The 143,346-nt window shown below is 45.4% G+C and overlaps 1 protein-coding gene across 1 annotated transcript; it reads left to right on the top strand.

Annotated features, from left to right (window-relative positions):
• Positions 1–42,476: 42,476 nt before the first annotated feature.
• Positions 42,477–140,826, top strand: LOC311240669 (scavenger receptor cysteine-rich domain-containing protein DMBT1-like; the record flags this gene model as incomplete). Its single annotated transcript, XM_084329242.1, has 7 exons — positions 42,477–42,495; positions 69,744–70,052; positions 72,982–73,094; positions 74,314–74,500; positions 77,014–77,334; positions 78,779–79,066; positions 140,804–140,826. The coding sequence occupies 7 exons, from the start codon at positions 42,477–42,479 to the stop codon at positions 140,824–140,826; spliced, it is 1,260 nt and encodes a 419-aa protein (XP_084185368.1).
• Between the last annotated feature and the right edge of the window lie 2,520 nt (positions 140,827–143,346).

Genomic DNA, 143,346 nt, shown 5'->3' with positions numbered 1-143,346 from the left:
GAATTTGTATTTGATTGGCAACGCTTTTACAATACATTTGTATCAACCACGAAGATTTGACCACGCGCATAATCAACCTCTCCGGTTCCACCACACGCGCCTAGTAAGCATTTGGTTTCTTTCAACGAAGGACACACAATGGAGTGAGAGGAGAAAGACGATCTTTGCCCGCTGTAGTTCTCTAGTCTCCGGGTCTGTTCACGCCACTCAAGTTCAAACGGACAGCGTGGTCCACAGAGATGGACGTTGCATGCTTAGAAGTGTCCCGTTCCTCACAACGTGACGCCATTTAAACCAGATCTTCAGGAAACGTAATGTTCTCATGTTCATAATATAACACTCCCTGGAGGCTGTGATTTATTCTGTTATGAGGTTACTGAACCCCATCACTTTCCCCCACTAGGTGGCAGTGTTGGCAGCAAGCAGGCACTAGTGGCGTACAGTATCAGTGTTCCAACCACCACTGAATGAGGAGGAAGTAGTGTTGTGTTCTGTGTAGAAAGTGAGCTCTGGCTGTGCTGTGTAGATAGGAACTACGGCCTCTGGCTTTAATCTTGGCGTGGTATACCTAGAGACGACCGGGGAGACTGAAACGTGCACGATAGCTTTGATCCATGGTCTCAGTCGAAGCTCAGCGAGAGACTCAGCGTTTGCCAAAGTTGCAGAACGGGGTCTGTCATTTTCAAAGTGTCATATCTTGCCTCGGGTGCCCTCGGAGAGAGATGGATAATAATAACCCAATCTGCTGTTGTGGAAGGTATGTGGGAAAACACACAGAGTTTCCTCTTGGATGTTTTCTGTCACACCTCTCAAGTCTGTTCCCACATGGAAATGATTTATACCGATTGTTGAATGACCAAAATTTGTATATGGTCTAAATCCACTATATGATTCTTAGAGAGTACAAGGAACTTAGAAGATAATGCCTGGGCATTTAATATAATAGTATACAAAATACATAAGGTAAGTAAGTTAAGGTATCTGAAGGCAGAAACGGAATACAATTAATTAAATTATATTAATGAACATATAATAGTATAAAATACATAGATGAGTAAGGTAATGATATCTGAAGACAGAAATTATGTTTCTTATAAAAAACCTTCTGATACGGGTCTTACACAGTTTCCAAGTAGGTGTCGAGCAACTGTGGCTCCTAAATAATAAATGTCCCTGAACTGAGAGCAAAGCAGCTCAGTGGAATTCTAGCATGGTTTTACTGCACGACAGCTGTGTGCCAGTAGTATAACAAGGTTGCAACCATGTAGTCAAAGTGAAAGTGAAACACCCCTCCCCTGCTGCAAGGATCACAATGTGATGATGTACGTAAGACTGACTATTCTCCTCATTGGTTTTACTCTCTCCTCTGTTATTCCCCCACCTACAGTATAGGCAGTTATGGAACTAAACGTTCTAAATAGAATCTTCTCAGATTGGGGTCCCTGGAAGACAATCTCATCGAACGGAGGTCCGTGGAGAGTCTTCTACATGAAAAGGTTTAGGCAGCTCTAATAGTCTAGCAAGCTGTGCGCTTTCAGCACGAGGGCGACAGTACTTTGGTAGGTTTTTAAGGAGGAAATGACAAAACTAAGGTCTGAATTGGCTTCGGCCACTGGAGTGTCCACAAACTTGCTAGCTGAACCGCAATGTGCACAAACTTGCTTAGATGAAGTAGTCGTATTCCCCACACACCGGCTTCCAATGTGTGGTCATCTATGGTGTGAAGCCACACAGAGTATATATGCAGCAATGCATTCGACCGTGGTTTTATTTTGAGTCAGCCTTCTTTGTTTTTTCCGTATCCTCCTGCTTTTGCCCTTTCAGAAATCTCAGAAAGGTCCAGAATGGCAGTTGAAGCTGAAGGAGCCAGCATGGTGGGCAGAGACCAGACTCCACAGGGGTCGAGGGTTAAATGTCAGGTTTCACAGGTGTCGGAGGAGATCATCAGCCTGTGGGGAGAAAAAGAGAAAAAAATAAATGTCACATTAACAATAAGTTACACGTGTCATCAACCTTCAGCACCTGGGGAGGCATGTGTGTACTTCCCCTGTCATCCAGCCCTGGTCACAACCTTGCATGGCATCGCTCTCTGTCTCTCTCCCGAGAGAGACAGAGAGAGAGAGAGAGAGAGAGAGAGAGAGAGAGAGAGAGAGAGAGAGAGAGAGAGAGAGAGAGAGAGAGAGAGAGAGAGAGAGAGAGAGAGAGAAAAAAGGGGCAGAGAGAAGAGGGAAAAAGAGAGAGAGAGAGCGAGACGGGAGGGGCGTAGAGAAGAAGCAATTAGAGAGAGTGGAGGGAAAGAGACAGAGAGACTGACAGAGGGTGAGGGATTGAAAGACAGGAATCAGAGAAGGAAAGAAGGATGAGAGAGTAAAGACTAAAGATGGGTATCAAATAATGACTAAGGATGAAGCTGCGGGGGTCCTCCTTCAAGCGCACGCCTCCTGCTTTGCAACGAGAGGAGTGAAGCCCTAATGAAAACGATCATGTAACAAGCTAATCCTTCGACTGGCTGGATCTCCCTATAGGATACCATTCATCCATTTCATTTCAATTTAGCTTGGCATGAATGTTAAAATACAGCATTCGACAATAGAGCTTTTTCACAGCAGGCATTCCGACGAGTCATACGCTATATGGGTTAACACAGCTGTGCCTAATAACATTAATTAAGCTTTGTTTTCCGTCTAGGTGTGCCTCGCCCAACAAGGAAAAATGAAACCCGAACCATTTGGCCGTTCCACAGGCCAAGATACAAGGTTACAAAGTGTGCTCGATACCGCCGTCTAGCTGGATGCGGCCGGTATTGCACTTTGGCATTCTCAGGATGATTCCCCATGTTAACCCCGAATCCGTGTGCCTGTAATGAATAGAAATATTGAATAAAAGAAATAACGATCAAATAACGAGTATACTCGTTGTTGGCGTTCAACGATTGGCGGCCAATAACGAGTAAACTCGTCGTTGGCTGGGAATGAGTTAAAGTCATTGGTAAACAAACGTAGTGCTGAAAATATACACTTTGACTGCTGTTTTGACTGGGTTAGGGTCTGTACTCTTGGCTACATTTGAAAAAGAAACACAACATTAATGAATACGGTCTGTATTAATTGATTTATGACGAGGACAGCTGTTTTTATTTTTTTTGCTATGACAAGGCAGAATGTCTGCTGTAAAGAAGGTGTCTTGTCGAATGATGTGTTTTTACATTCATGCCAAGCTCAATTGAAATGAGAGACACAGAGACAGAGAAAGAGACAGAGAGAAAGAGAGAGACAGAAAGAGAGAGAGACAGAGAGAGAGAGAGAGAGAGAGAGAGAGAGAGAGAGAGAGAGATAAGGACAGAGTTGATACTTGACCTCAACTTGTTATCCCTTTCTGTTTGGTAGGCCAAATGTGTACGTAAGTAAGTATGTATATTGTTAGTTGTGGTTGTTAGTTACTATTTAATTAATATGTTTGTGTGTGGGTGTACAAGTGTATGTGTATTTACTTTTTCTACTTTTTGTATTTAATTTATTTCTCTCTTTATTGTATTTATTTATTTACTTATTTGCATATATATGTATTTATTTATTCATGAAAAACAAAAACACAATTCCCCTGCTATCAGTTGTCAGTTCCCTATATGCTTTGTGATCTATTCTTTCTTTTTTTTCTCTTCCATTATCTCAATCAATAATTCATCACAAAAATGAAAAGAATTCAGAAAATCAAGTGTCCTTGCTTTGATTTTAGACATGTTGCACGTGCCTCTCTTGGTGTTGGTGATTTTGGTAAAGGGGGAAGATTCTCCACTACCAAACGGCTGGGCGACAGCCGGGCATCGGCCCAATATCCAATATACGTGATTACTGACAGTTTGCTGTCGAAGGGCGGCCGGTAAATCCAGTTTGTCAGTTGTACGTAATGTTCTCCACAGCTAAATGCAGACGCAATGTTGCAAGCAAAGAGTTCTCATACATATTCCAACCTGTTCCCTTCCCCCTGCTGTCGCCAATGATGAGAACAAGGATCAGGCGGAATATAAATCCAGCCTCGTGTTTCTGCGAGTACACGTGTGGCCCTAGATCCATTTATCCACGTTTTCCATTATCCATGCATTTCTCTAATTCTCTCCTCTGTGTCTGAAGCCAGTGGTCAAGATCTATTTCTGACCGAAAAGCCGAGGCCTGGCCATCTGTTGGTCAAGTCACAGGCCAAGGACTGCTGAGACTGACTAGAGCATCTGCAATATATAATATCTGTGAATCAATCTATTTATCCATTTATCTATTGTAAGAGTGCATAGACAAATATCTACAAATGTGTGTACCATTACAAAGTGTGCTATTATACTGTATTAAAACAAGCAAATGCCTATGTGTAGGAATTTCACTTATGGCCCCAGTCTGTCCTTCAAAACTAAAGCCAGGAGGCAAACTGTAATTCTAGATCCTTGCTATTTTAACTGTTACGTTGTTTAGTCGTCTGTTAACCCTGAACCATGCTGCTAAATTGGAAGAGAGCCACCTCATTCGCTCAGAACACCAACCAGAAAAGTATAAATGTCAATGTGATGGAAGCAGCTGAACACACTTCCTGCTTGGGCCCCGGCTAAGTAGTAACTTGTGTCCACTACACAGCTGCGTGTGTAATGTATTCTCTGTAAAATTGACTATTCACTCTGTAATAAATCTTTGAAATTGCTGAACCCTCGTCCTTCAAGGTCAATCTAACGAACACGACACACGTTACTCACGGGCGGCTGGCTGTGCTCCATGTGTGTCCAGGTCGACTGCCATGGAGCTGCAATTTGAACCCTTTGGGACGTTTTCTCAGAATTGCATTTTAGAGTCGCACCACCACCACCACTGTAGCTTTCAACAAGGAGACTATAAGAGAAGGAAGGGTCATCACGTCAGAATGCCAGCGTTCTATGCTCTGCTTGGTGCCAGACTTTGGTGCCAGTTCTATTGAAGGTTGACAATGTTACTCAAATTAAGAGCTGCCGCACCACGGACTGCATGTCGCCACAGCATTTAATTAGCAACAACAGCCAAAGGGCCGGGAGATACGAGACGTCCAAGGTTCTTTTCGACTCCAGTTCTTGTGTGAGACACAACAAAGCGCCTATAGACCCATCTTTTGTTTTCATTTTCTCACTAGGGCATTTTTTGTTTACCTTTCTTGTCAGATCTGTTATTAATTTGTCATCTTAACTTTGTACTTAATGGTAAGTCTGACCAAAACACTTTCTGGTCAGACACTCGTGTGTCTCTTGATGATAAACTGATCATACTCTTTCTATGGCCATGGAAACAGATAATAAACTATGTAACTCATTCCCCCCCGACACTCAACTAACCGCCTCGGACAGTCCTTCATACCAGCGGCCATCAGGCTCCACAACAGTGGGCAGCGACTAGCAGCCTCCAGGCCCCACAACAGGGGGCAGCGACAGCGACTGCTACCAGACATTGACCTGGGACTTATAGGAACCCAAGGGGGACAAAGTAGACTACCCTGGTACTTTGATTAATCAATGTATACTCAGTAGATAGTAAATTATAACACTACCTCATGCATACTGCACCTTATGTGACACTGTGAATAATGTGAATATTCCTCAGCTAGTCAGATAGTAAATTATATTGACCATATTGATCAAATTGTTTACACTGCCTGTGTTGTCTTTTACTACCTGTATACGGTGTTGTTTTACTACCTGTACCCCCCCCCCTCCCCCCCATGCTGCTATGATGCCTGAATTTCCCCAAGGGGATCAATAAAGGAATATCTTATCTTATACAAATTGACTCATTCTGAATTTCTACAGCTTCACTGTTTGGCTGGTTAAAAAATTCCACAACACTAGTTAACAAGTGTTCTCCCTGGCCTTCAACTCCCCCACCCATAACCCCCCCCCCCCTCCAACCTGATTGATGTTTGTTACTGTCACTCTATGTTTCTGTGTTATCTCATGCTGCTTTCCCCTGTTTCCCCCGTGGTCTTATGTTCCTTTTTTGTTTCTTTGTTTTACTATGTTACTCTGCCTACTGTCAACGACTTCGGGTCCTTGAGAAGCGGTATATACTGTAGATAAAATGTATTATTATTATTATTATTATTATTATTATTATTATTATTATTATTATTATTATTATTATTATTATTATTATTATTATTATTATTATTATTATTATTATTATTATTATTATTATTATTATTATTATTATTATTATTATTATTATTATTATTATTATTATTATTATTATTATTATTATTATTATTATTATTATTATTATTAAATATTATTATTATTATTAACAAATTGCAGATGACACAGACATCCGAGTCACCTGTTTAAATGAACGAGGAGACGGCTGATCCCATTCAACTCAATGTCGGCCGAACTGAACGTTTCCACGCATTGGCACCGATGTGCGTTTACACGCGCTAAACCGCAACATCCTTCTTTTATAGTTCCCTTGGCTTTCAATCATGCCGGTAAGCATTGTGATGTCATTGCTACAATGTTCATCTCTCAAAAGTCCAATGTGTGAGATGGTTTAGCCGATGGGGGTTTATTAAGGACACTCGCAGCCAGGGACGTGCACAGGACTTTAGAGGGGCAGGTGCTCAAAGGCTGAAAAGGGCACTACACTTGTGTGTATATATTAACCGAGCGATTTTTAAGGGCCCTTTTCGGGCGGGGGGCCCCCTTTTTATGTTTTTTGGGGGTTTTGGTGATCAAATATTGAATATTGAACTATAATAATCAGTGCAGGAGCTCACTTATCCTTGAAAGACACTTTTATCACTGACTTAAAAGGCCCATATATCTCCATAAATGTTCAGGGGGGAGGGAATAAGTGCTTACCCTACAGACCCCAAGAAGTGCTGTATATTCTGTATTATTTAATATAAATGCATTTTTTATTCCAATCCCGATTTGTATTTGAGATTCCCAAATCCCATCGGACTTGACTTCTTCGTGTCCCTCAATGAGTGTAATACCAGCATTCAACAGTGGTTTCTATCATGATCATCATCACCACCCACGCTATGCATAAAATATATAGGTCCGCGGAGAGGCACGCTGAGGAGGCCGTGCAAACTGCAATGGAATATGGGGCATCTCTCTCTCTTTACCTAATATTTCAATTCTATCCTAACATTTTTCAGTTGGAAGGGCAGTCTATATGCGTAACGGTAAAAAAAAAATAAAAAAATTAAAAAAAAAGAATTTTTTCAAAAAGGGCACTTTTTTGATGAGGCTCAAAAAGGCAGGTGCTCAGGCACCCCTTGGCCTCTATGTGTGCACGTGCCTGCTCGCAGCACTTGCAGAGACCCCATGTGCACCTCTGAAGCCACACAGAGACCCCATCATGTGCACCTCTGAAGCCACACAGAGACCCCATCATGTGCACCTCTGAAGCCACACAGAGACCCCATCATGTGCACCTCTGAAGCCACACAGAGACCCCATCATGTGCACCTCTGAAGCCACACAGAGACCCCATCATGTGCACCTCTGAAGCCACACAGAGACCCCATCATGTGCACCTCTGAAGCCACACAGAGACCCCATGTGCACCTCTGAAGCCACACAGAGACCCCATCATGTGCACCTCTGAAGCCACACAGAGACCCCATCATGTGCACCTCTGAAGCCACACAGAGACCCCATCATGTGCACCTCTGAAGCCACACAGAGACCCCATGTGCACCTCTGAAGCCACACAGAGACCCCATGTGCACCTCTGAAGCCACGCAGAGACCCCATGTGCACCTCTGAAGCCACGCTTTCCACCGGAGCGAGAGTCGCGTTTCCGCATCAAAGCTACAGATGGAAATAAACAAGCAGGATATTTAATTTCATTTAGTTTTTTTGGTTCTTCGGAATCAGAATGAACCAGACACCAGGCTAACGGGGGAGAGGAAAGTGAAGTTATCCAGTAGAGAGAGAGAGAGACTACTCCATTCAGATCCGCCTGAGGGAGCAAGTTAATAAGGGAAGAAGTAAATCAGTGAAAGAAGGAACAAAATAATGAATGAATGAATTAATTAATCAAAGGAAGGAGAAAGGAAGGTATCTTTGGAGCAAGATGGGGAGTTGATAAACTGATAAGGTGATCTTATGTGTGTGTGTGTGTGTGTGCGTGCGTGCGTGCGTGCGTGCGTGCGTGCGTGCGTGCGTGCGTGCGTGTGTGTGTGTGTGTGTGTGTGTGTGTGTGTGTGTGTGTGTGTGTGTGTGTGTGTGTGTGTGTGTGTGTGTGTGTGTTAATGGAGACTCAGTGCTCACTGACCTGGTGTCTTCTTACTAAGCCGTCCTGCTAAAGACCATGGGAGGAGCAGAGACAGACTCAGGGAAAGTGTTCAGCAACACTTGGAATGGAATAATATACCTATATAAATGTATACAGTTAATCATATATAAGTTAAGCGGTTGGGCCATAGCAGCACAGGGGAGGGGAGGGGGGGGGGGGGGTACAGGCAGGGTAATATAAATAACAATACAAAGGATAATACAAAATATAAGAATAAAAGGTGAAGAACAAGATACAAATATGAATAAAAACTAAACATGGGGGTCTGATCAGATAATAATAACACAATGCACATACAGCCCCTCCTGGTATTAGGGATTAATAAATAAAGTAATATCTCGTATCATATACATAGTATATCCTAAGTCATAGATCCTATATCCTAACCCCATGTACAGATAGATATAGCTAACTCATTTATTTATTTTACATTTTATTTTTGGACTTCATGGTGTTTTTGTTTTGTTCTTGATTTATCGTGATGTTTCTTCTTGACTTGTTTAAAGAAGACGTGTCCGGCCCATGGGGACATTAACGTGTGTTGTCGGGCCTTACAAATACATTTGATTTGAACTAAGTCTACTCTGTACAATGTGCAATACTTCATATTGAGTCTTAGTCGACCCTGGTATAAGTAAACAGATTATGCGGATTATCAATAAATATAAAATATGCATATATACAAATAAGATCTGAGGTGCTAGTATATTAATGAGTGATGCCTGAGTCCTTGTGCAAGGTGTGCCAGAGTCTATGCTGGGTTCAGTAGTTAAGAGTCAAACAGTTCTCAAGTTCTCCAGCCGTTAGTACTCCAGCTGTTGGCCAAGTCAGTCCTTGCCACAGTTGTGGAGCCTGATGGCTACTGGCACAAAGGACTGACCAAGGCAATTTAGGGTGTGTCGGTGGCGCACCGACAAACAACCTACAACCTACTGTCCGCCAAGTACAGTGGCGGACAACGCAGGTCCAATATGAGAGATAAATATGGGTCCCAGATCACATAGAAAGTGTCCAACTTGGAGTGCAACATGCTGTGATGTATTCACAAGGAATACAGTCCATAATAATATTATGCCACGATCTCTTTCGATGGAATATCATCCTTGATCCAGAATAAAATAATGTTTTTCCTGGCAGCAAATGTTAGCAAATTGAACAACATTAGATTTTGTTAACTCATTGGACGCCACGGATTAGCCTCATCCTGTAGGGGAGAACGGGGGACGTTGTCACACTGGTAGGTTGTCACATTCATTATATTTCACCACCAGAGGGTCCTGTCTCCCATATTTTGGTATTTAAATGTCCAGAATTGGGGTCAGAGTTCACCTACATTGTCATCTTTGGAGTGAAACAGCTGAACTTGAGGTGAGAGGACTTTTTGTGCTTTTCATGTCCATTTGTAAATATTCCGCTCCTAGTATTTTTCTTCTAGGCTTTTACACAATTGGTTTATAATGAAACAATTACCCTTAAAAAGTGTGAAGGGATAGCTATAGTTTAGATTGTTGTTAGCTAGCTAACTAGTTGTTAGATGGCTGTTAGCCTTGATGCTATCAAGACATTCCAGTTGGGGTTGGTCGTCACATTTTATTTGGGGTTGGTTGTCACATGTTGTGTAGGCTATTATTGTTAGGCCGATTTATTGTGTTCTTATTTTGTTATATAGGATGGCCTAAAGATGTGTTTCCTGTTTATGTTCATTAAGATGCATTAAGTTATGTATTTGTCAACTTGTCAATGCAATTAAACTTTCAAATTTAGTTCTGCCTTCTTGTCTATTCTCAGTCCTTGCCCCACAATGGTGTAATGAACTACCCACCCCAGTTAGGACAGCCGAAACCCGTCCAATCTTTCGCCGTCGACTAAAGACGCACTTCTTCAATCATTATCTAAAATCTAAATCTTGTCTTCTTTTTAAGATTTTCCCATTAAAAGTTTTAAAACACATGGTGACAACCAACCCCATAGTGTGTGACAACCAACCCCATAGTGTGTGACAACCATCCCCATGATGGGGTTGGTTGTCACAATGTGTCAGTGTCTTTGATAGGTGATTAACTCTTTGTTACAATACATTGGAAAATGAGAGGGATACACATTTCAAGCCAACATCTTAAGCTTCAATTTAATGTAGGAATGACTATTGAAAGATGTTTTGATTATGAGCAATTTACACTAGAGTAAAAAGTGTGACAACGTCCCCTGTTCTCCCCTAGTCCTTTTTTGTTGACTGTTGCAGTTTTCAGCACAGTTTTCTCTGACAGAAAGCTTCCAAAGTTTCCAAGTGCCCCTGTAATTGACTTGTCGTGCTGGTGTTGCTACTAGATTCCGCCTTTCTTTTGCCAGCATTTGGAACACACGGCCAAATCCATTGCGAGTGTCCAGGTTACAATACCTGTCCTAAATTAATCAAATCAGTTTTATATGCTTGGCCTGGAAAGCCCCCCCCCCCTGGAAGTGCTTTAGTTAATATAATGTTCATTTGTTAATTTGATTACATCTGTTCCCATCTTGTACAATCATGGTTGCCAAAAAAAGAAGAACTTCCACTATAAACCACACCCACTTCCGCTCTTCTATCCGAATACATACAGATAATTTGGTTGGTTGAACAGATACAGAGATACAGATACAGATAATGGCGTTTATGCACACCCCGACTAGACACAATGTAAAATAATATCACACAAACAACAAATAGCATACCAGCACAACAATAAAACACAACCTGACACCACATATGGCGACACACTGTAGCACAACACAAACGGACACGACTCAACACACAATAACTCAATCTGAGCACAAATCAACACACTGTAGCACGCTACTCAACTTGACACAGCAACAACTCAACACAACAACTTAACTTGACACAAAGTGACAGGATGCAACACAGTGTGAGACTCAACACAACTCGACACACAAACCACTATGAATTGAAAATGGGGGACCCTGATGTAAACAAGACAAACGTCTTTCTCTGGTCTGCATCCCCTTAACAATTGTGTGTATTGAGCCGTACTGTATTGTACCCATTCTGCTATCTGTTAAATAAAGTTTTCATTCATTCATTCACGACAAATCAATATCTTCACCTTACCAGACATGGAACAAAACATAAAGACATCAAGAGAACAGGCACAGCACCTCTCTCTCTCTCTCATTATCTCACAGCATGCTCAAAGAAATCCTCATTCATATTTCAAACCAATCAATACCCCCCCCCCCCTCTCTCTGCTCTCTCTCTCTCTCTGTACTTGTGCTATCGATCTCCTCCGCACATGTAATGGAGCCTCTGTTCCATCCAGTCTGACAGTTTGACATTTGTCAATACACTGTTGCCTCAAGCCCATTAACCGCTGTTACACCCTATAGCCTACCACCGTTCTTTGACGGAGAAAGAAAGAAAGAAAGAAACAAAGAAACAAAGAAAGAAAGAAAGAAAGAAAGAAAGAAACAAAGAGTGTACAACTAGCATAACACAGACGTTGTTAGCATTATCATTCATGCAGCAAATTAGCATTTCAAAATCAAGCCATGTGGTTGATGGATGGATGGCAACTCTACTAACTAAATCAATTATTAACACTATGCTAACTCACTTAGCTTATCTCAGCCTACTGTAAGTTTTGTCTTTAGTGTCCTAATATGAGTAACTTTATTTAATTATAGCCTATACGTAACCTACTGGTGAATACATATTTTTTAAGTGCATTCAGTTGACTATAATGCTCTGCTTTTGTCCCTGGTGACAGGCACTGACAGCTATTCAGGACAAACGTGAATTATATGAAAGGAAAGCATGTCTATAAATAGACTGTACTCACCCATCCATCCTCCTGCTACAGAAGAGAAGAGGAGAGAAGAGAAGAGAGGAGCTGTTGTGAGCCACTGTAGCCGCGCGCAGCAGCAGCCGCCGCAGAGAGCCAATGGGGGAAGACGTCTTCAGTGCTGCCGAAAATCCACCCCAAAATAGATTTCATACACAGTGTGTTATTTCTATTAGTGAATACAAACAGTCTCTCCTTAAGCACAAGTCACCAGTGTTCACTTTGAACATTCACTTTAAACACTCACTTTAAACACGTAAACATTACACCATTTGCACTAAATCTTTTACCTAATTTTAGCATTTTGTACATTTTAGATGTGTATATAACCTTTTTACATGATAATAAAATCTTGAATCTTGATTACTATCTTGACTATTTTCCTTTATCCTCTAGTAGTCTAGTTGGTTATAAGATCTCACAATTTTCAAGTTTGCTTTTATTTGTCATGTATAAAATACATGTACATTACAGTGAAATGCTTCTGTATGAGCCCCTGAGAACGGGGGTTGGGTTAGTGTTGCCATTGTGTTGTCATTAGGTGTGTAAAGGTACACGTATCCGTACCAAACCGTTTCAGTACTGGACCTTAGGTTCAGTACGACTGTGTACTGAACGAATACAACGGTATGTTAACCACTAACGACCACCCACCGGGGGCAGTTTTTTTCACAATCTAATTATGATTATTATTATTTTAACAAGTCGATTATTAATTTCAATATAGAATATTCGTTGACAGCCCTACAAGTACAATTAGTTACTGCATACTACATCACCCCTGAGTGGAACATGGAAAGCCAAACTTTCCCCCACTGTACCGAAAACCCATACCGAACCGTGACTTCAAAACCGAGGTACGTACCGATTCACCGAACCGTGGTTTTTGTGGACCGTTACACCCCTGTTATATATCATCTGGCTTCGCGTCTCGCTCTGCCTTCTGAGATACAACACTATCTCCAGCACCTAGTGTGCTCTGGGAAACAAAACAAATGCACCCACTTGCACGTGACCATGCCACTCCCATGCGTCCCCTATATTACGCCGGAAGTGGTCACGCCTCACCCTTCCTCATTCGTTTCCAACGCGGAAGCAGCTCAGATGCACTTCCTGAAACTGGAGATTGTTATGAAGCGCAAGGAGAGATTACACAATGTTGGGAATTCGCCAGAAGTTCGCCAGCCCCCGGAACCTTCTCGGCACGTCCTAACAGCGCAGCGGTCCTGTCCTGTTTTTTCCTTGTCGCATGACAGTGGACCGAGGGACTGGGGCGCCGTTCCCATGTACCCCGCCGGGGCTGTCTTTACTCTTCCCTCCTCTTAACCATTCATGCTGACGGTCAATCTGTGTCTAATGTTGGGGGTTTAGCGGAAGCTTATTTACCCTTTACATGGGTGGATGGGCTGACGACAGGGCTCAGGGCAGGTGTACATTTTGTGAATCTATGAATTGAAAATGGGGGACCCTGATGTAGACAGGACTAACATTTTCTCTGGTCTGCATCCCCTTAACAATTGTGTGTATTGGGCTAGCCCATTCTGCAATATGTTAATAGAGTTTTCGTTCATTCATTCATTTATCCCATCACGGGTGCACACCGCAGGGGAGGTTGTTGCATGGCTACTAGTGGAGCAGTGCTTCACTAGTAATAGACATTGGTCAGCAGCCGCCACTGGTGTTCCGTGCTTAGTGGTGCAGGTGGCATCGGTCCTTTGCCCTGACATGGTGGAACGGTATCCCACCCGGCGGACGCCAAGAGCCGAGTCGGCCCAGCAGGTGGCTGGTGGGCTGTTGAAGCTTATAACTTGTGTTATAGTTAGTGTTATTATAAAGTGTTACCAAAGATACTTATAGTCATTTGTTATTTCATTGATTTGAAGTAGTGGAAATATTTTGGATAATATTTGGAACGGTGTAAAAGCATTGCGATTCAGTATCTCCGTTTACCAGTAACTGCATTTGAAATGCCAGGACAACCCATGACAACTCATGACAACTTTTTAACAGATAAATTATATGTATAAATCATATTCCTGGAATTGGTGTACGTAAAGGCTGCTCTTAGTGTAGTAACAGAGATGAGAAGCGAGGAGCACACTGTGTGTCTCTGGTTGGTTCTGAAATAGGTCTCCAAAGGAGCACACATGCACCCAATTATTATAATTAATTTCACATGCATAACTCATGACTACAATTTAAGAAAAGCTTAAGATGAGCTTTTTTTTTTTTATCCACTTTTTCTCCCATTTTTCAATTTTTCTCCCATCCCAATTTCGTATCATCCAATTCAACCCTCCCCTGTCTCGAACGCTGTTTCTTGCCTCCCACAAGCCGGCTGCAATGTGGACTAAGTCATACATAGCACGAGTCCCCTCCGATACTCGAGGTAACAGCAGTCGCATCTTTCCACCTGCGAGATCTTTCAGCGTCAGGGGTCTGGGCTTTGGAGGGGCCCCGCCCCCATCGCTTCCTGATTCTACTGCGCAGGCGCACCAACCGACCTGTAGGAGTCGCTGTCCACAATGCCCGATCCCCACCCATCAGTTCCCCCCCCCTAATACTGCCAATCTGTATTAGTACGGACAACCAGCTAAACTGAAAGCAATGTGGAGCGCTGGGCTCGAACAAGCGAACCCAGCGTCTCCAGCATTCGTGGTGAGCGCCTTGCCCACTGCACCACGTAGCCGCCCTAAGACGAGCTTTCTTTAGGCTTTTGAAAATGTAGGGGAGACCTTGCTCGACATGAAGCAGGCGAGATATGAGAGACAACTCAAGAAAACGCCTGCCTTTTTCTTTCTCTCAATTGACGCACAAATAAATTTAATAAATGGTTACTAATATTTCCGTAGGTCCAAATGAAGAGACAGGGCAGTCCTACAGGTAGTTTTGACAGCAGTCCTACGGGTCGTTTTGACAGCAGGCCTACACATAGTTTTGACAGCAGTCCTACAGGTAGTTTTAGCTTCAAGGTCCGTGCAGCCAAGGGAACAGCTCCCGCAGAGCTCCAGTGAATGGTCTCTAACTACACACCCTCAAGACCCCTCTGCTCTACATCTTTACCTCAGACCCACTCCTACAGTATCTGAGCTCCGGGAGGGTCATCAAATAGCCCTTTCACACCGGCAGGGCTCCGTGCCGGTGCCGGTTCCCGAACCTAATCTTGAACCGGCCGGCGCATTCACACCGGAAACCTGAAAGTCGGTGCTCAGCTGGAACCGTATTTTTTTTGTTTTGTTTTTGGGCGTGTCATATTCTAGGCTGTGAAGACAAGCGTAAATGGCAAACAGTAGAGGTAGGGCATTGCACTCAATCTATCCATTCAACAGGAAGCGATTTGCGACTGATCTCAAAATGAGATTAGATTAAAATGTATTGTTATTATACAGCACAAGTACAATACACCATCCAACGAGAATGGATAAATAAATGCTCCAGAAATAAATATGCATGGAGAAAGGCTTAGTGAGGCAGCCTTAGTGCGAGCATGCATGCATGCACGCACGCACGCACGCACGCACGCACGCACGCACGCACGCACGCACGCACGCACGCACGCACGCACGCACGCACGCACGCACGCACGCACGCACGCACGCACACACACACACACACACACACACACACACACACACACACACACACACACACACACACACACACACACAGTAGGCTTCTATTATTCTAATTACTTGTTTTATTGGGTATCATAGTAGTAAGTGCTACTGTAGAACATGCCATATTAGCATGACATCTCATTTATTAATGCCAATACTGAACGACTGCCCAATTGGCTCTTGACAAGTGTAAAGTAAGGATTAGTCAGTTGTAGTCAACATCAGACCCATTAGCTTGACTGGTTAGTGCGGCTGCCTGTGGATCCTACCTCCTAGGTTAAAGGTGAGATGAAGCATAGCGATAAACACATAGTCATAGCATCAAATTAGTATTTAGATAAACCACAGAAAAAAATCACGTTATAAAAATAAGGCGTTTCTAAGAAAAAACTATTTGTAATGTCCATTTATGTAGCATTTATGTGCGCCGCCATTTTGTTGCTGACGTCACGGTGTTGGTTTGGTGTATACACTGCTGGTTAGCTGCATAGTAAACATGGACTGTCGGGTCAGTCAAATGTTGCCTACCAAACAACGGGACAGCGGTGGTTCTTTTTGTATTGCTCCTGGCTGTTCAAACTAATTTTACCGTGTGAAAGAGAGAGGAAAGTTGGTTAATTTCCACAAACTACCAGTGAAAAAAACAGTGTTGTTGGCACGTTGGCTCAGGCTGGCTGCACTCAGGCGGCGCGATCAGCCTGTTGGACAGGGAATGAAGATCTGCAGCGAACACTTCATTGCCTCGGATTATGTTGTTGGGGGTGGGAGGTTTGTCCAGAAGACCACTAATCAGCTGAAGCCTGATGCGGTTCCCTCGGTCTTCGACAGACAGACCGGCGCAGGCAGTTCAGCGTCGCGGAGCATTTAGCCTGCTGGCTACCTAGCTCCACCAGCATCGGGAGCTCCAGCAGCTTGTCGATGTGCTAATAGCCACAGCAAGCTAACGGTAGCTGGCTCCAGCAGCTTGTCGATGTGCTGGAGCCTCGGCAAGCTAACGGTAGCTGGCTCCAGCAGCTTGTCGATGTGCTAATAGCCTCAGCCAGCTAACGCTGGTACCCGGCTGGTGCTAACTAACTAGCCATCACTCCGGGAGCTAACGCTGGTACTCGGCTGGTGCTAACTAACTAGCTATCGCTCCGGGAGCTAACGCTGGTACCCGGCTGGTGCTAACTAGCTAGCCATCGCTCCGGGAGCTAACGCTGGTACCCGGCTGGTGCTAACTAACTAGCCATCGCTCCGGGAGCTAACGCTGGTGCTAACTAGCTAGCCATCGCTCCGGGAGCTAACGCTGGTACCCGGCTGGTGCTAACTAACTAGCCATCGCTCCGGGAGCTAACGCTGGTACCTGGCTGGTGCTAACTAGCTAGCCATCGCTCCGGGAGCTAACGCTGGTACCCGGCTGGTGCTAACTAACTAGCCATCGCTCCGGGAGCTAACGCTGGTACCCGGCTGGTGCTAACTAGCTAGCCATCGCTCCGGGAGCTAACGCTGGTACCCGGCTGGTGCTAACTAACTAGCCATCGCTCCGGGAGCTAACGCTGGTACCTGGCTGGTGCTAACTAACTAGCCATCGCTCCGGGAGCTAACGCTGGTACCTGGCTGGTGCTAACTAGCTAGCCATCGCTCCGGGAGCTAACGCTGGTACCTGGCTGAGGCTACCAGCACATCGACAAGCTGCTGGAGCTCCCGACGCTGGTGAAGCTAGGTAGCCAGCAGGCTAAATGCTCAGCGACGCTGAACTGCCTGCGCCGGTCTGTCTGTCGAAAACCGAGGGAACCGCATCAGGCTTCAGCTGATTAGTGGTCTTCTGGACAAACCTCCCACCCCCAACAACATAATCCGAGGCAATGAAGTGTTCGCTGCAGATCTTCATTCCCTGTTCAACAGGCTGATCGCGCCGCCTGAGTGCAGCCAGCCTGAGCCAACGTGCCAACAACACTGTTTTCTTCACTGGTAGTTTGTGGAAATTAACCAACTTTCCTCTCTCTTTCACACGGTAAAATTAGTTTGAACAGCCAGGAGCAATACAAAAAGAACCACCGCGGTCCCGTTGTTTTGTAGGCAACATTTTATTTACTGAGTGACCCGACAATCCATGTTCACTATAGGCAGCTAACCAGCAGTGTATACACCAAACCAACACTGTGACGTCAGCAACAAAATGGCGCCGCCCATGGCGAAAACAGGGAAATTATATTTGATTTTTCAGACAAATAAGCAGGATTTCACATTTTATTATAGGACCCTGTCTTACACAAGGTACACAACAAACAAACTAGGATCACATTGTTCAATGCTTCATCTCCCCTTTAAAATCTCTTGTTTGCAAACGGAGCCGGAGCTTGAACCGGAGCCCTGCCGGTGTGAAAGTGCCCAAAGAGAAGCCGGCTATTCTCTGTCCTTGCTCCACAATGGTGGAACAAATTTCACACCACAGTTAGGACAGACCGACCAATTTTCCATTGTCGTTTAAAAACACCGTCCTTCAATCAATATAAGAATAATTATAAAAGCCTGGATTACAGACAACACCTAGGTGCTGCTACTGAACCACAGAGCCTGGAGCACAGACAACACCTAGCTGCTGCTACTGAACCACAGACAACAACTAGCTGCTGCTACTGAACCACAGACAACACCTAGCTGCTGCTACTGAACCACAGACAACACCTAGCTGCTGCTACTGAACCACAGAGCCTGGAGCACAGACAACACCTAGGTGCTGCTACTGAACCACAGAGCCTGGAGCACAGACAACACCTAGCTGCTGCTACTGAACCACAGAGCCTGGAGCACAGACAACACCTAGCTGCTGCTACTGAACCACAGACAACACCTAGCTGCTGCTACTGAACCACAGAGCCTGGAGCACAGACAACACCTAGGTGCTGCTACTGAACCACAGAGCCTGGAGCACAGACAACACCTAGCTGCTGCTACTGAACCACAGACAACAACTAGCTGCTGCTACTGAACCACAGACAACACCTAGCTGCTGCTACTGAACCACAGACAACACCTAGCTGCTGCTACTGAACCACAGACAACACCTAGCTGCTGCTACTGAACCACAGACAACACCTAGCTGCTGCTACTGAACCACAGACAACACCTAGCTGCTGCTACTGAACCACAGAGCCTGGAGCACAGACAACACCTAGCTGCTGCTACTGAACCACAGACAACACCTAGCTGCTGCTACTGAACCACAGAGCCTGGAGCACAGACAACACCTAGCTGCTGCTACTGAACCACAGACAACACCTAGCTGCTGCTACTGAACCACAGAGCCTGGAGCACATACTCAGAACATGCTGCCTTGATGAAAGGTGCAGAGGTGTCAGGGCGGCGTCTATATTAATCCCAGCCGAAGAGTGCAAGAGCGCTTCCGCATTCTTCCCCATTCGCCGGTAAGCAATGCGCATTTCCTTTTCCTTCGCCCAGGTGCTCGCGCGCGCGCGCATGAGGTCCTCGCTTGGTTCAGACCCCCATTCAACACGGTTAATCACAGTTGCCAGAACGCACCATATTAAAGCCTTTGGTTCATATTAGCAACGCTGGTCACAACGCTGGTCAATCACATTAACGCTGGTCAATCACATTAATCACAGAAGCCATATTAAAGCGCTAATACGGTATATATATATACGCGATGGACGCAGCAGGCGATCATAACGCCATAACGTTATTTCGCTGTACATTAACACAACGCAGCTGCCGCCTGTACTTTGTAACGTTATGTTATTTCGGGCATTCATAACGTTATTTCGCGCGACTGTACATTGTAGCCCAGCTGTCAACTGTACATTGTAACGTGCAACTGTACTTAGTTTATTAACAGATTGCAGAATGGGTACAGTACAGTACAGCTCAAAACATACAATTACCAAAGTAAACAAACCCTGGTAAGGAGACTGGTAAGTACAGTTGCATGTTACAATGTACAGTTGACAGCTGGGCTACAATGTACAGTCGCGCGAAATAACGTTATGAATGCCCGAAATAACATAACGTTACAAAGTACAGTTGACAGCTGCGTTGTGTTAATGTACAGCGAAATAACGTTATGGCGTTATGAAAGTACAGTTGACAGCTGCGTTGTGTTAATGTACAGCGAAATAACGTTATGGCGTTATGAAAGTACAGTTGACAGCTGCGTTGTGTTAATGTACAGCGCAATAAAGTTATGGCGTTATGAAAGTACAGTTGACAGCTGCGTTGTGTTAATGTACAGCGCAATAACGTTATGGCGTTATGAAAGTACAGTTAACAGCTGCGTTGTGTTAATGTACAACGCAATAACGTTATGGCGTTATGAAAGTACAGTTGACAGCTGCGTTGTGTTAATGTGGTCCTCGTTTGGATAATATGTAACGTTACAATGTACAGCGAAATAACGTTATGGCGTTATGTGGTCCTCGTTTGGATAATATGTAAAGTACAGTTGACAGCTGCGTTGTGTTAACGTTACAATGTACAGGGAAATAACGTTATGGCGTGTTATGGCGTTATGTGGTCCTCGTTTGGATAATATGTAAAGTACAGTTGACAGCTGCGTTGTGTTAACGTTGCAATGTACAGGGAAATAACGTTATGGCGTTGCGAGTGAATCTGGTCCGCGTCGCGATAATATACATGTATTCCATTTCGGCGTCTGAGCGGGGAAAAAGAAAATGCGCATTTGGAGGGCGTTACCGGGGCCAATCAGGGCAAAATGCGGAAGCGCTCTTGCACTCTTCGGCTGGGATTAATATAGACGTGTCAGGGCGGTCTATTTTGGGGTTTGTTTGGTTTCCTAGACCTTGGGAGAGGCTCTGCATTCTAATAGTGAGTTGATGTGGGAGCAATACATTGTTGACAGCTATTTGAATCTGCTACAGTAAACTGCAGATGCTATACAGTAAACTGCAGATGGTCCAAAACTCAGCCGCCCGCCTCCTCACTAACACCCGGTCCCGCGAACACATCACTCCTGTCCTCCACTCCCTCCACTGGCTCCCGATCAAGGAACGCATTAACTTCAAAACACTACTCCTCACGTTCAAAGCCCTCCATAGCCTGCCCCCCCCCTACTGCCCCACCCGTTCCCTCCGGTCCTCTTCCACTCTTTCCCTCACTGTCCCGTCAGAGACTCTCCCTCACTCTCCACCTTCAAATCCAGACTCAAAACCTACCTGTTCTCCCAAGCATTCAACTTTCATTACCCATAACCATCCTCCTCCAACTCGCCACCATTTCCCCCTGCCCCACGTTCTTTCCTCTCCTGCCCCCCCCCACCCCCCTTGGTTTCCCCTTACTCTCCTCCCGACTGTCTCCCCTACTCACTCCCGTATTTGTTATCCGTTACTCGTGGTTTTATGTTCCTGTGTATTTCTTATTGTCCTCCGTTTCCCTGTGGTTCTATGTTTCTTTGTTTTCTTTGTTTCTTTTTTGCCTATTGTCAGCGACTTTGGGTCTTTGAAAAGCTCTATACAAAATAAATGCATTATTATTATTATTATTATTATTATTATTATTATTATTATTATTATTATTATTATTATTATTATTATTATTATTATTATTATTATTATTATTATTATTATTATTATTATTATTATTATTATTATTATTATTATTATTATTATTATTATTATTATTATTATTATTATTATTATTATTATTATTATTATTATTATTATTATTATTATTATTATTATTATTATTATTATTATTATTATTATTGTTCTGAAGGATCAGATTAAACCGAATATATATATTTATTTATATATATATATTTAATTGTATTTGTATATCCCCTGATATCCCTTGTATATTCCTTGTACAATATGCATTGAATATCCCTTCTAGTCTACTGAACATCCCATAATAGTCTCCATTCTACCATTGGACGAGACCTTGGTGCCAGGTCGCCATACCCCTCAGACCAGGTTCAAACGTACCGCTCAACATGTATGGACAAGTCCTAGTTCCGCGTAGGAATATGTCTACCGCACCACTAATGGTACTATTTGTTCATAGTGCGTATATATACTGCGCTATTAAAGTAGAGCTTTCTTTTAGTCCAGTTCCTTACCCTCCAACAGAGTGACAGACGCAAAAGCCTCCCCGCGAACCACGTGTGGGCAGTAAGGCCAATTCGGCCCAGTATCGGCATTGAGACATCGTGTATATTAATATTTGAATAGTCATATTTGGCACTATATCGTCGAGTTGGACGTATTCTATTAAGCTAATAATAGTATATTCATATGTAGTGCCTCGTGCGGTAAGAGTTCTATAGTAATCAGCACCCCCATCGTTTCGGGCATCAGCTGGACGCTTATCCAGGGTGGTTGACCCCACGTGAAGCTGCACCCGAGGAGCTCCAGGCCAAAGAGCGAGTGGACCTGTATATTGGATTATTCTACCGACGACGGCTAGCCTTCCCCGGCTTGGATTATGCTTTGAGTACTTTGATTATTCTATGGATAAAGGCCAACACTGCGGTGTGTTGGAAATACCCCCCCGGAGAGGACGACAGGTGAGAAGACGCTCTACACGACGAGGTCGCCTCACGTCTCTCCATCGTGGACCGGAGGACGCCGGCCACAGAGAGTCCAACTGCTTTCATCTGTGGATCGAGGATCGCTGGGCACCGGGTCGCACGACTGTGGGCTCTCCCAGGATACCCTCGGCCAGACGGGATACAGCCAGACTCTACCCCCCCCCCCCTCCAGCTGTCCTACAAGCAGTCGGAACCTTCCCCTAGTGTATCCAGCTATATAATCATTCAAGTATCATTGCTATTGTTCCCTAAATATTCCAGGTTGTATATTTGCTTCCTGCGCAATCAGAGATTGGACATTCGATATTGATCTACCTACGAATACTCATTTGCCATAAAAGTGCATACTATTTCAAATCATAAATGTAATTAAGTGATCGTTGTACATACCTTTTGCTATGTATTATTATTAAACGCAGACTTTCGACTTGGTACATTTGTGTTGGATCCGTTTCATCAGGTGGGAGTGTTTATCATAATTATTTATACCTAGTACTGGGTGGCCAGAGTCTAAAGTACAAGAGGTAGTGGTAGTAAGTATCATATCTAACAATACAGTCAGGGAATTGTACCCCTCAGTTACAATTGGTCCTTCGAGCCGGATGGTAATCAGTGTAATATTAATATAGTGTTATTAATATTAAAATGGCCTATGATGAACACTCCACGAAACGATCCTCCTAACCAACAACGCCCGCGGCGCAAACGACAGCTCCCTCAGTACCTAGAGGCTTACGCTGTCAGTCAACAACCTAGTCTTCTACCAACAGTAAACGCGGTAAAACTAGAAAGTAAAATTATGTCTAACCCTAACGACCAGGCTACCCCGACCATAGAGGCCCCTATGGGTTCTAACGTAACTGACCCAGCTCACGGTGGGGACCAGGGGGAACCAGACATGACTTTACACCCCGCCAATACCGAAGAAGTAGTCCCCGACGAGTCCCGGGAGGAAGACAACACTACCGAGAGAGAACTCGGCACGGAAGAAGATGAGGAGAGCACCGTGGAGATAGAGCTCCAAAACTCCGCACGGAGTACCCCAAGGGACGGCTCCCCTATACAACCGTCTTCTCCCAGCGAGGCAGAGAGGACACTACAGCAGGCATTCCTCGTCAGCCTGAAAGCCTCTACTGAACGCGATAGACTCCAGGGTGAACGCGATCGATTGCAGATACAGCAACGGAGCGAAGAAGAGCACATACGCCTGGAAATAAGACGCATTCAGATGGAAGAGAATATGGCAAGAGACCGGGCCGACGCCCAGCGCGCCGCCACCGGTGCCCAGAGAGAATCGGATCTCACCAAGCGCGAAGCCGAGCGCGACAGAGCACAAGCGCAACTAATAGAACAGCTGATCAGAAGGACAACACCCCCTCCCTCCACCAGAGGCTCCAGGAACTCGTCTAGACATCACTCCAGGGCGGCATCCCCTAGCCGAGTAAGCGACCCTGAACTTGACCAACAGACGAGGTCTATACCCCCCGCAGACCCCCTTCCCCAACCGGTCCAAGCGAGACCCAGCCACCGGGAAGGAGCAGCATACACTGCGGAGAGGCTAAATCAGAGACTACAAGCCCTGGATGACCTAACGGAAGACGAAGAGGAAGAGGAGGAGAACCACGCCCGACGACAGCACAGTACTCTACCGGACCAGGAGGTCCAGTACAGCCCAGGCTATACCCCCGCGGAGCTGCGCTACAGACCCCCGACGCTATTCACGGGTGAGCACGACGCACGACCCGCACCGAGGAACAGCACCTGGACCAGCGGGCCATGGTACACAGCCGGTACCAGCCCACACCAAGGAGCAGGAGGAGACTCGCCTAGGAGGCCTCTCCCCCAACGCTCGCCGATGTATCAACAATCCGCGTCATACATTGGCACACCTATGGTACCAGACTTCACCCAGGAGAACCGGGCCCAGTATACGGAGCTCCGCATGTGTCTGGAGACAATGTTGGTGGATGTCATTGATGAACGCCATAAATACGCGATACTACTGAAGCATTTAAAGGTACCCCGCGCGCACAACATAGCGCTCGCCTACGCCACTTCCACGACCCCATACACCGCAGCGCTGGTAGCGTTGGACCAGAGATATGGACGTATATGGGATTACGTGATCCAGGAGATCAGGCACATCGACCGCCTACCCCCAGCAACAGACAATCGAGCACTGGACGACCTGTCCATCAGAGTGCAGTCCCTGGTAGGGATGCTGGGAGCGCAGAGGGAAAAGGGTAGGCATGAACTATACGCCAACTCAAATGTAGAGAGGATCTTGGAGAAGCTACCGCCCGCCCGACAGGAGCGATTTAGGCGGCAGAGAGACCACCGAGACCCTAATGGCCCCGAACCGAACCTCCTCGATCTAGCCGACTTCCTGGCGAGAGAAGTCAGCAGCTTACGGCTAGATACATTCGGACGGAGCACCCCTGGCTCCAGAGAAGGAACCAGGAGACTAAATGATGGAAGAAGATCGGTGACTGTCATGCACCAATCGGAGTCAGTGCCAAGCAGTAGGAGCCACAGTACCCCCTCAAGAAAGGAGAAGTGGAAGATAGTGTGCCCCTACTGTGAGAAAGAACACTGGCTGTCACAATGTGACTCATTCCCCAAGATGAATGCGGAGGAAGCGAGTCAATGGATAAAGTCCAACAGACGCTGTTTTCGCTGTGCGCGATCACACATGGCAGCCGAATGCCGCTTAAAGAAAAAGTGCAGTCGGTGCGATGGAGCCCATCTGGACATACTCCACGACAGTAACAGACGGCGGCCTCCACCCGCACCATCAAGCAGCAAAGCAAGCGTCATGTACATCGACCCCGCCAGCAGCAGCGGAGCCAGAGTGCTCTTAAAGGTAGTCCGTGTGACATTGAGCTACCAGAATAAAGTCATGGACACTTACGCCGTCCTTGATGACGGGTCAGAGAAGACCCTTCTGCTCGCGTCCGCTGCGGCCCAGCTAGGGCTGCGGGGGAGCGAAAACCAAATGACAATTCGGACAATAAGAAGAGATTTGAAAACGATAAAGGGCGAGAATGTCTCATTCTCTATCGCAGCAAGCGGCCAGCCCGAGCGACGGTACAGGATTACAGACGCTTTCACCAGCCAAGAAATAGGACTGTCGCGGTACACATACCCCGTAGCCAAGCTGATGGAGAAATATGTACATCTACGCAAGCTACCAATCCCACTCATAGACGGTGCTACCCCGACACTGTTGATAGGCTCCGACCATGCAGACCTCATTGTCCCGATAGACCGGGTTCATACCGGACCCAGAGGCTGTCCTGCAGCAGTCGAGACCCGCCTAGGATGGACTCTCCAAGGCCCACTCGCCAAATCTCTCAACCGAACCACAGCCACTAGCTGTCTCCACTCCCGAGTCACAGAGGGAGACACCGCACTCCTGCAGCATGTAGAGAGGCTATGGACCTTAGAACAAATGCCCTTTAAGAACGAAAAGAAAGACATTCGCTCTAAAGACGACATCTACGCCATTAACCTCCTCGAGAAGGGAACAAAGAGAGTCCCAGTCAGCGGCGTGTTGAGATACGCCACGCCACTCCTGCGGCGGGAAGGGATGCCTACCTTTCACGCAAAGAAAGACGCCACAGAGCGGTACCTACTAAACACAGAGCGGCGCTTAGCCAAGGACCCCGCCCAAGAAAGTGTATACCGCGCTGAGATTGAGAAGCTCATCACAGCGGGACACGTCACAAAGATTGACATTAAAGAGGCCGACCAGACGACTGAATCGTGGTACGTGCCCCACCACAAGGTTCATCACAACGGCAAAGACCGCATCGTGTTTAACTGCAGCTACCAGATCGGATCCCAAAATCTGAATAAAGAGCTATTGCCCGGTCCTACACTCGGCCCCTCCCTACTAGGCGTACTACTCCGCTTCCGCCAGGACAAGGTGGCTATCAGCGGGGATATCAAAGGGATGTTCCTGCAGGTGAGATTAGTAGAGGAGGACAAGCCCCTGTTGCGGTTCCTATGGAGAGAGAGGCCAGGAGATGAGCACCCAGCCATCTACCAATGGGAAGTCCTCCCTTTCGGAACTACATGCAGCCCATGCTGTGCTACATTTGCACTACAGAGACATGTCGCAGAGGACCCAGCAGCGGACGAAGAGGTCCGACACAGTGTGAAGAACAGCTTCTACGTAGATAACTGTCTACAAAGCGTTTCGACCCAGGAAGAAGCCGAGGCTCTCCTACTTAAACTCCGCGCCTCTCTGATCAAAGGCGGCTTTGATCTCAGGCAGTGGGCCAGCAGCGATCCGCACGTACTGCGCAGCCTCTCCTCCGCGGACAAGGCAGCGAGCAGCGAGACCTGGATGGCCACAATCCCAGGAGAAGCCCAAGAGATGACACTAGGACTAGTGTGGCGCTTCAAAACAGATTCGCTCCACTATAGACACAAACCCCTGACCACGGAGCAGGGAAGGTCGACGGCAATACCGACCACCAGACGGAGTGTGTACAGAACACTCGCCCGACAATATGACCCGTTAGGATGTATACTACCGTACACCACCAGGGCAAAGATGATTGTACGAGCATTGTGGGACAAGGACCAGGGCTGGGACGACCCCATTCCCGCACACCTTGCATCCACCTGGAGAGAGTGGGAGATGGAACTCCACTCACTCCCAGGCGTTAATATACGCCGAAGCTACTTCCCACCCACGGTGAGGCCAGAGACATGTAAAATGGATTTACACGTCTTCAGTGACGCCTCCGAGGTCGCCTACGGATCAGTAGCCTACTTGCGGGCCCAAGAAGAGGGGGGAGAGATCTACACAGCATTCATCCTCGCCCGCTCGAGAATAGCCCCACGCAAGCAACAGTCTATCCCACGTCTAGAGCTCTGCGCAGCCCTCGCAGGAGCGCATCTAGCCACGCTCATCCAACGTGAGCTCACCATTCCGGTGCATAGAACAATCCTGTGGTCAGATTCCACGACAGTACTCGCCTGGATCAAATCGGATTCATGCAAATGCAAAGTCTTCGTGGGAGTCAGAGTCACTGAGATTCAAGAGTTAACCGGAGAGTTAACCGGAGAAGCAAACTGGCGCTATGTTGATACAAAACACAACCCAGCTGACGTCATCACCCGGGGAATGTCCCTAGATGACTTAACCCGTCATAACATCTACAGTGACGGACCAGCATTCCTCAAGCTCCCGGAAGGAGATTGGCCCACGCCCACCCCGAGGGAAGCAAGTGACCAGGAGGCTGAGAATAAGAAACCCATGTTCTGTGGATTGAGCACTGTTGTCTCCGCAGACCCCAACATAGACGATTGCATTACCATAGAGAGTGCGCAGCAACGGACATTCCTGCGGCACCACCCAGAGATTAAGTCCCCCGCTGATATGTCAGCAGCTGACTACGAGGAAGCAGAACTGCTTCTACTGCAACGAGCCCAGAGAGACTCGTTCCCCGATGAACTAGACTGTCTACAGGGAGGAAAGCCCGTCCCATCAGACAGCAGATTGATTCATCTGGCCCCCGAGAGTGACACACATACCCTCATCAGAGTGGGTGGTTGCCTGCGGAGAGCCCCCAATTTACCGGACGACATTAAGTACCCGATCGTATTGAACAGCCGACACAAGGTCACAGAGCTGATTATAAAGAAATACGACGAGGATGTACACCACGCAGGAGCAGAGAGAGTCTTCGCGGAAATCAGACGTCGTTACTGGATACTTCAAGGAAGAGAGGCGGTGCGACGCTTCCAGCGAACCTGTCTAGACTGCCGAAAGTGGCGCGCGCAGCCCAGCATACCATGGATGGCTGACCTACCTCCATGTCGCCTCCGACTCGGCGACAAGCCATTCCACTCAACAGGCATGGACTGTTTTGGCCCGCTGCACATAAAGAAAGGAAGAGGCACCGAGAAGCGGTGGGGTATTGTATTCAAATGCATGACCACCAGAGCGATACATATCGAGCTCCTTCCGACCATGAGCGCAGACTCATTCCTTATGGCCTTCCGAAGATTCACATCACGGAAAGGAAAACCGTCTACATTATTGTCCGATCACGGGACAAACTTCAAAGGCGGAGAAAGAGAGCTGAGGGAGAGCTTCCAAGCTATGGGCCCAGAACTTAAGACCCACCTCGCTCCAGCCCAGATTGACTTCCAATTCAACCCCCCAAACGCACCCCACTTCGGTGGAACTTGGGAACGAGAAGTACGTTCTATAAAGACAGCCCTGTACGCAGTACTTGGGGCCCAGACTGTGGCGGAAGAAGTCCTAATGACAGTCCTCACGGAGATTGAGGGAGTATTGAACTCAAAGCCCCTCGGTTACGTCTCCAGTGATGTAGCAGATATCGACCCAGTCACCCCCAACACCCTCCTGATGGGGCGGCTAGATCCCGCGTTACCCCAGACAATGTACCGGCCTGAAGAAGCGAACGGCCGACGAATGTGGAGGTACAGCCAAGTATTAGCCGACAAGTTTTGGAGCAGTTTCCTACTGCACTACCTACCGTCTCTACAGACCCGCCAGAAGTGGGTAAAAGAGAGAGACAATTTGACGGAAGGAACAGTCGTCATGATTATTGACCAGTCACTACCCAGAGCTATGTGGCCGGCTGGCCGCGTAAGCAAAGTGATCACCGGTGCCGATGGCAAGGTCCGAGCAGCTGAAGTACTCGTCCAGGGGCGCATTTACACCCGTCCTGTGGCGAGGCTCATAGAACTGCCCCGACTCCCAGACACAATCGATGATGACCATGACCCTATGACTTTGTGAGTTGACTGACCCTTACAGCGAACCCTTGAGTGGTAGACAGTGCGGTTAATCTGTCTCTGCTTAACTAATTGGGTTGGGACCAATTAGGGGGCGGCTGTTCTGAAGGATCAGATTAAACCGAATATATATATTTATTTATATATATATATTTAATTGTATTTGTATATCCCCTGATATCCCTTGTATATTCCTTGTACAATATGCATTGAATATCCCTTCTAGTCTACTGAACATCCCATAATAGTCTCCATTCTACCATTGGACGAGACCTTGGTGCCAGGTCGCCATACCCCTCAGACCAGGTTCAATCGTACCGCTCAACATGTATGGACAAGTCCTAGTTCCGCGTAGGAATATGTCTACCGCACCACTAATGGTACTATTTGTTCATAGTGCGTATATATACTGCGCTATTAAAGTAGAGCTTTCTTTTAGTCCAGTTCCTTACCCTCCAACAGAGTGACAGACGCAAAAGCCTCCCCGCGAACCACGTGTGGGCAGTAAGGCCAATTCGGCCCAGTATCGGCATTGAGACATCGTGTATATTAATATTTGAATAGTCATATTTGGCACTATATCGTCGAGTTGGACGTATTCTATTAAGCTAATAATAGTCTATTCATATGTAGTGCCTCGTGCGGTAAGAGTTCTATAGTAATCAGCACCCCCATCGTTTCGGGCATCAGCTGGACGCTTATCCAGGGTGGTTGACCCCACGTGAAGCTGCACCCGAGGAGCTCCAGGCCAAAGAGCGAGTGGACCTGTATATTGGATTATTCTACCGACGACGGCTAGCCTTCCCCGGCTTGGATTATGCTTTGAGTACTTTGATTATTCTATGGATAAAGGCCAACACTGCGGTGTGTTGGAAATACCCCCCCGGAGAGGACGACAGGTGAGAAGACGCTCTACACGACGAGGTCGCCTCACGTCTCTCCATCGTGGACCGGAGGACGCCGGCCACAGAGAGTCCAACTGCTTTCATCTGTGGATCGAGGATCGCTGGGCACCGGGTCGCACGACTGTGGGCTCTCCCAGGATACCCTCGGCCAGACGGGATACAGCCAGACTCTACCCCCCCCCCTCCAGCTGTCCTACAAGCAGTCGGAACCTTCCCCTAGTGTATCCAGCTATATAATCATTCAAGTATCATTGCTATTGTTCCCTAAATATTCCAGGTTGTATATTTGCTTCCTGCGCAATCAGAGATTGGACATTCGATATTGATCTACCTACGAATACTCATTTGCCATAAAAGTGCATACTATTTCAAATCATAAATGTAATTAAGTGATCGTTGTACATACCTTTTGCTATGTATTATTATTAAACGCAGACTTTCGACTTGATACATTTGTGTTGGATCCGTTTCATCAGGTGGGAGTGTTTATCATAATTATTTATACCTAGTACTGGGTGGCCAGAGTCTAAAGTACAAGAGGTAGTGGTAGTAAGTATCATATCTAACAATACAGTCAGGGAATTGTACCCCTCAGTTACAATTATTATTATTATTATTATTATTATTATTACAGTAACCATAAAAGGAGACGCAATTTTCCATGAAGGATTACATAAATACCTTTTTTCAAAACATCTTGAAATCATCAGAATCACGTCATTCACCAGGTACAAAGACGTGTCCAGGAATGTGTCATGATCAGTGGCGGCCGGTGCATTCTTCTCCATGAGGGGCGCTATACCAAACATTTTGCAAACATGTACCACGCATTGGCGAATATTTAATTAGGTACAACTATCACCATTGCCATCAATCAATATATGATCACAGTCAGTCAAATGCAGCCACGCTTCCAATATGCCCTACACAATCAGAGAGAGAGTGAGAGAGAGAGAGAGAGAGAGAGAGAGAGAGAGAGAGAGAGAGAGAGAGAGAGAGAGAGAGAGAGAGAGAGAGAGAGAGAGAGAGAGAGAGAGAGAGAGAGAGAGAGAGAGAGAGAGAGAGATATCGCAACTCTCACTTGTTAAGTTGAAACGCACAGAGGTCCAGCCGGCAGAAGGGCTTGATAAAGTATATCCACTGTCCAGACTATGTTGATGTCCATCCATGTCCACTGCATCCATATATAGCTTCTTGTTAGCCTTTGTTGATGTCCATCCATGTCCACTGCATCCATATATAGCGTCTTGTTAGCCTTAGGCAACAAGTACTGTGTGAGTGACGAGCTGTGTCTTTGCCCATTTCCGCGTAGAACAGCCTGCGAACTACATTACATTTACATTTACATTTAGTCATTTAGCTGACGCTTTTATCCAAAGCGACTTACAAGTTCTGTACGACAAGCCATCAGGAAGGGCACAACTCTATCAGCTGAGCAACAATGTTCATCAAAGTGTTGAGTGCTACAGTGTAGGTTAGTTTATTAGGACAAGTGCATGACAGTACGGTTAGTTAGGGTTAGATTTTTTTATTTTTATTTTTATTTTTATTTTTATTCAGATAATGGTTGAAGAAGTGCGTCTTTAGTCGACGGCGAAAGATTGGACGTGATTCGGCTGTCCTAACTGGGGTGGGTAGTTCATTCCACCATTGTGGGGCAAGGACTGAGAATAGGCGACTTCTCTTTGATGACCCTCCCGGAGCTTGGATAGGAGTAGGTCTGAGGCGGCCAGAAGATGCAGAGCGTAGGGGTCTTGAGGGTGTGTAGTTAGAGACCATTGACCGGAGGTAGGCGGGAGCGGTTCCCTTTGCCGCACGGTATGCTAGGTCGAGGGCCTTGAAGCGGATTCGTGCAGCAATGGGGAGCCAGTGCAGGTCCCTAAGAAGTGGGGTGACATGGGCCGACTTCGGTAGGTTTGAGATCAGGCGGGCCGCTGCGTTCTGAATGAGTTGAAGAGGCTTAGTGGCAGTGGCCGGGAGGCCAGCGAGCAGTGCATTGCAGTAGTCGAGGCGGGAGATGACTGTTGATTGGACGAGGAGTTGGGTGGCTTCTTTTGTCAGGAAGGGGCGTATCCTTCTGACGTTGCTCAGGAGGAATCGGCAGGTTCTGGTCGTCGCTGCGATGTGAGCAGAGAAGTTCAACTGGTCGTCGAGGACAACACCAAGGTTCTTGGCGGTCGGGGACGCAGTCACAGCTGTATTCTCGACTGTGATTGAAAGGTCGGTTAGGGGGGAGGATTTGGCCGGCAGGTGGAGCAATTCTGTTTTGCTTAGGTTCAGTTTGAGGTGGTTGGACGTCATCCAGGCTGAGATGTCGGACAGACAGGCCGAGATCCGCTCAGAGACGTGGATATCTGAGGGAGGGAAGGAGAGGAAGAGTTGAGTATCATCGGCATAACAATGGTAGGAGAAGCCATGAGACGTGATAATGTTACCCAGTGATTTAGTGTAGAGGGAGAAGAGAAGGGGTCCTAAAACCGAGCCCTGGGGGACACCCGTCCGCAGGGGGCGGGTGGCCGACAGGGTCCCTCTCCATGACACTTGGTAGGAGCGGTCATTGAGGTATGATGACAGCCATGTCAGCGCAGAGCCAGCCACTCCCATTCCTGCGAGGGCCGCAAGGAGGATCTGGTGGTTGACTGTGTCGAAGGCTGCAGATAGATCTAGGAGAATCAGGACAGAGGAGAGGCCTTTCGCTTTTGCTAAGTGAAGTGCCTCTGTGACCGCAATGAGGGCTGTCTCTGTGGAGTGACCAGTCCTGAAGCCTGACTGATTAGGGTCTAGGAGGTCATTCTGTAAGAGATAAGCAGTAAGTTGGTTGGATACAGCACGTTCAAGTGTTTTAGAAAGGAAGGAGAGAAGAGAGACAGGACGGTAGTTGCCTATGACGGTAGGGTTCAGGGTTGGTTTTTTTATGAGCGGCGTGACTCTGGCTTGTTTTAGGGAGGTGGGGACCACCCCCGAGTTGAGTGAGGAGTTGATGGTTGCAGTTAGGAATGGGAGGATGTCTGGTGCTATGGTCTGGAGGAGTGGGGAGGGTAGCTGGTCCAGCTGGCAAGTAGTCGGACGGTTTGACGTTACCAGTGTCAGGGTCTCTGCTTCTGTAATGGGAGAGAAAGATGACAGAGTGAAGGATGAGGTTCTCGATTCAGCATTTGGAATGGGTGGGGGTTGGGAGAAGGAGCTGCGGATGTTCTCCACTTTTTCCTCAAAGAAGATCGCAAAGTCTTCGGCAGAGAAAGATGAGGGAGGGGGGGGTGGGGGGGGGGTGAGGAGGGAGGACATGGTAGCATGCAGTTTGCGAAGATTCTTGGCAGAGGCCTCGATCCTATGGTGGAAGAAAGAAGCTTTGGCATTAGTGATGGTTTTGGAGAATGTTAACAAGAGGTTGTGATATGTGTCGATGTCAGCAGTGAGGCGTGACTTTCTATACTTCCTTTCAGCTGCTCTCAGGACCTGTCTTTGTTCTCTCACTGGATCTGTCAGCCATGGACTGGGTGGGGAACGGCGGGCAGGTTTCTCAACGAGGGGACAGAGCTTGTCGAAGGAGGTTGCAAGGGCTGAAAGGAGGGTGGAGGTTGCCATCTCTGTGGAGAGAGCAGAGAAGGTGTCACTCAAAGGTAGAGCGGATAGTATGTCAGAGGAGAGGGTGGAGGGGGATAGGGAGGGCAGGTTGCGTCTGAGTGAGACTGTTTGAGTTGGGGTGAAGACCTTTCGGTTAAGCATGAGAGTTAGTGAGAAGGATATGAAGGAATGGTCAGATACATGTAGGGGAGTTACCGTGGTGTTAATGATGCTGGAGTTACGGGAAAATATGAGATCCAAGGAGTTGCCTGCTTTGTGGGTGGGAGGCATGGCAGTGGGAGTCAGGTCAAACGATTGTAGGAGGGAGACTACTATGACTGACTGAGATGAGTCAGGCAGGTTGAAGTCGCCCAGTAGAAGGAGAGGGGTACCATCTTCCGGTAAGGAGCTAAGAAGCATGTCCAGCTCATCTGTGAAGTGATCGAGTGTACCTGGAGGGCGGTAGAGTGTAACAATGGTGAGATTGAAAGGATTAGAGACAGATACTGCATGATATTCGAGAGAGGAGAGTGACAGTTCTGGGAGTGGTGTTACGTTTGTAGCCCATGAAGGAGATGTCATGAGGGCAGTGCCTCCACCCCGTCTGGAAGGTCGAGGTGTGTGAGTGAAGTTATAGTTTGTAGATAATGCTGCAGGTGTTGATGAGTTATTGGGGGTTATCCAGGTCTCAGTTAGAGCCAGGAGCTGCAGATTTAGACTATGGGCGTAGGCAGTAATGAAGTCAGCTTTCTTGACTGCTGATTGACAATTCCATAAGCCTCCCCGTACTGTGACAGGTGTATTAGTGGCTGTAGGAGGGTAGGAGAGATTAGCCGGGTTGCTAGCAAACTGGCGTGGATGGGTAGAGTCAGTTCTGGAGGAGCAGATTGTGGATATAGGTATGAGACACATTGTCTTGTCAAGGGTGGCAGGGAGGAAGTAGAGAGATAGCAGTGTGGGAGGGAAATATAGGATTATGGTGTACTTAGCACTGGGTGGATCGGTGGATCCCTCGGCGGAGAACTCCAGGAAAACTCCTCCTCTTTGTCCCTCTTCGTTTCTCGACGCTTCGCTGACGCTACACCAGCAAGCCTTTAAATCACTATCACTATCACTATCACTAATTAGTGCTGTCTTAACACCTGGCCCTTAATGGGGGCACTTAACAAAACAAAATGGCCGTTTTAAACACGGCCCTTTAATCAAGTCAGCTGGTTCCTCACTTTTAAGATTCACTAATAAACTTAAAATGGCTTACCCTAGTTTTCAGTATAAAGCAATGTTTCTCAGTGAGTGTGTCCTGTCCTTCCTTAACAGAGCCCAGTACAGAGTGATTTCAACACAGTGTGGACCTCTGCTTTTAAACAGGGCAGGCTCTTAATGGCTCACTCAGCAAATCAGATGGTACTAGTAAACAGGAAACAGTCCCTTAATGGGGGCACTTAACAAAACAAAATGGCCGTTTTAAACACGCCCCTTTAATCAAGTCAGCTGGTTCCTCACTTTTAAGATTCACTAATAAACTTAAAATGGCTTACCCTAGTTTTCAGTATAAAGCAATGTTTCTCAGTGAGTGTGTCCTGTCCTTCCTTAACAGAGCCCAGTACAGAGTGATTTCAACACAGTGTGGACCTCTGCTTTTAAACAGGGCAGGCTCTTAATGGCTCACTCAGCAAATCAGATGCTACTAGTAAACAGGAAACAGTCCCTTAATGGGGGCACTTAACTAAACAAAATGGCCGTTTTAAACACGCCCCTTTAATCAAGTCAGCTGGTTCCTCACTTTTAAGATTCACTAATAAACTTAAAATGGCTTACCCTAGTTTTCAGTATAAAGCAATGTTTCTCAGTGAGTGTGTCCTGTCCTTCCTTAACAGAGCCCAGTACAGAGTGATTTCAACACAGTGTGGACCTCTGCTTTTAAACAGGGCAGGCTCTTAATGGCTCACTCAGCAAATCAGATGCTACTAGTAAACAGGAAACAGTCCCTTAATGGGGGCACTTAACAAAACAAAATGGCCGTTTTAAACACGCCCCTTTAATCAAGTCAGCTGGTTCCTCACTTTTAAGATTCACTAATAAACTTAAAATGGCTTACCCTAGTTTTCAGTATAAAGCAATGTTTCTCAGTGAGTGTGTCTACCTGGCGTTCCTATCGCCCTGCTCTAAGACAAACTCTAACCTTAACCAACTTTGAAAGAGTGCCTAAGCTTAACCGTCGAAAGAACTTGCCGTCACGCTCTAAGACAAAGTGTGACTGCATCACAACAACACAACAGCTAGCATCGAGTAACTATCTACTAACCAGAAACTGACGTCGGCCAATCAGAGAGAGTGTCTCCGAGAAATGCGGCTACGGAAAAAACTGAGGTCGGCCAATCAGAGAGCGTCTCCGAGAAATGCGGCTACAGAAAGTCTTGACGCTGCTGCTTAGATGATAATAGATCGCTTGGAAAAGCGCCCGGCTTCCATCATAATCCATCATGTTTCAACGCACAGCGCGTTACGCACTGATTGGCTGCGATGGATACAGCGATGAAACCAGTGCACGGTGTGCACGCCCACTGTAAGCGCTATTGCGTCTAGCCCGAGAGAAATGCGGCTACGGGTTGCCAGAGAGAAATGCGGCTACGGAACGTATTCTCTATCAGACAGTCACTTCCTGTTCATGAAAACAATTATTTATATTTGATATATTAACGTTATATTGTGCATTGGAAACACAAACATACTTAAAATGAGTAAATATTATTCATTTTAAACATGTTTATATTATTTATAGGGCTATAAAACAAAATTAAAAAAAATCGTCTTCTTCTCTCTTTTAAGCAGGGAGGGCGGCGCTCTAGCGCCCCCATTGACCAGCCGCCACTGGTCATGATGGCAACATCAACAACAACAACAACAACATCAACATCATCAACAACATCATCATCATCAACAACAACAACAACACACAGTACTGCACACACACACTGATACACATGGTAGACACAATTTCAGCAGAATGTCCCGTGGTATCGGTCTGGTGCATTGAGCCCCGCGCCCCCAAGAGGTCACCCGGTGGCTGCAGGAGGCTGCTGTGACAGCAACTGTGGCCACTGTGGAGAGAATGTCCCTCCAATCACTTTGACACTGGATGACCTTTTCCAAGTGGAAGGGCTGTGACACAGGATATAGTGTTTGCGTGTCCAAAGAGCCCTCCGATGATGTACTGTATGTACGGAATGACCTTAATTGAAAGTAACAAAAGTGAAGGTGTTTACATAGTTCAATTTAACAGAGACGTCACAAATCAGAGTGATAAAGAAGATAATTTAATATGAAATAGAAATAGGGAATATATCATGAATGTGTCATAGCAGAATATAATCATGAATGTGTCATAATAGCAGAATATAATCATGAATGTGTCATAGCAGAATATATCATGAATGTATCATAGCTGAATATATCATGAATGTATCATAGCAGAATATATCATGGATGTATCAAAGCAGAATATATCATGGATGTATCAAAGCAGAATATATCATGAATGTATCAAAGCAGAATATATCATGAATGTATCAAAGCACAATATATCATGGATGTATCAAAGCAGAATATATCATGGATGTATCAAAGCACAATATATCATGGATGTATCAAAGCAGAATATATCATGAATGTATCAAAGCACAATATATCATGAATGTATCAAAGCACAATATATCATGGATGTATCAAAGCACAATATATCATGGATGTATCAAAGCAGAATATATCATGGATGTATCAAAGCAGAATATATCGTGAATGTGTCATGTGTTTGTGTTTGCTGGCACAGTCAACACAGTCGTTCCCTGGAAGCTGTTTGACAGATTACTCATGAAAGGGGTCAACCAAGGCCTATGTCACTGGATATTGGACTTTTTATGTAACTGAACAGAAAATCAAGAACATTATTCTCCAAACCCAGAACTCTGAACCCTTGCCCTGTAAATCTGTCTATCACAGAGTCTGTCAAAATCAGACGACACTACTGGCCTTCAGGGGGCGATAGCGGCTCGGGAAGTAGAGCAGTCGTCTGGGAATCCGGAGGTTCTCGGTTCGATTCCCGCTCTTCCCGGGCAGCATGTCGAAGTGTCCTTGAGCAAGACACTTAACCCCTAACTGCTCCAGATGAGAAGGTTGGCACCTTGCATGGACTCCATCATCGGTGTGTGAATGTGTGAGTGAATGGGTAAAATGTGAGGGGAGGTGGGGGCAGGGCCGGACTGGTGAAATCATTCAGGCCAGGAAATATAGTGTGAAATATAGCCCCAGTCAGGCCACTTTTTAAGCGGGGGTCTGGGGGTCCCCTACCAGGAAAACTTTAGTTAAAAAGATTTAGGCCATGTCCAGACGAAAACGATTTCTGATCTTTTTCATTTTCATTTTGTTTTCATTTAAAAAAAGGTTTCCGTAAAAACGAAATCGTCTCAAGAAATAAGTGCGTGCCAAAGATTTACAAAATAAATGTCTTTCCTGTTTTAGACGTCGCTCTTTTATTTTGAAAACCCCCGGCCGGAAGTGTTATCGTTGTTTAGCAAAGTAACTTGTGTCGTCCGGTTCTGTGATTTTGAGCTGACACTAGTTTCACTTCCAACGGATAGGAAAGACACACACACCGCGGCGCAAATGCAGCTTCACAGGCAGCCGGTGATGAGGAGGAGGAAGAGCTGCTGATTTTAATCGCCAGGAGAGAAAGAGAGCAAAGCCGTATAATTAATAGCCCCGTGGTGCGGTCGGAGGCAGCTAGAACTGTTGTATTAAATGTATTGATTGATGTTTAACTTGTCTCCGTGTCCAGTCCTTTCGACTAGCAAGCGTTGTCTGTATTTAACGTTACCTCAGGATACCACTGTCTATTCTATTTAGTTGGTTGGCTATTTAGTAGGGATGCTCGATATTGGCTTTTTTACCGATACCGATATTCCGATATTGTCCAACTCTTAATTTCCGATACCGATATCAACCGATATCAACCGATACCGATATATGCAGGGTTTCCCACCCCAAAAAACGGAATAATTTCAGGTAACTAATAATTTCACTGGATATATATATAACAAATATTGTTATTGTTTTTTTCTTTTTTTAAACCGATACCGATATTTTCCGATATCACATTTTACTGCCGATATCGGCCGATAATATCGGTCGGCCGATAATATCGGACATCCCTACTATTTAGCTAATGTTGATAGCATTTAATAGCATCAACGCTAGCTGGCTGGCTACAGCTCAACACCAGCCATGGGAATACTATTTACTAAATTATGGAGGCTTTTTAATCGTCAAGGTAAGAGAGGATTTGTCATGATCAACTGAAGGGGTATGCTATGGAACAGTATGTGCTTGGCTACTACTTGGGTTTTCAGAAAAAGGCCCGCTATGTGACGCTAATCTCTAGCTAGTATCGTGTATTTCATCACAGTAGCCTCCCGGTGTTTAATAAACACTTCTAGCCAGGACATATCTGGACATATAAGACATATATTATGTATCATGTTTATTTTTTGTTGGCTGGGTTTGCGCATGCAGATTAAGGGAGATGTCAATCTGTTGTAGACGGTGGTAGTACAGGCGCAGTACATTTAGCTGTAAAAGTCAGATCAAGCTCAATAGCTTCTGTAACACAAACGCAACTATTCTGTACGATGCCATTGTTGTTGTGATGTGGGAGTTTGCACATGCGGGTTAAGGGAGAGGTGGGCTATCGTGTCAACGGTTCAGGAAAAGACTTGTATCGCTTGTAATGACGGCGACACAAGGGGAGCGTCTTCAGAATTGCGCACTCTGGAAGCTGGTTTCAGAAAATAGCATCTTCAGGCTCCAAGAACGCGGTTCCGTGTGGATGAAAGGTGCATACGATCAAATACTTTGACTGATACGACCGAAATCGGTTTAGTCTGGACATGGCCTTAATTCCCTGCATTCTGGTGCAGGATTTTTTGAAATTTTACCCTTTAAATGCCAGTGTTTGTGATGGCATCACAAATTATTGTTAAAAAACACACAACATTTCTTATATTTTCAATATATCAAAATGCAAAGTGGATTTTTCTGGGGGGGATTATTACAGGCTAGCATGTGCCAATGATTAGCAACAACACTGATTTTGATGGATTTTTTGTTTTTTTGTAATGTCATATTTAACAACAACTCTTTTCAGAAAAGTGGGAGTTTTTCATTTTTTATCTGACATTACAAAAAAAATTCAATCTAAAAATAAAAATGAAGTTGAATAAAATATTTATGGGAAAAAAAGTGGAAAAGTATTTCAACATATAATATCTTTATGGCATTTTTGAAGGCCAATTTAGTCCCCTAATGGTAAGAATGTAACACTTTAGTTTTCAGACACAAGGGTTAAATGATTGATTGTCCAGTTTCTTATAATAATAATTCAACAGTCGGGAAGTGAGTAAGGGAAACTGAGGGGGGTGGGGGGGGGGGGGGGCAGGAGAGGAGAGAATGTAGGGCAGGGGAAAAGGGGGTGGTAGGTTGGAGGAGGGTGGTTATGGGTAGGGAAGGTTGAATGCTAGGGAGAACAGGTATGTTTTGAGTCTGGATTTGAAGGTGGAGAGTGAGGGAGAGTCTCTGATGGTCTGAGGGAGGGTGTTCCAGAGTCGGGGTGCAGCTCGTGAAAATGCCCGGTCACCAAAACGTTTAAGTTTGGATGACGGGACAGTGAGGGAAAGAATGGAAGAGGACCGGAGGGAATGGGTGGGGCGGTAGGGGAGAAGGAGGTCAGTCAGGTAGGGGGGGCCAGGCTATGGAGGGCTTTGAAGGTGAGGAGTAGTGTTTTGAAGTTGATGCGTTCCTTGATCGGGAGCCAGTGGAGGGAGTGTAGGACAGGAGTGATGTGTTCACGGGACCGGGTGTTAGTGAGGAGGCGGGCGGCTGAGTTCTGGACCATCTGCAGTTTATGGAGGGAGCGGGAGGTGATGCCAGTGAGGAGGGAGTTACAATAGTCCAGGCGGGAGGAGATGAAGGCGTGTATGAGGTATTCAGCAGCAGGGGGGGAGAAGCAGTGACGGATTTTGGCAATGTTGCGGAGGTGAAAATATGATGTTTTTACAATGGAGCGGACATGGGGGTCAAATGAGAGGGTGGGGTCGAGGATGACACCGAGGTTGCGGACTAGGGGGGAGGGGGTGATGGTGGAGTCATTGATGGTGAGTGTGATGGGTCCGGATCTGGTGAGGGTGGTGTTGGTGCCGATGATGAAAAGTTCTGTCTTGTCACTGTTTAATTTGAGGAGGTTATGGGTCATCCAGGTTTGAAGTTCAGTGATGCAGGATTCGATGTGACTGAGGGGAGGGCTTTGGGGGGATTGTGTGCTGATGTAAATGTAGGTGTCATCAGCATAGCAGTGGAAGTTGAGGTGGTATTTACGTATGATGTGACCGAGGGGGAGAATGTAGCAGATGAAGAGCAGGGGGCCTAGGACTGAGCCTTGGGGGACCTCCTGTGTGACTGGGGAGGGGGAAGAGGTGTGGCCGGAAAGGGAGATGAATTGATGTCTGTCAGTGAGATAGGAGGAAAACCAGTCAAGTGATGTGCCCTCAACATCCAGTTGGTGCAGCCTTTGGAGGAGGATGGAGTAACACACTGTGTGAAAGGCTGCACTAAGATCTAGTAGGATCAGGATGTTGAGGGTACCAGCATCAGAGGAGATGTGGAGGTCGTTGATGACTTTGACCAGTGCAGTTTCAGTGCTGTGAGCAGGACGGAAGCCAGACTGAAGGGGTTCGTAGAGGGTGTTGGACTGGAGATGGGAGTGGAGTTGGGAGGCAGCAATGCGTTCGAGTGTTTTGGAGAAGAAAGGGAGATTGGATATGGGGCGGTAGTTGGAGAGGTTGGATGGGTCGAGGGTGGGTTTTTTGAGGACAGGGGTGACAGCAGCGAGTTTATAGAGGGAGGGGACGTGGCCTAGGGATAGTGACTGGTTGAAGAGGGCAATGAGGTGGGGGATGAGAGCAGGGAGGCAGGCCTTGGTGAGAGTAGTGGGGAGGGGGTCAAGGGAGCAGGTAGTGGCCTTGGAGGTGGTCATGAGGTCCAAGGAGGAGTCGACTGGGGTGAAGGCAGTAAAAGGGGTGGAAGGGATGGAGTCAGGTGGGGGGAAAATGATAGTGGGGGGCGAGGGTGGGGGAGTTGGCGATGTGGGCGGTCAGTGAGCTGTTGATTTGATATATTTTGTTATTGAACGAGTTGCAGAGGTCAGGGGAGGAGAGTGAGTTATTGTCTGGGGGTTGTAGGAGTTTCTTGACAGTGGAGAAGAGGGTCCGGGGGTGCGGTTGCTGCTGTTGATGATGGTGGATTAGTGGGCAGATTTGGCAGCTTGAAGTGCATCACGGTAGGAGGAGACGTGCTGTTTGTGGAGGTCGGCGTGGATGGTGAGATGTTTTTTTTATAGAGGCGTTCAAGTTGACGGCCGGTCTGCTTCATAGAGCGGAGTTCCGGAGTGTACCAGGGGGAGGAGGTGGTGAATGAGACAGTGATAGTGCCAGTGAGTCAAGGGAGTCAGAGAGAGTGGAGTTGAGCAGGAGGGCATAGTCGTCGGGGTTAGAGGGGGCGGAGTCAGGGGGAAAGGCAGAGGATATGGACTGGGACAGGGTGAGAGGGTCAATGGATTTTATGTTACGGAAAGAGATGGTGCGTTTATTGGAGTGGTGGGGTGGGGGAAGGGGAGCAGAGAAAAGGATGCAGTAGTGGTCAGAGAGTGGGAATGGGATAGAGTGAGGATTGGATATGGGTAGGGAGGTGGAGCAGACATGGTCGAGTGTGTGGCCTTTGTTGTGGGTGGGAAAGTTGATGTGCTGGGTGAGGCTAAAACAGTCAAGGAGGGAGAGGAAGTCAGGTGTGAGGTTTGAGTTAGGTTTGTCAACATGGATGTTGAGGTCACCGGTGAGTAGGAGGCGGGTGGAGAGAGTGGAGGCTATAGTCAGGAGATCAGAAAGTTCAGTTAGGAAAGAGGGGTGAGGCTTTGGAGGGCGGTAAAGGAGTAGTGCAGTGATAGAGTTGGGGAGGGAGAAGGCAAGGTATTCAAAGGATAACATGGGAGGGAGGTTTAGGTGCAGTTCAGTGATGGATAGGGAGAGTTTGTGGAAAATGGCAAGACCCCCCCCTCAGCCAGAGAGGCGGGGCTTGGCGATGAAGCTGTAGTTTGGGGGGGTAGCTTGGTTGAGGGAGTAGAAGTCCAAGGGCTGTTGCCAGGTTTCAGTGAGGAGGAGTAGGTCGAGGTTGTTGTCCAGTAGTAAATCATAGATCAGAGGTGATTTGTTTGAGAGAGAGCGAGTGTTAAGGAGTGCAAGGGAGATGGATGGGGGAGCAGGGAGGAAGGAGCGGAGGTTATTGCAGTGGCAATGGCAGCAGGGAGACGGTAATTGTTATTGTACGAGTGAAGATCAGCAGGAGTATATGAGAGGGGGGTGGGGCAGTAAAAAATGGGGGGATGGGGGGGAGTGAGAATCCAAGGGAAAACGGTAGGAGGAGCAGGAGTCCAAGTTGGGTATAGGATAGGAGCAGGAATGGCTTAAAAATGTATAGTAGCTGGTGGGCGGAGAGTTGAGGAAAACTAGTGTTAGAGCAGGGGGGGAGTGTGTTGTTGTTGTGATGAAGCGTGTAGTAGCCGGCTCCAGACCAAGCCCGCGTAGCAGGCCAACCTGACCGCGTCATACCAACAGCCAAGTCCAGCAGGAGAGTGAGAGCAGTAGTGTAATATCGCCGACACTCACCCGTGGAGATGGTAACCCGCAGACCAGCGTGAGGGAGTGATGACACCCTCACGGGAAGGGGGTAGTAGCACAGCACGGCCAGGCAGGCAGTGCCAGCGGCAGGTAGCTGGTTAGCCGACGACAAACAGAGCCAGGAGCAGAGGGAGGAACACACAGGACCAGAGGAGAGGTAACGTTAAGTCGGGGGAAAAGGTGTAGATCCGGGGAGTTTATTATCCAGCAGCGGGGTTTGTAATCCAATTTGAGATCCAGTGATGAGAACGGTGGTAGTGTAGTCGGCAGGTCCACGGAGGGGGAAAAAAGTGAGGACGTTAAATGTTTGTACACAGCCAGGACGGGCGCAGGAGAGTAGACGGGAAAAACAAGCAACGTAGACAGTAAAAAAGACAAGAAATGGATGTGGGAAAACAGGTAACAGGGCTGGAATAAAGTTCACAGACACAGACGGCAGTCACAACGGAGACGCCAGCAATGCTCTGAATCCGAACAAAACAAGAAAACAGCTGGGTGACGCGGGACAAACAATTGCGACTGCTCTCTGGTCAGAGAGCAGAATGTTTTTCAATTTCCCTTGGCAGCTTTAACATTGGGCTTTTGACAGGGGACGATGATGATGCATAGTAACGTTAGCTATGTTAGCTAGCTAACATGTTTATTTGTATCACTGACTAACCTAGTGGTCCCGTGGTGCAAGAAAACATTTGGTAAATTTGGCCGCATTTAGCGCCATCTCCTGCATGGGCCTTTCTTTTTTTTGCTCTCTCCCTCTCTGGTCCACCCTTCCTCTTTTTTCCACTGTCCATCTTCAAGTGCAGGTTATGCTTGACATTTTTTGTCTTTCGCTCTATCTCTCCATGTCATTCTGCAGAAGTGCCATCTGCCATTCCATTCGCCGTCTCCGCTATCAATCACTTGTATGGCCTGGTCCCGCCTCCACCAATCACATGTGGCTCCCTTTGTGTGTGTGTGAGCGAGAGAGGGGCAGTGGGTGGCCTAATGGTTAGAGAAGCGGGTTTGTGACCGGAAGGTTGCTGGTTCGATCCCCCGGACCGTCAGGAAAAAATCTGGGCTGGAGAAGTGAATTAATAACTCTACTATCCCCTTAACACCAACCGCTGAAGTGTCCTTGAGCAAGGCACTTAACCCCCAACTGCTCCAGTGGAGTTGCTCAGTGGCCAACGGTGGCAGACTGTGGTTGTACTGGGCAACTCCCAGGTGTGAATGGAACTGTGTGAATGTGAAGCAGGGCGTTCCTGAAAAGCATCCATGCTCAGAGAACCTACCCTGGGTAAATAAAGGTTAATAAATAAATAAATAAGAGAGAGAGAGATAGATAGATCTCCAACTTGTGTGAGTTTAGACTGTGTTAGTGCGTTACCCTCTGTCGCAGTTATCTCCTAGGTTATCTAACTATCACACCGCCACAACTAGAAACACTGGCCTGGCCTGCTTCTAAGTTCAGTGGCCTGACTTCGGGCCAAAAAATGTAATAAAAATTGAAATAGTATAATTAACTTTTTTACTTATCATTATTGGGTATGGATGAAATCATTATATGTATTTCAAGCTACACTGCACCATATTCCAATCAGCTTGTTGAAATGCAACAATCAAAGTATTGAACTTGAAGTAGCACTGAAAACAAACACTAGCAGCAAACAATATACTGTAGTGGGGGGGGGGGGGGGGGGGTTATTGTTGTTTAAACAATATGGGGGGGGGGGGGGTGGCATGAAGAGGATCAGTCTAAAGTCCCTCAATGGAAGGAGGAAGCCTCCCTTCATTTCAGCAGAGACGATACGAATGAGCAGTGGATTTCAAACCTTTTGAACTAGTAACCTTTGAAGTGTGCGCTATGGGGACCACGTTACTGACACAACTTCTCTGCGTATCAGGTAGGCTCTCGTTTTCTACTTTGCAGTCGAGTGGATTTAAAAACCTTTTGGTGGAACTAGTAACCTTTGAAGTGTGCGTTTAGGGATAAAGTTACTTCCACATTTCCTCCCTTTTCAAAATAAAATTATATTGCGGTAGCATAACAGTAATGTCAGTTTCACCATGGTACAGATCATTGGTCATCAAGAAACTTATGTATCACTGTGGAACCACTTTTGTACACCACTTTATAATCCATTTTAAACCCTGATACCGATGGTAATATTATGGTAATATCATGGTATTAACATGGTATTTAATGATGTAAATACCATGTTACTCTTTTGGATATACCCTGATACCTTTTCATAAGGGCTACTTCTAGCAGGTAGGGTTTCCTGTGGTGGGGCACACAGGCTATAGAGTACCGTTTGGTAGTAGTATTAGTACTTCATCTATCACATTTTCGCAAACTAACCAAAAATAAAGCAAGACACGTAGGCCAACTGTACTGCTTCTCATTGTATTATAATAAACATATATCTGATTGTTCAGAAATATTTCCCCACTCGACATGTGAAATTCTGTGGGGTGTTTTTAAAGGGGCATTTCACCGATTTCTTTACCTGAATCCTATTGCACCCTGTTTCCTCAACTGTGTTCAGCTGCAGTCAGCTAAGCCTAACTTCAGTCAGCTAAGCCCAACTTCTGTCAGCTAGGACTTCAGTCAGCTAGGACAAACTTCAGTCAGCTAGGACTTCAGTCAGCTAGGACCAACTTCAGTCAGCTAGGCCCAACTTCAGTGAGCTAGGACCAACTTCAGTCAGCTAGGCCCAACTTCAGTCAGCTAGGCCCAACTTCAGTCAGCTAGGACCAACTTTAGTCATCTAGGACCAACTTCAGTCAGCTAGGACCAACTTCAGTCAGCTAGGACCAACTTCAGTCAGCTAGGACCAACTTCAGTCAGCTAGGACCAACTTCAGTCAGCTAGGACCAACTTCAGTCAGCTAGGACCAACTTCAGTGAGCTAGGACCAACTTCAGTCAGCTAGGCCCAACTTCAGCAGCTAGGCTCAACTTCAGTCAGCTAGGACCAACTTCAGTGAGCTAGGACCAACTTCAGCTAGGACCAACTTCAGTCAGCTAGGACCAACTTCAGTCAGCTAGGCCCAACTTCAGTCAGCTAGGACCAACTTCAGTCAGCTAGGCCCAACTTCAGTCATCTAGGACCAACTTCAGTCAGCTAGGACCAACTTCAGTCAGCTAGGACCAACTTCAGTCAGCTAGGACCAACTTCAGTCAGCTAGGACCAACTTCAGTCAGCTAGGCCCAACTTCAGTCAGCTAGGCTCAACTTCAGTCAGCTAGGACCAACTTCAGTGAGCTAGGACCAACTTCAGTCAGCTAGGACCAACTTCAGTCAGCTAGGACCAACTTCAGTCAGCTAGGACCAACTTCAGTCAGCTAGGACCAACTTCAGTCAGCTAGGACCAACTTCAGTCAGCTAGGCCCAACTTCAGCAGCTAGGCTCAACTTCAGTCAGCTAGGACCAACTTCAGTGAGCTAGGACCAACTTCAGCTAGGACCAACTTCAGTCAGCTAGGCCCAACTTCAGTGAGCTAGGACCAACTTCAGTCAGCTAGGACCAACTTCAGTCAGCTAGGCCCAACTTCAGCAGCTAGGACCAACTTCAGTCAGCTAGGACCAACTTCAGTCAGCTAGGACCAACTTCAGCCAGCTACTGTAGGTCCAATTTCAGTCAGCTAGGCTCAACTTCACTCAGCTAGGTCCAACTGCAGAAAATCGAAGAGATACTTGGTTGAAGCAACAGTGTCTCCTTGCAACAGAACCAACAGGATTAAGGTTGAAAATTGGTGAAGTGGACCTTTAAGGAGGAACATTTCAGCTGTTTGTAGCATCAATCTGCACTCTCCTCACTATCTCTAATGTATTTTTCTCTCATCTAGCACTGCTGCCTTTGACTTCGTCATTAGGTAAGAAAGCTCCACCAACCTCCATATTGAATCACAGCAATATATCAACTACTGTATACTGTATATTCTAGAAGAGGATGCCTTGAATCGGTATTCATTATTCATGCGTGTACTGCATTTTGATACCACAGTTCATCATGCGTGTACTGCAGCGGTTATCAAACTACGGGTCGCGACCCAAAGTGGGGTCATGGGTAGTTGACAGTCAGTGGGGTTGCGCAATGGCAAGTAAAAAAATATAAAATCTATATACAGTATAATTGTTACGAAGGATCAGATTAAACCGAATATATATATTTATTTATGGATATATATTGAATAGTATTTGTATGTCGTTTGATATTCCTTGTATATTCCTTGTACATATACACGGAATATCCCTTTAGCCTACTATAGCCCATAATAGTTCATTCTCTTATTGGACAAAGGACCAGGCGCCAGGGGACCAGCCCCTGGCGTCAAGTTCAAAGGTACCGACGAGACATGTCCGTACTAGCCCCGGCTCCGCTCAGGGATACGGCTACCGAAATGAGAGTGGCACTATTTGTTCACCGTGCATATAAATATGGCGCAAGTAAATGTAGAAGTCCCTTACCCTTCTTCCCAACTTAGTAACAGAACGTGAAGCCTCACCCACGATACGACGTGCGGTGAAGTATGGCCTGTTTGGCCTTAGAATAGCATTGAGACCTCGTGCGAATTAATAACTGAATTGTCAGAGTTTGGCACTGTACCGTCGAGTGCGACGTATTTCTATCAAGTAATAATAGTCTATCGTGTATGGTGCATCGTGCGGTTAGAGTTCTAAGGTGACCAGCATCTCCAACGCTTCCTCGTGTTATCTAGAGTCTTATCCAGGTTGGGCCGACCACATGGCGCTTTCATCCGAGGAGATCTAGGCGAGGACCGAGGGACGTGTACACTGGATTACCTACCCGACGACTGCTGAGCCCTATGCGGCTGGAATATATATTTGCTTTGGTACTGTGATTTGTGGAGCGGATAATCGCCGACGCCTGTGAGTGTTGGATTTACCCCCGAGAGGAGTCAAGTTGAGTCGGCGCTCAGAGAGACTGAGGTCGCCTAGCTTCTTCTTCATTGTGGAGCTACAGCCTACAAGAGAACCAAGGTGTATTCATCTGCGGATCAAGAGTCTATTGCACTGTCTTCTGTACTTGAAGTCTCCATAGATATCGTTGACCAGACGGTCTACTACCGACGGCTCTCCTACCCCCCCTACCGGCTTACAACCGGGAGGACCCCCTCCAGAATATCCCGCTATATCATTAGGTGTACCATAGATATAATTCCCTAAGAGCCAGGTTGTATACTTGCTTCCTGCGTAACCAGAGATTGGACATTCAGTGTTGATTTGCCTACGAGTACTCATTTGCCTTACAAGTGCATTCAAATGATAAATGTAAGATAAATATTCTATGTACCTTTTGCTCCATTAAATATTTGATTATTACCTTTGACTGGAACCGATTTCATTGTGGAAAGTGTTCATCATATTTAGATATCGTGTACTGTATGGCCAGTAGTTAAAGTACATAAAGCGGTAGTGGTTTAATGATACCATACTTATCAATACAGTCAGGGAATTGTACCCCTCAGTTACAATTGGTCCTTTGAGCCGGAGGGTAATTAGTGTAATATTAATATAGTGGTATTAATATTGAAATGGCCTATGATGAACACTCCACGAAACGGTCCTCCTAAAGTAGAACGCCCGCAGCGCAGACGGCAGCCACCTCAGTACTTAGAGGATTACGCTGCCAGTATACTACCTAGCCTTCTAAAAACGGTAAACGCGGTAAAAGTAGAAAGTAAAATTATGTCCGACCCTATCAACCAGGATACCCCGACCACAGAGGCCCTAGTGGGTTCTAATGTAACTGACCAAGCTCACGGTGGGGACCAGGAGGGAACTGACACGACTTTACCCCCCGCCAAGACCGAAGAAGTAGTCTCCGGAGAGCTCCGGGAGGAAGACAACCCTCCAGAGATGGAACTCTGCACGGAACAAGATGAGGAGAGCGCCGAGGAGATAGAGCTCCAGGACTCCCCGCAGGAGAACGCATCCCCAACGAGTACTGCCAGGAGCGGATCACCTCAACCAGCGTCTTCCCCCAGCGAGGCGGACAAGATGCTGGCACAGGCGTTCCTCGCCAGCCTAGCAGCCTCCACAGAGCGCGATCGGCTCCAAGCACAGACGCTTAGTGAGCGCGAACATTCTACCATGGAAAGAGAACGCATTCAAGCGCAGAAACGGAGCGACGAAGAGCGTATACGTCTGGAGATGAGACGCCTTCAGACGGAAGAGAATATGGCAAGAGACCGGGCCGACACCCAGCGTGCCGCTGCCGGTGCCCAAAGAGAAGCAGAGCGCGACATCGCTCTCACCAAGCGCGAAGCCGAGCGCGACCGATTACAAGCGCAGCTAATGGAGCAGCTGATCGCCAGGGCAACACCCCCTCCCTCCACAAGGGGTTCCAGGGCCTCGTCAAGACACGGGTCAAGGGCACCCTCCCCTAACCGATTAAGCGACCCTGAGCCCGACCACCAGAGAGAGCCTATACCCCCCTCCGAACTCCTTCCCCGACTGGTCCCAGTGAGACCCAGCTACAAGGAAGGAACGGCGTATACCGCGGAGAGGCTAAATAGACGACTACAGGATCTAGATGACCTGACAGAGGAAGAAGAGGGAGAGGAGGAGAGTCAAGCCCGACAGCAGCACATTACTCCACAGGACCAGGAGGTCCAGTACAGCCCAGGCTATACCCCCGCGGCTCTGCGCTACAGACCCCCGACTCTATTCACGGGTGAGCATGACGCACGACCAGTCCCGAGGAATAGCACCTGGACCAGCGGGCCATGGTACCCTGCCGGTACCAGCCCACCGAGAGGCGTAAGAGGAGACTCGCCTAGGAGGCCTCTCTTCCAACGCTCACCGATGTGCCAGCCATCCACGGCATCCTACATTGGCACACCGACGTTTCCAGACTTCACCCATGAGAACCGAGCACAGTACACGGAGCTACGGATGTGCTTAGAGACAATGATGGTGGATGTAGCTGATGAACGCCACAAGTATGCTATCCTATTGAAGCACCTGAAAGTGCCCAGAGCGCACAACATAGCGCTAGCTTATGCCACCTCTACGACCCCATACACCGCGGCTCTAGCAGCACTAGACCAAAGATATGGACGTATATGGGATTACGTAATACAAGAGATAAGGCATATTGACCGCCTACCCCCAGCAACAGACAATCGCTCACTAGACGACCTGTCTATCAAAGTACAATCCCTGGTAGGGATGCTGGGGGCGCAACGAGAAAAGGGTATGCACGAACTATACGCAAACTCGAATGTCGAGAGGATTTTAGAGAAGCTGCCGCCCGCCCGACAGGAGCGCTTCAGGCGGCAAAGAGACCACCGTGATCCTAACGGTCCCGAGCCATCCCTCCTAGACCTAGCCGACTTCCTGGCGAGAGAAGTCAGCAGCCTACGGTTGGATACGTTCGTGCGGAGCACACCAAGCTCCAGAGAGGGACCTAGGAGAGCAAACGATGGCCGAAGATTGGTGACTGTCATGCACCAATCAGAATCAGTACCGAGCAGCAAGAACCACAGTACCCCCTCGATGAAAGAGAAGTGGAAGATGGTGTGCCCGTACTGCGAAAAGGAACACTGGTTGTCACAATGTGACCTGTTCAAGAAGATGACCGCTGAAGAAGTGAGTCACTGGATAAAGTCCAACAGGCGCTGTTACCGATGTGCACGCAGTCACATGGCAGCCGAGTGCCGCCTAAAGAAGAGGTGTAGTCGGTGTGACGGAGCCCACCTAGATGTCCTACACGACAGTAACAGAAGAAAGCCTGCACCATCCAGCAGCACAAAGGCAAGTGTTATGTACATTGACCCCGCTAGCAGCGGGGGCGCCCAGGTGCTCTTAAAGGTGGTCCGCGTAACACTGAGTTACCAAGATAAGGTCATGGACACTTACGCCGTCCTTGATGACGGGTCAGAGAAGACCCTTCTCCTCGCGTCCGCTGCGGCCCAGCTGGGGCTGCGGGGGAGCGAAAACCAGATGACGATTCGGACAATAAGATGAGATCTAAAGACGATAAAGGGCGAGAATGTCTCCTTCACTATCGCAGCAAGCGGGCAGTCAGAGAGACGGTATAGGATTACTAATGCTTTCACCAGCCAAGAAATAGGACTATCGCAGTACACCTACCCATCGCCAAGCTGATGGATAAATATGTGCACCTGCGTCAACTACCTATCCCGCTCATAGACGGTGCCACCCCGACCCTGCTGATAGGCTCCGACCATGCAGACCTCATAGTCCCGATAGACCGGGTCCATACAGGACCCAGAGGTTGTCCTGCAGCAGTCGAGACCCGCCTAGGATGGACATTACAAGGCCCCCTCGCCAAGTCTCTTAACCGAACAGCAGCCACTAGCTGCCTCCACTCCAGAGTGACAGAAGAAGACACCACTCTCCTGCAGCATGTCGAGAGGCTATGGACACTAGAGACAATGCCCTTTAAGAACGAAAAGAAAGACATTCGTTCTAAGGAAGATATTTACGCTATAGCCCTCCTCGAGCAAGGGACAAAGAGAGTCACAGTGAACGGAGTGATGAGATACGCAACTCCACTCCTGAGGCGAGAGGGAATGCCCACCTTTCACGCCACAAAAGAAGCGACGGAGCGGTATCTATTGAACACAGAGCGGCGCCTAGCGAAAGACCCCGCTCAAGAGACTGTGTACCGCGCTGAGATTAACAAGCTAATCACAGCGGGACACATAAAGAAAATTGACTGGCGACGTCGTGCGCTGCTCCGCACCTCCCTGATCAAAGACGGCTTTGATCTCCGGCAGCGGGCCAGCAGCGACCCCCCAGTATTGCGCAACCTCAACCCAAAGGACAAGCTCCAGCTGCGGTTCCTATGGAGAGAGAGGATCGGGGATGAGCAACCAGCCATCTATCAACGGGAAGTCCTCCCTTTCGGAACCACATGCAGCCCATGCTGTGCTACGTTTGCACTGCAAAAACACGTTGCAGAGGACCCAGCAGCAGATGAAGAGGTCCGACAAAGTGTGACAAATAGTTTCTATGTGGACAACTGTTTACAAAGCGTCTCGACGCCAGAAGAAGCCGAGGCTCTTCTACTCAAGCTCCGCGCCTCCCTGATCAAAGGCGGCTTTGATCTCAGGCAGTGGGCCAGCAGCGACCCGCAAGTATTGCGCAGCCTCTCCCCCGAGGACAAGGCAGCGAGCAGCGACACCTGGATGGCGACCATCCCAGGAGAAGCCCAAGAAATGACACTAGGACTAGTCTGGCGCTTCAAAACAGACTCGCTCCATTATAGACACAAACCCCTGACCAAGGAGCAGGGAAGGTCGACGGCAATACCGACCACCAGACGGAGTGTATACAGAACACTCGCCAGACAATATGACCCGTTGGGATGTATTCTACCTTACACCACCAGGGCAAAGATGATTGTAAGAGCGCTATGGGACAAGGACCAGGGCTGGGACGATCCCATACCCGAACACCTTGCATCCACATGGAGAGAGTGGGAGACGGAACTCCGCTCACTCCCAGGTGTTAATATACGCCGCAGCTACTTCCCACCCACAGTGAGGCCAGAGACATGCAAGATGGACCTGCACGTATTCAGCGACGCCTCCGAAGTAGCCTACGGTTCGGTGGCCTACTTGCGTGCCCGAGAGGAGGGAGGAGAAATACATACTGCTTTCATCCTGGCTCGCTCAAGAATAGCCCCACGAAAGCAACAATCTATCCCGCGTCTAGAGCTCTGCGCAGCCCTAGCAGGAGCGCAGCTCGCCACGTTAATCCAACGTGAACTCACCATCCCGGTGCAAAGAACAATCTTGTGGTCAGACTCCACGACAGTACTCACATGGATCCGGTCTGATTCGTGCAGATACAAGGTCTTCGTGGGAGTCAGAGTCACCGAGATTCAAGAGTTAACAGAAGTAGCGAGCTGGAGGTATGTGGACACCAAACACAACCCAGCTGACGACCAGCCCCTGGCGTCAAGTTCAAAGGTACCAACGAGACATGTCCGTACTAGCCCCGGCTCCGCTCAGGGATACGGCTACCGAAATGAGAGTGGCACTATTTGTTCACCGTGCATATAAATATGGCGCAAGTAAATGTAGAAGTCCCTTACCCTTCTTCCCAACTTAGTAACAGAACGTGAAGCCTCACCCACGATACGACGTGCGGTGAGGTATGGCCTGTTTGGCCTTAGAATAGCATTGAGACCTTGTGCGAATTAATAACTGAATTGTCAGAGTTTGGCACTGTACCGTCGAGTGCGACGTATTTCTATCAAGTAATAATAGTCTATCGTGTATGGTGCATCGTGCGGTTAGAGTTCTAAGGTGACCAGCATCTCCAACGCTTCCTCGTGTTATCTAGAGTCTTATCCAGGTTGGGCCGACCACATGGCGCTTTCATCCGAGGAGATCTAGGCGAGGACCGAGGGACGTGTACACTGGATTACCTACCCGACGACTGCTGAGCCCTATGCGGCTGGAATATATATTTGCTTTGGTACTGTGATTTGTGGAGCGGATAATCGCCGACGCCTGTGAGTGTTGGATTTACCCCCGAGAGGAGTCAAGTTGAGTCGGCGCTCAGAGAGACTGAGGTCGCCTAGCTTCTTCTTCATTGTGGAGCTACAGCCTACAAGAGAACCAAGGTGTATTCATCTGCGGATCAAGAGTCTATTGCACTGTCTTCTGTACTTGAAGTCTCCATAGATATCGTTGACCAGACGGTCTACTACCGACGGCTCTCCTACCCCCCCTACCGGCTTACAACCGGGAGGACCCCCTCCAGAATATCCCGCTATATCATTAGGTGTACCATAGATATAATTCCCTAAGAGCCAGGTTGTATACTTGCTTCCTGCGTAACCAGAGATTGGACATTCAGTGTTGATTTGCCTACGAGTACTCATTTGCCTTACAAGTGCATTCAAATGATAAATGTAAGATAAATATTCTATGTACCTTTTGCTCCATTAAATATTTGATTATTACCTTTGACTGGAACCGATTTCATTGTGGAAAGTGTTCATCATATTTAGATATCGTGTACTGTATGGCCAGTAGTTAAAGTACATAAAGCGGTAGTGGTTTAATGATACCATACTTATCAATACAGTCAGGGAATTGTACCCCTCAGTTACAATAATATATATATATTTTTTGTTGTTTTTTTTTATATTTTTTTTATTATTGCAAAACAAAAAATTATTAAAAGTCAGTACTCAACACACAATGCATAATGAAACTTTCAGTAAAGGTGGTTACAATATATGCAAGTACAGAAACAGGATAAAACAAAAATAGTCTATAATAACATTTTAGCCGTATACAGTGTATATCCAGCGAAATTACAATTATATAAATGTTAGTATATAATATACCCCTAATACCTATTTTCTAAAACCCTACACACATATGCTCCAGCTCAAACCCCCCCCTCCCAGACCCCCTCTTGGATAGTACCTCCATTATCCCTCACTCCTAACCAGACACCACCATTATAAGCTAGCTTTTATTCTCTCCACCACTTCTAACCACATTGACATTTTGGATTCATTGAGCCCAAGAATTCTTGCTGTAGATATTTCTTGATATATCACATCAAGATATGTAAGAAACCACACTTTTCGGCAAATTTTTTCCGGTTGAAACCAACGTGATGCGATCAGTTTTTTAGCTACTGTGATACCCGATAAAACCAATCTTTTTAGTTGTGGATTCACTGCAAACTCAAAAACATCATTCAATAGTAATACCGCGGGGTGTACAGGTATATTCCAAAATACGAGTGTTGATAATTGTTGGGATACATCTTTCCAGAATGCCTTAACTGGTGGGCAGTCCCAATACATGTGCATAAATGTTCCTTCGTCCCCTTTTGTACATTGGGAGCATTTGGAGTCTTGTATAAGCCCCATTTTGCACAGCCTTATAGGAGTCAAGTATGTCCTGTGAATATAGTTCAGATTGATTTGTTGATGATCCGGGTTCCTTGATGTAAGTCGGACATTTGCCCAGGCTCCTTGCCAATCAAAGTCATATTCCAGGTCTGGTATATCCCTCCTCCAGACAGTGTCTATTTGAAGGGTTTCATACGAGGACGTTAGTAATTGATAATAAAAACTTGATACAAAACCTCCCAATGTATCTCTTTCATAGAAAAATTTATGGTATCTGTGGTGTTCAATTGGTACGAGTAATGGAACACCGTGAGATCTCATACAAAGTCGTAACTGTATGTAAAAAAGCCATGTGGACTCGGTGAGGTTAAACTTTATACATATTTCGACATAACTACAGAGGCCCTTGTTATTAAAAATATCCCCTAATGTGTGTATGCCTTTCTCTTCCCATATAGGGAATCTTATAGGTCGTTTTCCCATTAAGAGTGCATTGTTATTGAATATGGGAGTGTGATTATGCCATTCTTGAGGGTTAGGATATTTCTTTTGTGTTTCCCGCCATGTTCTGATTGCATGGGTAATTATTGGGCCAAATTCTCGCTCACAATGCTTGATTGAAAGTTTAGTGTGTGCTATGTCTTCCAGTCTCTGTGGGGCTACCATGTTTTCTTCTAATTCTCTCCAAGATACCAAAGCCTGGGGATCAGACCATATCTTCACTGGTCTTAAAGTGAAGGCCTTAAAATATTGTAAAAAATCTGGGACTGCCATGCCACCGTCTGCTTTATTTCTCTGTGCGGTGGATCTTTTTATGCGAGGTGGTTTGTTATTCCAAATAAATTTGTATGTGGAGGTTTGTAATCTTTTCCAGTAGCCCTCTGGAGGAGGTAACGGAAGCATTGAGCTGAAGAAATTGATTCTTGGTAATACATCCATCTTAACTATTGATACCCTTGCCTGTACTGAGTTTTTAAGTTTTGCCCACCTGTCCAGGTCGTCTTTGATTTTGTTCTGTATTTTTGTGTAATTGTGCTTCACCGTTTGTCTTATGGTGGGAAATATTTCCACACCCAAGCATCTGAAATGTTTGACCATGGGTATCGCACCTGGGAGGGTTGTGTCTTTTTTTGCACTGGTGTTAAGAGGAATAAACGCCGACTTAGGCCAATTTATTTTAAATCCCGATAAATCACCAAAGTTTTCTATCAACTTGAGTATATGCGGCAATGTGTTGTTGGGGTTTTGCATGAACAATATTACGTCGTCCGCATATAAACTAATTTTAAGATGTGTGCCCTTGATTACTATTGGTTCTATGTGTTGGGATTGTCTTATAAATTGTGCTAAAGGTTCTAATGATAGATCGAATAGTCCGGGACTAAGAGGGCAACCCTGTCTGGCTAAGCGTGATACCGGAAAGATATCGGAGATGAATGTGCCTGTTGTAATCCTGGCCGATGGGTCCTTGTATAGTACTTTAATCATATCAATGAATCCTTTTCCTAACCCCATCCTTTCTAATACTGCCCATAGAAACGACCATTCTAACCTGTCAAATGCTTTCATAGCATCCAGGGATAGTATCGCCTTAGGTGTGTTGTCCTCTTTGTCAGCATCTAGTACGTGCAGTATTCGCCTTATGTTATCATTGATCAGACGACCTTTTATGAAGCCTGTTTGGTCCGGATGGACTAAAGACGTCATATGCTTTTGCAATCTGATGGCTAATATCTTAGAGTACAGTTTGACATCGGTTCCAAGGAGGCTTAAAGGACGGTAACTACCGCACTCAGTGGGGTCTTTGTCTTTTTTGTGAAGAACTGAAATGAGTGCGGTATTTTGGTGTTTATGGAAACTTCCCTCTTTGACTGAGTATAAGATCATATTTAGTAATAAGGGTCCAAATATGTCCCAGCAAGAAATGTACATTTCTGATGGGATACCGTCAATTCCCGGAGCCTTGCCGTTTTTCATTCCGGATATGGCCTCCTTGAGTTCTTCTAATGTGATCGGTACTTCTAACTGTTTAGCGTCTTCCTCCGTAATTTTAGGGAGAGTAATTTGATTAAGATATGTGTCTAATTTGTCTTGATCAAAGGTCGTTTCTGAATTATATAAATCGGAGTAGAATTCTTTGAATGTATCGTTTATTATTTTGGGTTCTGTTACTAGAGCTTGTTGTTTCCTAATGGCAGTTATATCTGCAAATTTTGCATTAATTCTTAGTCGCATGGCTAATAGGTGACTAGGTTTAGAGCCTTGGAAGTACTGCTGTTGTCTTGTGCTGCGTATTTGCAATTCCGATTTTTGTCTGTATATTGCTTTGATCTCTGTCTTTAGAATGTTTACTTGGTTTTCTAGTCTAGTAGAGTTGTTGTATTTTAAAGAATTAAAAAGCGTTGAGTAAAGCGTTTCCATTTCAGATAGTTTTGTGTTTTGATTTTTGCGCAATATGGAGGAAAATCTATCCGAGAAATCCTTAATCATAGTCTTTACCGACATCCATAATATTCTGGGATCTTGCACCGAGTTAGCATTATCCCGTAGGAATATTGTGAGGGCTTCTTTAATTTGTGTAATGAATTCATTGTTGTTAAGCAGCATAGAATTAAAACGCCATCTTGGGGCCCGGGAAGATAGTGTACCAAATGTTGCTTTCAGGATTAAGTAGCAGTGGTCTGATAGCGCATTGGGTGTCATTTCCACTTCATATTTATCAAATATTCTCGGGGATGCAAAGACGTAATCAATTCTGGATAGTGTGTTGTGTCTCGACGAACGACAGGAGTACTTGCGGGTCATGGGGTTAAGTGAACGCCATAAATCAGTTACCCCTGTTGATTTCGACCAATCTTTTAATGCTTTAGATGCATTTTTTTGTTCGCTGGAAAAGGTAAGGTAAGTTTTGTCCATCCTTGGGTTCCAAATGGCATTAAAATCCGCACCTATTATATATGAGTATTCGGGATGGTTTAACATTTCTCCGGTTAGTGAAGTGAAGAAACCCACTTCGTACAAATTTGGGGCATATACCGCTGCTAATGCAATTTTCCTGTTATTGTGTATAATCCTAGCTATAGTTATGCGCCCCTCAGCATCCGACCATACCCCTTTCAATTCGATATTTAATTTGCGTCTGACGACTATGGCTACCCCTCTAGTTCTCGTAACAAAAGAAGAGTGACTAATATTATGGTATATGTTATCCGCTAACGTATTTATGTCTTCCTCTAAAATGTGCGTTTCGCTTAATAAAGCCACGTCCACATGTTCTTTTTTCATCAGTGTGAGCACGCTTTTGCGTTTGTGTTGTTTGTTTATCCCTCCGGTGTTCCATACCATTATATTCAAACTAGCCATAATCTATGCATGTTTTTGTGTAGTTTTTGGTAATGTTTCTGGAGTGTGAAGCTACAATAGATGTACATCCAATTAATGAGGTCCCGTTGAGAGCTGAGCTTAAAAACATATATATATACAAATAAAAATCCCCTAATTTCCCCTCACCCAGAAAGTCGTACAGGCCTGTGTTCCAAGAACACATCCTCCGCGATTGACTTTCTCCCCTAGTCCACCGGATTGCCCAAACTGAGCATTGTAATCTTAATCTACCTATGCTAATTGCCATAGGATCTAACATTTCCATTCTATTGCAATAGAATGTCGCTTTTGGTCTTGCACCTTCCCTTACTGTAATGAAGTGTTGTGATAAATGACAGAAAAAATAAAATAAACAATAAAAAAAGAGAATAAACTATTATCGACATATTCATTTGAACCCTCTACTAACGTGTGGAAAAAAGGAAAAAAGGAAAAGATTGTAGAGCAATATTGACACCTTAATGTGAAGAACATTGGAAAAGAACAATGTAAGTTAAAATATATTTTAAAAAATATAGAGTAATGAGAAGAAAAAATTAAATAAAATAAAAATCAATGGAAAGATATAGATAAGGAATGAGAGATAGAATAATTATCAACGTGGAGAAGCCACTAGTCTCGAATTAACATATTAGATAAGATAGAAAAGCAGCGCCTTTTAGAGCTTCAATGTGCCTTCAATGGAGTGATTACTTAAATTGTTAGAATAACCTTGTAGTGTTCATACGTTTAAGTGTGGTTAATTTTTAAAATATTATTAAAGACTGATAGAACTTCATTTAATTTGTTATCTGCTATGTGTATACACACCGGATGTTTATTGTTAGAGTTGTAGGCTTCGTTGTCATGGTGCCTTATATTCTAGAAGGTTGTAGAGTATGCTAGTGCCTAGACTATTTTATGTTCCAGAATGATCTAAGAGACCCAGGGCATTTGAGCGATAAACCCAGAATATTCCAGATAGATCTTTTTGCAATGATATGTATTTGTCTCCTCCGAGACCAGAGTCTGAAATTATAATGTATTATGAATCGTATTATACACAATACACATTGTTATAGACGGCTTGCATATCGTCTGCTACCTTGATGAACACAATAAAGTCATTCTAACACTGGTATACAATGAGAAAGAGGCTTATATGTTTCCGACATTTTCGCCCTGCCTTGGGTTATTTGCTCCAATTCGATTCAGAAAATCCTCAGCTTCCATAGGTGTGTGTATATCTGACCTGCGACCGTCACTGCCCACGAATGATAACAGCGCTGGGTATGATAGCCTTGGCTTGTAACCGGCTTTGAACAGCTTTTGCATCACAACTTTGTATGGTAGACGTCGGTTGATGGCATCTTTGCTCAAATCTTCGTAGATAAATATTGGTTTACCATCATAACTCAGATTCCCACGTTGGTTGCGAGCATATTTGATGATGTCATCCCTTGTTGTAGTCTTCCGCAGGGTGACAATGATGACTCTTGGCCCGTTGATTCTTTGCCCCCGAGAACCGATTCTGTAAACTTGTTCCACTTCTGGCACTTTGTTTGGATCGATGTTATTCAAAATCGTTGATAACACTGTTGGAAAGTTGGGATCTTCGCAGTTTACTGCTTCTTCAAGCCCTACAATGCGGATGTTATTCCGCCTGTGGTAGCGTTGGGTTTCTAGTTGCCTCTCCGCCGCTTTGTTTTTAAGCCCTTGTATTTCCCTCCGATATTCTTCTTTCACTCTTTCCATCTCATTCCCCATCTCTGTCATGCCACCCTCGCCCGCCTTGACTGCCTTTGTGATTTCTGTCACCGAATTCTCCACTGTCGTGATTCGCATGGACTGTAAAGCGACCGCTCTCATAACCTCTTCGAATTTAGTATCGATGTGTTCAACGTGTGCTTTGAAAGCGACCATCTGTTCTTTTATCAGGATAGTCAGAGAGTTGAAGTCGGGTTGTGTAATTGAACTGCTTGTGTCAGTTGATGTTGTTGGAGCAGTGAGGGCTCCGATGGATGATTTTGCTATTATCTTCTCAAAATCGCCTGCTTTTTCCTTCACGGTATTTTTTTCTGATGTTCCTGTTATGTTGTCATCTGTTGTCTCCCTCTCGGGTACAGTTGTCTTTGTTCCCTGTGTATTCTCCTCTATATTCCCCGCGCAGGGGCTCACCAACGGCTCTGCCACCGCGTCGCCTGTCATTGTCTTTGACCGAGTTTCAATCTGCGCCGTTAGATTTGCCGTTTCTTGTTTCTTTCCCGTCCTTTCCTTATCCCTAACCATGTTGTCTTTTGATATAGTTAGTAGAAGGTCTTATCAATACATACGATGTGGTCTAATCTCTTTTGGTACTGTCCAAATAAGGTTTTTAAACGAAATTAAGGATAACGGGAGCGGAGCTGTAACCAATTGCGTGCGCTACATATTGCAGCTAAACCGGAAATCCTATTTGTTGTTGTAATGTTCTGGCAACATATTTTGGCTAAATATGCCTTGTTTTATGAATGTGTATTGATAACATAGTGCTGTAATAACATTTTCTAATAAATATGCATGATCAAGTTCAACAATGTGTGCTTTTATTTTGATATTCCTTAATTCCACGTTGAAATTATGCCATACATTAAGTGTGGGGTCGCCAAAGAAAATCCTAAATAAAATGGGGTCGTGGTATAAAAAAGTTTGAGAATCCCTGGTGTACTGCATTCTGATACCATAGTTCATCATGTACTGCATTCTGATACCATGGCTCATCATGTACTGCATTCTGATACCATGATTCATCATGTACTGCATTCTGATACCATGGTTCATCATGTACTGTATTCTGATACCATGGCTCATCATGTACTGCATTCTGATACCATGGCTCATCATGTACTGCATTCTGATACCATGGCTCATCATGTACTGTATTCTGATACCATGATTCATCATGTACTGCATTCTGATACCATGATTCATCATGTACTGCATTCTGATACCATTGTTCATCCTGTACTGTATTCTGATACCATGGTTCATCCTGTACTGCATTCTGATACCATGATTCATCATCTGATACCATGATTCATCATGTACTGCATTCTGATACCATGGTTCATCATGTACTGCATTCTGATACCATGGTTCATCCTGTACTGCATTCTACCATGATTCATCATCTGATACCATGATTCATCATCTGATACCATGATTCATCCTGTACTGCATTCTGATACCATGGTTCATCATGTACTGCATTCTGATACCATGGTTCATCATGTACTGCATTCTGATACCATGGTTCATCCTGTACTGCATTCTGATACCATGATTCATCATCTGATACCATGATTCATCATGTACTGCATTCTGATACCATGGTTCATCATGTACTGCATTCTGATACCATGGTTCATCCTGTACTGCATTCTGATACCATGATTCATCATCTGATACCATGATTCATCATGTACTGCATTCTGATACCATGGTTCATCCTGTACTGCATTCTGATACCATGATTCATCATGTACTGCATTCTGATACCATAGTTCATCATGTACTGCATTCTGATACCATGGTTCATGGCACTGGGGGAGGGGTATAATACCCACATTGCGATAACTCTGATATTTCCCGACATATACAGTAGTTTACGCAACATAGGGGAGGAGCAATCATATAAGAGCTTACTGTACATAGCAGCGTTCTAAACCATTTCTCTTGGTGCTCTATGTGGTTTCTCTTCATGTTCTCTCTCAATTGAAAATGACCTTGAAGAAAAGGTTTTCTGCCAGTGAAGTTATGTCACAGCTATTTCACGGTGAAAGTGACACAGAAGAGAATGTGAGCCAGACTACCTCTGGAAGTGGTCTGGCTGATTCTGATCACATTGTGACGCAATGTGTACTGTGTACAGGCTATTTCATAGTCCAGACAAAGCATACATTGACTGGACTCAACTGAGGTCTGCGTGGAGTTACATAATAGCAGACCTCAGATGCCACACAGGTTTAGTGAGAATTGGGGAAACAATCTAAGAAGAGTCTGGGAAAGGGATTTTAAATGGTGGAAAATCGACAATTTCATCCTGTTTGATACCCACACAGTCTAAAACCTGACAGTCTTTCTTCCTGCTTGATACCCACACAGTCTAAGACCTGACAGTCTTTCTTCCTGCTTGATACCCACACAGTCTAAAACCTGACAGTCTTTCTTCCCGCTTGATACTCTCACAGTTTAAAACCTGACAGTCTTTCTTCCTGCTTGATACCTGTACAGTTTAAAACCTGACTGTCTTTCTTCCTGTTTGATACCTGTACAGTTTAAAACCCGACAATCTTTCTTCCTGTTTGATACCCACACAGTTTAAAACCTCACAGTCTTTCTTCCTGTTTGATACCCACACAGTTTAAAACCTCACAGTCTTTCTTCCTGTTTGATACCCACACAGTTTAAAACCTGACTGTCTTTCTTCCTGTTTAATACCCACACAGTTTAAAACCTGACAGTCTTTCTTCCTGTTTGATAACCACACAGTTTAAAACCTCACAGTATTTCTTCCTGTTTGATACCCACACAGTTTAAAACCTCACAGTCTTTCTTCCTGTTTGATACCCACATGGTTTAAAACCTGACAGTCTTTCTTCCTGTTTGATACCCACACAGTTTAAAACCTGACAGTCTTTGTCCTGTTTGATACCCACACAGTCTAAAACCTGGCAGTCTTTCTTCCTGTTTGATACCTGTACAGTTTAAAACCTGACTGTCTTTCTTCCTGTTTGATACCTGTACAATTTAAAACCTGACAGTCTTTGTTCCTGTTTAATACCCACATAGTTTAAAACCTGACAGTCTTTCTTCCTGTTTGATACCCACACAGTTTAAAACCTCACAGTCTTTCTTCCTGTTTAATACCCACACAGTTTAAAACATCACAGTCTTTCTTCCTGTTTGATACCCACACAGTTTAAAACCTGACTGTCTTTCTTCCTGTTTAATACCTACACAGTTTAAAACCTGACAGTCTTTCTTCCTGCTTGATACTCTCACAGTTTAAAACCTGACAGTCTTTCTTCCTGCTTGATACCTGTACAGTTTAAAACCTGACTGTCTTTCTTCCTGTTTGATAGCTGTACAGTTTAAAACCTGACAGTCTTTCTTCCTGTTTAATACCCACAGTTTAAAACCTCACAGTCTTTCTTCCTGTTTGATACCCACACAGTTTAAAACCTCACAGTCTTTCTTCCTGCTTGATACCTGTACAGTTTAAAACCTGACAGTCTTTCTTCCTGCTTGATACCTGTACAGTTTAAAACCTGACAGTCTTTCTTCCTGTTTGATACCTGTACAGTTTAAAACCTGACTGTCTTTCTTCTTGTTTGATACCTGTACAGTTTAAAACCTGACAGTCTTTCTTCCTGTTTGATACCTGTACAGTTTAAAACCTGACAGTCTTTCTTCCTGTTTGATACCTGTACAGTTTAAAACCTGACAGTCTTTCTTCCTGTTTGATACCTGTACAGTTTAGAACCTGACTGTCTTTCTTCCTGTTTGATACCTGTACAGTTTAAAACCTGACAGTCTTTCTTCCTGTTTGATACATGTCCAGTTTAAAACCTGACTGTCTTTCTTCCTGTTTGATACCTGTACAGTTTAAAACCTGACTGTCTTTCTTCCTGTTTGATACCTGTACAGTTTAAAAACGTGACCGTCTTTCTTCCTGTTTGATACCCACACAGTTTAAAACCTGACAGTCTTTCTTCCTGTTTGGTGAAAATCCGCCTAAAATATATACCTAGGTAAATGGAATATTACTCCACTTCTACAAGGGCTATTTGCATATTCTTGGTATCTAGGTACATCTATGGACCTCAGGGAATGTATTCACAGTGTCAGAAATATTGTGTCTATTACTAGGCTTGCTTAAATTGTGATGAAACAAAGGAGAATATGAATTATAATTTTTCTTTGCATCTTTGACAGTGAATAACACCATCCTAATAATGACCAAACATAAAAAAAAACTGATCTCGTTCAGTACCTTCTTGAGATCATGTGTACAAAAAAATCGAAGGAAATTAATAAAGGGAAGATGATTAAACAGAAGGTTCTGTAGATACAGTACTGAATTCTCCCATCCGGACCAATGCAATTTGAAATATTATTATAGAATATAGAATAGGAGGCTTATAAATTACCTTATTATAGCCAATTCGCACATTTATATATAATATACATATATTATCTTTCAAATGCCCGAGTTCAATTTGGATTTAGTATCACCAGGCGTGCATAAGAACAGATAATGATATCTACTGTAATTTTTTATTTTCACCACAGTGCAACCATTTTGAAACTAATTTCAGATCTAATTGTTGCTACATGCTAACAATAGGGAGGAGAAACTAACTGCTTTCAATATTTGTCAAAAACGTTACCTTTTGTGGCTTATTATCGCGAATAATAACAGTTATTGATATTATTCATTTAGAACGCTGAACTTTGAACGCCCATAGTATCTGCCAGGAAGTGTAGTTCGGCAAAATTCCAACGCTGATCCACAGCTATAGATGCCCTCCACAAAATGGCTGCAAAAAGACTACAATTCCCATGGTTTTTATTATCAATTACTAACGTCCTCGTATGAAACCCTTCAAATAGACACTGTCTGGAGGAGGGATATACCAGACCTGGAATATGACTTTGATTGGCAAGGAGCCTGGGCAAATGTCCGACTTACATCAAGGAACCCGGATCATCAACAAATCAATCTGAACTATATTCACAGGACATACTTGACTCCTATAAGGCTGTGCAAAATGGGGCTTATACAAGACTCCAAATGCTCCCAATGTACAAATGGGGACGAAGGAACATTTATGCACATGTATTGGGACTGCCCACCAGTTAAGGCATTCTGGAAAGATGTATCCCAACAATTATCAACACTCGTATTTTGGAATATACCTGTACACCCCGCGGTATTACTATTGAATGATGTTTTTGAGTTTGCAGTGAATCCACAACTAAAAAGATTGGTTTTATCGGGTATCACAGTAGCTAAAAAACTGATCGCATCACGTTGGTTTCAACCGGAAAAAATGTGCCGAAAAGTGTGGTTTCTTACATATCTTGATGTGATATATCAAGAAATATCTACAGCAAGAATTCTGGGGCTCAATGAATCCAAAATGTCAATGTGGTTAGAAGTGGTGGAGAGAATAAAAGCTAGCTTATAATGGTGGTGTCTGGTTAGGAGTGAGGGATAATGGAGGTACTATCCAAGAGGGGGTCTGGGAGGGGGGGGTTTGAGCTGGAGCATATGTGTGTAGGGTTTTAGAAAATAGGTATTAGGGGTATATTATATACTAACATTTATATAATTGTAATTTCGCTGGATATACACTGTATACGGCTAAAATGTTATTATAGACTATTTTTGTTTTATCCTGTTTCTGTACTTGCATATATTATAACCACCTTTACTGAAAGTTTCATTATGCATTGTGTGTTGAGTACTGACTTTTAATAATTTTTTGTTTTGCAATAATAAAAAAAATATAAAAAAAAAAAAAATTCCCATGGTTCAAATCTTCCAAAATGGTCGCTGTCTTGGAATAGACTTCAGAAAATCGAAAACTTAAAACTATCTAATGGCACTTTTAACCAATTGCTAAACTAACGTATTGATGATAATATACATTCTACATGCTTTTGTGGCATGTTAGTGATGTTAATACTTCAAAACGTTTGATAAAAAAATCACAACTTATATGCAACATTAAAAAAAAAAAAATTTATGACCAGATGCCATTTTGGGACCGGATCCGGTCCCGTCGGGTGGAACAGGTTACCACACAGTTTAAAACCTGACAGTCTTTCTTCCTGTTTAATACCCACACAGTTTAAAACCTGACTGTCTTTCTTCCTGTTTAATACCCACACAGTTTAAAACCTGACAGTCTTTCTTCCTGTTTGATACCCACACAGTTTAAAACCTGACTGTCTTTCTTCCTGTTTAATACCCACACAGTTTAAAACCTGACAGTCTTTCTTCCTGTTTGATAACCACACAGTTTAAAACCTCACAGTATTTCTTCCTGTTTGATACCCACACAGTTTAAAACCTCACAGTCTTTCTTCCTGTTTGATACCCACATGGTTTAAAACCTGACAGTCTTTCTTCCTGTTTGATACCCACACAGTTTAAAACCTGACAGTCTTTGTCCTGTTTGATACCCACACAGTCTAAAACCTGGCAGTCTTTCTTCCTGTTTGATACCTGTACAGTTTAAAACCTGACTGTCTTTATTCCTGTTTGATACCTGTACAATTTAAAACCTGACAGTCTTTCTTCCTGTTTAATACCCACATAGTTTAAAACCTGACAGTCTTTCTTCCTGTTTGATACCCACACAGTTTAAAACCTCACAGTCTTTCTTCCTGTTTGATACCCACACAGTTTAAAACATCACAGTCTTTCTTCCTGTTTGATACCCACACAGTTTAAAACCTGACTGTCTTTCTTCCTGTTTAATACCTACACAGTTTAAAACCTGACAGTCTTTCTTCCTGCTTGATACTCTCACAGTTTAAAACCTGGCTGTCTTTCTTCCTGTTTGATAGCTGTACAGTTTAAAACCTGACTGTCTTTATTCCTGTTTGATACCTGTACAATTTAAAACCTGACAGTCTTTCTTCCTGTTTAATACCCACATAGTTTAAAACCTGACAGTCTTTCTTCCTGTTTGATACCCACACAGTTTAAAACCTCACAGTCTTTCTTCCTGTTTGATACCCACACAGTTTAAAACATCACAGTCTTTCTTCCTGTTTGATACCCACACAGTTTAAAACCTGACTGTCTTTCTTCCTGTTTAATACCTACACAGTTTAAAACCTGACAGTCTTTCTTCCTGCTTGATACCTGTACAGTTTAAAACCTGGCTGTCTTTCTTCCTGTTTGATAGCTGTACAGTTTAAAACCTGACAGTCTTTCTTCCTGTTTAATACCCACAGTTTAAAACCTCACAGTCTTTCTTCCTGTTTGATACCCACACAGTTTAAAACCTGACAGTCTTTCTTCCTGCTTGATACCTGTACAGTTTAAAACCTGACAGTCTTTCTTCCTGCTTGATACCTGTACAGTTTAAAACCTGACAGTCTTTCTTCCTGTTTGATACCTGTACAGTTTAAAACCTGACTGTCTTTCTTCTTGTTTGATACCTGTACAGTTTAAAACCTGACAGTCTTTCTTCCTGTTTGATACCTGTACAGTTTAAAACCTGACAGTCTTTCTTCCTGTTTGATACCTGTACAGTTTAAAACCTGACTGTCTTTCTTCCTGTTTGATACCTGTACAGTTTAAAACCTGACAGTCTTTCTTCCTGTTTGATACATGTCCAGTTTAAAACCTGACTGTCTTTCTTCCTGTTTGATACCTGTACAGTTTAAAACCTGACTGTCTTTCTTCCTGTTTGATACCTGTACAGTTTAAAAACGTGACCGTCTTTCTTCCTGTTTGATACCCACACAGTTTAAAACCTGACAGTCTTTCTTCCTGTTTGGTGAAAATCCGCCTAAAATATATACCTAGGTAAATGGAATATTACTCCACTTCTACAAGGGCTATTTGCATATTCTTGGTATCTAGGTACATCTATGGACCTCAGGGAATGTATTCACAGTGTCAGAAATATTGTGTCTATTACTAGGCTTGCTTAAATTGTGATGAAACAAAGGAGAATATGAATTATGATTTTTCTTTGCATCTTTGACAGTGAATAACACCATCCTAATAATGACCAAACATAAAAAAAAAAACTGATCTCGTTCAGTACCTTCTTGAGATCATGTGTACAAAAAAATCTAAGGAAATTAATAAAGGGAAGATGATTAAACAGAAGGTTCTGTAGATACAGTACTGAATTCTCCCATCCGGACCAATGCAATTTGAAATATTATTATAGAATATAGAATAGGAGGCTTATAAATTACCTTATTATAGCCAATTCGCACATTTATATATAATATACATATATTATCTTTCAAATGCCCGAGTTCAATTTGGATTTAGTATCACCAGGCGTGCATAAGAACAGATAATGATATCTACTGTAATTTTTTATTTTCACCACAGTGCAACCATTTTGAAACTAATTTCAGATCTAATTGTTGCTACATGCTAACAATAGGGAGGAGAAACTAACTGCTTTTCAATATTTGTCAAAAACGTTACCTTTTGTGGCTTATTATCGCGAATAATAACAGTTATTGATATTATTCATTTAGAACGCTGAACTTTGAACGCCCATAGTATCTGCCAGGAAGTGTAGTTCGGCAAAATTCCAACGCTGATCCACAGCTATAGATGCCCTCCACAAAATGGCTGCAAAAAGACTACAATTCCCATGGTTCAAATCTTCCAAAATGGTCGCTGTCTTGGAATAGACTTCAGAAAATCGAAAACTTAAAACTATCTAATGGCACTTTTAACCAATTGCTAAACTAACGTATTGATGATAATATACATTCTACATGCTTTTGTGGCATGTTAGTGATGTTAATACTTCAAAACGTTTGATAAAAAAATCTCAACTTATATGCAACATTAAAAAAAAAATTGATTTATGACCAGATGCCATTTTGGGACCGGATCCGGTCCCGTCGGGTGGAACAGGTTACCACACAGTTTAAAACCTGACAGTCTTTCTTCCTGTTTGATACCCACACAGTTTAAAACCTCACAGTCTTTCTTCCTGTTTGATACCCACACAGTTTAAAACCTGACTGTCTTTCTTCCTGTTTAATACCCACACAGTTTAAAACCTGACAGTCTTTCTTCCTGTTTGATACCCACACAGTTTAAAACCTGACAGTCTTTCTTCCTGTTTGATACCCACACAGTTTAAAACCTGACAGTCTTTCTTCCTGTTTGATACCCACACAGTTTAAAACCTGACAGTCTTTCTTCCTGTTTGATACATGTACAGTTTAAAACCTGACAGTATTTCTTCCTGTTTGATACCTGTACAGTTTAAAACCTGGCAGTCTTTCTTCCTGTTTAATACCCACACGGTTTAAAACCTGAAAATCTTTCTTCCCATGAACAAATGTCACATTTCGTCCGACCTCATCTCACATCGTCTAATCATCACAATCGTCTGACTCTGTCACGGTCGCTCTCTCCCAGCCGTCAGGCTGGTCAATGGCATCAGCAGGTGCTCCGGACGGGTGGAGGTCAAGCGGCCGGGACGAGAGTGGGGCACAGTGTGCGACGACAGCTGGGACCTGCCCGACGCCGAGGTGGTCTGCAGGCAGCTGAGGTGCGGGAGCGCTCTCAGCGCCACGACGGAGGGCTACTTCGGCGAGGGCACCGGGAAGATCATCATGAACAGCCTCGCCTGCTTGGGCAACGAGACGTCTCTGGGCGACTGCGCCCACAGGGGCTTTTACGATCACACCTGCGCTCACGACGAAGATGCCGGGGTCATCTGCTCAGGTGAGTTTGCATCTGTGGGAAGAATTCTTTTTGGTCATCCTAAGATGGGGTTTCTCAATGAGGGTGGCACTGCCCCCCCCCCCCCCCACGGGGGCGTTGAGAGAGTGTTGTTGGGGGAGCGCTGGGTGCAGAATTGTTGAAAGGGGGCGTTGGGATGCTCAAAAGGGGGTGCTTTATTTTATTTATTTATAATTTTTTCAATATCAGGACAACAACTTGACTGGAACCAGAGAGGAGCCTACATGCAGTCACCTAGGGCCAACTTTCTTTAGGCAACTAAACTGGCTTCCGGTCAATAAAAGGGTAATTCACATCAAATTAGGTCTTACACACAAAATACGGGTCCGAAATATCTATCAAATTACTTCAATCGCTTCCGTGACAATCATTCATATTCCACTAGAAGGAGCAGTACTGATTTTATTCTTCCAAAATTCAACCTACTAATGGGCACGGATACTTTTTTATATTCTGCGGCATTGGAGTGGAACAAGCTTCCAGTGGCCCTGAAAAACATTGAAGAGGGGGGAAGCTTTAGACGTGCCACAAATAAATGGCTAACCAGTGAATTGTAGAGTAGCCACGTCTAGGAAGGAGAGGGTAGGGCGTATCTGTTAGTCTCTTGATAGTATATGTAGAAGTGTTATACAGGTTAATGTTTTATGGGGTTGCTACAGTATATGTTTTTTATGATGCTCTATGTTTTTATTATGATGATCTATATTTTATTATGATGCTCTATGTTTTATTATGATGCTCTATTTTTTATTATGATGCTCTATATTTTATGATGTCTGTCCTTGTCCAAAATCAGGGACCATGGTGGAAATAAGTGCTTGCACTTTCTCATGTTTTTATCCCTTGGATGCTGTCTTTACTCCACAATAAAAATCAATCAATCAATCACAATCCTAAATCCCACTTCAGGGGAATAATAATAATAATAATAATAATAATAATAATAATAATAATAATAATAATAATAATAATAATAATAATAATAATAATAATAATAATAATAATAATAATAATAATAATAATAATAATACACTTTAGTTGTATAGCACCTTTCATACAAGAATTGCAGCTCAAAGTGCTTTACAGCAGTAACGGTGTACATTTTTTAGCAAATAAGTGTAACTTTTTAGCAAAGAAAAGGTTTACTTTCTGTAATTGTAACCGGTTGAGAGAGTCAACAGCTTTAAGTACCTCGGAGCCTACATATCCGAGGACTTGACATGGACCACACACATTGACAGTGTTGTGAAGAAGGCACGACAACGCCTCTACTTCCTCAGGCGCCTAAGGAAGTTCCAAGTCAGTCAGAAGATCCTTAAGAACTTCTACTCATGTACAATAGAGAGCATCCTGACTGGCAACATCACCTCCTGGTTTGGGAATAGCACTGCACAAGACCGAAGCAGACTACAAAGAGTGACACGTTCAGCCGAACGCACAATTGGAGGGGGGCTCCCCACCCTCCAGAACATTTACAACAAGCGTTGCAGGGGCAAGGCTAAGAGAATCATTAAAGACTCCAGTCACCCGAACAACTGCCTCTTTGAACTGCTGCGGTCAGGCAAGCGATACCGGAGTCTCAAGGCGAGCACAGAAAGACTCAGAAGAAGCTTCTATCCCCAGGCCATCAGGCTGCTAAACGAACAATGAACACTACACAACAACAACCATCAAACGCACATAGCACACACATCCACACGCACACACTCACTTTAAGCAAACACACTGTAGCACCCACTCCACACACTTTATAGCACACACTCACTTTAAACAAACACACTGTAGCACCCACTCCCCACACTTTATATTTATTGATGAAGGATTGCACTACAACTCGTACACCTTACTGTAAATTGTACCTAAATTGTACCTCATCCCATTTCTGCTTTGCACTATATAGTACTGTACATTAGTACACTGCATAGTATTGTATATTATATGGTAACTCAGTTACGTCTATTCTGCATCGAACATTGTACATATGTCTATACTGAACACTGTGACCTCATTTTCTACTTCTAAATTACATGCTATACTATGTTATTTGATACTATCTTGTCTAGCACAGTCTCTGGAGCGTAACAGTAAGAAGCATTTTGAAAGTATTCTGTACTTCTGTATGACAACTATTAAAGAAACTTGAAACTTGAAACTAATGTTTAATTTATACACACTTGGTAGTAAAAAGTTAAATGAGTAAAAGAAAATTATAATGAAGATTTGATTGGGTCCCATTGTTAGAAGCCTTCATATGACACACAACACTGGCTTAATTGACCCAACAAATTGAGCCAAATAGAAACATTAATGGCGGAGAATTTCATAGATACCTATGATGAACAGAAAATAGTCTTATTTGAGAGCTGAAAATGTAATTCCCATTGGATGTAAGGGGTTGAGGCGGCATTATGGAACATGGACATTGGATAGGGGGTGTTTAGTTGGGTTTGAGAACCACTGTCCTTCTCAATTCTCAATACGGCACCAATTAAGCCCTGAGGATACACTGGAGTTGTGTTCAGGTCAGTTCAGTATAGATTAACTGGAAGTGTGTTCAGGTCAGTTCAGTATAGATTCACTGGAAGTGTGTTCAGGTCAGTTCAGTATAGATTCACTGGAAGTGTGTTCAGGTCAGTTCAGTATAGATTCACTGGAAGTGTGTTCAGGTCAGTTCAGTATAGATTCACTGGAAGTGTGTTCAGGTCAGTTCAGTATAGATTCACTGGAAGTGTGTTCAGGTCAGTTCAGTATAGATTCACTGGAAGTGTGTTCAGGTCAGTTCAGTATAGATTCACTGTAAGTGTGTTCAGGTCAGTTCAGTATAGATTCACTGGAAGTGTGTTCAGGTTAGGTACCATTCTTCTGTCATATCCTCCAACCTTTGAGCCACTGTTTACCTTCTGTTTCCTAGGTAACCTGAGGCTGGTCGGAGGGAGCGAAGGATGCTCTGGCAGAGTGGAGATGCTCTATGCTGGCCAGTGGGGGGCAGTGTGCACTAAGGGTTTTAGCAGTGCTGTCGCTCAGGTAGGATCAGGGAGTAATGAATTAAACATAGCCAGATTACAGTAATCTGATCACAAAGTAATGGTAACTATATAGTCAGCCATAGTTACTATAGAAATACAGTAATCAAATGTCAAATACTTATGTCACTAGGCTAATTGTTGGATGACTCAAAAATATGTTTGAAGGGAAGCATTTTTATTGTCATACTGATGTTAACAAGATAACATTAGTCTGAGAAATTAACCCCAAAGTAACTGAAAACAATCAGTTATTGAATTAGTTAATACATCAGGTTATTCAATTCCACTAGACATTCCACTCGCATATTTAAAAAGGTTTTATCGTCACAGACCAACTTTAATTACATTAATAAACAGGCTCAAACATATTCATTCTACAACTCTGTACATACATCTGATTAGCACTATCACCCAGTAGTACTAATTTATGTATTTTATACCCAGTTTAATTACCTGTACATTGTATATTACTATTGCACTATTGCACTTTCCACCTGCATATATTCCTGTTTACATACAGTATCTGTAGATACTATATCTATATCTGTATATATCCCTTACCTACTAGCTATACCACTGGCCAGTATGGCTTACTACCATAGTATATTTATACCTGTATCACTGTACATACTAATACTGTAACACTGTACATAAAGTACATCCGATTGGCATTATTACTCAGTAGTACTCATTTATATATATATTCCAGTTTAATCACTTGTACGTTGTATGTTGCTATTGCACTTCGCTGTTACATTTGCACTCTGGTTGGATGCCAAACTTATTTTCGTTGTACTGTACTTGTGATGTCTAACGACAATAAATTTGTATCTAATCTAATCTAATCTAATACGAATAGAATAGAATAGAATAGAATAGAATAGAATAGAATAGAATAGAATAATAATAGAATAGAAATAGAATAGAAATACTTTAATCATCCCAAGGGAAATTTGGCACTACAAATCGCTCACAGTAAACATTTAGGTAGACGAAACAATTAGTCATGAATAAGAATAAAAAATAAGCCTAAGAATAAAGAATAAAATAAGCCTAAGAATAAAATAATAATAATAAAATACGGTCCGGGATTTACATTTCCTATGTTATGTATATACATTGTAATATAAAATATACAGTAAGAATATACAGAAATCTACAGTGTACAGTAAGTGTAATACATGTTGAAAGTGTCCTTCCCAACTCTGCCTCTTTAGGAGGTGTGTCGGGAGCTCGGCTGCGTGGATCTGGTCAGTATCCCAGAAGCGGGCCAGTACGGCTGGAGCCAGAGTGGGGCGGGTACCGGGTACCAGATCACCTGCACGGATAAAGCTGACAGTCGCTGCACACCGAGACAGTTCTTCCGCTCAGGCTGCGGTGGAGACGCTGCTGTGGTCTGCTCAGGTAAAACCACTCATCTACTGGTGAGATCCAGGGGTGTAAAGTACTTGAGTAATTTTACTTTGTTGCAATACTTAAGTACTGTTTTTGGGGGATTTGTACTTTACGCAAGTATTATTAGGTTTGTATACTTGTACTTTTACATTTCAGAGAACAAAAACATACTTTTTACTCCTAACATTTAAAATGCAGACCTACAAAGTATAAAATACAAATCTCGCAGGTCCAACAATTTCAATGAGTATATTTGTTTCTCTGGCTGAACTAACGTTAACGTTATTAATCCTGCGGCCGCTCTTTATTTAAAAACAGCCAATCAAATCCGCATCAATGGAAAATGAACCCGTCCATACCCATTACCCATGCTGATTGGTCCTTGTGCAAGACTAGAAAGCGGGGAGCTTTGATTAAACACCTGCTATCAGAAGAATAGACAGTCAGAAAAAAACTGCCTTACACTGTAATCATATACAGTAACTCTGTATGATAAGTGATAACCATGCAATACCGTATACATATTTATCCACACCGGTCTGAATATACCTGCATATAATTCCTATTTACATACCTGTATATTCTATATCTATAGCTGTATATCCCTTAGCTACTCCTACTAATTATACCGCTGGCCAGTATGACTTACTACCATAGTGTATTTAGACCTGCATCACTGTACATAATAATATTGTCACACTGTGCATACATCAGATTAGCATCATTACTCAGTAGTATTAATTTATATATATATATATAAATTCCAGTTTAATCACTTGTACCTTTAACATTACATCATGGTTTGGGGTGATGAGTGCCATCAACCTCTCGACAGGGTCGTTAAGATCAGCGGCAAGATCATTGGGAAGGACCAGGAGCCACTCAGCAGCATCCACAAGAAGCCGACAGTTAAAAAGGCCTCCCAAATACTTGAGGACAACACACACACCCTTTACACCCATTACAAACTAATGCCATCAGGCCGTCGATACAGAGCTTCATCATTAAACAAAAGGGGCGTAGGTAGCTTCGTGCCAACTTCCATCAGACTGCCGGACTAACCCCCCACCCCCCCAAGGACTTTGGACTACTTAAAATATACTCCCCCTTCCACCTGATGGACATATATCACCTGTACTACTATTATTTATTATTTATATACACATAGAACTGCTCCACATGGATTTTAATATATCATGCTTTAAGTACTGTAGTTTTAATGTAGTTGGTGCTTTTTTATATAGTGGTATTTTTACTGTAGTTTTAACGAAGCTGGTGTTTTTTTCATAGTGGTGAGTGTCTATGTATTGTGACTGTATGTTTGTATTTTAAACACTGCACAAATGAAGTTCCGAAAAACAAAATAAAGTAATTTGAAGTTGAAGTTGAAGTTGTACATTGTTAATGCACTTTACTGTTATTTTTGCACTCTGGTTAGATGCCAACTTCTTTTCGTTGCACTGTACAATGACAATACATTTCAATCTAATCTAATCTAGTTGGTGATGATGATGATGATGATGATGATGATGATGATGATGATGATGATGATGATGATGATGATGATGATGGTAAAGACGTTTAATCCCCCCTCCTGTGGTCCCCGGAGGAGAAGAGCAGACCTCTAGTGAACTGTAGACACTACTTCCTCAACTATTTCTTCAACTGTCTTTGAGTTGGACCTACTGCAGTTGAAAACAATTGAGGAAATAGCTTCTGCAGTTCACTAGACTAGGTCTGCTCTCCTCTGGATGGGGGGGGGGGGGGGGGGGGCGCCACAGAACTATTAGAGATTTAGAGAAAGAATTAGAGAAATGCATATTTAACCCTTTCACTACCACACTACAGAAGGTTAACCTTTCACTACCAAACTACAGGAGGTTAACCCTTTCACTACCACACTACAGAAGGTTAACCTTTCACTACCAAACTACAGGAGGTTAACCCTTTCACTACCACACTACAGAAGGTTAACGCTTTCACTACCACACTACAGAAGGTTAACCTTTCACTACCACACTACAGAAGGTTAACCCTTTCACTACCACACTACAGAAGGTTAACGCCTTCACTACCACACTACATAAGGTTAACCCTTTCACTACCACACTACAGAAGGTTAACGCTTTCACTACCACATTACATAAGGTTAACCCTTTCACTACCACACTACAGATGGTTAACGCTTTCACTACCACACTACAGAAGGTTAACCTTTCACTACCACACTACATAAGGTTAACGCTTTCACTACCACACTACATAAGGTTAACCCTTTCACTACCACACTACAGAAGGTTAACGCTTTCACTACCACACTACAGAAGGTTAACCCTTTCACTACCACACTACAGAAGGTTAACCTTTCACTACCACACTACACAAGTTTAATGTGGTTAATGTGGTAGTGAAAGGGTTAACCTTCTGTAGTATGGTAGTGAAATGGTTAACATACATTTTGAACATGTGAACAATAAAACTCATTCTACTCTATGTACTCTGCTCTGTTCTCCCACTCCCAGGTGGCGTGCGGCTGGCAAACGGGCCGGATCGATGCTCTGGCAGGGTGGAGTTTCACCACAGGGGCGAATGGGGAACGGTGTGCGAGAGAGACTGGGACCCTAGAGACGCCGGGGTGGTGTGCAGAGAGTTGGGCTGTGGGCCAGCCGTGAACGCCAAACACGGCGCCTACTTTGGCGAGGGGAGCGGAGAGATATGGCTGAGTAACGTGGCGTGCGTCGGCGACGAGAGCCGTCTCAGCCGGTGTCCCCAGAACCCCAGCGGATTCGGGACGCGGAGTAACCACTGTCACCACAGCGACGACGCCGGGGTCAAATGTTCAGGTAAACACATGTGTAGTGTCCTTAAGGTCGAATCTGTAATGCGGTAAACATTGCAACCTCTAGGCCAACGGTTCTCAAACTACGGGTCTCGACCCAAAGTGGGGTCGCGGGTAGGTGACAGTGGGGTCGCGCATTGGCAAAAAATAAACAAATAAAAACAAATCAAGAGAAAAAACGACAAGCCCAACTCAGATTGAGTTTTCCACCTGGAAGCTGTTTGTATTTGCATATGTCTCTCGCCCCTTCATCAACGGAGGCCGTCACAGTATTCCAATACACATCTCACTACATCCTGCGCATATATAATCGCGGAGACCACGTCTCGTCTTTTGTGTGTAACATTGACACTCGCAATGGATAGGTTTGTTGTCAGAAGCGAGAGAGAAGAAGCGCAGATTTTCCTTGCAGACAAAAACAACCCATTGGCAGAGAAATGTGCTGATAATGAAGGGCTGGCAAAGCTGGCATATCTAGCCGAGATCTTTGACAGCCTCAATGCGTTGAATCTGGGACTACAAGTTCCGGACACAGACCTGTTTGGACTCACAGCTAAGGATAACCAGCGGAGATTTTGGGGTATTTACTCAGCTTGATGGCTTTTTGGAGGAACATAATGTTGCAAAAAATTATTTGAAGCACATCATCTGTATCCACATAGAAGGGCTCATTGAACAATTTTGGAACTATTACACGGAGAGCACGGACAATTTCAACAACTGGATCCTAGATCTGTACTCACATTTCTGTTTAGTGGTTGCCAGATGCCTGTTTTTAAGTTCCAGCTGAGAGGTAGGAGCTGTAAAACATAACGGTTCCATAGCCTGAAGTCTTATGTAGTACAGGTCCAAAGTTGATAAAAATCCCATAGAAAATGTGTGTTTCACAAAGGTTTTTGTAATGTGTGTACCGGTAAAAATTCAGCGTGATTATCCAAAATGGCCGTCCACTTCCATTCATTCAGATCCGCGAGTCAAAACAAAGAGCTTGTTCTCTTCTTCTGCCCCTTTATCCTTGCAATCAGCGCCCATCTGGGATCGCTTTTGGAGCAGACACTCCTTGGCTACAACGTTGGTCAATCATTTTCGCCATCAGCGGTGACTGGTCAGTTCAGGACCATTCCCAACCGGACGCGGTCACTCGTCAGAACGGCTTGTCAAATGACGCTCGCCGGCTATTTCGTCTCGTAACTCGAGACCCGAAGCACGCAATAGGTTGAGTGTGGTGACGATCGAAAGGCGGCAAATTCAACTTTCCAACAATGTATTGGTTGATTGGCGAAAAATACAGCCCGGAGCTGGCAGACGAGTGCAAAGTGCCGCGACGTGCGTGCGAGTGCGTGACGAGGTTAGCGTATATTAATATCCTCCTGCATATCATTTCGTTTTCCCACATTGCCCAAGATTATTGGTTCTTCATTCCCAGTCTATGATTCTGTGATTCCCAGGTAATCTCCGGCTGGTGGACGGGAGAGACAAGTGTGCTGGCAGAGTGGAGGTGTTCCACGATGGTCAGTGGGGGCCGGTCTACCATGACAGCTGGGGCGGTAATGAGGCCCAGGTGGTGTGTAGGCATCTCGACTGTGGGGACGCTGTCGCCGCGCCGGAACAGCCACACTTTGGGCCGAGCAGGGCGGTGGCTGCGTACAACGTCAGCTGCTCTGGCGAGGAGAGAAATATCTCGCAGTGCTCACTAACGGCATACAACAAACCCCAAGCTGCTGTCACCTGCACAGGTATGTGGTTGAAACCTGTCACCTGTACAGGTAGGTGTAATGAGGTCGAAACCTGTCACCTGTACAGGTAGGTGTAATGAGGTTATAACCTGTCACCTGTACAGGTAGGTGTAATGAGGTTATAACCTGTCACCTGTACAGGTAGGTGTAATGAGGTTGAAACCTGTCACCTGTACAGGTAGGTGTAATGAGGTTTTAACCTGTCACCTGTACAGGTAGGTGTAATGAGGTTTTAACCTGTCACCTGTACAGGTAGGTGTAATGAGGTTATAACCTGTCACCTGTACAGGTAGGTGTAATGAGGTTTTAACCTGTCACCTGTACAGGTAGGTGTAATGAGGTTGAAACCTGTCACCTGTACAGGTAGGTGTAATGAGGTTGTCTATGTAACTGGTCTAAAGGCCACCCTCTGTGTCGTCGTCGTGCAGTGGAAGTGATGACTCAGTTGTGGCAATTCAGTGTTTAATTCTGGAAAGACATTCCACAGGCAAGAATAATATGGCATTATTGCTTGTCCACTAGGTGGCTCCAGTTCACAGGCTGCAACAAGGGAAATCAATGTCAGGAAGAGGCCTACAACGCATTGCTCAGCCCATAACTACTAGTTGTCCACATGTGTCATACAAAAGATAGTCACCATAGTTAAACCCCATTACAAAAAGTGCAGAATTGTTCACATTAACACAGTTACCACTATATACAACTCCGGTTCATTGCCCGGCAACTTATTTACAATAGTGCGTTCTTTTAGACCTGATATATTTACAGACACTGAAAGCACGTCTTATCCCTTTCAGCATTCCAGATAGTCTGGCGCGAAAGGGGAGGTGCAAGGGGAAAAACGTCACTTCGGCAGGAAGTGACGACGGCTTCAAAATAAAAGACTATGAGTAAAAGATAATAATAAACAAATTAAAGTAATAACGTTAGGGAGGGATCTTTGTGGAATACAACATTAGTATATTTTATATACCTGCTACATACTCCCCCCCTGAATTCCGCTAAAATCCTGAACCTACAGGACACACTAACTGGGACCTCCAACACTACGTCAGAACCTACAGACATGACACACACTAACAGGGACCTCCAACACACGTCAGAACCGGCACAGGTTTACATGAAGAAACGTATCTTCAGAATCAGCTAGAAGCTACCTGTCAAACAGGTTCAGAGAAAACAAAAGGGTGTACAGTCCTATGTTCCTCCTAGAATCGCTTGGTGCCTTATACACCAAACCTACCCGGCCCACTCGAATCCCATACCTCATCTGTGAACACATGTGGTAAATACGCCACTTACAGTGTCACAGTGCAAGATAAAGTGTACACAAACCAAACAAATATGCACTGACTACAGCAACTACAGTATACTGCCCATTGACCTAGACAACGTCGGTTTCCACGGTGTGAGCTAACTGCAGCCGCTACAGTACACTGCCCTGCAAAGGCTAACCGCAGTCACTATAGTATACTGCCCCTTGACCACACGGTGTGAGCTAACTGCAGCAACTACGGCAACCTGCCCTCCAACCTAAACACTTAGATACAAACACAGGACGCGGAAATCAAGGAGCGTGAGAAATGAAAAAAAAAGAATTGGCCTCTGCACAAAGCAGAGTTCCTGTGACATGACAGAGAGTTCCCGACTCTGTACTGTAGGGCACCAGCTCTGCACCAAAACAGAGAGTTCCAGTGACATGACAATAAAATTCCAGGCTCTGCACGCTGCCATTTCACCACACCACCGCAACTGTTGTCAAACAGCTAACCAAATAACGATCAACAATCCCAATTATACTATTTACATGTATTAAATCACCATCAGAAAAAAATTATGAAGTCCCCTCTACGACATAGGGATCCATCTTCCTCCTCTCACTACAAAACGAGCTATCAGGAAAGAAGGGAAAAAAAATTACATATATATTCCACTAATCACAAAAAAAAAATCTCCAAATGCTTCAGCACCTTTAACAAAAACAGAAAAACAAAAACTGACCACCAGTCCTTTTCAACAACTCAACTTTCTTCTTTTTTCAAAAAGAACACGATGTCCTCTTTTCTAGAAAGAACACGATGTCCTCCTTTTTTAGAAAGAACACGATGTCCTCCTTTTTTAGAAAGAACACGGTGTCCTCCTTTTTTAGAAAGAACACGATGTCCTCTTCTCTCTTCTTCTTAGAAAGAACACGATGTCCTCTCAACCGTGACACAGTCACTTCGACACAAACCTCCCAAGGGAACTTTCTTTTTTTTTCTTCTTCTTCCTCCTCTTCCTCCGACCTCCGATGATCAAGCTGGCCTTGACCCTCATTGCAAATTTTTTTTTTAGTGATCACAGCATCTTTCTTCTGTAGTTCTGTTCGACGACCTCCCGGTGACCAAGCTGGCGTTGGTTCTTGCGTATCCGGTCACTGGCACCACTGTAACTGGTCTAAAGGCCACCCTCTGTGTCGTCGTCGTGCAGTGGAAGTGATGACTCAGTTGTGGCAATTCAGTGTTTAATTCTGGAAAGACATTCCACAGGCAAGAATAATATGGTATTTTAATTTGTCCACTAGGTGGCTCCAGTTCACAGGCTGCAACGAGGGAAATCAATGTCAGGAAGAGGCCTACAACGCATTGCTCAGCCCATAACTACTAGTTGTCCACATGTGTCATACAAAAGATAGTCACCATAGTTAAACCCCATTACAAAAAGTGCAGAATTGTTCACATTAACACAGTTACCACTATATACAACTCCGGTTCATTGCCCGGCAACTTATTTACAATAGTGCGTTCTTTTAGACCTGATATATTTACAGACACTGAAAGCACGTCTTACCCCTTTCAGCATTCCAGATAGTCTGGCGCGAAAGGGGAGGTGCAAGGGGAAAAACGTCACTTCGGCAGGAAGTGACGACGGCTTCAAAATAAAAGACTATGAGTAAAAGATAATAATAAACAAATTAAAGTAATAACGTTAGGGAGGGATCTTTGTGGAATACAACATTAGTATATTTTATATACCTGCTACATCTATACAGGTGTAACAAGGTTGAGACCTGTCTTTTGCACATGTACTGTAGGTGTAATAAGCTGCTGTCATTTGTTCAGGTACTGTAGGTGTAATGAGGTTGAAACCTATCGTCTGCACAGGTAGGTGTAATGAGGTTGAAACCTGTTGTCTGTACAGGTAGGTGTAATGAGGTTGAAACCTGTCTTATGTATGGGTAGGTGTAATTCCCAGGTTCCCCTGAGGGTCCTCCCCCATCTCTGGGCCCTGGTAGTCAGTTCCCTAACCCCCCCCCCACACACTTTCATGGACTTTCATTCATTCATTCATTTACATCTGATTTGCAGGTAACATGAGGCTGGTGAATGGTACAGGTGGGTGTTCTGGTCGGGTGGAGATTTACCATGACGGCCAGTGGGGGACCGTGTGTGACCGTGACTGGGATTTGAAGGACGCTGAGGTGGTATGCAGACAGCTGGGCTGCGGGAGGGCTGTGGAGTTTAAAAGCGATGCCTTCTTCGGACCTGGTGACGGAGAGGTATGGATCAGAAGTGTCGAGTGTACCGGCGACGAGGTTGACCTCACACACTGCCCCCATAGCGGATTTGGAAATGGATGTTGGTTTCATGAACAAGACGCTGGGGTAATATGTAAAGGTAAGGCTGTCATAGTTATCTTTATGTATAGTAGTAGAATAAGTAGTAGTAGTAGTAGTAGTAGTAGTAGTAGTAGTAGTAGTAGTGGTAGTAGTAGTAGTAGTAGTAGTAGTAGTAGTAGTAGTAGTAGTAGTAGTAGTAGTAGTAGTAGTAGTAGTAGTAGAAGATGTAGTAATAGTAGTAATAATGATAGTCGTAATGGTAGTAGTAGTACTGATAGCAGTAATGGTGGTGGTAGTGATAGTAGTAATGGTAATGGTAGTAGTAGTAATGATAGTAGTAATGGTAGTAGTAGTAGTAGTAGTAGTAGTAGTAGTAGTAGTAGTAGTAGTAGTAGTAGTAGTAGTAGTAGTAGTAGTAGTAGTAGTAGTAGTAGTAGTAGTAGTAGTAGTAGTAGTAGTAATAGTGGTAGTAGTAGTAATGGTAGTAGTAGTAATAGTAATAGTAATGCTAGTAGTAGTAATGGTAGTAGTAGTAGTGATAGTAGTAATAGTAATGGTAGTAGTAGTAATGATAGTAGTAGTTTGATTGATTGATTGATTGATTTATTGATTGATTGATTGATTGAAAAGTTTATTAACAGATTGCAGAATGGGTACAGTACAGTACAGCTCAATACATACAATTGTTAAGAGGATGCAGACCTGAGAAAGACTTTCGTCTTGTTTCCATCAGGGTCCCCCATTTTCAATTCATCATATGACCCACATGACATACAGATAGACAGTACTGCTACATCTATACATTTATGACATACCAGATTTTCAAATACAGTACTGTTTGTGATACTAAAAAAATCCAGAAGAAGAGTATATACATTTGACATAGAAACTGTGCATTGGGGGAGGTTGGGTAGGTGGGGTGGGGCTGTACATTGGAGGTGGGGGGGGGGGGGATACTAGTAGTAGTAGTAGTAGTAGTAGTAGTAGTAGTAGTAGTAGTAGTAGTAGTAGTAGTAGTAGTAGTAGTAGTAGTAGTAGTAGTAGTAATAGTAATGATAGTAGTAGTAATGGTAGTAGTAGTACTGATAGCAGTAATGGTAGTAGTAGTGATAGTAGTAATGGTAGTAGTAGTAGTAATGATAGTAGTAGTAATTATAGTAATTATCGACTCCGCTCCAATCCCATCTCTTATCTTCTCCATCTCCACCTCTTCGATACCCCCCTCTCTCCTCTTGAACCTCTCTCCACCTCTTTGTCCACTCCCCCCTCTCTCCTTCTCCCCTCTCCATCTCCTTCTCCATCCAGGCCGTGCCTAACCTCAGCCATGGACTCACCAGGAATCTGGTCTGACCGACCTCATGTAGGAAGGACTGCCTCCCTCTTAAGCCAGACCATTAGTCCATTAGAGTTAGACCATTATGCAGCTAGCATCAGATAACGTTTCACAAAAAAAGATGTAACCCCTCTTTAAAGCTGTGTATATATATGCTACATAATACAAATGTACTGATGTTGCCATGCAACTAGCGTCCCTCTAATGAGTGCAATAATAAAATTGTTGTTTACTTGTTAAATGTGTTGCCATGACTTTTTCTTCCTTCATTCCAGTCTTTATAGCCCAGTAATATTTTAGGGAATCGTGCATTTTACTATAAAAGCATGACATTTGACACACTGTTAGAATATGCCCTAAGAAAGATTTTTAGCTACATCACAGATCACAGATTTGTCTTCTGGTAACCATGGCAACCATTTTCCAAAATCGCAGCCACCTGCTGCTATTTCACCAGTAACTCAGGTTCTAGACCACCTAGGATCTTGTTTCTGGTGGGTAATCCTACATTTACGATTTCATTTCAAACCTTTATTTAGACTCGAAAGGCAACTGAGTTTTCCCTCATGTACAGTCACGTGGCGTGTACATACATGTTAAGCAAAACATAGAGTTAAGCAAAAAAAGGCATACAAAATCACGCAGCATATACAATCATAACAATTATTCTTTTTTAGACCCCCCAGTTTTTTAAATATAGGCCTCTACCAAATGGTTGAGATGCTGCTTGATGGTAAAAGTACCTAATACATAATGATACATCATGTATAATACAATTATATGATAATTTAATACCTGCAAATACAAAAAAGAAAGTAAAAAAAGTTAAATTACAACAAGTCAAGTAAAAAAAAATACATTGGTTTTTCCTTCAGTAGGCCACAGTCTCTCTTCTAGACCAGTCAGGAATTGGAGATGCACCTGCACAGGTCAAGGGCGTATCCAAATACCGTTGTGACCTGGCTGGGGTCTTGTAACAGGTGAACCAGCATGTCAGAAAGATCAATGCCACCCATATGCTGATTGTAGGTGTAGCCGGTCTCGTATTGCCTTCGACTCCTGTTAAGGGATTGCCCTGAGCGAGTCTCGAACCCCGGTCTCCCGCACCGCGGGCGACATCGCAGACCACTATACCAAGCGGTGAATTCACTTCTTGGTAACGTGTCTGTATGCCTTTAAGGGGGAGTGAGTTTAACTTGCAGTACCGCTAACGTCCACAGTCACTTCACAACACTTGAAGTCCATCGTGACTGTGGATATACTCGCGGTACCTCCGTTACATAGGCAGGAATGAGCGATGGACAGCAGGGACGTCTTTGCTCCACGGTTGGACACTTGAAAGAGGCATGATCCCACAGGCATTGCTCAGGAGGGTGACACATTTGCTGTCATACCATTTGACTGCAAGTACCCCTTCAGCAGACTTGTAATCAAGAGCTCCACGTCCTCTCTTCATCAGCTCCTTGTCTTCTATCAAGCAAGCTCCACCGATGCGGTTTAGTCGGACAGTGCCGATGCACTAAGTTGATACCCAGAACTAGTGAAGTAGTCGTCACAGAAGACAACTGAAAGCCGTGGCTGTGTTGTGGTTTTGGATAACGTCATCACCACTTTGCTCCCTGGAGGTAGCTCCTGCTCTTCCTCACTCTGGAGAACTTGCCTTTTCTCAGTCCTTGCCCCACAATGGTGGAATGAACTACCCACCACAGTTAGGACAGCGGAAACCCGTCCAATCTTTCGCCGTCGACTAAAGATGCACTTCTTCAACCATTATCTGAAATTAAATATATATTTTTTTACATAAAATTAAATCTAACCCTAACTAACCTTACTGTCATGCACTTGTCCTAATAAACTAACCTACACTGTAGCACTCAACACTTTGATGAACATTGTTACTCAGCTGATTGTATTGGCGGGGAGTGCCAGCCCTTGTGCCTTTATATGACACCATGACTTCATCCGCGCTGTGCCTGTAAGTGGATGGGATGAGGAGACACTGCTTACGAAGCATCTCAAAAAGGGGACGGGTTTTGTAAAATCGGTCGGGGCTGCGATCATACTGTTGATTATGTGCAGGCATACCCTCTAATGTAAATTTTCTTCCCCTTCGGATTTAAATTTTTTATGATGTTCTCTCTTTCTTACATAGTACCCTATATTTGTATGTCTCGAAATGTCTTGATGAATTGAAAATGGAGGACCCTTATGTAAACAAGATTGAACACAGACAGGCAGGTAGTAGGTCAAACCCAATGGTGGGTATATTTATTTGAAAGCAGGCAGGACTAGGGAAAGGAGGAGGGGCCAACGCTGATAGGGGTGCTGAGCAGAGTCCAGGGTGAGAGGGTTAGAACAGGCTGGAGCAGAGGTCCAGGGTGAGAGGAGGTAGAGCAGAGGTCCAGGGTGAGAGGAGGTAGAGCAGGCTGGAGCAGAGGTCCAGGGTGAGAGGAGGTAGAGCAGAGGTCCAGGGTGAGAGGAGGTAGAGCAGGCTGGAGGTAGAGGTCCAGGGTGAGAGGAGGTAGAGCAGGCTGGAGGTAGAGGTCCAGGGTGAGAGGAGGTAGAGCAGGCTGGAGCAGAGGTCCAGGGTGAGAGGAGGTAGAGCTGGAGCAGAGGTCCAGGGTGAGAGGAGGTAGAACAGGCTGGAGCAGAGGTCCAGGGTGAGAGGAGGTAGAGCAGGCAGGAGCAGAGGTCCAGTGTGAGAGGAGGTAGAGGTCCAGGGTGAGAGGAGGTAGAGGTCCATGGTGAGAGGAGGTACAGCAGGCTGGAGCAGAGGTCCAGGGTGAGAGGAGGTAGAGGTCCAGGGTGAGAGGAGGTAGAGGTCCAGGGTGAGAGGAGGTAGAGGTCCAGGGTGAGAGGAGGTAGAGCAGGCTGGAGCAGAGGTCCAGGGTGAGAGGAGGTAGAGGTCCAGGGTGAGAGGAGGTCCAGGGTGAGAGGAGGTAGAGGTCCAGGGTGAGAGGAGGTAGAGGTCCAGGGTGAGAGGAGGTAGAGGTCCATGGTGAGAGGAGGTAGAGCAGGCTGGAGCAGAGGTCCAGGGTGAGAGGAGGTAGAGGTCCAGGGTGAGAGGAGGTAGAGGTCCAGGGTGAGAGGAGGTAGAGGTCCAGGGTGAGAGGAGGTAGAGGTCCAGGGTGAGAGGAGGTAGAGGTCCAGGGTGAGAGGAGGTAGAGGTCCAGGGTGAGAGGAGGTAGAGGTCCAGGGTGAGAGGAGGTAGAGCAGGCTGGAGCAGAGGTCCAGGGTGAGAGGAGGTAGAGCAGGCTGGAGCAGAGGTCCAGGGTGAGAGGAGGTAGAGGTCCAGGGTGAGAGGAGGTAGAGGTCCAGGGTGAGAGGAGGTAGAGGTCCAGGGTGAGAGGAGGTAGAGGTCCAGGGTGAGAGGAGGTAGAGGTCCAGGGTGAGAGGAGGTAGAGGTCCAGGGTGAGAGGAGGTAGAGGTCCAGGGTGAGAGGAGGTAGAGGTCCAGGGTGAGAGGAGGTAGAGGTCCAGGGTGAGAGGAGGTAGAGCAGGCTGGAGCAGAGGTCCAGGGTGAGAGGAGGTAGAGCAGGCTGGAGCAGAGGTCCAGGGTGAGAGGAGGTAGAGGTCCAGGGTGAGAGGAGGTAGAACAGGCTGGAGCAGAGGTCCAGGGTGAGAGGAGGTAGAGCAGGCTGGAGCAGAGGTCCAGGGTGAGAGGAGGTAGAGGTCCAGGGTGAGAGGAGGTAGAGGTCCAGGGTGAGAGGAGGTAGAGGTCCAGGGTGAGAGGAGGTAGAGGTCCAGGGTGAGAGGAGGTCCAGGGTGAGAGGAGGTAGAGGTCCAGGGTGAGAGGAGGTAGAACAGGCTGGAGCAGAGGTCCAGGGTGAGAGGAGGTAGAGCAGGCTAGAGCAGAGGTCCAGGGTGAGAGGAGGTAGAGGTCCAGGGTGAGAGGAGGTAGAGGTCCAGGGTGAGAGGAGGTAGAGGTCCAGGGTGAGAGGAGGTCCAGGGTGAGAGGAGGTAGAGGTCCAGGGTGAGAGGAGGTAGAGCAGGCTGGAGCAGAGGTCCAGGGTGAGAGGAGGTAGAGGTCCAGGGTGAGAGGAGGTAGAGCAGGCTGGAGCAGAGGTCCAGGGTGAGAGGAGGTAGAGGTCCAGGGTGAGAGGAGGTAGAGCAGGCTGGAGCAGAGGTCCAGGGTGAGAGGAGGTAGAGGTCCAGGGTGAGAGGAGGTAGAGGTCCAGGGTGAGAGGAGGTAGAGGTCCAGGGTGAGAGGAGGTAGAGCAGGCTGGAGCAGAGGTCCAGGAGTAGGGATTGTGACATGAGAGCTAGACGGGATTGTGACATTACATGTAATAAAACTGAAAACATAGCTTTTGCAATACAATACCATGTCTAAATGTATCTCAAATTGTATTAAAAACTGAAAATCCATAAAAATCTGTGTTGTTGCTAATCATACATATGCTAGCCTGTTTTTTTAACAATAATTTGTGATGCCATCACAAACACTGGCATTTAAAGGGTACAAATAAAAAAAATCCTGCACCAGAATGCAGGAAATGAAGTCTTTGTAACAAAGAAAATCTGGGGACCCCCAGACCCCCTGCTTAAAAAGTGGCCTGACTGGGGCTATATTTTGCACTATATTTCCTGGCCTGAATGATTTCCCCAGTCCGGCCCTGGTTAAAAGCCTCCAATGCGTATTAGTGTGTGTGCGTTTGAACGTTTGCATGTTTCAACCATACATTTCCATTTATTAAAAAGAAATTATAATTATGAATATTATGAATATTATTATTATTATTATTATTATTATTATTATTATTATTATTATTATTATTATTATTATTATTATTATTATTATTATTATTATTATTTATTATTATTATTATTATTATTATTATTATTATTATTATTATTATTATTATTATTATTATTATTATTATTATTATTATTATTATTATTATATTTTTACCTCCTATAATAGTGGGGGTCGCAGCTCTCTGACACCGTTTTTTTTGGGTCGCGGCCTGAAAAGTTTGGGAACCCCTGGTCTAGCCTGTACCCCCCAGACATGTTGCTGGCCCCGTCAAAACAGTATCCTATCAGCCTGCCTCTCCATGGGCAGGTCGAGGCATAAAAGTCTTTTATACACAAAAACAGTGTCTCTGCTGTTGTGTCTGGGCCGGGCATTGTAAAAACCCCAAAAGAAGTTCTGAGCTTCCAAGTTGTCATCGGCGAACTGTATATTACACGAGAATTGTTCTTTTCCAGTGAGTGACATCAGTGGTTCCGTCAGCGCTCAAGCCAACAAATGGGCTTTTGGATGCTTTGCCTCTAATTTGTCGCTGAATATCATGGGCAAACAGCTGTAAGATTTCGTTTTGGATGTTGTTGGACATCCAGTTGTCTCTCTTTTGGAGCCAATTCTTCAACTCGGGATCAGACTCAGTGCGCACTCTTTCCATCATGAGCTGCCATAACACCCCATCCCTATTTGCATCACCCCTCAGTGGAAGCCCCTGGCGCCCGAGGGGGGGTATAGGGGAACAGACTCAGTTAACTCTTCAATACCTGATGCTGAGGCTGAACCTGTCGTCTCTGTCTCTCTCTGACGTTTATCAGATTTAGTGGGACTGTCACTGGGACCGGCGGGACGTTTCGAAAATAAATCTGAGATTTTTCTGCGAGTGAGACATTCTGTGCTAGCTAAGTCTGACTACTAGCTAAAATCGACTGACTGCGCAAGCACTGTATCACAGTAGCTCAGTGGTTCGTGGCGCGTGGGAAGGGCGGGAGACGGGAGGTGAATACAATTAGTTGTTTCACCTGTCATTCAATCAGTCTGTGACAGTCTGTCATCACTCGAAAATCTACTCTGCTGCAATCTTGTCGATTTTACACGTATGATTGTGTATCAATCAATCAATCAAATTTATTTATAAAGCACATTTCACATGACGCGTGTCAACCAAAGTGCTGTACAGAGGGTAAATACACAAGATACATATAGACAACAATCACACTCCTTTTTAAGAGGGCACACAGGCAAACACATAGAAAAACAGGGCATGAGTCAGTGAACGTATGTACAGTAGTGTAATGAATGAATGAAAACTTTATTTAACAGATTGGAGAATGGCTACAATACAGTACGGCTCAATACACACAATATTAAAATGGTGAAGTGCTTTGAGCAGGATAAACTTATAATATACAGTGTTACAGTTATACAGTTACAGTATGATGTACAAATGATTTTTAATTTTTTTTTGTGCAATAACTGAGGGGGGGGGGGGGGTGCTGCAGCACCCCCCGCACCCCCCCTTCCAACGTGCCTGGGGGGGTCTCCTCGTTTCTGCACTGACCTCTAAGAACAATGTTTTTTATCCTAGAGGTCAAAGGGTCACCAGTGAGAATATGAAGACAAAAGCCGCCTCAGTCGGTGAATAGATCGATCAGACAGGCACGAGGGCCCCCCCCCCCCCCCCCCCACTAATCAGTAACCATGTAAGAGTGGCCCCCATTCACGATTTTGCGAGTTCTTCTTGCAAAATCGTACTTATTTCTGAATTAGAAATGAACGTTTTAGCTCCGAAATTACTCACTGTTTGACAAATGCATCAAAACCAGTCAAAATGGACAAGCTTCTATAAAAAATAGTGGACAGGTCAATTATCCTTTGAGCACGTCCACCTCCGCCACTGTCACTGGCATACTGTCATGGGGCTCCACAGGGGACAGTAGCACTGTGACTGGCATACTGTCATGGGGCTCCACAGGGGACAGTAGCACTGTGACTGGCATACTGTCATGGGGCTCCACTGTGACTGGCATACTGTCATGGGGCTCCACTGGGGACAGTAGCACTGTGACTGGCATACTGTCATGGGGCTCCACAGGGGACAGTAGCACTGTGACTGGCATACTGTCATGGGGCTCCACAGGGGACAGTAGCACTGTGACTGGCATACTGTCATGGGGCTCCACAGGGGACAGTAGCACTGTGACTGGCATACTGTCATGGGGCTCCACTGTGTCTGGCATACTGTCATGGGGCTCCACTGTGACTGGCATACTGTCATGGGGCTCCACAGGGGACAGTAGCACTGTGACTGGCATACTGTCATGGGGCTCCACTGTGACTGGCATACTGTCATGGGGCTCCACTGTGACTGGCATACTGTCATGGGGCTCCACAGGGGACAGTAGCATTGATTTATTTTTCTGGGTCCAGAAAAACCACCCATCATGACGCTATCACCATCACCCAAGACCACCACTGCAGCAGACGCTATCACCACCACCCAACACCACCACTGCAGCAGACGCTATCACCACCACCCAACACCACCACTGCTGCAGACGCTATCACCACCAGCCAACACCACCACCCATCATGACGCTATCACCACCACCCAACACCACCACTGCAGCAGACGCTATCACCACCAGCCAACACCACCACCCATCATGACGCTATCACCACCACCCAACACCACCACCCAGCAGACGCTATCACCACCACCCAACAACACCACCCAGCAGACGCTATCACCACCACCCAACACCACCACCCATCATGACGCTATCACCACCACCCAACACCACCACCCAGCAGACGCTATCACCATCACCCAACACCACCACCCAGCAGACGCTATCACCACCACCCAACACCACCACTGCAGCAGACGCTATCACCACCACCCAACACCACCACCTAACAGACACTATCACCACCACCCAACACCACCACCCATCATGAGCTGTTCCTTCACATGTGGCTATACAAGCATCAACATTTGGCACAACACCTCTATTGAATCTACGTTACTGAAAAAGAATGTTAGCCACTTGAAAATCCAAGATGGATGACATTTTTCAAGATGGCGGGCCATCAACGATACCGAAATGTACGATTCCGTCAATTTGATCTCAGTCATTCATTTTATTTAATAATAATAAATATTTGAATTGTAGGGCGCTTTATAATTGTGTAGCAAATCTCAAAGCGCTACATTGTAAAAGAACATAAAAGCTAGCAAGAGTGTAAAATAAAGAAAGAATATAAAATAAGCAAGACTAAAACTAAGGAGTAAAAAATGATTTCCTTCTTCTAAATACAACTCTCTTTTCATGCCTGAAAATACCGTCCTGGCTTTGCTTGAACAGGTTGGTCATTAGCAATGCATGTCATTTCCACGTAGAGTGGTGAGTAAGTCAGACTTCTCCATCTCTGCTCTTAATGCTGGGAAATGGACTCGTGAAATCAGTTTCAATTCCAAATGTTACTGTGTTGACGTCAATCGGATATAACTGATAATATGAGCGTTGGATGTTATTCACAAGTGGAATCATTTGCTCAGGATTCATTCCAGAGACACAGCGACATTCCCAGTATGGCCAGAGGGCAGAGGCCCGTGTCTATGCCAGACGGAGGGATGGGTACCGAATTAGGTACTTTTAAAGGTACCTACCGAATCACGTCGGTACTACCGAGTACTGATTCACGTGAGATCCGTCTGTGCCACATTTCGGTACTGTAAAAAAAAATTTAACTTATTTTTATTTTTTTACTATAATTTGTTTTACAGGTACGTCAACGTTCACACGATACGCTTACCTAGGATTTGACTTGATTCAACAACAAAGCAGTCGGGGCAATGGCAAGCCGAAAACGGTCAAAAGTGTGGTTATTTGAAGTTTGGATTATTTTTTTTCACAACTGAGGTAGATTACATTTTTAGAGACTAAACTAAAGTACCGAAAAAAGGTACCGTTGGGTACCGGTATCGATTCAAATGTGAAAGGTACCCATGACGGACACAGTCTATGCCAGACGGACACAGTCTATGCCAACTGAAAGCCACACCTGGGGGATGCTGTGGAACTGAAGTATTGATTGATTGATTGATTGATTGATTGATTGATTGATTGATTGATTGATTGATTGATTGATTGATTGATTGATTGATTGATTGAAAACTTTATTAACAGATTGCAGAATGGGTACAATACAGTACAGCTCAATACAAACAACTGCTAAGAGGATGAAGACCAGAAAAAAACTTTCGTCTTGTTTACATATGGGTCCTCCATTTTCAATTCATCAGGACATTTATGACATACAAGGCATACAAATATACGGTATTGTGTAAGAAAGAGAGAACATCATAAAAAATATCCGAAGGGGAAGAAACTGTACATTAGAGGGGGTTGGGTGGGGGAGTGGGGTGGAATTGCTTCATGTTCACGACTCGACTGATAAGAGGTGAAATTTGAGATTTATTTGTCTATTCTGTGATTTATCATCAGGTGTCTCATCTATTCTGTGATTTATCATCAGGTGTCTCATCTATTCTGTGATTTATCATCAGGTGTCTCATCTATTCTGTGATTTATCATCAGGTGTCTCATCTATTCTGTGATTTATCATCAGGTATCTCATCAGAAGATTGGGCAACTGACATCTTAACACTTTCACTACCACACTACAGAAGGTTAACCCTTTCACTCCCACACTACAGAAGGTTAACCCTTTCACTACCACACTACAGAAGGTTAACCCTTTCACTACCACACTACAGAAAGTTAACCCTTTCACTACCACACTACAGAAGGTTAACCTTTCACTACCACACTACAGAAGGTTAACCTTTCACTACAGAAGGTTAACCTTTCACTACCACATGACAGAAGGTTAACCTTTCACTACCACACTACAGAAGGTTAACCATCTGTAGTGTGGTAGTGAAAGGGTTAACCTTCTGTAGTGTGGTTGTGAAAGGGTTAACCCTTTGTCGTGTGTCAGTGAGAGGGTTAACCTTATGTATTGTCACAGTGAAAGGGTTAACCCTTTGGTAATGTGGTAGTGAAAGGGTTAAAGGGATATTTCACTTTAATGGAACTTATTAGGAAAAAAAGAAGAAAAAAAGAAAAGTAATCTACAAGTAAGCTACTAAAGTGAAATATCACTTTAACGGGTGACTGCAGGTCATGCCTCTCATCCATCTTGCTCTAAAAATAATTGATTCTGTAGACAAATGAAAGCAACATTTCCTAATATTCAGGAAGTGTTACTATCCCTGGTAAATGTAGGAAACGTTGGGTAATTGACTGGTCCAGGGTCACAGACTCATGAGGTAGCCTAAACAGTTGAATGGTTGAAGGGTGTTTTTACAAAGGCTTGAATCTGAAAAGATAACAGGTTTACAGAAAATAATATGTGTTTCACTGCACCTTGAGCAAGAATTCCACTTGTGAATCTGAGATAAAGGCCACATTCAACGATAGCAACCGTTACATTATCCGATTGACGGCCTATATCTCAGCACTGATTTCACAAGTCCATTTCTTAGAATTGATTCCAGAGATGGGGAAGTTGAACGCCAACACCCCCCACACCCACGCATCATCCCCGCCGCCAGAGGCTAACTCACTACTATACTTGGAAATATGAAATGGCTGGTTCTGCTACTGATTTGCACACATTACACCCATGTAGGCAGGCACGTTGGAACTTTAAATCGGTAGGGGGTGCGGCCTTTGAGCCGCCGCGGGGGGGTCGCCAGATGATAAAAAATAATTTAAAATGAAAAATTCAATTCATTATTTTTTTTTGCAGTCAGGCCACTGAACGTTAGGTTATGACTATAACCAAGTTCTGTTAATAGTGGTGACGCTCGGCGTCACTCATGCACTGTCCTCGCACACTGAATAAAGACCACAATGTACCTTTATATCCCAATATTTGTCTGACCACACCCCTATCAGCTTACCTACATAAGCAGGGGTGGGGCCACCTACTCGCCTCCTTCCCAAGCTTTCACCACAAGGGGGGATCAAGGGCTGCAGCGGCGTCAGAAGCCGAGCGTCACCACTATTAACAGAACTTGGTTATAGTCATAACCTAACGTTCTGCATCATAGTGGCTCTCGCTCGGCGTCACTCATGCACAAGGGAGGCCGAGCGAGAGCCATCGGCCGACAAATACACCCCACTGAAGGCCCCCCACAACCATCAGAACAGGGAGGGCCGAGCCCCCCCGACTCCCCCTAATGGAGGGCACCCCCCCTATTGGAGGTTCCCGGGAGGGCGACGGAACCGACCGTGCGAAGAGGCACTCAAGCAACTCAACGCACAGGGTGAGCAGACCGTGGCCTGACCCCACGACTACACACACGCACAACCCGCATGCCACCCGGGAACGAACGGAGGGAACAACCTCGTTACTGCCCCCAGAAATCACGGGGTCAAGGGCAAACCCAACCCCGTGGCAAGGCCGTAGCAGCGGAGCGCGAAGGAAGACCCAGACCCACTGAAGACACTGGATCCCCTGGAAAACGGGGGCCCGGAGAGGTCAATGACGCCAGGCATCAAGACCCCACCAGGCGGTCACTTAGTGACACCGCCCCCCACATCGCCAGTGTATTCGGATAAGGCCCCTCTTCTCCAAGAGCGGGCCCTTTCCCCCCAATAGCACACCGCCTGGCACACTGACCCTGCAGAACAGGCAGTCAGCATGGCCGTAAGCACACAAAAAAGGTTAACCAACGGAAGCAGGCAGCGCACCAGGGAAAAACCAGGCAACAGGCTGTAACCTGAGCCTGGAGCACTGCGGACGAGACAGCCGCCAAAGGAGTCAGCTGAAAACAGCCGCCCCGGCGGTAGGGGCGTATGCTGGCGTTGTTGAATGACCAAGCCTCCATTTAAAAAAAACCCACCCAGAGGGGTTGAGGCAGAGAAGGCTGACACGATTGGCAGACGTCATGAACGTGCAGGGGCACCCTCAACCGGGTAACCCGGGAGTTGACACTGCTCCAACACACCAGGGAATCAACCACCTTAGTGTTACCCAATGCGGTGGTTGTTCCTATAACCCCTCAAGAAAAGACACCAAAACACACCTGCGGGTATACACCGGCTATACCGCAGTACAAGTGTTTCAGTTTTCAAAAAAGGGTTATTCCAGGCCTACGGGTCGACGAACATTACTTCGGACCGGGCGGCACGGGAAGTACACAGGATTACCAGAGGAGGTCCAAGACCACCCCAACAGGCCCCTCTTCGCCACGCGTGAGAGAGGAGCGAAAAGAATGGAGAACCAGCCCTAAGCACACCGCACTTGGTATTCCAAGGCGGTCTCCCAACCAAGTACTAACCAGGACGCCTATTGCTTATTAACAGCGCAGGAGTGCGCCGAATGCTTCCGCGTTTTCCCTGATTGGCTGCGACACGCCCCGCGACAGGCGCGGCAACCGCAGAGCGGAGCGGCAGAGCTCAGCCGAGCGGCAGAGCTTGCGGCATTATTTAGCCGTAAACCGCCATGATTCTCATTCGAAGCTTAGCTCACCTGGCAGCGCGGCGGTCCTGTGGTCCTGCGGTCCGTTGGTTTCAAGTTCGAATCCCATCAATTTTTTTTTTTTTTTTTTTTTTTACGTGTATTCTTTCGCCGGTTAAGGTTAGGCATGGTTAAGGTTAAGGTTAAGGTTAGGCATTGTTTCGGAGTTGGTTAAGGTTAGAAAGGTTAAGTTTAGGCGCTGTTAAGGAGCTGGTTAAGGTTAGAGTTTGTCTTAGAGAATGGCAATATTCTTTCTATGGTTAAGGTTAAGGTTAGGCATGGTTAAGGTTAAGGTTAAGGTTAGGCATTGTTTCGGAGTTGGTTAAGGTTAGAAAGGTTACGTTTAGGCGCTGTTAAGGAGCTGGTTAAGGTTAGCGTTTGTCTTAGAGAATGGCAATAGACAGCCTATTTCCGCACTACGGCTCTCTCGCGCTGCCGCGGTCACATTCTTGCACTCCTCCGCTGTTAAAAAGCAACACGCAACCAGGATCGAACCTGCGTAGCGGCCGAGATCCGACGAGATCGGGCGTGTACAGGTTGGCATGGCCGTAAGCCATTACAATAGTGCAGAGTACAATATGTACCCAACAAGGGTCTCCATAGCGCCTAACCCTGTGACACCCGGACCGACCTGGCATTTTTCCCCCCGAAAAAAGCACAAGTCCCTCAGGGTACCAGAACAGCAGATCTGCATCCCTGGCGGACAACGGGTTAACTGACCTGGACCAGCGTGACCAGACCAGTCCCGTGTCCTAACCACGCCGACATGCCCACTCCAGAAGAGGGGGCAGACATGCGTGTCGATCTAAAACATGAAAAGAGGGTGCCACCCAGACGGTCCCCATTCAGACCGTGCTCAGTGGCCCACCCCAAGGGCGTGAGACCCCTCTACATATGTTCTGATCTATTCCGTTAACATCCCCCAGATATGAACGAGAATTCATCGAGACAACCTAGTAAACTGGCGCTCGGAAGAGACAAAACTCCATCCCAGTTGCCCTACAAAAATGCTGTTTCAACAAGCAACCAAGGCGCACGTAGCCCCTGTGTGATCCTGTAACAGAAACACACAGAGCCAGCACTATGTATGCGTTGAGACCCAAACACATCAATGGATAGTCTATCAAGACACCAAACATTGTTCCTCCAAGTCGCCTGGGAGAACGACACGGAGCCGTCGTGCTTCATGTACCTTCCTCTTTTTATTCAAAAAAGAAAGAACACAGACTGACATGAATCCCTCACGACGCAGGCTGAGGTTAAAAATTGTGTACATTTTTACATCCCACCACCCTCCCATAGGGAGGAGATGGAATCCCCAGAGAGACTTCCCACGCGAGCTGTATAGATTGAAAATAATATATTGCCATATTGAGCTACGTAATATTGGGGTTAGGGCTCTCCGAGGAGGAGGCACTGAACCAATACACACTCAATACTCGAAGTGAATCGAATACACACACAATAGAGCAGAACTCCTTTTTGAAGTTCTACTCACCTTGACAATCTCAGGAGGAGGCTCAGAACTCTGAGGAGGCTCCCTCACAGGGAAGGAGAGTCCTAACTCACAGAAGGCCCGAGTAGGAGCTTCGTGAGGAGGAGCCCTGACCACTCCCTGAAACAGATCCATCATATGGACCTGAACAGCACACGGAAGCCTTACCAACAGAGACGTGCACAGTGACGTACTCTATGGTGGGGGAATTTCTGCGGTGCACACGCCCAATATTCCAGGGCGTGGGACCAGGAAACTCCCCCCCCCCCCCCCCCCCCCCCCTCACCCTGTAACGTGCCGAACAGCAACGTGACAGGAACCTTGAAGGACAGGTGGGTTTACCCCTGACCAACAGAAAAAAGGGGGAGGAAAGGTTACCAGTTCACCCCTTTACGACCCCACACCATAGCTGTCAACTCTCACGGTTTTACCGGGATTCTCCTGTTTTTTCGACCTCTGCACGGCCTCTTTACGGCTCACGGATTGGTACGTATTTTGTACTTATTATTATTATTATTTTTTTACAAAATGGGTGCAATTCTCCTCCGTAACGACAGGTGGCAGCAGTGTAGATTGGACCGTTATCACAGGAAGTCAGACCGTTGTGACCAGAAGAAGACAGCGACGCGACCGGAGCTCAGAGCTCAGGGGAGAGAGTAGATGATGCACCGAGGCGGCCGCGGACCGAGGGTGTCAAATCAACTTAGCCAGTGTCTCTTGATTGCCCACTCTGTGGCTTTTGTCTCTGGAACAAAAGGTTTGCAAATCTTCTGTGGATAAAACAATACAAATGCAGGAATGTGTAAATGTGTTGGTTGGTGAACACTAACAGCCGTTTGCTCCTGCTCCTGCCATTCCTCCACGGATAGCATGCTTTCACTGACGCCCAATTTCCTGAATGCGATTTATACATATAAATAAATTGATCAGTTTTAAAAGTTGTCGTGAATTGTCATGGTATGACAAATACAGTTACTGGTAACTCGCAGGCATTGCAGAGATATTGAGGAAAAACACAAAATCGCATTGGCTTTTTTTCTATCTCATTTTTCTCTGTAGAATGAATGAAAACTTTATTTAACAGATTGCAGAATGGGTACAATACAGTACGGCTCAATACAGACATACTACACAGACTTAATAGACACACACACACTGTTCCAAAAATGATATTCCCATTTCCCACTGCTAAATTAATGACCATAGGTATTTTTTATAGCTTTTTCAGGAACATGGCATGTCTTTTTTTATCATGCATATCCTGTGTCTATATTTTTTTGCATTTTGCACAATCAATGCGGGCGTGACCACCTGCATTTCACTGTATGTGACAAATAAACCTCTTGATTCTTCTTGAGTTGTCGTATTAATATGTAGCCTATAGTGATGAAGGTATAAAGACACTGGTAATACATTGATTGATTGCTAACTAAGGCGCAGCTCTATTCAGATGCAAAAATACCCCCCCCCCCCACCTCAACTCTGTGGAGAGTACAAACTGTTTCAAAACAGTTTTAAACACAGAATTCTTACAATTAGTTATTATATCTGTTCGCTGTTATACTAAATATGTTCTTCATGTTCTAAGTGGTTGCCTAGTGGAGATTTAGGATTCACTGACTGTAGACTGTAAGAAAAAAAGCTGCAAGAAAACTAAATGTCTGGCATCTATGGTTTCCAAATACTGTCAAATTACAGTCAAATCAAATGCATTTACAGATTACAACCTTTATTTAATGGTTAATATTTTGATAAAAGGTAATTTACTGTATTTTTATAGCATTTACACTCTACACAGTAGGAAAACAAAATAATACCGGTTTTGACCAGCAGATGGCAGCGACGAGGCAGCTCCATTGGGAGGGGGCGGGGCCGGGTGGGAGGGGGCGGGCTGAGGGGGCGGGGCCAGGAGAAGGGGCGGGGCTAAAACCTGCACGTTTTTTAAAAACCCAATGTTGACAGCTATGCCCCACACCCATGATACGATGTAATGACAAAAAGAGTATGACGCAGTCATAGTCAGCTCCATGAAGCGTCTAACAGCTTCACACAGCGCATGTGCCAACCTGCTATCTGATTTTTACTAAGGAAAAAACACAGAATAGAGAGGGCCCTCTCAAGAGCCCCGGTACCCGACTTACACATGTGCTTCTGTGGCCAGCCCAACCCAGTTGTAGGTCACACGACACACACAACCCATTATCACCTACAAAAAATGGCAAAAACACTCTACAGAGGAACGCCGTTTTTCATAATGAGAGAATACACAATTCTCGATTAGTATCGGCCACAGGCCTTGCTAAGCACACACGAAAAAGTTACCAAACAATCTTTTCTTTAGGAAAATAAAGTTTCTCAAGCGGTTAGCACAACCCCAACAACTAAGCTAAGGGTTACATCGTATGCCTACCACACAGTGACACAATATAGTGTAACAACATGTCTGAGAGGAGGATGAAGAAGTCCCCAGGGAACCGGGGGGAAACACAACCCTCCTACTTTACCCTTAATACGGCCAGTTAAACAGGTAAACCTGTTAATATGTGAACACACTGTTCATTGTCATTACAGGCTGAGAAAAGAATCATTCTTTACTCATATGTCACTAAGCATAGCTTTATAGGTTAGTTTAACCCCCTTAGTTGTGAGTACACGATACATGAACACACAATGTGTCTCAACACAACAAACCAGATCATTTTCACATCTGTAACAATAACCCGATTTGCATGGAGACCAGTGACAAGACAATTCACACATAACTCGCGTCGTATCCTAAATGTAGTGCAGCAACACTCGTTTTGGAAAACATCGTTATTTACAAAACATTTAGAAGGGAAAGCAAGAAGAAGTGTTCAAGGTCTGGTCAGGATGCAAGCTAAGCAGCTACCACCTGAACTCGTACACAACGATACAACAAGTCACACTCAGACAGGCCGCCGTTCTGAAACCCTCCTCACCTTTTAAGAGAAAAGAGAAATGAGATGTTAACACAGTTTTACAACGGTGATTTTACCAACATCCGGCGGAGCCAGCACAATTCCCATCTGGGCTGTAGCTGACTTGAACATGGATTTTCCGATAACGAACATCCATGCTCACATTTCCTCGTTTAGGGTAAACTCTCATTTGCATATGAGAGACGGGGCCTATACGGTGACAGAGAAGTACCCACTCGTCCAGAGATCCTGGGATCACCAGTTCTACTGGCCGTGGCCCACTAGTTGCTATAATGGGCTTCAAACCAAGGTCCTCCGTCGTCGCCTAAAGGCTGAAGAAAAGGACCCTAATCTGGGGCCGGTTTTCGCAAACATTGTCAACTAGCCCCCATAGCACTAACAGACAAGTGGAGCTCGCAAGCAAAACATTACTCACCAACCTGGAACCCACCGCTTCTCACAACAGCGGCGCGTCCTACAGTCCAGCTGTGTCGCTGAAAGGTTTTACCGCAACCAGCCACAGCAAGGAAGACTGCAGTTGGGAGGCATGTAGCGGCGTGCTCCCAATACAAAAACCGGTGGAGGTTTTTAGAATGATCACCATCTGTTATGGTTTGACACCGACCCCAAACGCTAACGACACAAGAGAGTTGGATTCAGAGTTGCCAAATACGAGGGCTTGTTTATTTGATAATAGGAATAAGTGAAACAGGGAAAGCAGGTCAACAAGAACAGGTACAATGAACAAGGGGCAAAGTTCTGCTGCTCTGCAGCTTCTCCCGGAAGGGTAGTCTTGGGAAGCAGGAGCAGACCTCTGTACCGCTCTGCAGACTCTCACGGCGGACCTCTCAGATGTTGTGTAAGACCGAGAGAGGGAGAGAGGGAACGGGTCAGTGACAGAGCAGACTTGAAACGAGCTGGAGGACAGGGTGTTATATTCTTCGTGTTAAACAACACAGTGATGTGCAATATTCCAAAAACAGCCCAAGTGAATATCTTCATGTAAACACACAGTGAGCAAAAATCCAAACACCGTCCAAATGTGAAATACTATCTTCGTGTAAACACACAGTGAGCAAAATCCAAACACAGTCCAAATGTGAAACAATATCTTCGTGTAAATACACAGTGAGCAAAAATCCAAACACAGTCCAAATGTGAAATAATATCTTCGTGTCAATACACAGTGGGAGGTGGAAGATCCCCAAAATATTATTCCAAAAAAGGAAAGAGCAAAAACGATAATGGCTGGGTGAGTGACTGTCTGACAAAAAGGTGGTAGACTTCAGTGTAAAGGTTTACACACGAAAATCGGAAATAGGTCAAGACAGTCAATCTAGAAAAACTCACCCAGACGAGCTGCGTAAAGGAACAGGAACAACAGTGGAGGCGAGCGCGCGCCACGGAGCAGGTATCCAAGCGAAGGCTTCTAGGAATTCCTGGAGAATAGCACAGTGAAACAGAAGCAACGGGGAAAAACATCCAGCGACAAATCAAGACGAACCAACAACTTAGGGTGGGGAAAACGGGGTATAAATAATGAGGGATCGATTGATTGAAAGGCAGTGACAGCTGGGGAATGTGATTGAAAAGCGTGGGGAAGTGAGGGAACCAATCAGCGACGTCTCAGATGACGTCAGCGGGGAGAAACGTGTGAACGAGGGAATTGAAATACTTGACAGAAAAAATGAATGAAAACAAAGCGAGGGTGGTTAAGGAACAGAACGAGTGAGAAGGCAAGGACAGAAACCTCACAGTACCCCCCCCTCCACGGGAGCCGCCCGGCGACCAGGCCGACCCGGCTCGTCAGGATGGGCCCGATGGAAGTCGGTGATCAAGCCGGGATCCACGATGAGCTGCCGGGAGACCCAGCTACGCTCCTCAGGGCCGTAACCCTCCCAGTCCACCAGGTATTGGAATCCCCGGCCCCGCCGACGAACGCCCATCAACCGGCGGACCTGCCACTGGGGGTGACCATCCACTAGCACAGGAGGCGGTGGATCAGGAGCCGGAGGCATAAGGGGACTGAGGGAGACGGGCTTAACCCGGGAGACATGGAACACGGGGTGGATGTGCATGGATGCAGGAAGCTTCAGGCGCAGGGCCGCCGGACTGAGTACCTTCAGGACCTCGAAAGGACCGACGAAGCGAGGGTTGAGCTTCTTGGCCGAGGACCGTAGCGGGAGGTCCTTCGCGGAGAGCCACACCCTCTGCCCAGGGCGGTAAGTCGGCGCGGGAACCCGGCGCCGGTCGGCACCACGACAGGCGCGCTCAGATGTCCGGAGCAGCGCGGTCCTGGTGATCTCCCAAACGCGACGGCAGCGGTCGAGGTGGACCTGCACGGAGGGAACTGCCACTTCCGTCTCCAGTGCGGGAAAAAGAGGGGGCTGGTAGCCCAGGGAGGCCTCAAAAGGGGAGAGGCCGGTGGCGGAACTGACCATTGAGTTGATCGAGTATTCAACCCAGGGAAGGAAACGACTCCAGGATGCCGGCCTCTCGGCTGCCACACACCGAAGAGCAGACTCCACGCTCTGGTTCATCCTCTCCGTCTGCCCGTTTGTCTGGGGATGGTAGCCAGAGGAGAGACTGACCGTTGCCCCCAATCCCTTGCAGAAAGCCCGCCATACCTGGGAGGTGAACTGGGGCCCCCGGTCGGAGACGATGTCCTGGGGAAAGCCGTGAAGGCGGAACACGTGGTGCGTCAGGAGGTCCGCCGTCTCGGCTGCTGAGGGAAGCTTGGAGAGGGCCACGAGGTGGACCCCCTTGCTGAATCGATCCACCACGGTCAGAAGGCAGGTGTTCCCCTGGGAGGAGGGTAGACCAGTGACGAAGTCGAGCGCCACATGTGACCACGGACGGCTTGGAACGGGAAGTGGCTGCAAGAGCCCGGAGGGTGCCTGGTGAGAGGCCTTGCTGCGGGCACAGACCGCGCAGGCCAAAACGAACTCCTTGACGTCGTTCCGCATGGTGGGCCACCAGAAACGACGAGCCAGGAAGGAGAACGTGCGATGGACGCCTGGGTGGCAGGCGAACCGGCTGGTATGGCCCCACAGCAGTACCTGGGACCGGACAGAGTCAGGGACGAAGAGACGGCTCCTAGGGACGTTGCTTGGGGCACGTTGGAAGCGTAGGGCACGCCTCACCACACCCTCGATGCCCAAGGTGATGGCTCCAACCACTCGGGCCTCCGGGATGATGGGAGATGGGTCCTCAGAGGGTGGAGCCCCCTTGGAGTGCATCCGGGACAGGGAGTCGGCCTTCGTGTTGCGGGAACCGGGGCGGAAGGTCAGCGAGAAGTCGAACCGACTGAGGAAACTGGCCCATCTCGCCTGCCGACCGTTGAGGCGCCTGGAAGCGCGGATGAACGTTAGGTTCTTGTGGTCCGTCCAGATGGTAAAAGGCTCCTCGGCACCCTCTAGCCAATGACGCCACTCCTCCAGAGCAGCCACGACCGCCAGTAGCTCCCGATTGCCGGTGTCGTAGTTCCTCTCGGCGGGGAGGAAGCGACGCGAGTAGAAGGCGCAAGGATGTACCTTCTGGTCGGAAGGAGAACGCTGAGATAGGACAGCGCCCAGGCCAGAATCCGAAGCGTCCACCTCCACGATGAACTGTCTCTTGGGGTCAGGGTGGAGCAGGATAGGAGCGGAAGTGAACCTTCTCTTGAGGGAGCGGAACGCAGCGCGTGCCGCTGGGGACCAGTCGAACGGCAGAGCGGGGGAGGTCAGCTTGGTAAGAGGCTCCGCCACTTGGCTGTAGTTCCGGATGAACCTTCGGTAGAAGTTTGCGAACCCGAGGAAACTCTGTAGCTCCTTCCGGGTGGTGGGTTCCGGCCAATCCTCCACAGCCTGGATCTTGCGAGGATCCGCTCGGGTCAAGCCCTTCTCCACGATGAAGCCCAGGTAGTCGACGGAGTTGGAGTGGAAACGGCACTTCTCCGCCTTGACGAAGAGCCGATTGTGGAGGAGGCGCTCCAGCACCCGGCGGACATGCAGGATGTGTTCCTCGAGGGTCCTGGAAAAGATAAGAATGTCGTCCAGGTACACCACCACGAACACCTCCAGCATGTCACGGAGGACATCGTTCATGAGTGCCTGGAATACCGCCGGGGCGTTGGTGAGGCCGAACGGCATCACAAGGTACTCATAGTGGCCCCTGGGGGTCTTGAAGGCGGTCTTCCATTCATCGCCCTCACGGATACGGACAAGATGATAGGCACTTCGGAGATCCAGCTTGGTGAAGAACGAGGCCTGGGTCAAGTTCAAGTTCAAGTTCTTTAATAGTTGTCATACAGAAGTACAGAATACTTTCATACAAAATGCTTCTTACTGTTACGCTCCAGAGACTGTGCTAGACAAGATAGTATCAAATAACATAATAACATAATATAGCATGAATTTAGAAGAAGAAAATGAGGTCACAGTTGTTCGGTATAGACATATGTACAATGTTCTGAGTTACCATATAATATACAATACACAATACTATGCAGTGTACTAATGTACAGTACTATCTAGTGCAAAGCAGAAATGGGATGAGGTACAATTTTAGGTACAATTTACAGTAAGGTGTACGAGTTGTAGTGCAATCCTTCATCCATAAATATAAAGTGTGGGGAGTGGGTGCTACAGTGTGTTTGTTTAAAGTGGGTGTGTGCTATAAGTGTGTGTAGTGGGTGCTACAGTGTGTTTGTTTAAAGTGAGTGTGTGCGTGTGGATGTGTGTGCTATGTGTGTTTGGTGGTTGTTGTTGTGTAGTGTTCATTCATTGTTCGTTTAGCAGCCTGATGGCCTGGGGATAGAAGTGGCTCGAAGGTGGAGCTCATGAGAGGTAGGGGGTATTTATTCTTGATGGTGATCTCGTTGAGCTGACGATAGTCGATGCAGGGTCGCAGGTCCCCATCCTTCTTACCAACAAAGAAGAACCCGGCCGCCACCGGGGAGGAGGAAGGCCGAATGAGTCCTGCTTCCAATGACTCAGAGATGTAGAGATCCATCGCCTTCTTCTCCGGGACAGTCAGACTGTAGAGGCGGCTGCCGGGAAGGGGAGCCCCTTGGCGGAGGTCGATGGCGCAGTCATAGGGGCGGTGAGGTGGAAGGGACTGAGCCCTGGTCTTACTGAATACCTCCATGAGGTCGTGGTACTCGGGAGGAATGGACGAGGGATCCGGGGGCAACTCACCAGCCGGTCTCCGGGGCGGGGGACAAGACGCCGCCTGTAGACAGCGGGCGTGACAGGAGGAGCTCCAGCCCCTGATGGTACCGGAGGCCCAGGCGATGTGGGGCTCGTGCAGCGCGAGCCAGGGCCTACCCAGGACCACCGGGACAAGGGGGGATTGGGTAATGAGGAACTGGATCCTCTCTACGTGGTTCCCAGCAATGGTCAGCAAGACTGGGCCGGTCCGTTGAGAGATGTCGGCCAGGCGGTGTTGGTCCAACGAAAAGATCTCCAAGGGCCTCACAAGGGCCTCAAGAGGTATGTTGGCTTGGGTGGCAAACTCGAAGTCGAGGAAGTTCTCGTCTGCCCCAGAGTCGATGAGGGCCTCCACCGTGGCACGTTGGTCCCCCCAGGCCAGGGTGACGCTCAACAGATGGTCAGGTGGTGCGCGGCGCTGGGAATGGGAAAAACGGCTCACCAGGATCTCCCGGGGTCTTGGTGAGCCCGATCTTTTGGCCGGATAGGGCAGTCGGCGATACGGTGTCCCGCACCTCCGCAGTAGAGGCAGAGACCGGACCTGAGCCTTGCCTGACGCTCCGCCTGGCTCAGATGAGAGCGTCCCAGCTGCATGGGTTCCTCCTCGCGCACCGGACGGGGAAGCCTGTTACCATCAGTAGTGTTGGGGACGGGGCGTCCAGGAGTCCGGGGTGTTTCAGGAGGTGACAGTCGGGTCCTCTCGCGCCTTCTCTCCAGGAGGCGTCCGTCAATAAGGATGACAAGGCTAAAAAGCTCCTCGAGGGAGTCGGGCACCTCCCTGGTAGCGAGCTGGTCCCGGACTGCGTCACTGAGCCCCCTTATGAAGGTTAGGCGAAGAGCAGGTTCGTTCCATCCACTCTCCACCGCCGCCAGTCGAAACTCCATGACATAGTCCGTCACCCTGCTGCTCCCTTGTCGGAAGGTCCCCAACCGGGCTCCAGGGTCCAGACCTCGGGCTGGATGGTGGAACACTCTGCGGAGCTCCGCCACGAAGTCTGGGTAGGAGAACAAAAAATCTGCTTCCATTGCCCAGGAGGAAGTGACCCACTGGGCAGCATGGCCTGAAAGTAGGTTGGTTATATAAGCCACTCGGGACCCCTGAGCAGAAAAACGGCTTGGTTGATGACGGAAAACCAACTCACATTGCATGATGAATGTGGCACATTCCTCGGGATTACCGTCGAACAGCCGTGGGACGGAGAGAAGGGGTTCCCGAGGTGCGAGATCTGCTGGGGCTGCGGGGAATGTTCCTGAAGGGTGTGAGAGATGAAAAGTATTAACGGCGTCGCCCAGCGAGTTAAGCTGGGCGAGAATCTCGGACTGTTGTCCCGCCATAGCGGCCATTGAACCCTGCATAGGCAGGACCTGGTCCCTGAGGTTCTGCACCGCAGCCGCAGCCCGCTCAAGTTGGAGACCGTGATCCCTGGTCAACTCGACTTGAATTGCAAGTGCGGTTCTGACCCCCTCTGTGTCGGCTGGGGTCGTCATGGTTGGTTCGTAATGTTATGGTTTGACACCGACCCCAAACGCTAACGACACAAGAGAGTTGGATTCAGAGTTGCCAAATACGAGGGCTTGTTTATTTGATAATAGGAATAAGTGAAACAGGGAAAGCAGGTCAACAAGAACAGGTACAATGAACAAGGGGCAAAGTTCTGCTGCTCTGCAGCTTCTCCCGGAAGGGTAGTCTTGGGAAGCAGGAGCAGACCTCTGTACCGCTCTGCAGACTCTCACGGCGGACCTCTCAGATGTTGTGTAAGACCGAGAGAGGGAGAGAGGGAACGGGTCAGTGACAGAGCAGACTTGAAACGAGCTGGAGGACAGGGTGTTATATTCTTCGTGTTAAACAACACAGTGATGTGCAATATTCCAAAAACAGCCCAAGTGAATATCTTCATGTAAACACACAGTGAGCAAAATCCAAACACAGTCCAAATGTGAAACAATATCTTCGTGTAAATACACAGTGAGCAAAAATCCAAACACAGTCCAAATGTGAAATAATATCTTCGTGTCAATACACAGTGGGAGGTGGAAGATCCCCAAAATATTATTCCAAAAAAGGAAAGAGCAAAAACGATAATGGCTGGGTGAGTGACTGTCTGACAAAAAGGTGGTAGACTTCAGTGTAAAGGTTTACACACGAAAATCGGAAATAGGTCAAGACAGTCAATCTAGAAAAACTCACCCAGACGAGCTGCGTAAAGGAACAGGAACAACAGTGGAGGCGAGCGCGCGCCACGGAGCAGGTATCCAAGCGAAGGCTTCTAGGAATTCCTGGAGAATAGCACAGTGAAACAGAAGCAACGGGGAAAAACATCCAGCGACAAATCAAGACGAACCAACAACTTAGGGTGGGGAAAACGGGGTATAAATAATGAGGGATCGATTGATTGAAAGGCAGTGACAGCTGGGGAATGTGATTGAAAAGCGTGGGGAAGTGAGGGAACCAATCAGCGACGTCTCAGATGACGTCAGCGGGGAGAAACGTGTGAACGAGGGAATTGAAATACTTGACAGAAAAAATGAATGAAAACAAAGCGAGGGTGGTTAAGGAACAGAACGAGTGAGAAGGCAAGGACAGAAACCTCACACCATCTTCCAGACACTCCAGTGACGAAGACAATATCGCCGTATTTTCTCGAAAATAGTGAGAGAGAAAATAAAGATATGATGTCAACGTATCTCTTGTTTTCCAACTCTTCTCCTACTATCACATCACGTCAAGTGGGGATCTACCGAGGCACTTCCTTGTGGTGAAAGCGAGAAGGAGGCGAGTATGTGGCCCCACCCCTGCTTATGTAGGTAAGCTGATAGGGGTGTGGTCAGACAAATATTGGGATATAAAGGTACATTGTGGTCTTTATTCAGTGCGCGTGCACGTGTGCGAGGACAGTGCATGAGTGACGCCGAGCGAGAGCCACTATGATGCAGAACTTAGAAGCAGGCCAGGCCAGTGTTTCTAGTTGCACCAGCGCAATAGTTAGATAACCTAGGTGGGGAACAACCAGGAGATCACTGCAACTCACACAAGTTGGAGAACTATCTCTCTCTCTCTCTCTCTTGCTCTCACACACACACACACACAAAGGGAGCCGCATGTGATTGGTGGAGGCGGGACCCTTACAAAAAACTGCTAATCATTGACACATGCTAGCCTGTAATAATCCCCCCCTGAAAAATCTACTTTGCATTTGATATATTGCAATATGCCATCACACACACTGGCATTTAAAGGGTTAGAATTATAAAATTAATATGTGGTGTTATGATCAGGGCTGAAGTTGAATAAAATATTGTATTTATCAATTACAAAAAAACTGAAAATCCATAAAAATCTGTGTTGTTGCTAATAATACATATGCTAGCCTGTTTTTTTAACAATAATTTGTGATGCCATCACAAACACTGGCATTTAAAGGGTACAAATAAAAAAAATCCTGCACCAGAATGCAGGAAATGAAGTCTTTGTAACAAAAGAAATCCTGGTGAGGGACCCCCAGACCCCCTGCTTAAAAAGTGGCCTGACTGGGGCTATATTTTGCACTATATTTCCTGGCCTGAATGATTTCCCCAGTCCGGCCCTGGTTAAAAGCCTCCAATGCGTATTAGTGTGTGCGTTTGAACGTTTGCATGTTTCAACCATACATTTCCATTTATAAAAAAAAAAAAGATATATTAATATTATTATTATTATATATATTTTTTTACCTCCTATAATAGTGTGGGTCGCAGCTCTCTGACACCGTTTTTTTTGGGTCGCGGCCTGAAAAGTTTGGGAACCCCTGGTCTAGCCTGTACCCCCCAGACATGTTGCTGGCCCCGTCAAAACAGTATCCTATCAGCCTCTCCATGGGCAGGTCGAGGCGTAAAAGTCTTTTATACACAAAAACAGCGTCTCTGCTGTTGTGTCTGGGCCGGGCATTGTAAAAACCCCAAAAGAAGTTCTGAGCTTCCAAGTTGTCATCGGCGAACTGTATATTACACGAGAATTGTTCTTTTCCAGTGAGTGACATCAGTGGTTCCGTCAGCGCTCAAGCCAACAAATGGGCTTTTGGATGCTTTGCCTCTAATTTGTCGCTGAATATCATGGGCAAACAGCTGTAAGATTTCGTTTTGGATGTTGTTGGACATCCAGTTGTCTCTCTTTTGGAGCCAATTCTTCAACTCGGGATCAGACTCAGTGCGCACTCTTTCCATCATGAGCTGCCATAACACCCCATCCCTATTTGCATCACCCCTCAGTGGAAGCCCCTGGCGCCCGAGGGGGGGTATAGGAGAAAAGACTCAGTTAACTCTTCAATACCTGATGCTGAGGCTGAACCTGTCATCTCTGTCTCTCTCTCTGACGTCTATCAGATTTAGTGGGACTGTCACTGGGACTGGCGGGACGTTTAGAAAATAAATCTGATATTTTTCTCATTTAATTAAGACTTATTTTTGGATATAGATCACCTCAAGGCATGAATGTCCATAGACTGTATCAATGCTAGGCCTACATTTATAGGTCAACTACCGTATTTAGCATGGTTCAAGCCTCACCAACACATCTAACCCCCAATTTAATGTCACAGTATCCTGAAATAGCACAGAGTTTGGGTAAAAGGCCTTCATGTGATAGCTAGGTCTGTAATGGACTTTAAAATAAAAAACTTTTAAACTGTAGGCCCTCAATACCATCCATCCTCTTTTGTACCCTGAAAAACCCCATTCAATATAGTTTGCTGTACCTCAAATGTAATGTTCAGAAAAATATGTCTCAGGTTGCTTTTTGTGTATTTTTAGGTCTTTTGTTGTTGCAGTCAAATGGAACCAGGTCTAGCTAAAAGAGGGGTCAATGATCTCAAATGACTACTTGGTAAAAGGTTTAGCATCTTTCATGCATGAATTTCAACTCTAACGTGTTACACACAAGTAAATCAGCCATAATATTTGAAAACACTATAGTTCTAAACAGTGTATTACAAAATCTTTGTATCTACTGTAGCCAATATGCAATTATATCATTGTCACCTGAATACATGTTGCAGGATATTTAGCTGAAACTACGGTAAATGTACTTTGGTGCATGTAAAAACATGAGTTTCAAGTTTCTTTAATAGTTGTCATTCAGATGTACAGAATACTTTTATACAAAATGTTTCTTTCTGTTACGCTCCAGAGACAGTGCTAGACAAGAGATAAGTATGAAATAAAATAGTATAGCATGTAAAACTAGAAGTCACGTAGACACAATGTTCGATGCAGAATAGAAGTAAATCCATTACCATTAAATATAAGAAAAAGGGGATCTATGATCTCAAATGACTACCTGGTAAAAGGTTTACCAATTGTCATGCAAGAATACAACTCTAATGTGCTACATAACTAAAACAGACTATTTGCAAACAGCATTGTTCTAAACAGTGTATTACAAAATCTTTTTGTATCTACTATAGACAGTTTGTATTTATATCGTTGTCATATGAAAAACATGGATGCATCAGATTTAGCAGAAACTAGTTTCCATCTGTACACAGAGAACATGATATCACATAACCCTATTGAATTCTGATTTTTGTTTATTGGCTGAGGGTCAATGATACACTTAAAAAACAGACATGTCAACCTAGTTTTTTTTTACCTGTTTACACAATGATAAGGTAAAAAACAATACAGATGTATTTTTAGAAGTTTTAGTACGCTCAAGCCCCATAGGTATTTTCTTTAACCTGATCTAAGGTATACAACAAATACATTTCTGAATTACTTTGCAGAACAGTGTCTAGTTAAAATAGTTTTTTTCAGGTGCAATAAGAAAGCTCCCTGAGTTTTATGCTCAATATTTCGATATGCATTAAATCCTACAGCTACACACGATAGGAGATATTCAAACAGCTCAAAGATGATAGTTCTAAAATCTAACTCACTCACCATAGTTGAGTTAGTGTGTAGTATGGCTAACATGTATGAAAGTAACATAAAGCCGTTATTAGAGTTGTTGATACAATATTATAATTCATGATAATTTTGCAGAAAAAAGCTAAATACAGAGTATTACCGGCGGAGGTTGTTTGCTCATAGTCCTCAGATGATTGAAGGAAATTCATTTTAAGAACCATTTAGCATTAAACATCTTAAAACAAAGATGTATTTATTCATTATAACCATGAAAATAATACAATGGTAGGTGTTGTCGTGATTATAGTGTTCACAGATAGGAATGTATCCAGGAGGGGGTCCTTTATACATCAGTAACCCTAAACAGACTTGTGAAGTCAGAGATAGGAATGTATTATTCACATTCAATTATCCAAATGTTTCAGTGGTGGCCTGGTTGATTAAAACAATGAGGCATTTCATTTATAATATCAAAACATGGAACTCTTATGTAGAATGATGTAAAACGAGTTCTAGTAATATATTTCACTTTAAAAACGTGTACAGAAAGATAAATATCCGACTCCTGCTATGGGAAGTACGCCTTTTTCTATACATAGCAAATGTTATGGTATGTTTTATTGTAACTGTTTGACTGTTTGGTTGTTTTTATTGCAAGACTGTTGCATCATCTAAGAAGGATGAACCCTTGAAAGGGTCTGAGGTGCATTTTCTTCCTAATGATTGGTTTTTACATACCTTTGCACGGATATGCATGACTGTGTTGCATTCATTTATTTGAAATTTGTTGGACTTTATGGTTTATTTATGATTTATTGTGGTACTTCTTCTTGAATTGTTTAAAGAAGATGTGTTTGACCCGTGGGGACATTAATGTATGTATTGTAGGACCTTACAAATCTGATTTGATCATGATCCTAACAAATGGTAAAATGTTTTTTTTGTATCCAAAAAAGAGACTTAGAAAAGGGGATCAACAAACTCTGCAGGGGGCCTACACCTCTGGCTGCTAGGGGTAGTGGTATTGTTTACATAGCAGTGGTGACATTTCGAAGTTTTAAAGGGACCCCAGTTCACAGAGCTGAAGATAGTTACACAACTGGATAATATTTTCTATTTTTAAACATCTATAACTGTAAGGAGGAACTTAAAATTATTCAAAACAATTATTACATCTTGAGGTAGAAAGAAACGCAGTTGGGTATATTATAAAAAATGTATTAAAGGGGAACTCCAACATTTTGGGAAATTAGCTTATTTAACATCTTCCCTGGAGTTAGACAAGAAGATACATACCTTTTTTGTCTCTTGCATTTAGCTTTGGGAATAGACGCTCCGTTAGCATAGCTTAGCTTCATCACTCGAAGTTGCAAAGTCTGACATTGACCCCCTTTTCAGGAGTTGACCTAGAGCCCACCAAGGTCATGCATATCAAGTTTGGTCAATGTCAGACCTTGCAATACACTGTAAGGCACTGTAAGGCTACGGATCTGCCTCACTTCCAGTGATGAAGCTAAGCTATGCTAACGGAGCGTCTATTCCCAAAGCTAAATGCACGCACAGAGACAAAAAATGTATGTATCTTCTTGTCTAACTCCAGGGAAGATGTTAAATAAGCTAATTTCCCAAAATGTTGGAGTTCCCCTTTAAAGAATATTGCAGATCATGCTGTAACCTTTTTTATCAATAATATAAGCGTGCATAACATCGATAATGTGATTAATATCTAAAGTTTCTAAACACTTATGATTTGTCAGCTTAAAAGCCGTAACATCCACTATTACAGTGTATAAACATAACAGGTGTGCTCTGTTAAAATTACCATTCATATGATCTAAAATAGTAACTAAGCCTCTCCTGGGTGGGGCTTCGGTGGAGGACATCTGTGCTGCAGCTTCATGGTCCTCCCCGGGCCCCTTTGTAAGGTTTTACCTCATGGACATGACCGGGGGTTCTGTCTCCCAGGCGGTTCTGGGGTCTGTGGCCTTTCCTGCTTCCCGTCCTTTGGTAGGGTAGCAGGAGTGTGTGGGTATGGGCCACAGTGTGTTAGGTCACACGTGGTTCCGCCTGTGCTGTGTGTTCAAGGGGTTCTAGTTCCTCCTTGCTCGCACTCCGGTGGAGTTGACTGCGCCCCCCCTTCGTTAGGAAGGATGGGGTGACGGGACTCCCCAAACCCCTTGATGTGGGCTTACGGGTCCTCAGGGGGTACATTGGTCGGGCCTCGCGTCCGCTCTAACCCATATCTCGATAGGCTTAAGAGTGGGACGCGATAAGCCAAGTACGATATATAACGATAGGTTATGTATATAACCTAGTTATATGAGTACTGGCTGAGTGTCCCGCTCTTAAGCGGCCCTGAGTCCCCTTGAGGGATCTTTTACTGGAAACGAGATTTTGGCGAGGAAGAGTGTATTGGTGACCATGCCTACTGTCTTATAGGGTACGCCTCCATAGAGGCGGGACCCGGCAGGTGTGGGTGTACTTGTTTTTATTCGTGATGGAGTACAATAGGTACATGAGATGAGGTATATCTCGATCGGCTTAAGAGCGGGACGCTCAGCCAGTACTCATACCTATCGGTAGTGTGGTAGTGAAAGGGTTAATAATTTGAGAGAATACATACTAATCAAGTGGGTTTTAGGGGGGGAAATATCTACAGATCATATTTTGTGCTTGGCAGATGTTCAAAGTGTTTTTGCCGCCTTTTTTTATATTGACAGGGACTTATCTAAAATGGGGCACAATGTAGAGTAAAATAAATCAGTAGGCGTAATGGAGAAATGGATAACACATTTAGCTGATGCTGTGTTAAATCTAAGACACAGAAACTTAAAGCCAAGAAAACTTTATTTGCTTCATATAACAAATAAATCAAATTTCTTCATCACATTTTTCAAATGAACACACAAAAGATATCCCAAAAAAAGTATTTTCACTTGCATCATACATATGAGGCAGTGCTGTTTACACAGTTTATTTCTCTCATATTTGTATATTCAGATCAAATTGTAATGCATATATGTATTGTCTTTCTTTTATTACCCTGCCCATACCTGTACCCCCCCCCCCAAGGCTGCTATGATGCCCACATTTCCCCAAGAGGATCAATGCAGGAATATATTCTCTTATTTACAACCTAGTTCACCCAAGTTCACACATTTAGTGAACACAGATGATATCTAGTCACACATTTTAGAAAGTAATGAAACACACATCCTTAAAAGGAACACGCCAGCATTGTGGGAAATGCACTTACCGTCTTCTCCAGAATCAGACACATTAACAGAGTGGTCCGTTTCAACTTCAATCAATTTGTGCTAAGCTAGGCTAGTTCTACTGAACGTACAGAGAGGAAATTGGTATCTAACTTCTTGAGAAGATGGTAAGCGCATTTCCCATAATGTTGGCGTGCCCCTTTAACGAACACGTGTTTTTATACCAAAAAAAGATATATAGTAATAATATAATTATGAAAGGCACTACCAATATCAATCATATTTATTTTTATTATATAGTAACTAATTATAGTTACTTTCCACCACTGTATATTGGGGCAGTGAGACTACTTTAGTATTATATATCACTGCCCCAATAGACAGTGGTTGAAAGTAACTAAGTACTTAAGTACAATACTCGTACTTATACGTGAGTATTTTATATTGTACTTTTTACTCCACTAGATTTATCTGAACCCATCAGTTACTAGTTACTTTGAAGAAAAGGATTTTGCTTAGAAAACATGGCATAATTTTTTACTTTATTATTATTATTATATATATATGTATGTGGGGACGAGTAGGGATGAACATTAGATGTATACCATGGATGGATGGATAGGTTTGCCAGTCCAGGATCTGTACTGGTACTCCCCCTTTTGTTTGTGTTTTTGTCTCTTGTTTTTGTATGGGTGATGGGTAAAAAAACTGTGTCAAGATTTTAAATATGCGTATGTACATTTGTGTGTGTATGTACGTATGTATGTATGGATATGTGCAGTTATGTATGTGTATGTGTGTACACATACTATACCTAAATGTAAAGTGACTTCTTTGACACAATAAAGTATTTAAAAAAAAGAAGAAAACATGGCAAAAATGTATGAAGATTATATATTTTCACATTTGAATCCTGTCAACTTAAAGAGGAAGTAATCGGAGCAGCATAACTGGACCATACACCACTTTAACATAACATGTAGAGGTCAATGGATCGAGGATGAATTTCTACTACTTATGTAAAGGAACTGTGTACTTCTTCCATCACTGCCAATATAATAATATAAACTATAATAACAAATATTATAAACATTTTTTTGCCTTTCTATCTTTTTCTCCCATTCCCCCAATTTGTTTGTCATTATGTCAATTCCCTTCCTGGTTGTTGCGCCCGCTGCCCTACTGTTGGTCTGGGGACGGTGTAGATGACAACATCCTCCTCTGACAATGAGGAGTTTCACTGGGAGAGCGCAATGTGTGCAGCCGCAACCCCCAGATCCCCTTCCTGCTGAACAGACCAGTAGGAGTCACTGTTTGCAATGACCAGGACTCATACGCCATCGATTTTCCACCCGCGAACACTGCCAATTGTGTTCGTAGGGACGGCTGACCAAGCCGGAGGTACCACTGACAGCTGGTTTCGAACCCAGATTCTCTGCGGTGGTAGGCGAGTGCTTAGGCATCTACGCCAGGGGTTCCCAAACTTTTTCAGCTCGAGACCCAAAAGAGATATTTGGTGTTTCCCCGGGACCCAAACTTACAAAAATACATCATAAATTGCCATAACATACATTTATAAACTACTGATAAAGAACACAACAAACCATGAATTTCAAATGTATATGAAATGTACTTATTTAATTATAAAAGTACATCACAGCAATAATCAGAGTGTAATGTTAAGTTGCTCACCACCTCATAACATATGTACATACAATTTTGTAACACTTTTAAATGAACAAACATGTTCTACTCTCATTTCTATTTCTCACCCCTTTTTCAACTCTCCATTTCTTACCCCCTCCCTCCGTCCCTCAACCTAAAACCCCAACATTGAGCAACATTCTTTCTTTTTTATTATTATTCTTTTTTTATTGGCGAACCAATCAAAACGGGTCTGCGACCCATTTTGGGGGCGTGACCCTACGTTTGGGAAACGCTGCTCTACGCCAATATAACTCTTTTGACCGTTCCTTCAGTTTAGATGGCCTTAAGGCCAAGTTGTTCAGAACAGGTACATTAACCAGTAATATTCAATAATACTGGTAATAGATAATAATAATAATAACAACAACAACAACAACAACAACAACAACAACAACAACAACAACAACAACAACAACAATACATTTTTACAACTCTCTAAAATGTCCATGTTTCAATCCAAGATGTAGAGGTTGCTATGTCTTTGTCCCAGGATTTATCTGATTTTTCTGACCCTTTAGATGGCCATAAACGACCCTCCATAACTTACTGTTTCCACGCAAGTACTTGCTCTCACTTTGGATCGTCAGAGGGCCTCTATTCTATTGTATTCTAGTCTGGTCTAGTCTAGTATGTTTGTTCTAGTCCAATCTAGTCTGTTCCGTTCTACTCTACTCTACTATAGTATTATGCTCTGCTCTACTCTACTCTACTCTACTCTACTCTACTCTACTCTGTTATGGTGTTATGTACCATGAGCCTGATCACTCCTGTGTCACTGGGCATACAGGTGAGGGCTGCTAATTAGCTAATTGCTGCTGATTGGTTACCTGCTGGCAGGTTAAAACCAGCCCTTCAGTCACACATGCAGGTCTGTCTGTGGCTAGAAGGAGAGTTGTCACGTTCTTCTATCCTTTGTACTTTAGTTTGTATCGGTATTTCATTGTTAGAGTAGTCTTTTTGGTTAAAACACGGGTTTTGGTGTCGGTTTTGCACATAGGTTGCGTGCCTTTGAGCCAGGGTCGTAACAGTTGGGCGCTTGTCCGGGATATTTACCCCTAGAAATTGTTTGGTGTTTTTTTTTTTTTTTTTTGCGTGGTGTGTCGTGGTGCTATAGTGTGGGTGTTCGTTACATGTTGTGTAACGTGGGGGCTTGAGCCGTTTCATCAAACAGGTGAGTATGCCCTTATTTTGTTTATAATTTGATGTGACTACTTAATGCTGTTAAAATATATAGTTTAGTGCACACCACATGTAGGTAGGGACATTATTTTCTGGTTGTTTGTTAGCTTCCTGTGCACCACATACTCCTGGGGCAGTCAGAGAAGTGATTAGTACCATCTACTTGTCTTGTACCATACCATGTACTTGACGGTGGATGGTCAAATATGATCTTTGGCTGGTAGCAGGTGTGGTTGAAGAGGGTTAGGTCTACAGGGCATTAGCTTAAGGGTAGGTAGAATAGGGGGCCAGAAAACACAGGTAGTGTGGTAGGGCCTGATTTAGTGTTTCTTAGGGTAGACATGTGGTGGGCCGGTTTTGACTGCAGTTTAGATATAGAAGCGTAAGTAGTCGTATCAGGTTATAAGGGGCACCTGTTTGAATATGTTTGTTGTATTTATTTTGTTTGTTTTGAGTGTTTGGTTAGCCTACCTGTTAGCACCTGACCTCCTGCGCGTATGACACATCTATTTATTTCAGGGTGGTTGTTTAAAAAAAAAAAAAATGCAAACTAGAAAGGTGCGCTCAGTAGAGCACACATTTCCACCGCGTCTCCTTATGGTTAATAGTATTGGCATTAGCATTCTTTATGGTTCTTCAGTGGTCCTTTAGTGGCTCTTTAGTGGTTCTTCGTGGTTCTTCAGTGGTTCTTCAGTGGTTCTTTAGTGTTTCTTTAGTGGTTCTTTAGGTAGATTGTGTGTATGCTAGGGTGCTTTTGGCAGCTTTTTGGTGACTGCAGTATGGATGGCTTCCATAAGGGATTTTGTTGATCACCCTTCTCATGATATGTTGGATAGGTTTTCCAAAGAACAGCTTCTAGAGCTTGCTGTGCACTACAAGGTAGAGCTTACTGCCAGTGAGAAACGTTTGAAACCAACTGCCTTGAGTGCTTTGAGGGTTTTACTCATTAGGGAGCAGGTGCTTGTGGCGAGGGTGGAGGAGCCTCTTGTTTCTGACGTGTCTCCGCTAATATCTGGTGTGGCGGAGGGTGAGTGGAGGCTTAGAGAGTTAGAGTTTAAGGAAAGACAGCTACAGCACGAGCGTGAGGAGAGGAGAGAGGAGCGGAGAGAGGAGCGTGAGCTTAAGGAGAAACAAATGTTGCTGGAGCACGAGCGTGCGCAGAAGGAGCTTGAGTATAAGCATGCTGCCTTGCAGGCGGGTGCTCTGCATTCAGAGTCGCGTTTCGGTTTTGATGTAAGCAAAAATATTAGGATGGTGCCTCCTTTTTTTGAGAAAGATGTGGATAGGTATTTTCCCCTTTTTGAACGGGTGGCAACCACGTTGAAGTGGCCTGATACGGCCTGGACACTGCTGCTGCAGTGTGTTCTTGTTTGTAGGGCGCAAGAAGCCTATAATGCTCTGTCCCTTGAACAAAGTGCTGACTATGAGCTTGTTAAAGCTTCCATATTGAGGGCTTATGAGTTAGTCCCCGAGGCCTACCGTCAGCGTTTTAGAGGTTATCGCAGGTCGGAGGGACAGTCGTATGTTGAATTTGGAAGAGAGAAGGAGAACCTGTTTGACAGGTGGTGCACCTCTCAGAAAGCAGAGTCAAGAGAGCAGCTTAGACAGTTGATTCTCCTAGAGGAATTTAAAAGATGTGTTCCTGATACCATTTCCACTCATCTAAACGAGCGTAGGGTATCGAAGATAGGCGACGCTGCTGTCTTCGCTGATGAGTTTGTGTTGACACACAAGTCCGTTTTTGTGGAGGACTACCGTGTTGAGTCCAGGGATAGGCGTCCTGTTCAGGGGGGCCGTTTCCCAAAACCTGTGTCTGCTGGTCAGTTAACTTCACCTCCTAGGCGGGGTGGTTCTGCTGGTGCATTCCCAGAAGGGATTATATGTTTCTACTGTAAAGAGCCTGGTCATATCGTTGCTGGGTGCCCGGTGCTTGAACAGAAACATTTCAGAACGGTGGCTCTGGTAGAAACCATATGCAGAACACCTATGCCAATGTTAGAGGGTGATGGGGAAAGTATCAAACGTGTGGACAAAGAGCTGGAGGGTTCCTCAAGATTTATGATGGATGGATTTGTTTCCCTGACTAATGCACTAGAGTCCAAACAGGCTATAACAATTTGGAGAGATACCGGTGCTTTTCAGTCCCTCATTCTGGAGGGGATTTTGCCATTTTCAGAAAAGTCTTCTTTGCATTCCGGTGTCGTTGTTCGTGGCTTTGGAGGTGGATTTGTCGATGCACCTTTGCATGAGGTCACACTCAATTCTCCCTTAGTATCAGGCAATGTTGTTGTGGAGGTATGTTCTCACATTCCCATAAGAGGGGTGTCCTTCATTCTAGGGAATGATTTGGCTGGTGACAAAGTGTTGGCTACTCCAGTTGTAACTCCCATTCCTGTGGTTTCTGAGGTCCCTAATGAGCTGGCACTGAAACATCCAGGAGTGTTCCCTGTGTGTGCTGTGACACAGGTAATGTCAAAGGACAAAAATGATGTTGTTGATACTTCGACTTGGGACATTACACTTAGTGACACATTCTTTGTTGAATTGAAAAGTGTACCTGTTGAGAATTTTGGAAAGCACACTGTGGATGTACCTCTGCATAATGATTCTCTTGATTGTGCCTTTGTGTTAGGCCCGGTGGTGAAACCAGAGTTGACATGCGTGCCGGAGAGGCATGTGGCAGGAGATGATCTGGCAGCGCAGTTTCTCAAGGTCTTCCCAGCCTGTACGGTGGCTGAGGCCACGAACGAATTGGAGGATGAGTGTGGGAAGGATGCTATGAGAGATGCTGTTGATTCATGTGACACCGTTCTAGTTGAAGAGGCTACTAGGCCTGACTTAGGCTGCCAGCCTTCCCACAGTAGCTCTGTTGTCCCTGATGTTTCACTTGTGGGCAGGGATGGTCCCAGTATGTCAGTTGATGATTCTGACATTGATTCACGTGTCCACACTGATTCTCTGCCATGCACTAGGTGTGATAGTCAACCTAGTTACCTGTGTCCTGTGGAGCAGGAGCCGCCTTCGCGACCTGGTCTGTTGAGTGGCAGCCATTTTGATCAGGACAATGTTATTTTGTGTGACGCCATTTTAGATGGTGTTCCAGACGTTTTTGTGACTGATGTATTGCCATGTTCCAGGGACGGTGGCGCTGTACCTGAGGCGGTACATCCTACTCTGGATGTTCACGGTTTGCAGTATCCTGAACTGCCAGTGCCAGGTGGGATGGATATGGGCGCGGTGGTGGTATCAGAGATCTGTGGTTTTTGTTTTTCTGTGTTCTGTCCTGTTGAGCGCAGTGAGCTTAATTCTCAAATTGATTTTGGTTTGCAGTCTATTTTTGACAGGTCGGTATCGGTGGAGGGGCCTGTTGAAATGGAGCTCATATATGATAAGGTCTTGGTTTGTCGACGGGGTCCTAAGTCTTACGCCTCAGGGGAGGAGGCGCCTGCCCCACTCCAGCCATATACCGCAGTGGCGGAACCTTTTGTGAGGTCTAGCTTGCCCGAGAGTCAGGACAGGGTTGTTTTTTGTTTTACACAGCATTGGCAAATGTTCCACCGTGGGGAGCATGCGACACGGTTGGTGGTCGTGTTCGACAGGGGCCGGCCCGTTATCGCTGTTGTGGTAGTGGCCCTGACAACTAAATGGGTCACAGTTGTTTTTTTTTGTTTTGTTTATGGGTTTGATATGTAGTGGTTGCCTCTTGGGCAACCAGTTTGGTGGGGGAGGTGTTATGTACCATGAGCCTGATCACTCCTGTGTCACTGGGCATACAGGTGAGGGCTGCTAATTAGCTAATTGCTGCTGATTGGTTACCTGCTGGCAGGTTAAAACCAGCCCTTCAGTCACACATGCAGGTCTGTCTGTGGCTAGAAGGAGAGTTGTCACGTTCTTCTATCCTTTGTTCTTTAGTTTGTATCGGTATTTCATTGTTAGAGTAGTCTTTTTGGGTAAAACACAGGTTTTGGTGTCGGTTTTGCACATAGGTTGCGTGCCTTTGAGCCAGGGTCGTAACATATGGTCTACTCTAGTCTACTCTATTCTAGTCTGTTGTGTTCTACTCTACTCTACTCTACTCTAGTATTATGCTCTACTCTACTCTACTCTACTCTACTCTACTCTACTCTACTCTACTCTACTCTACTCTACTCTACTCTGTTATGGTCTACTCTACTCTACGTTAGTCTAGTCTGTTGTGTTCTAGTCTACTCTATTCTAGTCTGTTGTGTTCTACTCTACTCTACTTTAGTCTAGCCTGTTGTGTTCTCTACTCTAATCTGATCTGGTATGGTCTAGTCTGTTGTGTTCTAGTCTAGTATAGTCTACTACTCTACTCCAGTCTAGTCTAGTAGTCTACTCTACTCCAGTCTAGTCTAGTAGTCTACTCTAGTCTGTTGTGTTCTAGTTTACTCTACTCCACTCTAGTATAGTCTACTCTACTCTACTCCAGTCTAGTCTAGTAGTCTACTCTACTCCAGTCTAGTCTAGTCTGTTGTGTTCTAGTTTACTCTACTCCACTCTAGTATAGTCTACTCTACTCTACTCCAGTCTAGTCTAGTAGTCTACTCTACTCCAGTCTAGTCTAGTCTGTTGTGTTCTAGTCTAGTATAGTCTACTCTACTCTACTCCAGTCTAGTCTAGTAGTCTACTCTACTACAGTCTAGTATAGTCTACTCTACTCTAGGCTGTTGTGTTCTACTCTACTCTATTCTAGTCAATTGTGTTCTAGTCTACTCTATTCTAGTCTGTTGTGTTCTAGTCTAGTCTAGTCTATTTTAGACTAAATCAAATTAAACCAAAATAAATACATCTCATCATTATACTCTACAGAGGATGGATTTAAATAAATTTACCTTTTGAAGTAAACTGGACCGAACTGAATTAAAGTGAAGTTTGCGCCTCAGTAAATGTAAATGTCATCCTCCTTTTCATAGTAATTCTCTGCACCTCTCTCAGGAACAGTGTTGGCGTAGATCGCATCGTCATCATCATCATCATCATCATCATCATTCTTGTCGCCGTTGTTGTCTGGTGTATTAGGATCACTGAGGATAACCAGAGGAACAGTGGCGGCTCTGCCACTAGGGGCGCAAGGGCGCCGACCCACCTGCTGCCAGCTGCTGTTAAATCACAGAAGAAGAAAATAAAACTTTTTAGTTTTTTGTTTTATAGCCCTATAAATAATATAAACATGTTTAAAATGAATAATATTTACTCATTTTAAGTATGTTTGTATTTCCAATGCACAATATAACGTTATTATCTCAAATAAAAAAACACTCGTTTTCCTGAGCAGGAAGTGACATCACGTTTTTTTTGTTTTTTTTATTTTTTCGTATTTCTCGGCCCGGGCTAGAAGCGATAGCGCTCTGAGTGCGCGTCACAGTTTGATCGCTGTATCCGTCACAGCCAATCAGTGCATAACGCGTTGTGCGTTGAAATATGACTATTATGTTGGAATCCGGGCGCGATTTGAAGCGGTCTAGCCAGTAGCGTCAAGAATTTCTGTAGCCGCATTTCGCGGAGACGCTCTCTGATTGGCCGACGCCAGTATTTTTTTCCGTAGCAGAATTTCACAGAGACGATCTCTGATTGGCCGAATCCAATTTCTAATGTTCCAATTCTAGCTTATTCCGGCTAGGTTGGTTCCTAGGTTGGTCCTAGGTTGTTTGTCTTAGAGCGTGCCGTGACTGCAAGTTCTTTAGACTGTTAAGCTTAGGCACTCTTTCAAAGTTGGTTAAGGTTAGAGTTTGTCTTAGAGCATGGCGATAGAACGCCAGGTAGTTTGCAGTCTGTTCGAGCGGAAATGGACAAAGGAATGAAGTACTTGTGACTGTTGTGTGGTGCTGCTAACAAGCTAACACTTGGCTAACAAGCTATATGGCGGATGCAGTCTGGACACAGTGGACAGTGGTCTGGAAATGGAATACATCAACAAACAGTGGATTATACACTTTATCAAGGCAAGCCCTGGACGTGTCAACTAAACAGTGAGTCTCTCTCTCTCTCTCTCTCTCTCTCTCTCTCTCTCTCTCTCTCTCTCTCTCTCTCTCTCTCTCTCTCTCTCTCTCTCTCTCTCTCTGTGGTTAACGTTAACGTTTGTAAATAGTTTTTTTTAGGAGCAGTACTGTTAGGCTACTGCTGGCCATTCATGAAGCGAGACATTGCTGATTGTTTATTTATTTTATAACACAAGACTATGACTACCAACTGCCTAGCCAGCCGTGTATCAATCTTGGATGCAATAATAACGTTACCACACTGACTGTGTCGATGGCTCATTGATTTAACTACTGCAGCTCTCTCGGATTGAAAATACGTGGATTATGGCTTGTTCAATATCGTCTATGTTTGAATGAATGAATGAATGAGAACTTTATTAACAGATTGCAGAATGGGTACAATACAGTACGGCTCAATACACACAATTGTTAAGGGGATGCAGACCAGAGAAAGATGTAACTGAGGGGTACAATTCCCTGACTGTATTGTTAGATATGATATTTAATACCACTACCTCTTGTACTTTAACTTCTGGCCATCCAGTACATGATATAAGTATGATGAACACTTTCCCACCTGATGAAACGAATCCACACAAATGTACCAAATCGAAGGTTTAATATAGCAAAAGGTATATACAACGTTCACTTAATTACATTTATGATTTGAAATATGAAATATGCACTTTTATGGCAAATGAGTATTCGTAGGTAAATCAACATTGAATGTCCAATCTCTGGTTACGCAGGGAGTAAGTATACAACCTGGATATTTAGGAAACTATAGCGATGGTACTTAAATGATTATAGCTGGATACACTAAGGGGGGGGGGGTGTCCCGCTGGTTGTAAGACAGTAGGAGGGGGGGGTTAGAGAAGCCGCTGGCGGTATCCCATCTGGCCGACGATTTCTTGGGAGAATTCAAAGTCTTGAACACGGTGCCCACAGAACCTCGGTCCACAGACGAATACAGCTGGACCCTCTGTGGACGGTAGCTGCCGGTCCACAATGGAGAGACGTGAGGCGACCTCACTGGTGTAGAGCGCCGTCTCACCTGGAGTCCTCTCCGGGGGGTAGTTCCAACACTCCGCAGTGTTGGCCTTTATCCATGGAATAATCAAAGCACCCAAAGCATAATCCAAGCCGTGGAAGGCTCGCCGTCGTCCGGGTAGAGTAATCCAATATACAGGTCCAGTCGCCCTGGCCCGGAGCTCCTCGGATGCAAGCACCACTAGGGGTCTGCTCAGCCTGGTTAAGCGTCCAGATAACGTCAGGAACGATGGGGGTACTGATAACTTTATAACTCTAACCGAACGATGCACCATACATAAATAGACTATTATTAGCTTAATAGAATACGTCCAACTCGACGGTATAGTGCCAAACTATGACTATTCAACTATTAATCTACACGATATCTCAATGCCTATTCTGGGGCCAAGTAGGCCTTACTACACCACACGTGCGTCGTGGGGAGGCTTCGAGACTGTCTCTCTGTTGGAGGGTAAAGAACTGGACTAAAAAAAAGTTCTACTTTACTTGCGCCATATATATGCGCTGTGAACAAATAGTACCATTCGTATTTCGCCAGACGTATTCCTACGCGGAACCGGGGCTTGCCACGACATGTTGGGCGGCACGATTGAACTTGAACCTAGGGGTATGGCAACCTGGCGCCAGGTTCTCGTCCAATGGTAGAATGAAACTATTATGGGCTGTTTAGTAGACTAAAGGGATATTCAGTGCATATTGTACAAGGAATATACAGGGGATATCAAACGATATACAAATACAATTAAATATATATATATAAATAAATATATATATTCGGTTTAATCTGATCCTTCACAACAGCCGCCCCCTAATTAGTCCCACCTAATTAGCTAAGCAGAGACAGATTAACCGCACTGTCTACCACTCAAGGTCCGCTGTAAGGGTCAGTCAACTCACAAAGTCATGGGGTCATGGTCATCATCGATAGTATCTGGGAGTCGGGGCAGTTCTATGAGCCTCGCCACGGGACGTGTGTAAGTGCGCCCTTGGACGAGTACTTCAGCTGCTCGGACCTTGCCATCGGCACCGGTGATCACTTTGCTTACGCGGCCAGCCGGCCACATAGCTCTGGGTAGTGACTGGTCGATAATCATGACGACTGTTCCTTCTGTCAAATTGTCTCTCTCTTTTACCCACTTCTGGCGGGTCTGTAGAGACGGTAGGTAGTGAAGTAGGAAGCTGCTCCAAAACTTGTCAGCTAGTACTTGGCTGTACCTCCACATTCTTCGGCCATTCGCTTCTTCAGGCCTGTACATTGTCTGGGGTAGCGCGGGGTCCAGCCGCCCCATTAGGAGTGTGTTGGGGGTGACTGGGTCGACATCTGCTACATCACTGGAGACGTAACCGAGGGGCTTTGAGTTCAATACTCCCTCGATCTCCGTGAGGACTGTCATTAGGACTTCCTCCGCCACAGTCTGGGCCCCAAGTACGGCGTACAGGGCTGTCTTTATAGAACGTACTTCTCGTTCCCAGGTTCCACCGAAGTGGGGTGCGTTCGGGGGATTAAACTGGAAGTCAATCTGGGATGGAGCGAGGTGGGTCTTAAGTTCTGGGCCCATAGCTTGGAAGCTCTCTCTCAGCTCTCTTTCTCCGCCTTTGAAGTTGGTCCCATGATCAGACAACAATGTAGACTGTTTTCCTTTCCGTGATGTGAATCTTCGGAAGGCCATAAGGAATGAGTCTGTGCTCATGGTCGGAAGGAGCTCGATATGTATCGCTCTGGTGGTCATGCATTTGAATACAATACCCCACCGCTTCTCGGTGCCTCTTCCTCTCTTTATATACAACGGGCCAAAGCAGTCCATGCCTGTGGAGTGGAATGGCTTGTCGCCGATTCGGAGGCGACAGGGGGGTAAGTCAGCCATCCGTGGTATGCTGGGCTGCGCGCGCCACTTACGGCAGTCTAGACAGGTTCGCTGGAAGCGCCGTACTGCTTCTCTCCCTTGCAATATTCAATAACGACGTCTGATCTCCGCGAAGACTCTCTCTGCTCCTGCGTGGTGTACATCCTCGTCGTATTTCTTTATGATCAGCTCTGTGACCTTGTGTCGGCTGTTCAAGACGATCGGGTACTTAATGTTATCTGGTAGATCGGGGGCTCTCCGCAGGCGACCACCCACTCTGATGAGATTATGGGCGTCACTCTCTGGTGCCAGGTGAATCAGTCTGCTGTCTGATGGGACGGGGTTTCCTCCCTGTAGACAGTCTAGCTCATCGGGGAACGAGTCTCTCTGGGCTCGTTGTAGTAGAAGAAGTTCTGCTTCTTCGTAGTCAGCTGCTGACATGTCAGTGGTGGACTGAATCTCTGGGTGGTGCCGCAGGAATGTTCTTTGCTGCGCACTCTCTAGGGTAATGCAGTCATCTATGTTGGGGTCTGTGGAGGCGACAGTGCTCAGTCCACAGAACATAGGTTTCTTGTTCTCAGCCTCCTCGTTACTTGCTTCCCGCGGGATGGGCGTAGGCCAATCTCCTTCCGGGAGCTTGAGGAATTCTGGTCCGTCACTGTAGATGTTGCGACGGGTTAGGTCATCCAGAGACATTCCCCGGGTGATGACGTCAGCTGGGTTGTGTTTGGTGTCCACATACCGCCAGCTCGCTTCTTCTGTTAACTCTTGAATCTCGGTGACTCTGACTCCCACGAAGACTCTGTATCTGCATGAATCAGACTTGATCCATGTGAGTACTGTCGTGGAATCTGACCACAAGATTGTTCTGTGCACCGGAATGGTGAGTTCACGTTGGATTAACGTGGCTAGATGCGCTCCTGCGAGGGCTGCGCAGAGCTCTAGACGTGGGATAGATTGTTGCTTACGTGGGGCTATTCTTGAGCGGGCCAGGATGAAAGCAGTGTGTATCTTTCCTCCCTTCTCTTGGGCACGCATGTAGGCCACCGATCCGTAGGCTACTTCGGAGGCGTCGCTGAAGACATGTAGATCAATCTCGCATGTCTCTGGCCTCACTGTGGATGGGAAGTAGCTGCGGCGTATATTGACGCCTGGGAGTGAGCGGAGTTCCGTCTCCCACTCTCTCCATGTTGAGGCAAGGTGTGCGGGTATTGGGTCGTCCCAGCCCTGGTCCTTGTCCCATAGTGCTCGTACAATCATCTTTGCCCTGGTGATGTAAGGTAGAATACATCCCAACGGGTCATATTGTCTGGCGAGTGTTCTGTACACACTCCGTCTGGTGGTCGGTATCGCCGTCGACCTTCCCTGCTCTGGAGCCAAGGGTTTGTGTCTATAGTGGAGCGAGTCTGTTTTGAAGCGCCAGACTAGTCCTAGTGTCATTTCTTGGGCTTCTCCTGGGATTGTCGCCATCCAGGTCTCGCTGCTGGCGGCCTTGTCCGCGGAGGAGAGGCTGCGCAATACGTGCGGGTCACTGCTGGCCCACTGCCTGAGATCAAAGCCGCCTTTGATCAGGGAGGCGCGTAACTTGATTAGGAGAGCCTCGGCTTCTTCTTGAGTCGAAACGCTTTGTAAACAGTTGTCCACGTAGAAACTGTTCTTCACACTGTGTTGGACCTCTTCATCTGCTGCTGGGTCCTCTGTGACGTGTTTCTGTAGTGCAAATGTAGCACAGCACGGGCTGCATGTGGTTCCGAAGGGGAGTACTTCCCACTGGTAGATGGCTGGGTTCTCATCTCCAATCCTCTCTCTCCATAGGAACCGCAGCAGAGGCTTGTCCTCCTCTACTAGTCTCACCTGCAAGAACATCCCTTTGATATCCCCGCTGATAGCCACCTTGTCCTGGCGGAAGCGCAGTAGCACGCCTAGTAGGGAGGGGCCGAGTGTGGGGCCGGGCAAGAGCTCTTTATTCAGATTTTGGGATCCGATCTGGTAGCTGCAGTTAAACACAATGCGATCCTTGCCGTTGTGATGGACCTTGTGATGCGGCACGTACCATGATTCGGTCGTCTGATCGGCCTCTTTAATGTCAATCTTTGTTACGTGTCCCGCTGTGATTAGCTTCTCAATCTCAGCGCGGTACACACTCTCTTGAGCGGGGTCTTTGGCTAGGCGCCGCTCCGTGTTCAATAGATAGCGCTCCGTGGCGTCTTTCTTTGCGTGAAAGGTGGGCATTCCCTCTCGCCTCAGGAGTGGAGTTGCGTATCTCATCACTCCGCCGACTGTGACTCTCTTTGTCCCCTGCTCGAGTAGGTTGATGGCGTAAATGTCTTCTTTAGAACTAATATCTTTCTTTTCGTTCTTAAAGGGCATTGTCTCCAGTGTCCATAGCCTCTCGACATGCTGCAGGAGAGTGGTGTCTTCTTCTGTCGTTCTGGAGTGGAAGCAGCTAGTGGCTGCTGTTCGGTTGAGAGATTTAGCGAGGGGGCCTTGTAGGGTCCACCCTAGGCGGGTCTCGACTGCTGCAGGACAGCCTCGGGGGCCTGTATGGACCCGGTCAATCGGGACTATGAGTTCTGCATGGTCGGAGCCTATCAGCAGGGTCGGGGTAGCGCCGTCTATGAGCGGGATAGGTAATTGGCGCAGGTGCACATATTTATCCATCAACTTGGTGACAGGGTAGGTGTACTGCGATAGTCCTATTTCTTGGCTGGTGAAAGCATTTGTAATCTTGTACCGTCGCTCTGGCTGCCCGTTTGCTGCGATGGTGAAGGAGACATTCTCGCCCTTTATCGTCTTTAAATCTCTTCTTATTGTCCGAATCGTCATTTCGTTCTTGCTCCCCCGCAGTCCCAACTGGGCCGCAGCGGACGCGAGCAGAAGGGTCTTCTCTGACCCGTCATCAAGGACGGCGTAAGTGTCCATGACTTTATCTTGGTAGCTCAATGTCACACGGACTACCTTTAAGAGCACTTGGGCGCCGCTGCTGCTGGCGGGGTCAATGTACATGACACTTGCCTTGGTGCCGCTCCGTGGTGCAGGTGGAGGCTGTCTTCTGTTACTATCGTGTAGTATATCTAGATGGGCTCCATCGCACCGGCTGCACCTTTTCTTTAGGCGGCATTCGGCTGCCATGTGGGGCCGCGCACATCGATAACAGCGCCGGTTGGACTTTATCCATTGACTCACTTCTTCTGCATTCATCTTTGTGAATAGGTCACATTGTGACAGCCAGTGTTCTTTCTCACAGTAGGGACACGCTATCTTCCACTTCTCTTTTCTCGAGGGGGTGCTGTGACTCTTACTGCTCGGTACTGACTCTGATTGGTGCATGACAGTCACCGATCTTCTTCCATCATTTATTCTCCTGGGTCCCTCTCTGGAGCTTGGCGTGCTCCGCCCGAATGTATCTAGTCGTAAGCTGCTGACTTCTCTCGCCAGGAAGTCGGCTAGATCAAGGAGGGATGGCTCGGGGCCGTTGGGATCTCGGTAATCTCTCTGCCGCCTAAAGCGCTCCTGTCTTGCGGGTGGCAGCTTCTCCAAAATCCTCTCGACGTTAGAGTTGGCGTATAGCTCATGCATGCCCTTCTCCCGTTGCGCTCCCAGCATCCCTACCAGGGACTGCACTTTGATTGACAGGTCGTCTAGTGAGCGATTGTCTGTGGCTGGGGGTAGGCGATCAATATGCCTTATCTCTTGGATTACGTAATCCCATATACGTCCATATCTCTGGTCCAGCGCCGCTAGGGCTGCTGTGTATGGTGTCGAAGAGGTGGCATAGGCTAGCGTTATATTGTGCGCTCGCGGTACTTTCAGGTGCTTCAGTAATATTGCATACTTGTGGCGTTCATCAGCGACATCCACCATCATTGTCTCTAAGCACATCCGGAGCTCCGTGTACTGTGCTCGACTCTCATAGGCGAAGTCTGGGAATGACGGCGTGGCAATGTATGACGCCGTGGATGGCTGATACATCGGCGAGCGTTGGGGGAGAGACCTCCTGGGCGAGTCCCCTCTTGCGCCTCGCTGTGGGCTGGTACTGACAGGGTACCATGGCCCGCTGGTCCAGGTGCTATTCCTCGGGGCTGGTCATGCGTCGTGTTCACCCGTGAATAGAGTCGGGGGTCTGTAGCGCAGCGCCGCGGGGGTATAGCCTGGACTGTATGGGACCTCCTGGTCCGGTGGAGTACTGTGCTGTCGTCGGGCTTGGTTCTCCTCCTCTCCCTCTTCTTCCTCTATCAGATCTTCCAGATCCTGTAATCGTTTATTTAGCTTCTCCGCAGTGTATGCCGCTCCTTCCTTGTAGCTGGGTCTCGCTTGGACCGGTCTGTGAAGGGGGTCTGCGGGGGGTATAGGCTCGGTCTGTTGGTCAAGTTCAGGGTCGCTTGCTCGTTGAGGAGACGCTGCCCTTGACTGTTGTCTCGACGAGTTCCTTGAACCCCTGGCGGAGGGGGAGGGTGTTGCCTTGCAGATCAGCTGCTCCATTAGCTGCGCTTGTAACTTGTCGCGCTCGACTTCGCGCTTGGTGAGATCTGCTTCTCTTTGGGCACCGGCAGCGGCGCGCTGGGCGTCGGCCCGGTCTCTTGCCATATTCTCTTCTGTCTGGAGGCGTCTGATCTCCAGGCGTGTGCGCTCTTCTTCGCTCCGTTGTCGCGCTTGGAGTTGTTCGCGCTCGCTAAGCATCTGCGCTTGGAGTCGATCGCGTTCGGTAGAGGCTGTCAGGCTGACGAGGAACGCCTGTTGTAGCATCCTCTCCGCTTCGCTGGGGGAAGGCGGTTGTGGAGGTGAGCCGCTCCTGCGTGAGCCGCTCCTGGGGGTACTCGTTGGGGAGTCCTGGAGCTCTATTTCCTCGGCGCTCTCCTCCTCTTCTTCCGTGCAGAGTTCTCTCTCTGTAGGGTCGTCTTCCTCCCGGGGCTGGTCGGGGACTACTTCTTGGGTAGTGGCGGGGGGTAGAGGCATGTCAGCTCCTTCCTGGTCCCCACCGTGAGCTTGGTCAGTTACATTAGGACCTACTAGGGCCTCTGTGGTCGGGGAAACCTGGTCGTTAAGGTCAGACATAATTTTACTTTCTACTTTTACCGCGTTTACCGTTTGTCGAAGGCTAGGTAGTTGACTGACAGTGTAAGCCTCTAAGTACTGAGGTGTCTGTCGTCTGCGCCGCGGGCGTTCTAGGTTAGGAGGATCGTTTCGTGGAGTGTTCATCATAGGCCATTTCAATATTAATAACACTATATTAATATTACACTAGTTACCCTCCGGCTCGAAGGACCAATTGTAACTGAGGGGTACAATTCCCTGACTGTATTGTTAGATATGATATTTAATACCACTACCTCTTGTACTTTAACTTCTGGCCATCCAGTACATGATATAAGTATGATGAACACTTTCCCACCTGATGAAACGAATCCACACAAATGTACCAAATCGAAGGTTTAATATAGCAAAAGGTATATACAACGTTCACTTAATTACATTTATGATTTGAAATATGAAATATGCACTTTTATGGCAAATGAGTATTCGTAGGTAAATCAACATTGAATGTCCAATCTCTGGTTACGCAGGGAGTAAGTATACAACCTGGATATTTAGGAAACTATAGCGATGGTACTTAAATGATTATAGCTGGATACACTAAGGGGGGGGGGGGTGTCCCGCTGGTTGTAAGACAGTAGGAGGGGGGGGTTAGAGAAGCCGCTGGCGGTATCCCATCTGGCCGACGATTTCTTGGGAGAATTCAAAGTCTTGAACACGGTGCCCACAGAACCTCGGTCCACAGACGAATACAGCTGGACCCTCTGTGGACGGTAGCTGCCGGTCCACAACGCAGAGACGTGAGGCGACCTCACTGGTGTAGAGCGCCGTCTCACCTGGAGTCCTCTCCGGGGGGTAGTTCCAACACTCCGCAGTGTTGGCCTTTATCCATGGAATAATCAAAGCACCCAAAGCATAATCCAAGCCGTGGAAGGCTCGCCGTCGTCCGGGTAGAGTAATCCAATATACAGGTCCAGTCGCCCTGGCCCGGAGCTCCTCGGATGCAAGCACCACTAGGGGTCTGCTCAGCCTGGTTAAGCGTCCAGATAACGTCAGGAACGATGGGGGTACTGATAACTTTATAACTCTAACCGAACGATGCACCATACATAAATAGACTATTATTAGCTTAATAGAATACGTCCAACTCGACGGTATAGTGCCAAACTATGACTATTCAACTATTAATCTACACGATATCTCAATGCCTATTCTGGGGCCAAGTAGGCCTTACTACACCACACGTGCGTCGTGGGGAGGCTTCGCGTCTGTCACTCTGTTGGAGGGTAAAGAACTGGACTAAAAAAAAGTTCTACTTTACTTGCGCCATATATATATGCGCTGTGAACAAATAGTACCATTCGTATTTCGCCAGACGTATTCCTACGCGGAACCGGGGCTTGCCACGACATGTTGGGCGGCACGATTGAACTTGAACCTAGGGGTATGGCAACCTGGCGCCAGGTTCTCGTCCAATGGTAGAATGAAACTATTATGGGCTGTTTAGTAGACTAAAGGGATATTCAGTGCATATTGTACAAGGAATATACAGGGGATATCAAACGATATACAAATACAATTAAATATATATATATAAATAAATATATATATTCGGTTTAATCTGATCCTTCACAACAAAAGACGTTTGTCTTGTTTACATCAGGGTCCCAGATTTTGGATTCATATCGATAGTTTAATAGCTAGCCTTGGCTCGTTTAACAATATGCAAAATATGTGTACAGCCCTGTACTCATACTGAAGTTATTCTTGGTATATAATAGGTCTGATTGTGTAACGAATCGATTCCACGTCGCGCTGTGTGTGAGAGAGAGAAGGAGAGAGGGAGAGATCTGCCTGTGTTTGGAGACGGGGCGAGTTTTGTTTCTAACTTTTCTATTTATATATTGTGTTTCAAGTTGTGAATTAGAGTCTAGACTATACTTTATTTGACTGGTTGTGTGTTGTTGTAGTAACAGCTGAGCGACTCGTTCATAAGAGCCGATTCATTGCCGTGAGCGTGAGTCGAATCGCTCACGTCTTGCCATGAGTCTGTTGCGTGGTACTGTACTGTACATGTTTGCAAAATGTTTGGTATAGCGCCCCTAGTGGCGAAGCACCCACCGGCCACCACCGCAGAGGAAACATGGTTGGTTTGGTTAAAACCAATGCTAGGCACCATGGTAGGGTGCATAATATTTAATGTTAAGCATATATTGTAATGCATAATATAACTGATGGAGCATACAGACCCTCATCTGCACCTTGATTACACTGCCTACTTGCTCATATGCATATACTCAGAGTTAATTATATTGTTATATTGTTTTATATTCAGTCTGTACTGACAAAGGGCAAAGGGAAACTATACTTAGTTGATCAAACAGTGTGAGCGAAGTAAGTGACTTTTGAGTATTCCATTTTGTTGTATTCTCTCAATCTAACAATCAGCTGAGTTCACCCCAGTCATAGGAGGGCGTGACTCAAGCAGCCTGTGGCATTGTCCTGCCACAGTAATTAGACCTATCAACAGTCAGAGGCAAGGCTCCTACAGGTGTGGGACATTCATATTCACTAGTGATTTAACCCTTTCACTACCACACTACAGAAGGTTAACCCTTTACTATCACACTACAGACGGCTAACCGTATGTAGTGTGATAGTAAAGGGTTAACCTTCTGTAGTGTGGTAGTGAAAGGGTTAACCTGCTGAATACTTTAGAGGCGGCAAAAGGAAAGACGCAGACTGATTGATTGAAAACTTTATTAACAGATTGCAGAATGGGTACAGTACAGTACAGCTCAATACATACAATTGTTAAGGGGATGCAGACCAGAGAAAGACTTTCGTCTTGTTTACATCAGGGTCCCCCATTTTCAATTCATCATAATTATATGACATACATGACATACAGATAGACAGTACTGCTACATATGTAACGGATGGTATCGTGAAGCGCAGTCAAGAAGGGCTGGGGTGAGTAGCGGTGCTATGGGTTAAACTCACTCTCACATCCTCAAAAGACGCATAGACCCATTAGTTAGAAGTGGATTCACCTCTTGGTATAGCGGTCTGTGTTGTTGCCTGCGGTGTGGGAGACCGGGGTTCGACTCCCACTCGGGGCATCGAAGTGCCTTGGGTGGAGTGGAGTGAGTTTGAGAGGGTGAGTGTAACGGATGGTATCGTGAAGCGCAGTCAAGAAGGGCTGGGGTGAGTAGCGGTGCTATGGGTTAAACTCACTCTCACATCCTCAAAGACAGATAGACACGTTGCGAAGTAGTGGATTCACCTCTTGGTATAGTGGTCTGTGTTGCTGCCTGCGGTGTGGGAGACCGGGGTTCGACTCCCACTCGGGGCATCGAAGTTTCAGGTGACGTTGTCACAACCGTTACACATACCGTACTTTTCGGACTATAAGCCGCGGCTTTTTCCCCCATTTTTCGACCCTGCGGCTTATATAACGGTGCGGCTTATATGTGACTCGACGTGACCAAACCCGAAAATGTTAAAATCAAAATATTGCTTTTTTGACTGCATTGAAATGTTATTTATCTGTTCCCTTATTTGCTAAACTTAATACAACTTGTAAATGAGTTAATTCTTGTTATTTGTCCGACAGTATTGTGTCCCAATGGTAATTACATATGGTAATTAAACATTAAAACACTTGCGGCTTATAGTCCAGTGCGGCTTATATATGTACACATCATTCAATTTAGCTGCTGCGGCTTATAGTCAGGTGCGGCTTATAGTGCGAAAAGTACGGTATATACATTTATGACATACCAGATTTGCAAATACAGTACTGTTAGTGATACAAAAATAGTCCAGAAAAGAGAGTATATACATTTGACGTAGAAACTGTACATTGGAGGAGGTTGGGTAGGTGGGGTGGGGGTGGGGGGGGGACTGTACATTCGAGGTGGTTGGGTGGGTGGGGTGGGGGGGGGGGGTTGGTTGGTTGATTGGGTGGGGGACACTGTACAACTGTACAAGCAAAACTGTACATTGGAATATTAACAAAACCATACTTGGTCATTTACTGTACATTGGAGGGGGTTGGGTTAGGACATTTACAGGGGCCAGTTTCAAATTGCAGTCTCCCGTAGGTGTTCTTTGAGAGTGTTTTTAAAGGCCTTCTGCGATCTCAAACGTCGGTTTACCTCCGCCCCTGTATTGGTCCGCCACGATGCAGAGGTTCCATTCATTGTGAAGGTGGATGCTTCTGACATCGCGGTGGGGGGGGGGGTGCTCTCTCAGAGATGCTTAAAGGATGGGAAAGTGCACCCGTGCGCTTTTTTTTCTCGCCGGCTGTCGTCGGCCAAGCGTAACTACGACGTGGGTAATCGGGAGTTATTGGCAATCAAATTGGCACTGGAGGAATGGAGACATTGGTTAGAGGGGGCGGCACATCCTTTCATTTTTTGGACTGATCATAAGAACTTGGCTTACATCCAAGGGGCTAAATGCCTTAACGCTCGCCAGGCCAGGTGGGCGTTATTCTTCACTCGATTTCGATTTTCCATCTCCTATAGGCCCGGTTCCAAGAACATCAAACCTGACATGTTATCGCGCCAGTTTGATCTTCCTGGTCGGGAGGAGAAGCCCCATCCCATTATTCCACCGGCCTTGTACCTCATCCCATTTCTGCTTTGCACTATATAGTACTGTACATTAGTACACTGCATAGTATTGTATATTATATGGTAACTCAGAACATTGTACATATGTCTATACCGAACACTGTGACCTCATTTTCTTCTTCTAAATTACATGCTATACTATGTTATTTGATACTATCTTGTCTAGCACAGTCTCTGGAGCGTAACAGTAAGAAGCATTTTGTATGAAAGTATTCTGTACTTCTGTATGACAACTATTAAAGAAACTTGAAACTTGATTTTGGCACCCGTGTCTTGGGGCATAGATAAGGTGGTAAGATCGGCGCTGACACGGGAACCCGATCCTGGTGGGGGCCCTCCGGGGCGGTTGTAAGGCGGCACGCTCACGTTTGCTGCAGTGGGCACATGCCTCATCCCTCACCAGCCACCCTGGGGCCACCAGGAGTTTATCCGTAGGAGGTTCTGGTGGTCGACAGTGGAGGGGGATACGCGTTCCTTTGTGGCGGCCTGTCCGGTGTTTGCGCGCAGTAAGACCTCTCGCCGTGCACCGGCAGGTCTCCTCCGGCCGCGTCCTATTCCTAAACGGCCCTGGTCGCACATATCCCTGGACTTTATTTCTGGCCTTCCCCTTTCAGACGGGTTCACCACCATTTTGGTGGTGGTGGACCGTTTCTCTAAGGCGGCCCACTTTATTCCTATTCCCAAGCTTCCCTCGGCCCGAGAGACGGCTGATCTGGTGGTACAGCATGTCTTTCGGGTCCACGGGCTTCCAGTGGATATCGTGTCGGACCGGGGTCCTCAGTTCGCCTCCAGGTTCTGGAAGGCGTTTGCCGCCGGCCTCGGCGCCTCCGTCAGCCTTTCGTCTGGGTTCCATCTGCAGTCGAACGGGCAGACGGAGCGCGTCAACCAGGACCTGGAGGGGGTCTTGAGGTGTTACGTAGGAGGTTGGCCTGGGCTGAGTACGCGCATAATACCCTCCTCTCCTCCTCTAGGATACGCCTACAACCCAGGATACTGGGTTGTAGGCGGAGGGGTAGGGGGTTTCAGTTCTTGGTGGATTGGGAGGGGTACGGGATAGAAGAGCGTTCTTGGGTGCCTCAAAGGGATATTTTAGATCCCAGCCTGATCGTTGATTTCCGGCGGCTGCATCCCGAGGTCCCTAGGTGAACGTCTGGTGCCGTTCGTCGGGGGAGGGTACTGTTACGTTCTGGTTTGCTGACTGCTGTCTGAGAACCACCCACCATTCTGACACCTGTCACTTGGCTCCTGTCACTTGTCTCCCCTGTCACTTAGTGTATGGGTCTCCTGATTGGCTGTCACGGGGGTGTGTGTGGTATGTCGGAATGTGGTCTCTATTTAACCCTTCTCTCTTTGTTTGCTCTTCGTCAAGTCTTCATAATAACGTTCGGAGATAACGTGGGCGGTTCTGGTTTCTGGACCCCATTAAGCTTCATATAATTCCCTCTATCTATCTTGCCACTCGGCGAATGTATCCTAGTATTACTCTTTGTGTTCTTTACTATTAAACTGAACCTACTTAAGAGTACACCTTCTCCGTCTCCTTGATTGCATACCACAACCGGAACCACTACCTCCATCCTGACAGCTAGGGCTTTTGCTCCCAGAGGAGAGCAAAACCCCAAACGTTACAGGCTCGCACTGGTCTATCTATCCGATCTCATCTCACGATACTCGCCCGCTCATGCTCTGCACTCACAAAATGCAGGGCTTCTATCGATTCCTAGGGTTAAAAAGAAATCCGCCGGCCACAGAGCCTTTGTCTACCACACTCCCTACCTGTGGAATAAATTACCTGCTGTCGTCAGGGGCGCCTGCTCTGTCGAAGCCTTTAAATCCTCTCTCAAGACCCATCTTTTCTCTCTCTCCTTCAACCTACCCTGATCTCACCTGGTCGGGGACTGACCTTTAGCTTAATCTGTCTAGGTTAGTTAGGATGTCTGTTATCTTTTCCAATGTTTGCTTTTCTGCAGACCCTGTCCCATAGGCGGAGTTTGAACTTGACGCCAGGGGGTGCGACTGCTTGGCGAACTATACCCGATTTTTTTTGACCTTTATTTTATTATTTTAGCGTTTTTACAATGCCCTAACCCCTAATTTTTTTTTTTATTTAGGTAGTACAGCAGCACACACACACACTCACACACACAGCACTACGGGGGATCATTTTTAACTGACTTAGGCTCTAATTATTATTATAGAGACTCTCGAGCAATAATAATTATTACAGCCTCCATTTTTCGTGGACGAAAAATATACCAGGCTATAGATATCAATTTTCCCGAAATAACGCTACCTGCCTCGACAAAATTCGTGCATTGGTTATCCAGATACATTAATTATCATCTCAGAATAAGTGGCTTTGTATCGCGCTGCTGCTGCTGCTGCTGGCCGCGCGTTGCCGTTAACCCTTTCACTGCCACACTACAGAAGGTTCGCCTTATAATGTAACATGATTACTACTATAAAATGAATGTATTGTAAAACAAAACATAATAGAATTCAGATTTGTTTCTCACAATTATTATAATTTTATTAAAATAAAAATAATCTTGATTAAAAAAAAAAGAAAAAAAAAAAAAAAGGCAATTTCACCCCCGGCCACCAGGGGGTGCAATGCACCCCCTGCACCCCCATAAACTCCGCCCATGCCCTGTCCCTGTCTCTGAGTGAATTTATCGATATAGACATTCCAGTGACCTTCTACCTCATACTGTACATGAGTACTACCAGTCCCATGGAACAGCTTCATACCGCCTTCTGTTTGACCTGCAAAGGCGTTCCGACGCGGAGGTCACTTTTCCGCCTGATGCACACTGTCTTTATGCTACAGAGATATACACGTTTCTAAAGATATTAAGCTTTCTCTGCATATTTTCACACCGCCAACAAAGTAGCCTACTTGATCCATTGTCTCTAAATGGATTTGGTAGCTGTTATGTCTGCACGTCTGTCCCTGAGACCCGAGAGTACTCAGCCCCTCCCCTACGACTCAACTGTAGTTCTTTCGACAGTAAGGGAAATTATACAGCCGGACAAGTTAACAATAATTAACACATTTACAAGTCGTATTACATTTTGCAAATAAGGAAACAGATAGAAAACATTTCAAAGCACTAGAAATTTTGAATATAAAATGTTTTGACCTAATTCTGAATCACGCAACATTTTCGGCATTTATGAAAAATTCTCTCCGCCGAGATGAGGTGGTTTTGACACCTTTTCGTCAAAGGTGTTCTCCCGCTCATGGGAGCTCCGACCTCAGAAAGCGTACCCCACATTTTGCATAAAATGCCTGACGATTGCATACCCAAAGTAATTAGCGATTTATTATACATTATACCTATAGCACATGCATGAGTCTGGTCTCTTTTGAAAGGTAACATTCTGAAGATCCTCTGAGGTTGCTAATAATTTGTTGTGGTATGTCCTGAAGCCAGATTGAAATTCCTCCATGATGTTGTTTTCTTAGGACAAGAATTAAGACTAGACTTGAAAAATCTGACTCAGATGCAAATAAAGTCTTAATTCTTGTCCTGACCTAAGCTCAGCGTTGGAGGTAATAGAAGAAATAACATTTTCAAAATATCAGCTTGAAATGCATTTAAATCCCAATGTGGTTTTATTAATCTAGCAGGCTGCCATTTAAAATGACAAGAGTTGTAATGCTGTGCCGCGATTCCAAATGTTTTTTTGTATCCACTTTTTCTCCTTATTTTTCTATTTTTCTCCCATCCCAATTTCGTATTTCCAATTCTCCCCTCCCCTGTCTTGAACGTTGCTCAACTATGCCTCCCACTGGTCGGTTGTAGGGAGGATAGAAGCCTTGCATCACGTGTCCCCTCCGGTACACGAGGAGGCAGCCTGTCTCATCTTTTCACCAGACTCTCAGTGGTGAGGTGTAACGCATGGGAGGCTCACACTACCCCCACTACTTCCTGTCTCTGCTGTGCAGGCGTCCCCCAACCGACCTGTAGGAGTCGCTGTCCACAACATCCAATCCCCACCCATCGACTTCCACCCGCTACCTCTGCCAATTGAGATAGTATGACGACTGGTATAGTATTTTTTACATTTGAAATCTTGCATCTCTTGTACTAACCAATTCTCGTAGTCATTGCTGCTGTCGTCACGGTCATGTTTACAGGAGATAACCTCCATGTTGACATAGTCTTCTTCGTCGTCCTCCACCGTGGCTTGAAGTACTGTAGGTAGGTTAGTCATCATCATTATTATTGTATTTATAATAACATGTTTAACATCAGGTTAGTATAGGTAAGTGATTTTGTATTTATATATAGTATGGTGCTGTGTTTTTGTTAGTAACCCCCTTTTCTGTTTCCCCCTTCTCAGGTACCGCCTACCCCTTCCTGTAGAGTCTGCTGAGTGCCCGCCCCTTCCTGTAGAGTCTGCTGAGTGGCGTGATTTTTTTTCCGTAGCCGCGGTTTAGAGCAGGGCGATGGACCACCAGCCCTGATTCCAAACTCTAAGCATAACCCACTTCGAAAGAGGGCCAAAGCATAACCACTTGGAAGCAGAAAATATATATGTACAAGGCTGACATTTCTATCCCAGAGCCCTTTGGAGCTAAACCAATCAGAGAGGCTCTTCGCTGTACGCGGGCTAGCCAATCAGAGAGCGTCTTCGCGAACTGCGGCTACGAAAAAAAATCACGCTGCTGAGTGCCCGATGATGACTACAGATGAGGGCAATTACTCATTAAGGGGCGGGTGGATAAAACCTGAGATCCTGCACCCACTCATGGCCTTTTGCCACTGTCGTTGGATTGTGTGGCTGAACTGCTGCTTCAGCTTTATGCCACTGTGGGACTAAACTGGGAGTTCACACTTATTTGTTTAATAGCCTTGATTTGTTTACCAGTTTATTATGTGAGTGTTGATTGTGTCCTGTGACACTTGGGTTATTTGTCATTGATTGGTTTTTAGTTATAGTGTTTAGTGTTGTCCTTTGCTGCTCTGTTTGTCCTTTGTATACTCCTGTTTTGTTCTCCCTTCCCTTATGCCTAGTTTTGTGTTCATGAGTTCCATTCCCCTTTATTTAAATACTTTGAAAACGTCTTATGCTTTCCTCCTGCCGGGACTTATGCTCCATGCACATACTGAACGAGTTGGGGTTCACAACAACCCGGTTCAGGTACAGTTATATTTTAACAGATACATCTGTAATATATCTATATAATAAGTATCTACATATGTGACACAAAGAATCTAAAAATACCTGTTCCACCCCAGGTGAAAATCTGCATAAAATGTATACCTAGGTAAATGGAATATTGCTCCACTTCTACAAGGGCTATTTGCATATTCTTGGTATCTAGGAACATCTATGGACCTCAATGAATGTATTCTCAGTGTCAGAAATATTGTGTCTATTACTAGGCTTGCTTAAATTGTGATGAAACAAAGGAAAATATGAATTATGATTTTTCTTTTCATCTTTGACAGTGAATAAAACCATGATAATAATGACCAAACTTAAAAAACTGCCACTGAGCTCATTCAGTACCCTCTTGAGATCATGTGTACAAAAGATCTAAGGAAATTAATAAAGGGAAGATGATCAAACTGAAGGTTCTGTATATACAGTACTGAATTCTCCCATCCGGACCAATGCAATTTGAAATATTATTATAGAATATAGAATATATGCTTATACATTACCTTATTATAGCCAATTCGCACATTTATATATATATATACATATAGTATCTTTCAAATGGCCGAGTTCAATTAGGATATAGTATCACCAGGCTTGCATAATAACAGATACTGATATTTACTGTAATCGACTGTACTATTTTATTTCCCCCACAGTGTAACCATTTTGAAACTAATTTCAGATCTAATTCTTCCTACATGGTAACAATAGTGTGGGGAAACTGACTGCGTTTCAATATTTGTCAAAAACGTTACCTTTTGTAGCTTATTATCGCGAATCATAACAATTATTGACATAATTCATTCAGAACACTGAACTTTGAACCCCCATAGAACTTGCCAGGAAGTGTAGATCGGAGAAATGCCAACGCTGGCAGATAGCTAGCGATCTCCTCTACAAAATGGCAGCAAAAAAGCTTCAATTCCCATGGTTCAACATTTCCATTTCCGGTTCCGGGTCAAATTGGCGATCGCAAATAGAAAACTTAAAATGATATAAGTACACTTTTAACCTATTGCTAAACTATTGCCAACCTAACGTTTTACATTCTACATGTATTTGTGACATAGTGATGTTAATACTTGAAAACGGTTGATTTTAAAATCACAAATTATTTTGCATCTTCATAAAAATATGCCTATAATTTAATAAGGTCAAAAGGGGTCGGTACCGACCCCGTCGAGTGGAACAGGTTAAATTAATAGGCGGTTTCAGTTTAATTGAGTTGCTAGGGAACAGCTTGGACCCAAGTTTATTTCCTGTTGCAGTGTTTGCTAATACCAATAGCTGACAGGAAATCAAAAGCAGTCTGTTCTAGAATGTTTGTTTGTTTTTGTTGTCGAGTCGAAACCGTCGGTTTTATCTTGGATGTTCAATATAGAGGCCTTGCACGGAATGTTTGTGTAGTTCTCTGTCCAACATGGCTGCCTGTAGCATAGCAATCATTGTTTTGTACATGGCAATGGAAGAGGCAACAGTAGCTATGTGTGCAAAACAATGGTTGCTATGAGTTGATATATAAGAAATATATCAACAAATACACAATCATTTGGTGTAAACAGGTCACAGTAGAACAGTAATATCATGCTTTTCCAGTGTTTTACCTATATGACTGCACAGAAATTAGGCATTTTCTTTTGAAAGTACCAATGGTTACAGGCGGCCATACTGGAAGAAAGATAACTACGCAAACAGTCTGTGCAAGGCCTCTATTGCTC

This window comes from Notolepis coatsorum (genome assembly GCF_963971535.1).
Source record: "Notolepis coatsorum genome assembly, chromosome: 14".
NCBI classification, from domain to species: domain Eukaryota; kingdom Metazoa; phylum Chordata; class Actinopteri; order Aulopiformes; family Paralepididae; genus Notolepis; species Notolepis coatsorum.
Note: the sequence above shows the minus strand (reverse complement) of the source record. Positions and strands in the feature narration are given on the sequence as shown.